The sequence below is a fragment of the Salmo trutta genome, chromosome 16 (assembly GCF_901001165.1).
Source record: "Salmo trutta chromosome 16, fSalTru1.1, whole genome shotgun sequence".
NCBI classification, from domain to species: Eukaryota; Metazoa; Chordata; class Actinopteri; order Salmoniformes; family Salmonidae; genus Salmo; species Salmo trutta.
In genome coordinates, this window is record NC_042972.1 from 56894208 (window position 1) to 57022402 (window position 128195).

At 41.7% G+C, this 128195-nt stretch overlaps 3 protein-coding genes across 13 annotated transcripts; 1 reads left to right on the forward strand and 2 right to left on the reverse strand.

Annotated features, from left to right (window-relative positions):
• Positions 1-22283: 22283 nt before the first annotated feature.
• Positions 22284-27719, forward strand: abraa (actin binding Rho activating protein a). The gene is made up of 2 exons (XM_029695057.1): positions 22284-22943; positions 26696-27719. The coding sequence occupies exons 1-2, from the start codon at positions 22374-22376 to the stop codon at positions 27143-27145; spliced, it is 1020 nt and encodes a 339-aa protein (XP_029550917.1). The 5' UTR covers positions 22284-22373; the 3' UTR covers positions 27146-27719.
• A 13312-nt stretch (positions 27720-41031) lies between these two features.
• On the reverse strand, positions 41032-85281 carry rims4 (regulating synaptic membrane exocytosis 4). Of its 3 annotated transcripts, none has more exons than XM_029695060.1 (6): positions 84546-85281; positions 65317-65455; positions 45048-45160; positions 44630-44716; positions 44195-44334; positions 41032-42803 (listed from the first exon to the last, which is right to left on the reverse strand). In XM_029695060.1, the coding sequence occupies exons 1-6, from the start codon at positions 84697-84699 to the stop codon at positions 42585-42587; spliced, it is 852 nt and encodes a 283-aa protein (XP_029550920.1). In that variant the 5' UTR covers positions 84700-85281; the 3' UTR covers positions 41032-42584. The 3 variants fall into 3 exon arrangements, with proteins under 3 accessions (XP_029550920.1, XP_029550918.1, XP_029550919.1); XM_029695058.1 differs by having other exon boundaries at positions 44630-44731; positions 84546-85279; XM_029695059.1 differs by having other exon boundaries at positions 44630-44731; positions 84561-85278.
• Positions 85282-93599: 8318 nt separating this feature from the next.
• Positions 93600-103497, reverse strand: LOC115151088 (uncharacterized). 9 transcript variants are annotated; one of them, XM_029695063.1, is made up of 4 exons: positions 102960-103496; positions 101622-101868; positions 93955-94127; positions 93600-93736 (listed from the first exon to the last, which is right to left on the reverse strand). In XM_029695063.1, exons 1-3 carry the CDS (start codon positions 102983-102985, stop codon positions 93984-93986), a joined length of 417 nt encoding a protein of 138 aa, XP_029550923.1. In that variant the 5' UTR covers positions 102986-103496; the 3' UTR covers positions 93600-93736; positions 93955-93983. The 9 variants fall into 9 exon arrangements, 7 of the variants coding, with proteins under 7 accessions (XP_029550923.1, XP_029550925.1, XP_029550928.1 ...); XM_029695065.1 differs by having other exon boundaries at positions 93638-94127; positions 101622-101717; positions 101751-101868; positions 102960-103497; XM_029695068.1 differs by having other exon boundaries at positions 93638-94127; positions 101622-101684; positions 101751-101868.
• Between the last annotated feature and the right edge of the window lie 24698 nt (positions 103498-128195).

The following is a 128195-nucleotide window of genomic DNA, read 5'->3' on the forward strand; positions in this document are numbered from 1 at the left end:
TTAAAATCAATCTTTATGATATTTCTAACGTAAAATTGCGATAATATTCCAACCGGACAATAGCATATTCATTCAAGAAGAAAAAGAAGGAACGGCGCGCTCGCGGGATGGCGCATATCAAATCCCTTTGTCCCCAGGCAGTCCACTGATTGACTGAGCTCCTATACTCTGCCCAGTGACAGGAGAATGCTGAAAGAACTTTCTGAAGGCTGTTGACAGCCAATGGAAGCCTTAGGAAGTGCAACATGACCCCACAGAAACTGTAGTTTCGATGGAGAATCAAAAGAAGAACTACAATTCTCAGACTTTCCACTTCCTGGTTGGATTTTTCTCAGGTTTTTGCCTGCCATATGAGTTCTGTTATACTCACAGACACCATTCAAACCGTTTTAGAAACTCCAGAGTGTTTTCTATCCAAATCTACTAATAATATGCATATTCTAGTTTCTGGGCCAGAGTAGTAACCAGTTTAATTTGGGTACGTTTTTCATCCGGCCATGAAAATACTGCCACCTACACCTCAACAGGTTAACACTTTTTTGGTTACTACATGATTCAATATGTGTTATTTCATAGTTTTGTTGTCTTCACTATTATTCTACAATGTAGAAAGTAGTATAAATACAGAAAAACCCTTGAATGAGTAAGGCTGTCCAAATTTTGACTGTTATTGTATTTTGCACACTAGGTGTAGGCCTACACATGTACACACAGGTGACCAGAAAATAGCACACACAGATATAAGATTTTATGTTTACCAGAATCACCACCTTGCACCCAAAGCAATTTTCGTCTGCACAAAAGTTGAATCTCATCCCAATTTCGAGTGGGTTATACAAGTAGATTATGTTTAAATTGGAGAATTTGACATTTTTGAAACACCTGAAACAGCTTTTTCCTGCAATCTAGAGCCATTATCATTAAGTTTAACCCACTAGAGTCAATTGTGAGTGAATCTAATTAACGTAATAAAAAAAATCCCCACCAAAATCCATGAATTTCATCTAGAGATATACATTTTTTTTGCATAGGATGAGTCTCAATCTATCGCATCCGCTTATGTCACACTTCCGCATCTGTGGTGAAAGGTGGCAGAGCTAGAGCGGTGTTTGTCAGACCATGAGACATCCTGAAAATCGGTCTTCTCACGAAAATTTCTTTAGCATCCGTCCGGTTTGACCTACAAATTATTATGATCCCTCTATGGGAAGGGGAGACCCTCATGAACAAGATGGTGTTCTCCGTTTTGTGTCATGGGACTCGTCTGAAGGTATCCGGTACCGGTTTGAAAAAATGTATGGAAGATGCCTACCCAAAAAAAGGGTTAAATATGTGTATGAAAAAACTAAATATATTTCCTGAGCTTTCTTATATCTCCTAGACACTCTATAGGACAGACATTTCAAAACCTTGTTTGTTATGATTTATTCTTTGATTGTCTTTTTTGCCATTTATGAATGTGTTATTCAATGCATTTCTCTGAACTATAGTAGTAAAGGCTAAAAAAAATTATACCTACATTTTTTAATACCTAAAGTTCAAAATTAAATAGCTAAATGATCCATAGTATGACCGTCTTAAAACAATTCCATTTGTCAGCTTAGAACTCCCAACCCAGCTGTCTGTATCCTCCTGATTTGTATATTTTTGGGGATTAAATATGCTTCTCTGCATTCATTCATTCATTTAGTAATTGCTTGCTTTTCTAGAGTCTGCCAACCTTGCCAGCAGGCATGCCAGCTAAGATAGTTAGACAAGCTAGCTACTCTAACTTTATTTTTAGCCTGAAATGTCTTCTTGGTAGTGGTAGCTAGTTATGAGGTTGGGAGATTGGGAATTTATCTGGGCTAGCTAAGCCAACTTCATATAATTTCTAGGTGGCTAGTAGTATTACAGAGAAACAAAAACCAAAAATTTCACACACAGAAAAACCTCTGAGGGGGCATGAGCCCCTGAGCCCCATAATGGCATTACGCCTCTGGATGTTGTGGATAGGGTTGAGGCTAAGATATCCAGTTAGTTTCGGTTTCAGTTTGACTGAAGCCTGACAGGAGGTGTGGACATAGGGATTGTTGTTTGTAGGGATTGTTGTTTGTATTTCTAAAGTTCGAAATGAAGTGTCATAATTCTAGAGAACTTCTGGAGGTTGAGTTGATAAATCCATATGCCTTCGCATGAAGAATTGCTTTATATTTTTATTTCTGCAAATAAATGGGTAAACAACACTCAACCAAAAATTCTGGTTCAGACAGCGGCTGTATTTGGCTTGAACTTTTGAATGGAAAAAGCCACTATTGAGTATAAAATGTGTTTGTTTTCATACATGTAAATTAATTTTGGCTCTGTACTGCATGGATGCCAATCTCACTAAACATTTACTATCATATGTGTCAGGTATAAAGAAAGAAGAGAATACAAATCTGTTTTTGACATTGCTGCATCATTGGTTATATTTCATTTTCCACATCTCTGCATTCTTAGTCAGGCGTGCACAAGCCTGTGGGTGCCCAGTCTATTTTTACAACGTCTGTTTGAGGACCCATGCATCTTGAACAGGTGTTCTCGCCACGTTTGAAGGAATTATTCAAGGTGTCAGGATCATCAACTGAGTCACTGTTTGAATGACTCATTGAAAACACTAGCAGCTTTCTTTTTTTTGCCTCATGCAATGCAATATACACTGTAGTTTGGTTGATGAACACCTTTTCACCTCCCAGGGTGAATCCTTATTGTGGAATGTAATGGCACTGTAAGAAGACTGAATAAAGGTTTATGTCAACACCATGCTGATAATATGATAATGAATGATGTTATCTAGTAAATATAACACCTCTGACATCTGGTGGATGTCTCTGTCATCCAGGTTCATTGTGAGTCACCTGATGAGACTGCTTTTTGTGAGTCACCTGATGAGCCAGTTAACCGGATCTTTTGTTTTCGCAGTATCTCATGAGAATTTGTGACTTGAATAATTTTTCTCATCACGAGACATAAATAGATACATACATGCCAAAAAAATTATATTCGCAATGTTACCAAGCAAAAAAATGAGGAAAACATAAATATTCACAAAAATGTCAAAACATGATTTTGTCATGAGTTCAGTACCATTTGCTTGATTTTGCGGACCGATGGCTATGGTATATCGACATTAGCTAGCTAGGTAAGGTTAGCATTCTAGTGACGCTAGTCAGCATAGGCTGCTACATGATAATCAGCTCACGTTAGCTAGCTAAATAGCCAGCTTTAGCTACCTAGCTAGCCAGCCTAGCAAGCTCTAATTCAATGGAAACCGATGCAACCATGCTGGCTAATGGCTAGCTAGATGACTAGTGGTGACAGTGAGGTCCCTATGAGATTCAAGGCTTTAATACGTGCCAATGTGCAGAAATAGCAGACAAAACTGGTTGATGAACTAGCTAGCTAGCTAGCAAGATCACTATGACAGTTACTAATGTGCATGCACAAATGCATGACAACACATTGTATCGACATCAAGAAGGCATGCAGCAGAACGGACTGCCTCCCCCCATCTAGCTAGCTAGTAGAGGGGCACAAAAACGCTGGTACACAGAAGCATAGCTCATGCAATTATCTTTAATTCTAGTCAATAACAATACATTTTGTAAAATGAATACGTGGGTCATTCCTACAGTCCGGTGCCTTTTCTGTCCAAAAGGAAATATCACCTCTTATTTAATGTAAAATGTGGATAAAAAAACAGCCTTTAAATATAAGGACAAAAACAAATGAGAATTCCATGCATTTTTAACACTTTTCTTCAGTGGATGTTGATGGTTTAAACATGTTCCCAGGTGTTATACATTTTAAACATTTTAAATATTTCTTCATTATTTTATAGTCCTAGTTAAAATCTCATCACATGTAAAAAAAATTAAAAAAAATTGTATTTAACATTTTCTGCGTGTTCCTGATTTCACTTTCCACTCTGTTAGTTTGTAGCAATTCCCCTTAAAAAAACAGCCAGGGCCTCCCGAGTGGCACAGCAGTCTAAGGCACTGCATCGCAGTGCTTGAGGCGTCACTACAGCCCCGGGGTTGATCCCAGGTTGTGTCACAGTCAGTCGTGACAGGGAGAGCCATGAGGCGGCACACAATTGGCCCAGCGTTGCCCGGGTTAGGGGAGAGTTTGGCCGGACGGAATTTCCTTGTCCCATCGTGCTCTAGCAACTCCTTGTGGTGGGCCGGGTGCCTGCAAGCTGATTTCGGTTGTCAGTTGGACGATGTTTCCTCCGATACATTGGTGCAGCTGGCTTCCTGGTTAAGTGAGCAGTGTGTCAAGAAGCAGTGTAGCCTCCTGGAGGAAGCTTTGAATTGATCAGCAGTCTAAAGAGTGGTATGAGAAGAGTGCCATCCTCCTGCATCTCAAATCTGCTTGTAGCTATTGAACTCTGCCTGCTGGACCCATGGGTTGAGGCAAACTGTCATGTCTAGGATGTCATGCACTCCACCCCTCCTGCTGCCTGACTGCATAACATAGATTGAAGGGACTTCATCATCCACTTGAGACTAGAAGACAGAACCTTACCCAAAGAGCTGTGCATGTCAGTGTGTGGTTAGACAGCCAAATCCTCAGATTTGGCCAAATAGACAACTAGAATGGCATTCTAGTTCTGGTTAGACAGCTGAAGTTGTACTCTACACAACTTATTTTTATTTGCTAGGTAAGTCTAGCATACTGTCTTTATAAGCACATCGATTTGATATTTACAGCAGAAAATGTTTTGTCTTTGTAACACAAACACACCCATACATTTTATGTTGATAAATGTATCTACACTCAAGCTGAGCAATGTTTGTGCAATGTCCACATGTAGCCTACACCCGTAGGGGTGTTAATAGTTCTGGGATTTGTCCCCTGGGAAATATCTAACAGTGGAGAGAGACGAGACAAGACAAAACTAGCCAGTTATAGAATTTTGTGTTGTAGGACAGCTGTGCTGACTGGAGACCACAGGCATTCAACTCACAGTTGATATCTTTTTCACAGTAGCATGTCTTCACATGACATGATGAAACTTTGAAAGTAAGTTGCTAGCTACTTTTGTAGCAAGGTGTTGTAGAACGAGTGTCTTATGAAACACATTCCAGACACTGGTTCTTGCTATCTTGGCAAAAATGTGATTTGACAGAGAAATTACATTTACATTTGACATTTTAGTCATTTAGCAGATGCTCTTATCCAGAGCGACTTACAGTAGTGAATGCATACATTTCATTTCATGCATTTTTTTTTTTTGGTACTGGCCCCCCGTGGGAATCGAACCCACAACCCTGGCGTTGCACACACCACGCTCTACAGCTATCCCCAAGCTATGCTAGCGAGCTGCTGTCAGCTTGGCTAAACACAAGGTCAGCGCAGGCTTTAGCCAACACATAGCACTGAATTAGCTGACCATCAAGATGGCGAGTCAGGCAGGTGAGAACTTCAAAACTTTTCTCCATAGCAAAGCTAGTTAAGTTTACTTCGCTGTCACTGCTCACTTCTGCCGTTGTTTGTTGTGAATGAATGGCAAAGACACACGCAAGAAACACCCACATCAAACAACACCCCCAACTCTTGTTTGGCTTCAGATAGGCAACTAGCATTTCTTAATGAGCAATATGAAAATCAGGAAGTTCAGCCCCCCTTTAAATGCCACAATATGAGTTTGATGATATCAGTTTAACATCAAAATACATTTGGAAGTTAAGAATACTGAAAAATAGATGGTCATTCAATGTATTCATTTCAGTCTGGAACTTTGTATCCTAGGAATATCTGAAAATGCATTATAATCGTCGCAGGATCTCTGTGAAGTGTTACCTTAAGCCCTAAAAGAAATCGAACCAAATGGAACCAAACTAAAAGTTACACCAATTTAAGCCATGGCACAAACGAAAGGAAGCTCAAATAACAAGAGACAGGATTGCTGTCTGATGATGGCCGGCTGTGAAATCCTTTAAGTCTGCTGTCATCTCTGACAGGAAGCTGAGAGTAGGGCAGTGTATTGCAGTGAGCACCAGAAAATAATCTCATCCAATTCTACTGACAAAGCAAGTTATAAATAACAATGGTGTATATAGCTACTATTTAGTAGCCACCGAAGCGCTAACAACATGGAACAACTTGGAGTTCTTTGGACATCAATTATGAACTTTGTCAAAAGAAACCACATTTGTTGTGGACCTGGAATTCCTGGAACTGCCAATGGATGAAGATAATCAAAGGTAATGGATTATTGACAATAGTATTATTGATATTACATGGTTACAAGATGATGCTAAGCTAATTAGGCTAGCTTATTGTTCTTAGCACAGCACCTGGTTTATTGCAACTTGTGATTTCCCAGTAAAGTTATTTTGAAATCTGGCAAGACAGTATCATTTACGAAATGTTAAACTATAATTATTTGAATGACAATATTATAATTTACCAATGTTTTCGAATAGTAATTTTGAAAATTGTAACGTTGTTCACCGGAAGCATTTCAGAGAAGAAAAAAATCAGAATTTCACAGCTACTGTAAAATGCGGTTTTTGGATATAAATATGAACTTGATGGAACAAAAAATGCATGTATTATATAACATAATGTCCTAGGAGTGTCATCTGATGGAGATTGTCAAAGGTTGGTGCATAATTTTAGCTGGTTTCTGCTTTTGGTGACGCCTGACCTTGAATTGAAAATGGATGTTTGTACTTTTGTGGCTATGTACTGTCCTAACATAATCTAACTTTATGCTTTTGCCGTAAAGCCTCTTTGAAAATCGGACAATGTGGTTAGATTAAGGAGATGTTTATCTTTTAAATGGTGTAAAATAGTTGATTGTTTGAGAAATTGAAATTATTAGATTTTTGATGTTTTGAATTTCCAGCCTTGCTAGCAATCCCGTCTCAGGGTTCATTGCTAACCCATGGCCTCAACAAGACATTTGTGGAGTGGTTGAAAAATTAGTTTTAATGATTCCAACCTAAGTGTATGTAAACTTTCAACTTCAACTGTATATCAGAAAAATACATGTATTTTTTGCATTAATGATTGTGAAATATGTCTTTAATTTATCAGGCCTAAGGATTGATAAAATAATTGCTGTATTTTTTGTAAAATTTAGTTTAATTTCTGTCATTCAATATTATATTTTTTTTATTGTACAGTGATATTCTGATTTAATGTCTTCTGTTTTTGTTGGAAAGGAAAGGGTAATCAGACTTCTTAATATAATGAGTAATCCAGGAATGTTGAGTTAATTGACACAAGAAAACTTGATAAAATAGCAACTCTACAGATGGAAACGACTACAACAAATGGCTAAATTACTTCCGGACACTAAGGGTCTACAGAGCTCCTCTTCCTCCTCACAACTCTATAGGGTGACCGTGACTGTGGGAAACACTGTTGCATTTAAACTTTAGAACAACGGTTACTTGGTGTGCAGAACTTGATAAAAGATGTTTGCATTGGGAAGTAGCAAGCTAATAGTAGTACATTTTAATTTGGAAATGCTAAATGGTTGTGTTGTTTTATTGTTATGATTGGGGCCTACTGGGTTATGTCCAAGTGAATGGGATGCTTTTATTCTTTTGCTGTGTTTCTATCGGCCATTGTACACTGAACAAAAATATGAATGCAACATGTAAAGTGTTGGTCTCATGTTTCATGAGCTGAAATAATAGATCCACATCCAGCTTCTTCACCTGCGGGATCATCTGAGACCAGCCACAGCTGATGAAACTGTGGGTTTGCACAAGCTAAGAATTTCTGCACAAACTTTCAGAAACTGTCTCAGGGAAGCTCATCGCGTCCTCACCAGGGTCTAGACCTGACTGCAGTTTGGCATCATAACCATCTTCAGTGGGCAAATGCTCACCTTCGATGGCCACTGGCATGCTGAAGAAGTGTGCTTTTCACGGATGAATCCCGGTTTCAACTGTACCGGACAGATGGCGTTGTGTGGGCGAGCGTTTTGCTGTCAACGTTGTGAATAGAGTGCCACATGGTGGCGGTGGGGTTAGGGTACGGGCAACCATTAGCTACGGAAAACGAACACAATTGCATTTTATCGATGGAAATTTGAATGCACAGAGATACCGAGACGAGATCCTGAGGCCAATTGTCGTGCCATTCATCCACCACCATCAGCTCATGTTTCAGCATGATAATGCACAGCCCTATGTCGCAAGGATCTGTACACACTTCCTGGAATCTGAAAATGTCCCAGTTCTTCCATGGCCTGCATACTCACCAGACATGTCACCCATTGAGCATGTTTGGGATGCTCTGGATCGGCATGTACGACAGCGTGTTCCAGTTCCCACTAATATCCAGCAACTCCGCACAGCCATTGAAGAAGAGTGGGACGATATTCCACAGGCCACAATCAACCACCTGATCAACTCTATGAGAAGGAGATGTGTCGCACTGCATAAGGCAAATGGTGGTCACACCAGATACTGACCGCTTTTCTGATCCACGTCCCTACCTTTCTTTAAGGTATCTGTGACCAACAGATGCATATCTGTAATCCCAGTCATGTCAAACCCATTGATTAGGGCCTAATTAATTTATTTCAATTGACTGATTTCCTTATATAACTGTAACTCAGTCAAATCTTTAAAATTGCTGCATGTTGCATTTTATATTTTTGTTCAGGGTAGGCCTATGCTTTATATAAAGTGTGCTCTCCTACATAGAGTGTGCAGGTATTACGGTTGCTGTCCTTTCAGTACCACAAGCCTAGATGTCACATCCTTTCAAGTGTCACTGATTGTTTTCACTATTGGTGATAGTGTGATAGTAAGGGTGTGGGCTACCATGAATTGGGTGCACATTGTGGTTGTTGTTGCTTGTCGCAGTATTCTCTGCAACTACTTTTTTATTTTATTTCACCTTTATTTGGTGCTTGCCTACGGAGCTGTGAGGGGAACGGCACCTCCGTACCTTCAGGCTCTGATCAGGCCCTACACCCAAACAAGGGCACTGCGTTCATCCACCTCTGGCCTGCTCGCCTCCCTACCTCTGAGGAAGCACAGTTCCCGCTCAGCCCAGTCAAAACTGTTCGCTGCTCTGGCACCCCAATGGTGGAACAAATTCCCTCATGACGCCAGGACAGCGGAGTCAATCACCACCTTCCAGAGACACCTGAAACCCCACCTCTTTAAGGAATACCTGGGATAGGATAAAGTAATCCTTCTAACCCCCCCCCCCTTAAAAGATTTAGATGTACTATTGTAAAGTGGTTGTTCCACTGGATATCATAAGGTGAATGCACCAATTTGTAAGTCGCTCTGGATAAGAGCGTCTGCTAAATGACTTAAATGTAAAATGTAAATGTATTTAACCAGGTAGGCTAGTTGAGAACAAGTTCTCATTTGCAACTGCGACCTGGCCAAGATAAAGCAAAGCAGTTCGACACAAACAACAACACAGAGTTACACATGGAATGAACAAAACATACAGTCAATAATACAGAAGAAAAAAAGAAAACAAAAAGTCTATATACAGTGAGTGCTATATACAGTGAGTGCAGGCCATGGTGGCAAAGTAATTACAGTATGGCATTAAACACTGGAATGGTAGATGTGCAAAAGATGGAATGTGCAAGTAGAGATACTGGGGTGCAAAAGGAGCAGAATAAATAAATAAATACAGTATGGGCATGAGGTAGATAGATGGGCTGTATACAGATAGGCTATGTACAGGTGCAGTGATCTGTGAGCTGCTCTGACAGCTGGTCCTTAAAGCTAGTGAGGGAGATGGGAATCTCCAGCTTCAGAGATTTTTGCAGTTCATTCCAGTCATTGGCAATAGAGAACTGGAAGGAAAGGCGACCGAAGGAGGAATTGGCTTTGGGGGTGACCAGTGAGATATACCTGCTGGAGCGCGTGCTACGAGTGGGTGCTGCTATGGTGACCAGCGAGCTGAGATAAGGCGGAGCTTTACCTAGCAGAGACTTGTAGATAACCTGTAGCCAGTGGGTTTGGCGACGAGTATGAAGTGAGGGCCAGCCAACGAGAGCATATAGGTCGCAGTGGTGCGTAGTATATGGGGCTTTGGTGACAAAACGGATGGCACTGTGATAGAATGCATCCAGTTTGTTGAGTAGAGTGTTGGAGGCTATTTTATAGATGACATTGCCGAAGTCGAGGATCGGTAGGATGGTCAGTTTTACGAGGGTATGTTTGGCAGCATGAGTGAAGGATGCTTTGTTGCGAAATAGGAAGCCGATTCTAGATTTAATTTTGGATTGGAGATACTTAATATGAGTCTGGAAGGAGAGTTTTCAGTCTAGCCAGACACCCAGGTATTTGTAGTTATCCACATATTCTAAGTCAGAGCCGTCCAGAGTAGTGATCCTGGATGGGCGGGCAGGTGCGGGCAATGATCAGTTGAATAGCATGCATTTAGTTTTATTTGCGTTTAAGAGCAGTTGGAGGCCACGGAAGGAGAGTTGTATGGCATTGAAGCTCGTCTGGAGGTTAGTTAACACAGTGTCCAAAGAAGGGCCAGAAGTATATAGAATGGTGTCGTTTGCGTAGATGTGGATCAGAGAATCACCAGCAGCAAGAGAGTCAGCCCAAGAATTGAACCCTGTGGCACCCCCATAGAGACTGCCAGAGGTCCGGACAACAGGCCCTCCGATTTGACACACTGAACTCTATCAGAGAAGTAGTTGGTGAACCAGGCGAGGCAATCATTTGAGAAACCAAGGCTGTTGAGTCTGCCAATAAGAATGTGGTGATTGACAGAGTCGAAAGCCTTGGCCAGGTCGATGAATACAGCTGCACAGTAATGTCTCTTATCGATGGCATTCATAATATCGTTAAGGACTATGAGCGTGGCTGAGGTGCACCCATGACTGGCTCTGAAACCAGATTGCATAGCGGAGAAGGCACGGTGTGATTCAAAATGGTCGGTAATCTGTTTGTTAACTTGGCTTTCGAAGACCTTAGAGATGCAGGGTAGGATAGATATAGGTCTGTAGCAGTTTGGGTCTAGAGTGTCACCCCCTTTGAAGAGGGGGATGACCGCAGCAGCTTTCCAATCTTTGGGAATCTTAGACGATACGAATGAGAGGTTGAACAGGCTACTAATAGGGGTTGCAACAATTTCGGCAGATCATTTTAGAAAGAGAGGGTCCATATTGTATAGCCCGGCTGATTTGTAGGGGTCCAGATTTTGCAGCTCTTTCAGAACATCAGCTATCTGGATATGGATGAAGGAGAAATGGTGGGGGCTTGGGCGGGTTGCTGTGGAAGGTGCCGGGCAGTTGACCAGGGTAGGGGTAGCCAGGTGGAAAGCATGGCCAGCCATAGAGAAATGCTTATTGAAATTCTCAATTATAGTGGATTTATCGGTTGTAACAGTGTTTCCTAGCCTCAGAGCAGTGGGTAGCTGGGAGGAGGTGCTCTTATTCTCCATGGACTTTACTGTGTCCCAGAACTTTTTTGAGTTGGTACTGCAGGATGCAAATTTCTGTTTAAAAAAGCTAGCCTTAGCTTTCCTGACTGCCTGTGTATATTGGTTCCTAACTTCCCTGAAAAGTTGCATATCACGGGGGCTATTCGATGCTAATGCAGAAAGCCACAGGATGTTTTTGTGCTGGTCAAGGGCAGACAGGTCTGGAGTGAACCAAGGGCTATATCTGTTCCTGGTTCTACATTTTTTGAATGGGGCATGCTTATTTAAGATGGTGAGGAAGGCATTTTTAAAGAACAACCAGGCATCCTCTACTGTCGGGATGAGGTCAATGTCATTCCAGGATACCCTGGCCAGGTCGATTAGAAAGGCTTGCTCGCAGAAGTGTTTTAGGGAGCATTTGACAGTGATGAGGGGTGGTCGTTTGATCGCAGACCCATTACGGATGCAGGCAATGAGGCAGTGATCGCTGAGATCTTGGTTGAAAACAGCAGAGGTGTATTTGGAGGGCGAGTTAGTTAGGATGATATCTATGAGGGTGCCCGTGTTTACGGATTTGGGGTTATATCTGGTAGGTTCATTGATAGATTGTGTGAGGTTGAGGGCATCAAGCTTAGATTGTAGGATGGCCGGGGTGTTAAGCATGTCCCAGTTTAGGTCACCTAGCAGCACGAGCTCAGAAGATAGATGGGGGCAATCAGATTACATATGGTGTCGAGGGCGGAGGGTGGTCTATAGCAAGCGGCAACGGTGAGAGACTTGTTTCTGAAAAGGTCAATTTTTAGAAGTAGGAGCTCGAATTGTTTGGGTACAGACCTGGATAGTAACAGACCTGGATAGTAAGACAGAACTCTGCATGTTATCTTTGCAGTAGATTGCAACACCGCCCCCTTTGGCAGTTCTATCTTGTCGGAAAATGTTATAGTTAGGAATGGAAATTTCAAGGTTTTTGGTGGTCTTCCTAAGCCAGGATTCAGACACGGCTAGGACATCCGGATTGGTGGAGTGTGCTAGTGCAGTGAATAAAGCAAACTTAGGGAGGAGGCTTCTAATGTTAACATGCATGAAACCAAGGCTTTTACGGTTGCAGAAGTCAACAAATGAGAGAGCCTGGGGGATGGGAGTGGGGCTAGACACTGCAGGGCCTGGATTAACCTCTACATCACCAGATGAGCAGAGGAGGAGTAGGATAAGGGAACGGCTAAAGGCTAACAGAACTGGACGTCTAGCACGTTCAGAACAGAGAGTAAAAGGAGCAGATTTCTGGGCACGGTAGAATATATTAAACGCATAATGTACAGACAAAGGTATAGTAGGATGTGAATACAGTGGGGGTAAACCTGTGCATATAGTGATATTGAAAGAGATATTGTCTCTAGAAATAGCATTTAAACCAGGTGATGTCACTGCGTGTGTGGGAGGTGGAACTAAATTGTTAGCCGAGGCGTGTTGAGCAGTGCTAGAGGCTCTACAGTGAAATAAAACAATAGATACAAACAAAATTAGCAATGGACAAGGCATGGTGACGTTAGGGAGAGGCATGCGTAGCCGGGTGATCATAAGAGTCCAGTGTGTGGCTTCAGGCAGCTAGCGGCGGGCTAGCATGCTAACAGGAAGGCCTTAGAGGGGCGACGCAACGGAGGAAAGTCTGTTGTGGCCTCCTTGTGCAGTTACATCAGCGGACGGATCAGCAGGGCTCCGTGTGGTAAACCAGGCCAATTGGCAAAATATGTATAGTGGCCAAAGAAATATGTCCGAAGGGCCTCTTCAGCCAGCAGTCCAATGTGCTTTAGATAGCTAGCAGGCCGTGGATTAGCGGCTGTGCATTCAGGGGACGTTAGCTGCTATTATTCTAGGTGGAAAAAAAATATATATATATAATAATAAAAAAATAAAATACTGTTATGTCTCTGTGCGAGTGTCAGCCCTAAGTGCCGCTCAGGAACTTTTGATTCATGATGTCATTAAAAAGCACTGCTTCTCCTGCATTAGAGCTAAATACTGTATATTGTCAGGTGCATAAAGTGATGCTATTATTCTGATATTCAGATTTTTTTCGCACTAAAGGCCTAGGTCCAATTGTCACGGTTCACCACTGGGATTAACTGGTTGTTAAAACAACTAAATTGAGAAGATATCATGACGTTGTGTTTTGGTGATTAAATCAATGTTCTCGTGGTATTTCACAGTAAAAATATGTTTTGGATTAATAGTTGTGTGGTGAAAGATGTCTCCAAATAAAATTAATGCACAATAAAATGTTTTTAATGTAAGACTTGCTGCGTTACAAGTGTTACCAGTTTGGAGCTTTGTATTAAAAGTTTCGAAAATTCCACACATACTTGGAAATGGCACCAAAGCGATTGACAAAAACTGTAGTATAATTAAGCAATAAGGCCCGAGGAGGTGTGGTATATGGACAATATTTTCAATAGCTAAGGGCTGTTCTTAAGCACGACACAACGCGGAGTGCCTGGATACAGCCCTTAGCCATGGTATGTTGGCCATATACCACAAACTCTCGAGGTGCCTATTTGCTATTATAAACTGGTTACAAACATAATTAGAGCAGTAAATATAAATGTTTTGTCATACCTGTGATACACGGTCTGATATACCACAGCTGTCATCTAATCAGCATTTAGGGCTCAATCCACCCAGTTAATAATGAATAATAGCATACATTGGACTGGATAAATGCTACTTTTTGAAAACAACTGATAACTATCCAGAAAAATGTCACCTTTGTCTTGTCGTATTTGTATTTGCCAAGGCAGAAACTATTCTTCCTGGAGTCCGTCAAAATTAAGGCAGCTATACAATTTTAAAAACATTACAATACATTCATAACATATTTCACAACACACCAAGTGTGTGTCCTCAGGTCCCTACTCCACTACCATATATCTACAACACAAAATCCATGTGTTCGTGTGTGTATAGTAAGTATGTTATCATGTGTGTGAATGCATGTGTCTGTGTCTATGTTTGTGTTGCTACACAGTCCCTGCTGTTCCTTAAGGTGTATTTTTATCTGTTTTTTAAATCTGATTCTACTGCTTGCATCAGTTACCTGATGTGGAATAGAGTTCCATGTAGTCATGGCTCTATGTAGTACTGTGTGCATCCCATAGTCTGTTCTGGACTTGGGGACTGTGAAGAGACCTCTGGTGGCATGTCTTGTGGGGTATGCATGGGTGTTGTTAGTGTACACACAGCCAATAAGGACTCCTTGTCATGAACTATTCAAACCTATATTTCCCATACTTTGTTTTCTTCAAAACTCATTGAAGCCAATTTTTTATATGCATACTTGATGACTGATAGGGGGTGCTGTGTTGAAGCCATCGTGACTCCATCTTGGCACTCCACCACCGTTCTAAAAAAAATATTTGGGAAGCTATAAAAATAAATTAATAATGTCTATGTCCGTTTTTGCCACCTTTATTCTATTACAGATACCTTAATTAAAACTTCTTGGTGACAGGGTGCAGTATTCAGATATTCAGATGAATACGTGCCCAAATTAAACTGCCTGCTTCTCGGGCCCAGAAACTACAATATGCATATTAGTAGATTTGGATAGAAAACACTCTGAAGTTTGTAAAACTGTTTGAATGATGTATGTGAGTATAACAGAACTCATATGGCAGGCAAAAACCTGAGAAGAAATCCAACCAGGAAGTGACTTGTATTTTTTCTATCTAATCCCTATTCAAACTACAGTGTCTGTGGGGTCATTTTACACTTCCCAAGGCTTCCATTGGCTGTCAACAGCCTTTAGAAACTTGTTTCATGCGTCTACTGTTACTGGGCAGAGAATAGGAGCTCAGTCAATCAGTGGACTGCCTGGGACCAGTGAGTTGTTTACTGCGCCGGGAAGCTGGCACGCCGCTCCTTCTTTTTCCTCTGTAATGAATACGCTATTGTCCGGTTGGAATATTATCGAAGTGTTATGTTAAAAAGACCCTAAAGATTTATTGTAAACATCATTTGACATGTTTCTACGAGCGGTAATGGAACTATTTTACTCTTCTGGTTTTGCGCTCTCGCGTTATGCCTTTGGATTAGTGATCTGAACGCGCGAACAAAACGGAGGTATTTGGACATAAATATGGAGTTTTTTACCAAAAAGAACATTTCTTGTGGAAGTGGGAGTCCTGGGAGTGCATTCCGATGAAGATCAGCAAAGGTAAGGGAAGATTTATAATACTAATTCTGAATTTAGTTGACTCCAGAACTTGGCGGGTAACTAAATAGCTTGCTTTGATGGCTGAGCTCTGTACACAGAATACTGAAAAATGTGCTTTGCCGTAAAGCTATTTTAAAATCTGACACAGCGGTTGCATTAAGGAGAAGTGTATCTATAATTCTTTCAATAACTGTTGTATATTTTATCAACGTTTATGATGAGTATTTTTGTAAATTGATGTGCTCATTCACCGGAAGTTTTGGTAAATGTTATTTCACCTTTATTTAACCAGGTAGGCAAGTTGAGAACAAGTTCTCATTTACAATTGCGACCTGGCCAAGATAAAGCAAAGCATTACATTTACATTTACATTTAAGTCATTTAGCAGACGCTCTTATCCAGAGCGACTTACAAATTGGTGCATTCACCTTATGATATCCAGTGGAACAACCACTTTACAATAGTGCATCTAAATCTTTTAAGGGGGGGGGGTTAGAAGCATTGCTTTATCCTATCCCAGGTATTCCTTAAAGAGGTGGGGTTTCAGGTGTCTCCGGAAGGTGGTGATTGACTCCGCTGTCCTGGCGTCGTGAGGGAGCTTGTTCCACCATTGGGGTGCCAGAGCAGCGAACAGTTTGGACTGGGCTGAGCGGGAACCGTGCTTCCTCAGAAGTAGGGGGGCCAGCAGGCCAGAGGTGGATGAACGCAGTGCCCTTGTTTGGGTGTAGGGCCTGATCAGAGCCTGAAGGTATGGAGGTGCCGTTCCCCTCACAGCTCCGTAGGCAAGCACCATGGTCTTGTAGCGGATGCGAGCTTCAACTGGAAGCCAGTGGAGAGAGCGGAGGAGCGGGGTGACGTGAGAGAACTTGGGAAGGTTGAACACCAGACGGGCTGCGGTGTTCTGGATGAGTTGTAGGGGTTTAATGGCACAGGCAGGGAGCCCAGCCAACAGCGAGTTGCAGTAATCCAGACGGGAGATGACAAGTGCCTGGATTAGGACCTGCGTCGCTTCCTGTGTGAGGCAGGGTCGTACTCTGCGAATGTTGTAGAGCATGAACCTACAGGATCGGGTCACCGCCTTGATGTTAGTGGAGAACGACAGGGTGTTGTCCAGGATCACGCCAAGGTTCTTAGCACTCTGGGAGGAGGACACAAGGGAGTTGTCAACCGTGATGGCGAGATCATGGAACGGGCAGTACTTCCCCGGGAGGAAGAGCAGCTCCGTCTTGCCGAGGTTCAGCTTGAGGTGGTGATCCGTCATCCACACTGATATGTCTGCCAGACATGCAGAGATGCGATTCGCCGCCTGGTTATCAGAAGGGGGAAAGGAGAAGATGAATTGTGTGTCGTCTGCATAGCAATGATAGGAGAGATCATGTGAGGATATGACAGAGCCAAGTGACTTGGTGTATAGCGAGAATAGGAGAGGGCCTAGAACAGAGCCCTGGGGGACACCAGTGGTGAGAGCGCGTGGTGCGGAGACAGATTCTCGCCACGCCACCTGGTAGGAGCGACCTGTCAGGTAGGACGCAATCCAAGCGTGGGCCGCGCCGGAGATGCCCAACTCGGAGAGGGTGGAGAGGAGGATCTGATGGTTCACAGTATCAAAGGCAGCAGATAGGTCTAGAAGGATGAGAGCAGAGGAGAGAGAGTTAGCTTTAGCAGTGCGGAGAGCCTCCGTGACACAGAGAAGAGCAGTCTCAGTTGAATGCCCAGTCTTGAAACCTGACTGATTAGGATCAAGAAGGTCATTCTGAGAGAGATAGCAGGAGAGCTGGCCAAGGACGGCACGTTCAAGAGTTTTGGAGAGAAAAGAAAGAAGGGATACTGGTCTGTAGTTGTTGACATGGGAGGGATCGAGTGTAGGTTTTTTCAGAAGGGGTGCAACTCTCGCTCTCTTGAAGACGGAAGGAACGTAGCCAGCAGTCAAGGATGAGTTGATGAGCGAGGTGAGGTAGGGGAGAAGGTCTCCGGAAATGGTCTGGAGAAGAGAGGAGGGGATAGGGTCAAGTGGGCAGGTTGTTGGGCGGCCGGCCGTCACAAGACGCGAGATTTCACCTGGAGAGAGAGGGGAGAAAGAGGTCAAAGCACAGGGTAGGGCAGTGTGAGCAGGACCAGCGGTGTCGTTTGACTTAGCAAACGAGGATCGGATATCGTCAACCTTCTTTTCAAAATGGTTGACGAAGTCATCCGCAGAGAGGGAGGAGGGGGGGAGGGGGAGCAGGATTATGGAGGGAGGAGAAGGTAGCAAAGAGCTTCCTAGGGTTAGAGGCAGATGCTTGGAATTTAGAGTGGTAGAAAGTGGCTTTAGCAGCAGAGACAGAAGAGGAGAATGTAGAGAGGAGGGAGTGAAAGGATGCCAGGTCCGCAGGGAGGCGAGTTTTCCTCCATTTCCGCTCGGCTGCCCGGAGCCCTGTTCTGTGAGCTCGCAGTGAGTCGTCAAGCCACGGAGCAGGAGGGGAGGATCGAGCCGGCCTGGAGGATAGGGGACAGAGAAAATCAAAGGATGCAGAAAGGGAGGAGAGGAAGGTTGAGGAGGCAGAATCAGGAGATAGGTTGGAGAAGGTTTGAGCAGAGGGAAGAGATGATAGGATGGAAGAGGAGAGAGTAGTGGGAGAGAGAGAGCGAAGGTTGGGACGGCGCAATACCATCCGAGTAGGGGCAGAGTGAGAAGTGTTGGATGAGAGCGAGAGGGAAAAGGATACAAGGTAGTGGTCGGAGATTTGGAGGGGAGTTGCAATGAGATTAGTGGAAGAACAGCATCTAGTAAAGATGAGGTCAAGCGTATTGCCTGCCTTGTGAGTAGGGGGGGAAGGTGAGAGGGTGAGGTCAAAAGAGGAGAGGAGTGGAAAGAAGGAGGCAGAGAGGAATGAGTCAAAGGTAGACGTGGGGAGGTTAAAGTCACCCAGAACTGTGAGAGGTGAGCCATCCTCAGGAAAGGAACTTATCAAGGCGTCAAGCTCATTGATGAACTCTCCAAGGGAACCTGGAGGGCGATAAATGATAAGGATGTTAAGCTTGAGGATGTTAAGCTTCAAATTCAAAAAGCAGTTCGACACATACAACAACACAGAGTTACACATGGAGTAAAACAAACATACAGTCAATAATACAGTAGAAAAATATATACAATGTGTCTATATACAATGTGAGCAAATGAGGTGAGATAAGGGAGGTAAAGGCAAAAAAAGGCCATGGTGGCAAAGTAAATACAATATAGCAAGTAAAACACTGGAATGGTGGATTTGCAGTGGAAGAAAGAGCAAAGTAGAAATAGAAATAATGGGGTGCGAAGGAGCAAAATAAATAAATACAGTAGGGGAAGAAGTAGTTGTATGGGCTAATTTATAGATGGGCTATGGACAGGTGCAGTGATCTGTGAGCTGCTTTGACAGCTGGTGCTTAAAGCTAGTGAGGGAGATAAGTGTTTCCAACCCCAAAATGGGGTTTATGGATATAAATATGAACTTTATCGAACAAAACATACGTGTATTTTGTAACATTGAGTCCTGGGAGTGTCATCTGATGAAGATCATCAAAGGTTAGGGATTCATTTTAGCTGTATTTCTGGTTTTTGTGACGCCTCTCCTTGCTTGGAAAATGGCTGTGTGGATTTTCTTGTCTCGGCGCTGTCCTAACATAATCTAATTTTATGCTTTCGCCGTAAAGCCTTTTTGAAATCGGACACTGTGGTTAGATTAAGGAGAATCTTATCTTTAAAATGGTGAAAAATACTTGTATGTTTGAGAAATTTGAATTATGAGATTTTTGTTGTTTTGAATTTGTCGCCCTGCTATTTCACTGGCTGTTGATAGTGTGTCCCGCGGGTGGGACGCTAGCGTCCCAGATGTCCCAGAGAGGTTTTAACACAACTCTTCAATTATATAATGTGAGTTAACCATCAACATAAATATATATTTATATAAATATCCTTACGGTAAAATATACTTCAACGCATGTAATTTTGTCCTTCAAATATTTAATTGAAATACTGTAGAATTCCATTCATTCCTATGGTGGACTGCTGCTTCTGGGGAGTGCCAATTTGTATACATCATTGCTTGAGATATGATGAGATGACAACAGAAGGCTGTTTCGACTTAATACACACTTCAAAGGAAATATGTGGCAGTCTATTGTCAGCAAGTAAGAGGAACCAGCATATCTTATTAACTCTGATGTTAAAATCTGTTTAAGTACAACACACACCACCACTGTGAGTCACTCTTCATCCATTCACAGATAAACCAAAATGAGCAGGCAAGGCTGGGTGTATTGTGAACACCAATCAGTTTATTTCTGTTTTGCAGTGGATACAGAATACATACAAGGCACTTGTGTGGAAGATTATGAAATAATATGAATCAAAAGGAAAATAATATAGACTGGTGGAATTTTTTTAAATCTTCACCACATGCCTTATGTCTGAATAACGGCTCAGTGAGGAAGACGAGCGATGCTTATTAAAAAAAAACTTAGTCAATCTAAATTGCACAATAAAACAAAAAATCCATCAAAATATGTCTGTTTTAGCTAGGGATAAGATTTTTTGCAGGGGCTGCGTCTCAATCCACCACATTTCCTTTTCAGGTATTATATAATTGATATGTATATAGATATATCTAGTGTAATTGTTACATATTGATGGGTTCATGCAGGTCTCATCTGCGAAAGAGACCGTGTTCTCAGCATGACTCCCTGCTTATAGAAATGTTAAATAAAATACAAATACAAATAGGCAGAGGCTTGGTCTTTCTCATCTGTGATAGAAGGGGGCAGAACCACAGCGGTGTTTGTCAGACCACAAAAACGACTGAAGCATCCGAACGGTTTGGGCTACAAACTTATATGACCCCACCATTGAAAGCTAAGACTCTCACGAACACGTTTTGCTCTACGACTCCCACAAGCCTCACAAGACTCGTCTGAGGGTAACCCGGTATTAATTGTAGTATGGAAGTACTTTAGTGCTGAAAAAAGGGGTTAATAGGCGGGCGTGGGATTTCAATAATTTCCTGAGCTTTCTTATATCTCGGCTATAGAACAGACACTTCAAAAGATACTTCCTTTTGATGTATTATTTGACTATGTGTTTTGCCATGTATGAATATGTAATTCAATGCGTTTCTATGAGCTAATAGCAGTAAGGCCAAATTAAATGTTTCATCAAATAATAATAAAACATAATAATTTGATACCTACAGGTGTCCTAAAATTCAAACTCAAATAGGTAAATGATTCTTGGTATGACCATCTTAATAAAACAATTCCATATGTTAGCTAAGTAGAAAGCTTAGAGATAAGACACCACTTTTATAATTGTAATCATGTTGATGTCATCTCCATGGTTTGTGGTGAGAGAGAAAAATTCCTCCATGGAGGACCAATCTGTTCTCTTGCAGTCGTACACTGCCAGGTTTTTTCCCTGTGTCCACGTTGAAGCTTGGCCGCCTTCTGTGGAGGATATTTTTACAACCATGCAAGGAACAAACAAGTAACAAGATCTCAATTCTGGCTCCCTTGAAGTGTACGGCAATGACTCAAGAATTCCATATTAAACAAATTTAAATGAAAGGACGTGTGAAATGTGTTGTGAGAAATACATACAAATGGCAGTTTGATAAAGGTGTTAAAACCAAATCATCTTTATTGCTCAATGAAAATCTTCCATTGATACGAACCAGATGATTGAAATATCCATTTATGGCTGTGAGTTCAGATATTAGAAATCCTCTAAAAGCCTGTTATACTTTTCATATGAGTGTTGCACCTTCATGTCAGTGTTCATGTTAGAGCAAAATGTATCATCATAGGCACACTTATTGAGTGAGCAAATTTTCAAGTGTGTACCAAAGATTTATTTTTCAAGCAGACCTCATCAGAATTCATACACTGTTGATTTCATTCGATTTTTTTAAGACTTGTTTTCTACAATCTTTGTTTCTGACACAAGTGGAATTTCTACAAATAACAAACACACAAAGGGTATTGCACCAATATAATTATATTTTTGGTTCCTGCGACAGAACTACAGTATGGCCAGACAAAGCGGGCGTCCTTTTAGACCTGTGTGCGTCTCCCCAAAATAACCCAGCTCAAGTTCTCTGGCCAGACCCATGCATCAATCATCAGTAGCCTCACATTCACACTCCAGCAGGCTCGCTCCAAAATAGAACAACACAGCGAACTGTCAAGCTATATGCAACATTGCATGAAAATAAATTATAGCATGACCCAAAAGTATTGATATCACCATTTTAGCAGATGCTCATTATCCAAGACAATTAGTAGTTATGTAACACATATCCTCTATCAATGTGGGTTAAGCAGGAATATGCCTTCGAAATAGAAATACAGCATTTATAAATCTAGCAAAAAAAATAAGAATGATGTATTCTTATGTTTGTGTGAGCGATTACTTTGTAGATCAGACACTCAAACATAAGGATTGTTAGAGGTTTGTTTCATCATGTATTTTTGTGTATATGCGTACAAGGGCAGAACCCTTGTAGACTGTCATCACTGCAGAGAGTGACCACCTGTTGCCTGGCTCCCTTGGGGGGAAATTCCACCAATGTTTTGGGGTCATGGTAGGCATCCATGTACGTAGCAAAAAATGTCACACGTTCGGCCTGTGACTGCTCTCTACGATAGCTTATTTAAAGCGGAGCAAAGGCAGCGAAGGATTATTTCAACTCACTCACTCACTGACTTTCCCTACAACATCAACACAATATCTTGCAAGCACGGTCAAGCAGGAGCCATGATGAGTACCAGCCAGGAGGATAGACCCTTTGTTAGGGCTGTGAGGAAGATCAAATGTGCCGCCATGGTCCACAGTCTTGCCAAGAGCTGGCAGGGCTGGGCCGACGAGAACTTGGTCAAACAAGAGACCATACCCTCCGGGTGGATGCCCACCTCCGTCATTGAGGACGAAGAAAGGGAGAAGCAGAACGAGACAAAAATCCTAGTCAAGACACGTGTGGTCGAGGCGGACACCGACAGCGGCAGTCTGATCCGAACGGGTGAGGTGACCAAGAGCCACATGCCAAAGTACAGTGAGTACAGCACTGACCTGGTATGCTCAATCAAGGACAAGATCCAGATGGCACCTGAGAATGCCAACAAGCCCTTCCTGGGCAATGAGTCACCCACCCGGAGACGCCTGGGTGTGAGAGCTCAGGTACATCTGGGTAGTCAGGAGCGGAAGATGGGCTCCCGTAGCAGCAGCCTGGACACAGAGGACAGCGGGTTGGGGGAGGAGGCCGGACTCAGCGACAACAGCGACCAGAGCGACCTGAACCAGCTGAAGAAACAGATCAATAGGCCCAAGGTACAGTACCATTCTTTTATTGGACCTTCATTTTGTGAGGCCATTCATAAAAATACTAAATACACAAATCAATGCAATACAGTAGACACACTTCAAAGGTAAACCCTCTTTTGTTTCTCAACAATCTTGCATGGGGGATATAATTTAACATCAGAATAAAAATGTTGATTTCATATTGGCAAAGTGAACAAGAAATGTGGTTGGCTGAAGAAAGGTACAACTCTAAAGTAAATTAAATAATTAGTATTGATTTTCTTGCACCATCACTAGTATCAGTTCAACAAAACCACTGACTGCGCTTTTCAGATATTGGAATATCATCCAAAAACGTATTAGCAATCATGTAGGTGCACATTAGGATGTGTAAGTTTTGTAGATCATGGTTGGACTTGGGAAAAAATGCATGGGAGGGGAGTTCCCAAATCACAGGGTTTTCCCCCAAATCTACCCTCTTAATACCACAATGTTTGCCCTACCTATTTTCATGCCTAAACATACTGTTCTATTGCAGCTGCAGCCACTCTGCCTGGTGATGTTCAGTAGACAATAAACAGGAGCAAACATTCAGAGGCTGAGTTGAACTTAAATTATCTTTGCCTTTGTTATTGTGATATTGGGGAATGGACTTTTGTTCATATTGTCTGGCCTTCCAGAAAATACACAGATTTATAGGTATTGTATCTTCAAACTGTAGAATTTTTAGCAACTGAACAAGACCAATGAGCCCTCTGTTCACCCTAGCAAAGAGTTGTATAACTTGGAGGAATATAAGTCCTTAAAAAGGCATGAAAGTGTATTGTAAAACTCCAACACCTATCATGGAATATACAGTAAATAAATAAATATAGTCACACATGCCTTCCCCCTGACCTTCAGGGATAATTACGAGGTCCTGATATCCTTGGTCAGGCGCAAGATTTATAATGGTGTTCGTCACATTACTAATTTGGCTCTGGACGTGTAAGGCCTGGGCCTCAGGTTTCACAATATGCATTCTCCACAGTTTAAATGACTCTGTTGTGGAATATTCGCCTGCCAGGGACCTCTTTGGAAATGCCAAAGCAAGAGATGGTCATAAACAATAACTAGTAATGCTGCATAGTTATAGAAAGGTCTGTAACTCACCTTTCTGGTAAAAAAAATATTCTAAAGTGATGAGATGTACTCCGTTTTGAGGACACAAGCTCAAGTACATTGTACAAACAATATGAAAATATTTGTAATATTCATGTACAGATGAAGTCGGAAGTTTAACACTCGTTTTTCAACCACTCCACAAATTTCTTGTTAACAAACTATAGTTTTGGCAAGTTGGTTAGGACATCTACTTTGTACATGACACAAGTAATTGCTTACAGACAGATTATTTCACTTATAATTCACAGTATCACAATTCCAGTGGGTCAGAAGTTTACATACACTAAGTTGACTGTGCCTTCAAACAGCTTGAAAAATTCCAGGTTACAATGTCATGGCTTTAGTAGCTTCTTATAGGCTAATTGACATCAGTTGAGTCAATTTGAGTTGTGGATTTAATTCAAGGTCGACCTTCAAACTCAGTGCCTCTTTGCTTGACATCATGGGAAAATCTAAATAAATCAGCCACCTCCACAAGTTTGGTTCATCCTTGGGAGCAATTTCCAAACACCTGAAGGTACCACGTTCATGTGTACAAACAATAGTACACAAGTATAAACACCATGCGACCACACAGCCGAGCAAAGGACCTTGTGAAGATGCTGGAGGAAACAGGTACAAAAGTATCTATATCCACAGTAAAACGAGTCCTATATTGACATAACCTGAAAGGCCACTCAGCAAGGAAGAAGCCACTGCTCCAAAACCTCCATAAAAAAGCCAGACTACGGTTGGCAATTGCACATGGGGACAAAGATTGTAATTTTTGGCGAAATGTCCTCTGGTCCGATGAAACAAAAATAGAACTGTTTGGCCAAAATGACCATCTTTATGTTTGGAGGAAAAAGGGGGAGGCTTGCAAGCTGAAGAACACCATCCCAACCATGAAGCACAGGGGTGGCAGCATCATGTTGTGGGGGTGTTTTGCTGGATATATTGAAGCAACATCTCAAGACATCAGTCAGGAAGTTAAAGCTTTGTCACAAATGGGTCTTCCAAATGGACAATGACCTCAAGCATACTTCCAAAGTTGTGGCAAGATGGCTTAAAGACAACAAAGTCAAGATTTTGGAGTGGCCATCACAAAGCCCTGACCTCAAGCCTATAGAAAATGTGTGGGCAGAACTGAAAAGCGTGTGAGCAAGGAGGCCTACAAATCGGACTCAGTTAGACCAGCTCTGTCAGGAGGAATAGGCCAAAATTCACCCAACTTATTGTGGGAAGCTTGTGGAACGCTACCCAAAACGTTTGACCCAAGTTAAACAATTTAACGACAATGCTACCAAATACTACTTGAGTGTATGTAAACTTCTGACCCACTGGGAATGTGATGAAAGAAATAAAAGCTGATATATCATTCTCTCTACTATTATTCTGACATTTCACATTCTTAAAATAAAGTGGTGATCCTAACTGACCTAAGACAGGGAATTTTTTACCAGGATTAAATGTCAGGAAATGTGAAAAACTGAGTTTAAATGTATTTGGCTAGGGTGTATGTAAACTTCCGAATTCAACTGTATGTGGGGTAATAGGGCTTTCAATTATTGAAATGCTTTCTAAATATACTATACTATCAATATAAACAACTTATTTTAACATTTTACCTTTCTTATAACTGTTAAATAATAATTATCATATTTGGTGACAATATAAATTTGGCCCCATTTCGTATAACTGATGACAGAGCATTTTCTACCAAGTGTCCTCAAATGTCTGCAGACTTATAAGTTCAGTTTTACGTAGAAAGTGATTTCATCCCTCTGTGACCAGGAGAAGGTGGTCGTGTTTCAATTCTTCAAAATGATTCCGTACTTTTTCATGTTGAGAGCTGGATTCGCTCAACTTTCCATTTCAACATGCTGTCTAAGTTGCTCAGAGGCAGATGAAATCTTTTTCTGGATAGGCCAGAAAAACGTCACTCCCTATGCAAATGTCTGGTGTGAAACCTGACACTTTACGTCAGCTCAGCTGACACAGTGGTAGCGGAAAACAGACAGATGGGGCTTTCTGGCACTATAAGGCACTGGACCCTGCGACATACACATAGCGCTTTGTACACCAAAATGTCAGTCGGAACCGGTTCAGAACCATTCAAAGTCCCCTAAATAGGGCCTTAACATTTAAGAGAGAAGTGGTGCTACTAATCAACATAAATATGAGCCAGTTTCCTGGACTAAAAAGGACTGGAGATTCTCCATTGAGCATTAAATGGAGAATCTCCATTGAGCATGTTTTTTGGTCAATGATTAGGCGTAGCCCTTTCCTGCAGTCATTGACCAAATGCTCCCTCTTTGGCCTCGTGGGTGGAATGTTATTCATATTTTTCATCATTTCATAATTAATGAAGATTATAAATAAAAACCGGACAAATACGGTGTTTCTATTTCAAACAGTTTTGTTATAACCTGCAGTAAAAGGTTAATATGGGTCCTGTGTCATTAATACATTGGAAAACTTGCAGTGTTTGTCATGAATTTAGAAGTGTTAGTCGTGTAACTTTTCACTGTGTTATTGTAATTTTACTTTCTGTGACAATCCAATGAAGAGATTGCCAATGCAAATAAACCCACTTTATAATCTGAGCTAATCTGACATGCCTTCCTATTCTGCAGATTAGAGTCACCACCATGGGTGACATCAAGAGCAGGTGGCAGCAGTGGTCCCAGCAGCACGTAGAGGGTCAGAAGCTCAACCCCTTCAGTGAGGAGTTTGACTATGAGCATGCCATGGCCCAGCGTTTGCAGAAGGGTGATGAAGGCTACGGACGCCCCAAAGAGGGATCCAAGACGGCCATGCGTGGCGACCGAGCCCAGAAACATGTGTACAAAGAGATGGAGGAGTTGTGCTGGATCGTCAAGGACATGGGCCTCAAGGACAAGAACGGCAAATCCTACATCACTTTCGGCAGGCTGTTTGACCGCTATGTCAAAATCTCGGACAAAGTGGTGGGCATAGTTTTGCGCTGCCGCAAACACAAAATGCTTGACTTTGAGGGAGAGATGCTGTGGAAAGGCCAGGATGACCATGTCATCATTACTCTGAGAGATGTGAAAGAAGACTGAACCTGCAGATGATCTAGACTTTGATCCTACACCTCCCTCCTCACTGTTTACCTAGACCCACAAGTGCCTTTCATATTCTGACCAGCAACAGTTCAGGAGTAGATGTCTTTAGCATTCTAACCATGATAGCCACTGGTCATGAGTTCAACCTCAGTAGGATATTCTAAACACGCTGCAGGCCATTACAAAAAAATTATGTGACAAAATAAAATGAGAAAAAAAATACATGGGGTTTGTGGACACAATAGTGATGCGCGGGTTGACTCAAAACCCACAGTCCATGCAGCTTTAAAAAGAGAAAACAATACATAAAAAAATCCATAACTGTATAACTATTGTGAAATTTATATCTGTAGGCTACACTGAGTTTTTTCTTAAATTATTTTTTAAGCTATTTGGCATTAGTGTGTAAGCCTAAGCTTTAGGACCTGACTATTCGTGCTCCAAATAGCCTACCCTCCATTCGCCAAATGCTTTTGGTAACGGGCAGAAAGAGTTCATGTTGATCCACTGATTAAATATGAGAAACATTTGCGAAAATGGAGAGTTGAAAATAAAGAAGTGGTAAAAAAAATGGTGAAGTGGTTAAAGAGGATGAAAGCAGTGTTAATGTATGTTACTGTATGTCTGACGATTGTGAGGCGCTATACAAATTTGACAGTCACAAGACTGGGTCTTAAAAACGGCCTATGGCACATCATGGGAACTGTAGCCTACTGTTCAGGTGGGTTAAATGGAAACTGAAATCTGGACACTGACTGTAGGTCTATAACCTCTGCTAGCGGTTAGGAGCATTGGGCCAGTAACCGAAATGTCGCAGATTCATATCCCAGAGTAGACTAGGTGAAAAATCTGTCGATGTGCCCTTGAGCAAGGCACTTAATTCTAATTGCTCCAAGGTCGCCGTCAATAATGGTTGATCTCTGGCTCTGACCCCACGCTCAGGGGGAGTAGGATACGCAAAAAACAAATGTCCAATTCACACGTGTGAAATAAGAAATATGCAAGTTTACATTTTGATTCGGGAACAGAAGTGGAGAAAATTATTTCTTTCTTTCAGCATCTTGAAAGAATGTGAATGTGCAGTTAGGGACCTTCTGTAGAGGTGCTATCTTTATCAGCGTCATTAAAGCTGATGGTATTTCAACCACATAAAATATGGCTCCAAGCAGAACTGAAATCTTATCAGTGCAAATGACCAAATCTTATTTGGTTATTTTCACAGCTTTCTATTTCCTTACGAGCGTGCTATGGCCAAGAACATACTTCCATTTTATTGCATTTTCTAGATTGTAGCCTTCATTCTATCGATGTATTACATTATTCTTGTCACGCCCTGATCTGTTCACCTGTTCTTGTGATTGTCTCCACCTCCTCCAGGTGTCGCTTATTTTTCCTAGTGTATTTATCCCTGTGTTTCCTGTCTCTCTGTGCCAGTTTGTCTTGTATGTTTTCAAGTCAACCAGCGTGTTTTTCCCATGCTCCTGTTCTCCATTCTCTTTTTCTAGTCTTCCTGGTTTTGACCCTTGCCTGTTTTTTCTGGACTCCGTACCCGCCTGCCTGACCCTTCTGCCTGCTCTGACATCGAGCCTGTTTGCCACTCTTTACCTCTTGGACTGTTTTTGACCATTTGCCTGTCCGCAACCATTCTCTTGCCTACTCCTTTGGATGAAATAAACAACAAAGACTCTAACCATCTGCCTCCTGTGTCTGCATCTGGGTCTCGCCTTGTGCCCTTATAGTACGAACTGGCCATGACAGACCCAGCAGACCCTGCAGGCCCTGCAGGGAGCCACTATTGGGAGACATGAGGAGCTGTTACAGGACCTTCTGGAAGGGCTCCGTTCCTTGACGGAACGCAACGACCAAGGGTTTAAGGAGATTATGGAGCAAATCAGGGAGTTAGCTCAGAGGCTGCCTACCACCTCTTAGAAACCCCAACCACCCAGTAATTTTTTTCCTAGTAGTGGTGAGCTTGATCAGCCTACCCCGGCTCCCCGAGAACCTTGCTTACCTCCTCCGGAGCAATATTCTGGGGATCCTGGTACCTGCCGGGGGTTTTTTCTCAGTGCTCTCTTATTTTTGAGCTACAACCATCTTAGTTTCCTTCAGACCGATCTAACCGATCTATGTTATTACGCTAATGTCGGGAAGGGCGCTCTCCTGGGCTATGGCAGTTTGGGAGCAACAATCCGCCATTTGTTGTCATCTTGAAGATTCCATGGCAGAAGTGAAGAAGGTATTCGATTCTCCGGTATCCGGGAGAGAGGCGGCCAGTAAACTTCTGGAATTACGTCAAAACTCCCATAGTGTGGCAGACTACGTGGTTGATTTTCGCACATTGGCCGCCGAGAGTGCCTGGAATCCGGAATCTCTTTTCAATACTTTTCTTCACGGATTATCTGAGGTGGTAAAAGATGAGCTAGCTGCCCGGGAACTACCAGTGGACCTTGACTCTCTCATCGCCCTCACCATTAGAATTGATGGACGCCTAAGGGAACGCAGGAGTGAGAGGACATCTGGTCTCGGGCACACTCGTTCATCCGCAGTGGCTCGCTCACCTCCAAGGGAACCCAGAAGTCCCCGAGGATGTTTTTTCCAAGAGGATCCGAAGCCACCCGAGCTCTGTCGAGAATCATCGACGACGGGTGAATCAGATACACCAGAACCTATGCAACTGGGAAGAGCTACATTATCGCCTAGGGAACGTTCACATAGGCTAAGCTCCAACAGTTGTCTGTATTGCGGTGCTGCGGGGCATTTCATTGCTACCTGTCCAGTGAGGAGACCTTGATCATTAATAGGTACAAGTACTCTGGTGAGTCAGACTGGAAACTCCCTAATTCCTATTACCCGTACCCCTTTTGCTGTTATGCTGCTGTGGGGACACCAGTCAAAGTCTTTTCAGGTGCTCTTTGACTGTGGGGCTTATGAGAGTTTCATGGACGCTACCCTGGTATCTAAACTAGGTATTCCCACTTAACCCCTTTCCGTTCCCATGGATGCCAGAGCACTGGACAGCCGTTCCATTGGCAGAGTCACGCACAGCACAGTTCCCATGACTGCGGATTTCTGGTACTCACAATGAGTCAATACAGCTGCTTCTCATTGAGTCTCCTCACGTCCATGTTGTTTTGGGATTTTCTTGGCTCCAGAAGCACAATCCCAATATTGACTGGACCACGGGTTCAATCCTGGTTTGGAGCCCGTTCTGTCACTCACACTGCCTAAAGGTGGCGCAGCCTTCCCCTAAACGTCTGCCTGATGGATTAAGTTCGGCCTCGGATCTCTCTACCGTTCCCACAGAGTGTCATGACCTCCGGGAGGTTTTCAGTAAGGCTCGTGCAACCTCCCTTCCTCCACATTGTCATTACAATTATGAGATTGATCTCCTCCCGGGCACCACACTGCCTCGAGGCCGGATTAATTCCCTGTCTGGCCCTGAGACCAAGACCATGGAGGAGTACATTGATAACTCTCTGAAGGCAGAAAGCGTTCGCCCTTCGGCCTCTCCTGCCGGCGCAGGGTTCTTCTTTGTGGGAAAGAAGGACAAGACCCTGCGTCCATGTATTGATTACTGGGGTCTCAATGACATCACTGTCAAGAACCGGTACCCGCTACCATTCCTCTCCTCGGCTTTCGAACATCTCCAGGGGGCAACCATCTTTTCTAAACTGGACCTCTGGAATGCCTACCACCTTGTTCGGATTAGCAAAGGAGACGAGTGGAAGACTAATTTCAATACAGCAAGTGGACACTATGAGTACCTGGTCATGTCGTTTGGACTCACTAATGCTCACTAATGCTCTGGTTAACAATGTGCTCCGCGACATGTTGAATCGGTTTGTTTTTGCATACCTTGATGACATCCTGGTTTTCCCCCGTTCTGCCCAGGAACATGTTCTCCATGTGCGACAAGTTCTTCAGTGCCTTCTGGAGAACCAGTTGTTTGTTAATTAACCTCTTACATCTACACGTTCCGCTAGCGGAACGATTGCTCCAATATCCAATGATGGGCGGGGCGCGAAATTCAAACTCCTCTAAATCCGAAAACTTACACTTTTCAAACATATGACTATTTTACAGCTATTTAAAGACAAGACTCTCCTTTATCTAACCAAACTGTCCGATTTCAAAAAGGCTTTACAGCGAAAGCAAAACATTAGATTATGTCAGCAGAGTACCCAGCCAGAAATAATCACACAGCCATTTTTCAAGCTAGCATATCATGTCACATAAACCCAAACCATATCTAAATGCAGCACTAACCTTTGATGATCTTCATCAGATGACACACCTAGGACATTGTGTTATACAATACATGCATGTCTGTTCAATCAAGTTCATATTTATATCAAAAAACAGCTTTTTACATTAGCATGTGACGTTCAGAACTAGCATTCCCACCGAACACTTCCGGTGATTTTACTAAATTACTCACGATAAACGTTCACAAAAAGCATAACAATTATTTTAAGAATTATAGATACAGAACTCCTCTATGCACTCGATATGTCCGATTTTAAAATAGCTTTTCGGATGAAGCACATTTTGCAATAATGTAAGTACATAGCCCGGCGTTACAGGGCTAGCTATTTAGACACCCTGCAAGTTTAGCCTTCACCAAAATCACATTTCCTATAAGAAAAATGTTCTTACCTTGCTTGTTCTTCATCAGAATACACTGCCAGGACTTCTACTTCAATAACAAATGTAGGTTTGGTCCCAAATAATCCATCGTTATATCCAAACAGCGACGTTTTGTTCGTGCGTTCTAGACACTATCCCAACGCTAAATCTCGGCCACGAGCATGACGCAAAATATGACAAAAAATTTCTAAATATTCCATTACCGTACTTCGAAGCATGTCAACCGCTGTTTAAAACCAATATTTATGCAATTTATCTCGTAGAGAAGCGATAATATTCCGACCGGGAATCTGCCTGTCTGTAAACTGAGGAAAAAACCGAAAGCCGGGGGCGGGGCGTGTCACGCGCCTAAGGCTTAGACCATTGAGTGACCACTTAGCTTTTGCCTTCCTGTGCTTCAGCCAGGGCTTTGAATTACGTCATTCCTGTTTTTCCCGGGCTATGAGACCTCATTGGAGACGTGTGAATTGTCACGTAAGAGCAGAGATCCTTTGTAAACGATAGAGATAATAAAGAAGGGCAAGAAATGTTCAGACAGGGTACTTCCTGAACAGAAGCATCTCAGGTTTTTGCCTGCCATAGGAGTTCTGTTATACTCACAGACACCATTCAAACAGTTTCAGAAACTTTGGAGTGTTTTCTCTCCAAAGCTAATAATTATATGCATATTCCAGTTTCTGGGCAGGACTAATAATCAGATTAAATCGGGTACGTTTTTTATCCAGCCGTGAAAATACTGCCCCCTAGCCATAACAGGTTAAAAAACGTCTTAGGGATAGGCGTCCCATCAACGGGACAGTTGTAAATCATGCAACGCCTTTTGTCACCATCGCAGATTTTAGAGAAACAACAAATGTCGGTACATATAAGTGTCTTATGTCGGCTGAAAGCTTACATTCTTGTTAATATAACTGCACTGTCTAATTTACAGTAGCTATTACTGCGAAAAAATGCTATGCTATTTTTGAGGAGAGCTCCTAACAACAAAACACTTTTTTTCACCGCTATAGGTTTCATAAATTCACCTCTGAAGGTGAAATGTGTACTTAAATTCTGAAATCTTGCTCTGATATATCATCTGAAGGGTCCCATGAAGTGTTGTTTTGTTAGATTAAATCCTTTTTCATGTCCTAAAAAGGTCCATATAGCATGCACGATCAATTTTGTATTTCCACTCATTCAATTTGCAAAGAAAGGAGTCTGTGAAAATCTAACCCTAAACGTTGTTTCATCCAGTCAAATCACTTTCGTATTTAGGTAGTTTTTTTCTTTGTATTTTCTTCTACCAGATCTATTGTGTTATATTCTCCCACATTCAATTCACATTTCCACAAACCTCAATGTGTTTCCTTTCAAATGGTACCAACAATATTCATATCCTTGTTTCAGGGCCTGAGCTACAGGCAGTTAGATTTGGGTATGTCATTTTTGTCGAAAATTGAAAAAAAGGGGGCTATCCCTAAGAAATTTTAAAGAGGAGAAGAGCGAGTACCATCGCTCCACAATCACTTTTCCGGGATACATCATTTAAAGGAACATGTACCTTTTATTTAACTAGGCAAATCAGTAAAGAGCAAATCCTTATTTTCAATGACAGCCTAGGAACAGTGGGTTAACTGCCTTGTTCAGGGGCAGAACGCCAGATGTTCACCTTGGGGATTTGATCTTGCAACCTCCCGGTTACTAGTCCAATGCTCTAACCACTAGGCTACCTGCCGCCCCAAAATCATCTCTGTAGGGAAGGTTCAGATGGATCCGGAAAAAGTGAGAGCGTTGTGGATTGGTTCCAACCCACGTACAGGGTGCAGCTACAGCGGATCCTGGGGTTTTCTATTTTTTACAGCCATTTCATTCGGGTCTACAGCAACCTGGCTGCTCCCCTCTCTGCACTCACCTCTCCCACAGTACTGTTTACACGATCCCCCTTTCAGCAAACAAGGCTTTTGTGGATTTTAAGCAACGATTCACCACTGCCACCATCCTCATCCATCCGGATCCGACCCATCAGTTTGTGGTGGAGGGTGACGCTTCTGACGTGGGAGTAGGGGCCGTTCTTTCTCAGCGATCCATCCAGGACCAAAAGCTTCATCCCTGTGCCTTTATGTCCCATCGTCTCAACTTGGCGGAGAGGAACTATGACGTTGGCAACCGGGAACTCCTAGCAGTAAATATGGCCCTGGAGGAGTGGAGGCATTGGCTGGAAGGGGCGGAACATCCATTTTTGGTTTGGACCGACCACAAGAATTTGGAATATCTCCGCACAACCAAGTGCCTTAACTCTAGGCAGGCCCGGTGTGCTCTCTTATTCACTAGGTTTAATTTCACCTTCTCCTACAACCCAGAGTCCAAAAATGTGAAGTCGGACACCCTTTCCCACCTGTACAGTTCCGCTGCCACACCCTTGGAATCAGAGACCATCCTCCCTGCCTCATGTTTGGCGGGTGCGGTTGTCTGGGGTATTGAGGCTCTGGTTCGCAAGCACAATGTTCCCAGCTGGACCCTGGGGAAGGTCCGGCTAACCGGATGTTCGTTCCTGATTCAGTCCGGTCCCAAGTCCTGAAATGGGCTCACTGCTCCAAGCTTACCTGTCATCCTGGTTCTTGTCATACCCTGGCTTTCCATCGACAGCGCTTCTGGTGGACCACCATGGCTCCATCACCGTGTGCATGGTGTGTGCTCAAAGCAAAACTCTGCAGTAAGCGCCGTCTGGTCACCTTCAGCCATTTCCTGTTCCTCATCGCCCCTGGTTCCATATTTCCTTGGATTTTGTCACTGGGCTTCCTCCGTCAGATGGCAACACCACCATCCTGATGGTGGTTGACAGGTTCTCCAAGGCCGCCCATTTCATCCCTCTTCCTAAATTACCTTCCGCCAAGGAGACGGCCCAGCTCATGGTGCAGCACGTCTTGAGAATCCATGGACTCAAGGTCGACATTGTCTCAGATCGGGGTCCTCAGTTTTTGTCTCGATTCTGGAAGGCATTCTGCACCCTTATCGGGTCGTCGCCCAGCCTGTCCTCCGTGTTTTATCCCCAGTCCAACGGCCAGTCGGAGCGAGCTGATCAAGATATGGACAGGGCACACCAGTGTTTTGTTGCCAGTAACCCCACCACCTGGAGTCAGCAACTGGTCTGGGTGGAATATGCCAGGAACACTCTCCCCTGCTCGGCTACTGGACTATCCCCCTTCGAATGCTCCATGGGATATCAGCCCTCGCTCTTCCCAGAGCAAGAAGCGGAGGTCAACCCACCTTCAGCCCAGATGTTCGTCCGTCACTGTCGGAGTACCTGGAAATGAGATCCGGCGGCTCTTCTCAAGACAACCTCCAGGTATCGTCGACAAGCAGACTGCCACCGGACTCTGGCTCCTCACTGTCGGGCAGAGGGTATGGTTATCCACTCGGGACCTACCCCTATGGGTAGAATCCCATAAACTTTCCCCCCTTTTCATTGGTCCTTTCCCCATTTCTAGAGTCATTAATCCCACTGCTGTCCATCTGCTGTTGCACCGTACCCTCCGTGTTCACCCTACTTTACATGTGTCCAGGATTAAGCCCTTGTTGCACAGTCCTCTGACATCCGTTTCTAGGCCCATCCCTCCCCCCGGGTCATCGATGGCCAGCCGGCGTATAAGGTGAGATGCCTCCTGAGGGTTCGACCATGGGGCAGGGGTTTCCAGTACCTGGTTGGCTGGGAGGGTTATGGTCCGGAGGAGAGGTGCTGGGTTCCAGCTAAAGACATCCTGGACCCTGCCCTCATCGTCGATTTTCACCGCCGACACCTTGGTCAGCTAGGTATGCGCCCAGGTAGGACGCCAGGTGGCATCCTTGGGGGGGGGGGGGTACTACTGTCACGCCCTGATCTGTTTCACCTGTTCTTGTGATTGTCTCCACCTCCTCCAGGTGTCGCTTATTTTCCCTAGTGTATTTATCCCTGTGTTTCCTGTCTCTCTGGGCCAGTTTGTCTTGTATGTTTTCAAGTCAACCAGCGTGTTTTTCCTGTGCTTCTGTTCTCCATTCTCTTTTTCTGATCTTCCCGGGTTTTGACCCTTGCCTGTTTTTTTTGGACTCCGTACCCGCCTCCCTGACCCTTCTGCCTGCCCTGACATCGAGCCTGTCTTCCACTCTTTACCTCTTGGACTCAGAATCAAGTTTTGACCATTTGCCTGTCCACGGCCATTCCCTTACCTACTCCTTTTGGATGAAATAAACAACAAAGACTCTAACCATCTGCCTCCTGTGTCTGCATCTGGGGCTCGCCTTATGCCCTTATAATTCTGGTCAGCAAAGGTTAGCTTTGTCTTCTAAGGCAACATATTATAACAGGAGAGATGCTGCATCTATCTAGTCACAGACAAGTTGACTAACAAATAGTAAAAAATCGTTCTGCCGTCTCTGACTGTAGCCTGCAGCACATTTTCAATATTTCCTGGTTAGAGTCAGGTGCGGTCAGATTTTCACTTCGTCACATATAGTTGGGTGGTTGCGGAGGTTTATTAGCAAATGCGGGCGGGTGCAGGAGAACAAACAACTGACACCACTAGAACACACGCGTAAACAAGTCACATCTGAAAAATGTCACGTGGATATTTTGTTTACATGAGTCAGACATGGTTTTCCGGGGTTTCACATGGATTGTCACATGTACATTTGTTTGTACACAAATAATAATTTTCAAAATGTTAACTATGCAAGCCATTGGCAAATGGATACAACTCTTCATTATGCAAACGATGATAGCCATTGAACATGAGTAGAAAAATGTCCTGCATTGAATGAAAGTGCTCCTACATCTGTATTGGACATGAGTAAAGGACCCATTTTTTTACCTTCATTTAACTAGACAAGTCAGTTAAGAACAAATTCTTATTTTCAATGATGGCCTAAGAACAATGGGTTAACTGCCTTGTTCAGGGGCAGAATGACAGATTTGTACCTTGTCAGTTCAGGGGTTTGAATTTGCAACCTTTTGGTTACTAGTCCAATGCTCTAACCACTAGGCTATGCTGCCACCCCGCTTGTGGTGTTCCACTAGCTACCAGTGGTGGTTGCAGTTTCTGAGTTTCGACTACCATTTATGCTAGAAGCTGGTTTTGAATAGAGCCTAACGATGCTATATTAGATATGGGAGGCAGTCTTGAGTATGCTGAACATGATATGCTAAACATTTAAAACATTATAAGATCATGTTACTGGAACGTACAATAAGCTATCAGCAATCAGTGTAGTTTTTTCATTCCATGATTTGAAATATGATATACAAGAAACAGCTCACATTTTTATATTAACAGGGATAGTTGCTTAACGTGAACATTTATTTCAAAATTAAAGCACGTAAGTCTTCTTACAGAAAGTCAATTTGTACATTTCCAGATTTGTATACAGTGATACAGGTTATTTATTTGTTTGTTCTTGACTGTATTATATTTCCACCACACAGCTGTATTTATAATGAAAATATTTTTGTGTTACTGGAAATATGTTTTTGGTGGGGAAATGTTGGTTTTCCTCTCTTTGATCACCTTTGACTTGTGGGTGACAGTTCTTTGGTTGTGAGCCAAAAGCCCCTTATCTAAGAATTGTGTGTGTGTGTGTGTGTGTGTGTGTGCGTGTGTGCGTGCGTGCGTGCGTGCGTGCGCATGTCTCTATGTACGTACAGTACCAGTCAAAAGTTTGGACACGCCTACTCATTCCAAGGGTTGATCTTTATTTTTACTATTTTCTACATTGTAGAATAATAGTGAAGACATCAAAACTATGAAATAACACATATGGAATCAAGTAGCAACCAAAAAAGTGTTAAACAAATCAGTGGGGGTGCTTTGCTGGTGACACTGTCTGTGATTTATTTAGAATTCCAGGCACACTTAACCAGCATGGCTACCACAACATTCTGCAGCGATACGCCATCCCATCTGGTTTGCGCTTAGTGGGACTGTCATTTGTTTTTCAACAGGACAATGACCCAATACACCTCCAGGCTGTGTAAGGGCTATTTGACCAAGAAGAAGAGTGATGGAGTGCTGCATCAGATGACCTGGCCTCCACAATCACCTGATCTCAACCCAATTTAGATGGTTTGGGATGAGTTGGACCGCAGAGTGAAGGAAAAGCAGCCAACAAGTGCTCAGCATATGTGGGAACTCCTTCAAGGCTCTTTGAAAAGCATTCCAGGTGAAGCTGGTTGAGAGAATGCCAAGAGTGTGCAAAGCTGTCATAAAGGGTAGCTACTTTGAAGATATCAAATATGAAATATATTTTGATTTGTTAAACACTTTTTTGGTTACTACAGGATTTCATATGTGAGAGGGAGAGCGGGAGAATCCGGAAGGCTGCCAGACACAAGCAGAAGTCTGTTGTGTTGACATTCACACGAAAAAAGACGAGAGGCCGAATTATACCGTGACCTTCGGAGGTCTATTCAAACAATTCAAACAGTAAGTTCCCTATGTATGTTCATCCACTCCAAAGTAATTCCAGCATCCAAACTGCACTGTGCACTCGCGGCATTTGATTTACTGTATGTAACAGCTCAAAAGTGTAATGACATTCAGCAATTGTCTTTGAGTTTACTCTCTTGTAGCCTGAAGTAACTGATGTGTCTTGCTGACAAAAGGATATTTTTTGTTGAAAGAAAAGTTGGGACACCTGAAGAGGGGCTGAGATACAGGACTGTCCTGGGATGACATGTGCAGCCACATGGATTTCGTTTTTTTAAACCATGACACAGAGTAATGTGCACTCTGCAAAGGACAACCAACAACCAGGCTGTGCTCTGTCTATGACCGCCATGGAGTGCCCTATACAGTCTACAAATGATGTAGGTAACTTTATTCCTCGGCCAAGACTCTGAAAATGCAGAAAATATTACTTTAGGCTAGGTTGCATTGTTTACATAATTCGTTCATAAATAATTAACATTGATGTATCGATATAGATTTTATTGCTTACCATAATCTGTTGATTTCATGTTGTCTGTCAAAGATACACACAGCAATGTTCACAACATGTCGTTACAAATAGGAGTAAACTATTTTATTGACAGTTGGAATAGAATAATAATTCACCAAATTGTGCATTACTCAACAATTAGTTTGAAAGAATTTCAAATAGTCATGTTATAAATTATTGTGAATAAACCAAGGATCCACATGCTTAACAGCATCAGAAAGGATGTGTTCCCCATTTCATCCCACACCTCTGCACAAGAGAATGATATGCTCTGGGTCTAGTTGAAACACACCCATGTATTTTACGAACATAAAACAGTGCTTTCCTCTTTTAAATACCTAAACCCGCATAGCAACAGAGACGCCAACATGGGGCAAATTGAACTGTGAAAAAATAAGCATTGGACAAAATTGAATTCAAAATAAGTTGAGACATGGGAGAGAAAAAAAAACAGTTCACATTTTCACACTTTTTTTGCTCCTTGAATTACATTTTAGGATTGTTAAGTCATCTGGTATGATTCTTGTGTTTTTAAGGCCTCTACTTGCATCACGATTGATGGTAATGAATTTCGATGTGCATGACAGATACGAGTAAAACAAAAGGGATAGGGATTCTGATGATAGCATATTTTTGTGTTTTTGACATTCTCCGCCATTTAACCATATTGAAACATCTCATTATAACAAACTCAAAGTCACACGCCACTGCAACAGACTCATGAATTAAACTGTTGGATAGACGATATCATACCTCTATGGCTGAGATATATGAAACAACCACAAGTTAAATTTGAAATCGGGTTGCACTTGTAAGTAGTTACATGGTTAATATTTTGAACATTCTTCAAACATTTCCTACAATACCAATGTGTTTCATTCAATCATAACATTTATTTTTTATTATATCACAGTTGGTCAATTTTACAATAAACCATGTTCCATTCCATTTGGAAATCCAAAATGGTACACCGAAGTACTAAAGTAGGTGAATGACAACCATGCAATGTCAATATTATTTTATTTTCTTAATTTTTCATATAGCTACTTTAAATTGATTTTGAAAGTAATGGTATAAGGAACAGAAGCCTGGAAGGTATTGTCTTTAATTGATAAAGGTTATTCCTCAAACTAAAACCTTCCATCAGTTTTTGAATGGAAAATGACTTAAGTTTTAAAACGGAGATAGATTATTTAATGCCATGTGTATCTTTCAGTTGACATGGTACTAAATAATATCAGTTATTTTTGAAAACATAGATTTTTCCCCAAAGGTTTGTTTTACATATAAAAAGAAAATAGTTTGGCACAAAGAAATAAAAAATACAAAAACATTCCATTTAAGATAAGTAGATTGATTTGATCTGTACATTTGATCAAAATATTTTTTTTCATGTGTGAAATTTACAAAATACAGTACAATGCACTTTTTACAAATGTTTTAAATCCTTAACTAGTTTTTCCAATATTCTTTAATAATATGGCATCTTTCTTTTCATGTCTATTCTATATAATATGTTCAGGCTAGTAAAGGTTCAATCCAAATGTTTTCTTGTTTGATTGTGAGCTTGGTACAATGTGGTAAATTCGTTTTCTGGTCAGACTGTGAGTGAAACTGATTCTCATACTATCACCAACTCTGTTTAATCTTGTCCTCTTGTCCTATTGTGCCACCCTAATGATGTAGCATTTGTCAGTTCAAACACATGCATACACTATGTGTTTGTTTGTTTGTGTGTGTGTGTGTGTGTGTGTGTGTGTGTGTGTGTGTGTGTGTGTGTGTGTGTGTGTGTGTGTGTGTGTGTGTGTGTTTGTGTGTGTAAAAGTGTATAAGTGTATAAGTGTATAAGTGTGTTTGAACTGACAAATGCATGCATACATACATACATACATACAGTATATACATACTTTACACAGATGCTAAACTTATTGTCTACACTGGATTGCATATAGATTACTTACAGGTTGTATTAGCTTAATTATAGTTTTAGCCTTATACATCACACTTCGAGGGACAAAACATGGAGGTTTGTCGTGGATTGTTGTGGATGGGTGCTGCTACTTATTGCTTTACAAAATGAAGATATTGGTTGGAAAAATACATGTTTCAAAACAGTAAGTATTGGTATCATATTCCTGTACCAGTGCTACCTGCTCTAGTGAGCTCTAATCTTTACCACTTTGATGCTGTGCCTACAATTTAATGTTCATCTTAAGACTTGAATTTAGTCTTCAAGTTAATTCAGCATTTTCAAAATGTTGTCTCCATATTATTTAATTTTTTTTACATTTCATAAAAATGTTGACTTAGTACATTATTCACAACATGTAGGCTCATTCTAGCTCGATCCAGGTGTTCTGTATAGTACTTAAACGGACCAAATACACTTGTTTCTTAATATTTAATACAGCTATTCTGTTTTCGACAGTAGCACATAAGTCAGAATTGCAATAATCTTCATAAATCTGAACTTAACTGCTACATGTTAAGGACAATACACAATGTTCCAGTGAATGGTTAAAAGCCGTGGGTGTCCATCCTATCCCCTCTGACCAGAACATTAGCCATAATCTTCTGTTTATTTCCCGACCATTCTACATGTTGAACCACTTTTAACTGTTCGTTGGCACTGTGTGTGTTTTGTCGTTTAGCTCCTCAATCAATGTACAATTTAGTTTTAACCAACTTGTGTCGTTTCACTTTCCCTTGTAATATCTCATGCTTGCTATTATTATTTTGTGATAAGCTAATACGGTATTCTGTCATGCAGATGCTACCACCTAATGCTACAACCTTACTATGCTACCAAGTTCTGCGTCTCTGCCCTTTGAACATGAATCAAATAAATCATTAAACATACTTTGGCTCACTCAAGATTAACATTCATAGAAAAACATCTATAATAAAGTGGCCAAATAAAATACATGTTATTTTCATTACCCTACAGCTCTACAGTTTTCTGTAAATTCATTTGATTTAATTATATATCTGTCATATTTCCTCTCAGACCTTTGTTGATGATGAAAAAATATATTTCAAGCTTTCCTCACTGCTTCACTTGTGGAGTTGTGTTAATCACTACCTGCTTTGACAGTGTCATAATGATGATTGTAATTTAAAAAAGGACAGCTCTAACTGAAGCTTCAGTGCCCCTGTCACGAGCTGTAATCAGATGTTTCCGTTCCAAAATTACCCTTTTGAACAATGGCACAAGCCACAAAGTCAAGACACTTACTGGTAAATTGGCACAGTTGAAACTGTTAGAATATTAGCCAAGCTTCAAAGACAATCTTAAATCTATTCAAACAACACTTAAGCTCAATTTAAATTTGAATTCTCATCTTGGCTTATTTCATTGTAGAGAGAATCTGCTTCCCTTGGTGGTAGATGTCTAGAACTTTTGTTGGCTTGTTTGCTTCTGTACCAGCTACATTATAACCATGATATTGCACATTCCCCTCTGTGTTGCAACCTTCAGCTTCAGACCCAATGGCTGCCACCAGAACACAGGAATGAAACCTCCCCAGAGGAGGGTTGCAAACCTCTCTCTAGCTCCCATGACACGCATTGACATATTATCTAGAGCCATGTAAAAAAACAGCCCAAGTCAAGAGTAAGAATAAGGAAATCCTATTCTCAAAGTCTTTCTAGACCTTTGGTGCCCCCTTTTTCTGCTGTTTAAAAAAAATAATTTCTGAAAAACAGTGCAAGGCCAGTGTCACTAACCATCTCAGAGCAGTACACTACGGTCAGTATATATCCCTCTGAAGGGGTAGTGCCTTTCTTTTGGGGGGCACACAAAGGGAAGGGTGTGTTCAAAAAGAGCCAGTAAGCAAAGTTCTTAAGAGCGCTCAAAGGATGGGCCCACGGTGCTCTCCAAGGACAGTTGGGAAGAGTGCCGGATCAACGGTGCCATCGTGGGGTCCACCATGGACGAGGTGGGGAAAAGCTTGTACCAGCCAATCACCATGCTCGTCAAATCCAGCTCCTCCAATAAGATGCGGGCGACACCCATGAAGCATTTACGATCCATGCGTCCGTAGTTTCCCCAAACAATCACCTGTTGGAGAAATAAAATGGGAATGTCAGTGAGACAAACAGAGATGCTATTTACTGCAGGACAAAATAATCAATGACCATAATTGATTTCCTCTGGGACTCAGTAGACAAATCACCTCTACTAATTTCTCTCAATCTTTGGACGGAAGATTGTTTCCCTGCCTCGGCAACCACTACAAATATGGTTCCTCCTCAACCTCAGGTTTCCAGAGGTCATTTTGCAGAGGGGCTGGGTTCTGTTTAAGCCTTTAATGTTTGTTATGACAGAAAGGAGTAAATGTTCTCCCCGAAAATGTTATTTCAGATGAATTTTCAACATCCCCTTTCCTCTCTAATACCAGAAAACCAGGCAGTTTATCCCTGTGTTCCCATGCCAAGTCTCCTAGAGGCAGAAATGTGTCTGAACAGAATGATAAGGAGGGAGGTGCAAAGATCTAATTATGCAGTGATAGGACACCAAATCATTGCTGGGATTATTCACAAGCTGTCGAGTAAACAGTGACTGTTTTGAAAGGCTATTAACCTCTCTGTTCTGTTCTAACTAACTGCTAGGGCATGACTTTAGTTAGCCATATCCATGCAGAGCCCTTTTGCGGCTTCAATAGAGAAACTAAACTTGGGATATACAGAGCCTGGCTCAAATGGATAAGGCTATCAAAATATGAAAATAGGACAGTCACTATACCTTATTCTTTCTTTGGCACAGTCACTAATGCATGTCGGTGGCGTAAACTCAGCATGCCTTCAGTCCTTCCATTGTGCTTGTTCTAATAGCCGAGTGGGCCAGCCTGATCCCATACTAATAGAAACCGATTTTGTATGTGTGTACGGCCATAGGTGTGTGTGTGAGAAGTAAACAGGAAGAAGGTGTGAGAGGGAGCAGGGAGGAAACAATGAGTGGAGAAAAATCTCCTGTGGACTTGTATATTAGGCTTCCTGGAGCAATCGTACAAATCAGCACTTTCCATCATCTGATTGCACCTTTGGGGCAAGGAATTTGTTCCGCTGGTAATGGTAGATGGTAGATGACTCTACACTTATAGATATACTTTACATGATGTTGTCTTTACATCTTCATAGGCTAGTCTACATAATTAGAAAACAACACTAGTTAACATTAGCCCGGTGTCCTGCATTTGAGGTTTTCGTCAACAGGAGTAAATATTCAGAGGCAGTCACTGCCTTTGTAATTATCGTAGAGACCGCCAGGGTCATGTTCATTGGGCACCAAGCGGAAGAAAACAGATGGAAAAGGGGAGGGACTACCTGGACGCTCATGATACTTTTCTGTTGCAAAACATTTTTAAACGTTTTCCATTGCGTGCCCGTATGAACATGAAACTGATGAATATCTACGTATATGGAGTGAATGGTGACTAAAGTCTGTTTTACCTGAACGACTTTCGCCTGTGGACTCTCCGAGAACACCAGCACTTGGTTATACAGAGGGTCCAGGGATTTCCTAACCGACTTTGTCTTCTTTTTTGCAACACAGATCCCCTTTTCAAGTAGGTACACTTTAATGTAAGCCGCTGGCAACAAGAGAAGACAGGTATTATTGCATTGCGTGTCTCTGGGGAACGCGTAATACCTCAAAGCAATCAGATCACACAGATACGCTTTTCATCCCCCATTTCAGATTACAAGATTAAAGATTAGACTTTGACATCTTGAAATCTACCATGAGGAACAAGGTTTGCAGTGTCTCAAAAATTGTTTTGTTTCTTCCCCCCACTGTAGCAATATTTGGTTTGTTTTGAGTTCTGATTGGATATCATCTCTCAGAGAACTAAAGGGATTAGATGATGGTTGCAGCTCCTTGCTCACCTGGAGGTCCTTTGGATCCAGGTTTCTGTGTGAGTCCTCTGGCCTGCACAATCTCCACCTCCAAACCACCATTTCTCTCCAGCAGGCCTATTTCAACATCACCTGGATAATTATAAACATATTTATGACTATAGTCACTCACACTCACAAACTTTACTACTATTGAAAGTTGGCTGTATGGTTCATACACATTACATAATTTTAATACATTTCCTAACTCATGAAACCACACAAATCTTTTTACTTTAACACAAACTATATATATTTTGCTTATGTGGTGAGGTGTGGCCCCTTCTGTCCATTACTGCACAATATATCTGTCCAGTTAAATAAAGGTTAAATAAATAAATACAATAACATTTAAGGGACCTCTTTTGGCTCCAGAGCTATCTCAAGCACAGCGTTTAGTAACTCTCACCCAATGATGTTGTGGCTAATGTCTGTCGCCCAACAAACTGTGCAGGGCCCATCCCATCTAGGAACTCACTGAATTGGGCGTCAGAGGCAAGGCACATCCCACTGTAATTTAGACTGGCAAAAAGGAGAAAGAAAAATAAATGGGAGAAACTGTTAGCTTCGCTTCTCTAAAGAGCAATCCTAGTTAGGCTTTATTTAATAACGCTTTGTTTTACAGCTCCCTGCCGGGTAGTTATGTAGGAATTACATAGTTAAAACAGTAATAACCTAATAACTGTATAGGAATTACATTTTGGTTTCTTTGAGATTCAGTGACACAACTTTTGTTGAATTCTTAGTTAATACCTTGTAAATAAAAGATAAGTATGAGTAACCACCAGTGTTACCCTTTATTTTACAAATTGTTACCATTTATTTTACAGTACTGTTTCAGTAAGAATTTGCTTGGTGTTTATTATTAAAGAAAAATCTTTGTTCAGTTCGAGGTGAGTAATCGCTGTTCTGATATCCAGAATCACTTTTCGGTCATACGAGACGGTAGCATCAACATTGTGTACAAAATCATTTACAAACAATGCGAAAAAAACACACAAAATAGTTCAATTGGTTAGGAGCCCGTAAAACGGCAGCCATCCCCTCCGGCGCCATTCTTTGAATCCCTCCAGCGCCATTCTTTAATTCTACGAATTAGAAGACGATGCTAAAGTTTGCAATGGCTGATGTAATAGGATGATATAGAACATGAGAGCATTACAATTTTTACCGCTGGGGCCACCCATGTGAAATGTTATTCACGCACTAGTGTAAATCGGTTTATATACAGTTGAAGTCGGAAGTTTACATACACTTAGTTTGGAGTCATTAAAACTCGTTTTTCAACCACTCCACAAATTTATTTTTGGCAAGTCGGTTAGGACATCTACTTTGTGCATGACACAAGTAATTTTTCCAACAATTGTTTAGAGACAGATTATTTCACTTATAATTCACTGTATCACAATTCCAGTGGGTCAGAAGTTTACATACACTAAGTTGACCGTGCCTTTAAACAGATTGGAAAATTCCAGAAAATTATGTCATGGCTTTAGAAGCTTCTGATAGGCTAATTGACATCATTTGAGTCAATTGGAGGTATGTATCTCAAGGCCTACCTTCAAACTCCTGTGCCTCTTTGCTTGACATCATGGAAAAATCAAAAGAAATCAGCCAAGACCTCAGAAGACCTACACAACTCTGGTTCATCCTTGGGAGCAATTACCAAACGCCTGAAGGTACCATGTTCATCTGTACAAACAATAGTACGCAAGTATAAACACCATGGGACCACGCAGCCTTCATACCGCTCAGGAAGGAGACGCGTTCTGTCTCCTAGAGATGAACGTACTTTGGTGCGAAAAGTGCAAATCAATCCCAGAACAACAGCAAAGGACCTTGTGAAGATGCTGGAGGAAACAGGTATAAAAGTATCTATTTCCACAGTAAAACGAGACCTATATCGACATAACCTGAAAGGCCGCTCAGCAAGGAAGAAGCCACTGCTCCAAAACCTCCATAAAAAAGCCAGACTACAGTTTGCAACTGCACATGGGGACAAAGATCATAATTTTTGGAGAAATGTCCTCTGGTCTGATGAAACAAAAATGAACTGTTTGGCCATAATGACCATTTGCTGCAGGAGGGCCTGGTGCACTTCACAAAATAGATGGCATCATGAGGGAGAAAAATGACGTGGATATATTGATGCAACATTTCAAGACATCAGTCAGGAAGTTAAAGCTTGACTGCAAATGGGTCTTACAAATGGACAATGACCCCAAGCATACTTCCAAAGTTGTGGCAAAATGGCTTAAGGACAACAAAGTCAAGGTATTGGAGTGGCCATCACAAAGCCCTGATCTCAGTCCTATAGAAAATTTGTGGGCAGAACTGAAAAGCGTGTGCGAGCAAGGAGGCTTACAGTCCTGACTCAGTTACACCAGCTCTGTCAGGAGGAATGGGCCAAAATTATTCACCCAACTTATTGTGGAAAGGTTGTGGAAGGCTACCCAAAACGTTTGACCCAAGTTAAACATTTTAAAGGCAATGCTACCAAATACTAACTAAGTGGATGTAAACTTCTGACCCCCTGGGAATGTGATGAAAGAAATAAAAGCTGAAATAAATCATTCTCTCTACTATTATTCTGACATTTCACATTCTTAAAATAAAGTGGTGATTCGAACTGACCTAAGACAGGGAATTTTTACTAGGATTAAATGTCAGGAATTGTGAAAATCTGAGTATAAATGTATTTGGCTAAGGTGTATTTAAACTTCCGACTTCAACTGTAAAATGTCTGCTAAATGGCATATGATAATTAGCTTTGAATAAAATGACTATATTTTAATTAGCTTTGAATAAAATGACTATATTTTTCCTTCTTCACCCCCCTTCACTCAACCACAGTGATTGGAGAGGCACCTGAGCTCTTGTACTCAGCTCATCCCCTTTTCCTTTGTATTTTATTCCGTCAGAGAGAAAATGCTGCCAAAAATCACACATCAAGTAATTCCCCTAATTCTGCCTCCAGGCTGGTGGTTTAGCTGCTCCTCAGTGCTGGCCTGCCGCCAGAGGACCACTCTGTGCTGCTTCCTGCCATAGACAGGCCGCCCAAACTCCAGCCTCATTGTCAGACACCATTAAGCCAATGCTGCCGCTATTATATAAGAGCACTGAGTTCCACAGCACCAATACAGTGGCAGTTCTCTATCGAATGTTTAATTGACATGAACCCACAGGGGTTTGCCTTGAATATTGGAGGGGATAAGGCTGATGTTCTGTTGAAGGGAGGTGTATGAGGAGGGCATTTGTTATCGCTTTACTAGGGGTGGCCATTGCTATGTTTAGATGTTGTCATTGAATAACTCAGCCCATTACAGGATATGGCAACTAACATACTGTAATAAAGTGTAATGCAGTGTGTGTTGTTGTGGCTCCCAGGTCAGTGTTACAGACTGCTGACATTGTGACTGCAGATACAATATTGTTCTAGGTTCACAGGTGCATTTGATTTTACTGTGGTATTTACATTTCACTATATGTACACCTTTGCGGCTTTGAAATGTATTAAAAACATGTAGCATCCCAAACATTGGTACCCAGTTTGTTTTTGTTGAAGTACCAGAAATGTGATGAATTGTTACCACTTAATGAGTCGGACGCAAAGGATATAATGTTGCCCCCAGACAAGGCCCAAATCCCCGTCATTCACACAAAGAAAATAAGGAAATACAGGAGATCAGGGTGCCTTGTGAGAATTCGTCGGCGAGTGGGTAACCGCCTCTACCATCCGTTCTATTATCCAACGTGCAATCACTGGAGAATAAACTGGATGAGCTCCATTCGAGACTATCCTACTGTCATGACGTGACAATCATTCATCTGATGACTGTTATTTATTTTATCAACTAACTATGTTTAATTGATGCTCGATTCAATTAAACACAAACACACTTACACGCATGGTATAGGTTATCGATTACTAACGTAATACAATGAAAACAGGTCCCTTGTGGACTAACAAAAGCATGACCGTTTGCTTACAAAAAGGGAAATGAGGGGTAGGTAAGGAGAGGGAGAGACAAAGTGAGTCAACTTATTGTACATACACTACCGTTCAAAAGTTTGGGGTCACTTAGAAACGTCCTTGTTTTTGAAAGAAAAGCAAGTTTTTTGTCCATTAAAATAACATCAATTTGATCAAAAATACAGTGTAGACATTGTTAATGTTGTAAATGACTATTGTATCTGGAAACAGCAGATTTGTAATGGAATATCTACATAGGCGTACAGAGGCCCACTATCAGCAACCATCACTCGTAGCGTTGCAAAGAAAAAGCTATATCTCAGACAGGCCAATAAAAATAAAAGATTGAGATGGGCAAAAGAACACAGACACTGGACAGAGGAACTCTGCCTAGAAGGCCAGCATCCTGGAGTCGCCTCTTCACTGCTGACGTTGACACTGGTGTTTTGAGATATTGCTTGCCTGAGGTAGAGTACCTCATGATAAGCTGTAGACCACACTATCTACCAAGAGAGTTTTCATCAGTGGTGTAAAGTACCTTAAGTTTTTTGGTGTATCTGCACATTAATTTACTATTTATATTTTTGGCAACTTTTACTTTACCTTCACTACATTCCTAAAGACAATAATGCATTTTTTACTCCATACATTTTCCCTGACACCCAAAAGTACTCATTACATTTTGATAGGAAAATGGTCCAATTCACACACTTATAAAGAGAACATCCCTGGTCGTCCCTACTGCCTCTGATCTGGCAGACGCACTATACACAAATGCTTTGTTTGTAAATTATGTCTGAGTGTTGGAGTGTGCCCCTGGCTATCCATCAATAAAAAAAAGCAAGAAAATTGTGCCGTCTGGTTTGCTTAATATAAGGAACTTTTACTTTAGATACTTAAGTACATTTTAGTAATTCCATTTACTTTTGATAATTAAGTATATTTAAAATCATATACTTTTAGACTTTTACTCAAGTAATATTTTACTGGGTGACTTTCTCTTTTACTTGAGTCATTTTCTATTTAGGTATCTTTACTTTTACTAAAGTATGACAATTGAATAATTGTTCCACCACTGGTTTTCATCTATATTTTTTGTAGCCGTCTATTTACCACTAAGAAGGTAACCTGTCTAAATGACTACTGCCCTGTAGCACTCACGTCGGTAGCCATGAAGTGCTTTGAAAGGCTGGGCTTGCCTCACATCAACACCATCATCCCAGAAACCCTAGACCCACTACAATTCACATACCGCGCCCACAGATCCACAGATGATGCAATCTCAATCGCATTCCTCACTGCCCTTTCCCAGATGCTGGACTTCCTAATGGACCACCCCCAGGTGGTAAGGGTAGGCAACAACACATCTGCCACGCTTATCCTCAACATGGGGGCCCCTCAGGGTGCGGGCTTAGTCCCCTCCTGTACTCCCTGTTCACCCACGACTGCATGGCCAAGCACGACTCCAAAGCCATCATTAAGTTTGCAGACGACACAACGGTGGTAGGCCTGATCACCGACAACAACGAGACAGCCTCATTGTCAGAGACCTGGCAGTGTGGTGCCAGGGTGCAACCTCCGATGAGACAGCCTCGGAGGTCAGAGACCTGGCAGTGTGGTGCCAGGATAACAACCTCCCTTAACGTGAGCAAGACAAAGATGATGATCGTGGACTACAGGAAAAGGAAGACCAAACACGCCCCCATTCACATCAACGGTACTGTAGTGGAGCGGGCCGAGAGTTTCAAGTTCCTTGGTGTCCACATCACCAACAAACTATCATGGTCCAAACACATCAAGAAAGTCGTGAAGAGGGCACAACAAAACCATCACAAATTTTTACAGATGCACAATTGAAAGCATCCTGTTGGGCTGTATCACCGCCTGGTACGGCAAATGCACCGCCCACAACCGCAAGGCTCTCCAGAGGGTAGTGCGGTCTGCCCAACGCATTACCGGAGGCAAGCTAGGACACCTACAGCACCCGATGTCACAGGTAGGCCAAAAAGATCATCAAGGACATTAACCACCCGAGCCACTGCCTGTTCACCCGTTATCATCCAGAAGGCGAGGTCAGTACAGGTGCATCAAAGCTGGGACCGAGAAAATGAAAAACAGCTTCTATCTCAAGGCCAACAGACTGTTAAACTTCCATCACTAACACATTAAAGGCTGCTGCCTATAGGCATATACTAGGAATTACTGGCCACTTTAAGAAATGGAACACTAGTCACTTTAATAATGTTTACATATCTGGCATGACACATCATATGTGTATACTGTATTCTATACTATTCTATGGTATCTTAGTCACTTAATAATGTTTACATATCTTGCATTGCTCATCTCATATGTGTGTACTGTATTCTATACTATTCTACGGTATCTTAGTCACTTAATGTTTACATATCTGGCAATACTCATCTCATGTGTATATACTATTTTCTATACTATTCTATGGTATCTCATTCACCTAATAATGTTTTCATAACTTGCATTACTCATCTCATATGTATATACTGTTTTCTATACTATTCTACTGTATCTTAGTCCGTTCTGCTCTGACATCACTCATCCATATGTATATAGTCTTAATTCATTCCTACTTAGATTTGTGTGTATTGGATATATGTTGTGTAATTTGTTAGATATTACTGCACTGTCGGAGCTAGAAGCACAAGCATTTCGCTACACCCGCAATAACATCTGCTAATCACGTGTATGTGACCAATAACATTTGATTTGATTAGATCAGATTTTTCCACCTCAGGAGACTGAAAAGATTTGGCATGGGTCCCCAGATCCTCAAAAACATATACAGCCGCACCATCAAGAGCATCCTAGCTGGTTGTATTCACCGCCTGGTATGGCGGTGAGTAAGCATTTCATGGTGGTCTACACTTGTTATATTCGGCGCATGTGACAAATAAATGTGATTTGATTTGAATTATGGCCTTGATTATGATGAAGCAGTTTGACAGGAGGTTAGTGCCACCTTAGTTGGGGAGAATGGACTCGTGGTAAATGCTGGAGCAGAATCAGTGTAGTGGTATCAAATACATCAAGCATGGTCTCCATGTGTTTGATGGTATTCCATTTCCTCCGTTCCAGCCATTATTACGAGCCGTCCTCCCCTCAGTAGCCGGCTATATAGCGGCTATACGACTGAGCTGATTAGTGATTAATTTCTACTCATTAGCGGGTAATTCAGGACTCACTTTCTATAATTGGGCAACGCTGTAGTTACTTATTGTTAGATGATAGGGACATTGTGACGGTATATGTGTGCAATTAATTCAGTACAAATAGTTAAAGCCACAATCTGTCATTTCAACTGCCTGACCCTGCCACAATGTTTAGTAAGTAGAGGGATGGGGGTGTGGAAATGTAACCACTCTCAAATGAATTGCTATGGGTCACTAAGTATAAATCATAACCTGATAGTACAAAGATGTACTGTGCCTTCAGAAAGTATCCACAAATGTTTCACATTTTGTTGTGTTACAAATTGGGATTAAAATGGATTTCATTTTGTAACTTCTATGCAAAATACTCTGTAATGTCAAAGTGGAAGAAAATAAACTATTAATGAAAAATAAAACACTATATCTTCATTAGATAAGTTTTCAAACCCCTGAGTCATTACATATTAGAATCACCTTTGGCAGCAATTAGAGCTGTGAGTCTTTTTGGGTAAGTGTCTAAGAGCTTTGCACACCTGGATTGTACAATATTTGCCCAATATTGTTTTTTAAACTCTCTAAGCTCTGTCAAGTTGGTTGTTGATCATTGCCCAGACAGCCATTTTCAAGTCTTGCCATAGATGTTCAAGCCGCTTTAAGTCAAAACTGTAACTAGGCCACTCAGGAACATTCAATGTCGTCTTGGTAAGCAACTCCAGTCTATATTTGGCCTTGAGTTTTAGGTTAAAGTCCTGCTGAAGGTGAATTTGTCTCCCAGTGTTTGTTGGAAAGCAGACTGAAACAGGTTGTCCTCTAGGATTTTGCCTGTGCTTAACTCTATTCTGTTTATTTTTATGGTAAAAAAAAAATCGCTAGACCTTGCCGATGATGAGCATATCCATAGCATTATGCAACCACCACTATGCTTGAAAATATGAAAAGTAATACTCATTCATGTGTTAGATTTGACCCAAACATAATGCTTTGTACTCAGTACAAGAAGTCAATTTCTTTGCCACATTTTTTGCAGGATTACTTTAGTGCCTTGTTGCAAACATATGCATGTTTTGGAATATTTTTTATTTTGTACAGTCTTCCTTCTTTCACTCTGTCTTTGTGGAGTAACTACAATGTTCTTGATCCATCCTCAGTTTTCTCCTATCACAACAATTAAACTCTGTAACTGTTTTAAAATCACCATTCGGTCTCATGGTGAAATCCGTGAGCAGTTTCCTTCCTCTCCGGCAACTGAGTTAGGAATGACGCCTGTATCTTTGTAGTGACTGAGTGTAATGAAACACCTTCCAAAGCGCAATTAATAACTCCACCATGCTCAAAGGGATATTCAGTGTCTGTTTTTTACCCATCTACCAATAGATTCCCTTCTTTGCGAAGCATTGGAATACCTCCTTGGTCTGTGTGATTTTTTTCAAAAATCTAAATTTCACTTTGACATTGTGGGTTATTGTGTGTAGATCAGTGGCACAAAATCTCAATTTAATACATGTTAAATTCAGGCTGTAACAACAAAATGTGGAGAGAAAAAAATGAAGGTGTGTGAATACTTTCAGAAGGCACTTTCTGAATATTCAAATGAAAACAAAAACACTAGAATAAGCAAATCCCCCCCCCCCACCCCTGTACCGACCTTGCTCATTGAGCTGAACATAGGTGCTGAAGACGCATAATGAATTTCCTCCCTGTGTTAAAGTTATGACCTCGATTCCTCGTTTTTTTCCCCTTCTCTCTGGTTCTTCGCTGATCTATTTTTAAAGCACTTCAGGGACAGTCCAAACCAGCTGCCACACATTTGGACAGGCAGTCTTGGGAGATTTCTCACCCTATATCATCTATCTTCTGCCATCACTCTCGACTCAGGTTCACTGTTTCTTTATCAAATAGTGCTTGAAGAAACACGGCCATTCTGGGTAATGAGCGGGATAACAAAATACAGACTGACCCAATAACTCTTTTGCTCTCTGTTGCTATTATGCATTACATCCTGTTCCACTGAAATTAAAGTTTTACTCTTGATAAATGAAAATGATTACCCCTATGTCCCTAATGTACCGTATATTCTAATAGGCAATGTATGAACACAAAATATATTAAAATTTGACTAACAGGTCTATTTTCATGCATTAATAATGATCCTGTGCCCATTACCTTATTAAAATACACATGCTCAATCAGCATGCTTCATTACTTTGCCAGCTGAAATATGCAGCGGTACACTACATGACCAAAATTATGTGGACACCTGCTCATCAAACATCTCATTGCAAAATCATGGGCATTAAAATGGAGTTGATCCCCCTTTACTGCTGTAACAGCCTCCAATCTTCTGGGAAGGCTTTCCACCAGATGTTGGAACATTGCTGCGGGGACTTGCTTCCATTCAGCCGCAAGAGCATTAGTGAGGTTAGGCACTGATGTTGGGCGATTAGGCCTGGCTCGCCGTCTGCGTTCCAATTCATTCCAAAGGTGTTCGATGGAGTTGAGGTCAGGGCTCTGTGCACACCAGTCAAGTTCTTCCACACCGGTCTTGACAAACCATTTCTGTATGGACCTTGCTTTGTGCACAGGGGCATTGTCATCCTGAAACAGGAAAGGGCCTTCCCCAAACTGTTGCCACAAAGTTGGAAGTATAGAATTGTCTAGAATGTCATTGATGCTGCGTTAAGATTTCTCTTCACTGGATCTAAGGAGCCTGAACCATGAAAAACAGCCCCAGGCCATTATTTCTCCTCCACCAAACTTTACAGTTGGGACTATTCATTCGTTCTGTGAGCTTGTGTGGCCAACACTTCGCGGCTGAGACGTTGTTTCTCCTAGACGTTTCCACTTCACAATAACAGCACTTACAGTTGCCCGGGGCAGCTCTAGCAGGGCAGAGATGTAATGAACTGACTTGTTGGAAAGGTGGTATCCTATGACGGTGCTATGTTTAAAGTCAATGAGCTCTTCAGTAAGGCCATTCTACTGCCAATGTTTGTCTATGGAGATTGACTGGCTGTGTGCTCAATTTTATACACCTGTCATCAACAGGTGTGGCTGAAATTAACGAATCCACTCATTTGAAGGGGTGTCCACATACTCAATCACATTTTAGACTTCCATGTTTGTTTGTTGTGACAAAAACTAAGTCAACATATTTCAGCGACACTAAAACAAATACAAATTGCAGGATTTGACCATAGTATCTAATGTTGTACGTTAGGCATGGGTATGTTTTGTACATATTTTTGAGAAAACGAGAGCCAATCTCACGCAACCTATGGTATATAAAATAGCTTTTGAAATTAGATTGGGTGAGTTGACTGAGAATACATTCTCATTTGCAACAACGACCTGGGGAAAGTTACAAAACATAGGCCTAGTTACATACAAGATCTAAGCAAGCAAAAAAACACAACACAATACAAAATAAAAAAAAATTAAGATCAATCATAGAAATATAAAAAACAAACACATTACTCCTTAAAAAGATCCTCACATAGCTGTCTGACTGCATCAGAGGCACCAATTCATGAAATTTAAACCATTCCACAAGCAACGTGCAAAATAGATAAAGACAGACTTACCCAACTCTGCAGAGATCGAAGGGACCTCTAGAGTAATCCGTTCATGAGATCTTGTCTGATAGCTTGTATCTCTATAGGTTACCAGAGAAATCAGGTAGGGTGGTAGTTTACACAAGAGGGCTTTATAGACAAAAAGAGCGCAATGCATAGATCTGCGAGACTTCGAATAGGGCCAGCCTACTTTCTCATACAGAGTACATTGTGTGCTGAACCTACTGCCCATAATGAAGCATTATGCACTATTATATACAGCGTCCAGTGGCTTCAATACAGTGGCAGCTGCATTTATATAAATGATATTGCCATAGTCTAAAATCTGAATGAATATCGACTGAATGATTTGTTTTCTGCTATTTACCGTAAGGTACGACCTATTCCTGTAAAAGAAGCCAATTTTTATACTTACCTTTTTAACAACTCATCAACATGTATTTTGAATGAAAGCCTATTGTCATTCGGGATGCCCAGATATTTATACTTCGTTTAACCTGCATTAAGCACTAACTTCAGTTCAACAAAGGCCCTCTGCAGGGCAATAAAGACGGACTGAAAGGTCCGAAAGGGCCTGGTCAGCCGTGGGGGCAATTGCATACACAAAAGTGTCGTATGCATACAGGTGAAGGTTGAACGTTTTTACAGATGAACCAATATTGTTAATATAAATTGTGAAAAGAACCGACCAAGAATTTAACCTTGAGGGACACCCTCTGTTATGTCCACAAAACACGATTTAGACACTTAGGGAACATGATGCTCCAAGAGTCAATTTCCCATACAGTACCAGTCAAAAGTTTGGACACACCTACTCATTCAAGGGTTTTACTTTGTTTTTACTATTTTCTACATTGTAGAATAACAGTGAAGGCATCAAACTATGAAATAACACATATGGAATCATGTAGTAACCAAAAAAGTTTTAAACAATCAAAATATATTTTAGATTCTTCTAAGTTTTGCATTGACAGTTTTGCACACTCTTGGCATTCTCTCAACCAGCTTCACCTGGAATGCTTTTCCAAAAGTTTTGAATGAGTTCCCTCTTATGCTGAGCACTTGTTGGCTGCTTTTCCTTCAATCTGCGGGTCCAACTCATCCCAAACCATCTCAATTGGGTTGAGGTTGAGTGATTGTGGAGGCCAGGTCATCTGATGCAGCACTCCATCACTATCCTTCTTGGTCAAATAAACCTTACACAGCCTGGAGGTGTGTTGGGTCATTGTACTGTTGTAAAACAAATGATAGTCCCACTAAGCTCAAACCAGATAGAACGGCGTATCGCTGCAGAATGTTGTGCCTTGAATTCTAAATAAATCACAGACCGTGTCACCAGCAAAGCACCCCCTCACCATCACACCTCCATGCTTCATGGTGGGAAACACACATGCGGAGATCATCCGTTCACCTACTCTGCGTCTCACAGCGGTTGGAACCAAACATCTATAATTTGGACTAATCAGACCAAAGGACAGATTTCCACTGGTCTAATGTCCATTGCTAGTGTTTCTTGGCCCAAGCAAGTCTCTTCTTCTTATTGGTGTCCTTTAGTAGTGGTTTCTTTGCAGCAATTCGACCGTGAAGGCCTGATTCTCGCAGTCTCCTCTAAACAGTTGATGTTGAGATGTGTCTGTTACTTGAACTCTGTGAAACATTTATTTGGGCTGCAATCTGAGGCGCAGTTAACTCTAATGAACTTGTCATCTGCAGCAGAGGTAACTCTGGGTCTTCCTTTCCTGTGGCGGTCCTCATGAGAGCCAGTTTCATCATAGCGCTTGATGGTTTTTGCGACTGCACTTGAAATGTTCCACATTGACTGACCTTCATGTCTTAAAGTAATGATGGACTGTCATTTCTATTTGCTTATTTGAGCTGTTCTTGCCATAGTATGGACTTAATATTTTACCAAATAGGGCTATTTTCTGTATACAACCCAGTGTGTTACATATGAAAATGTGATCGTATTATAAATTGTATTTTGATGTTTAAGGACTCTTGGGAGATTAGTCCAAATGAGGACTAAAAGAGATCCTAATAAAATCAACCCCTACCTTTTCACAACAAAACAGATTGGCTCAAATGTAAAACACAAATTAACTTTTAACAAGGCACACCTGTTAATTGAAATCCATTCCAGGTGACTACCTCATGAAGCTGATTGAGATAATGCCAAGAGTGTGCACTTTTGGGACTATTCCATTGGTTTCATTGGTTTCCATTGGTTACATGCAACCTAAATTAAGCACAGCTCAAGTATTTAAACGTTATCATTCTGCAATGTAGAAAATAGTAAAAAGAAAGAAAAACCCTTGAATGTGTTTGTTTGTCCAAACCTTGGACTTGTACTGTATATAGCCACCCCTACACCTTTTTCCAGTCTATCACACCTGAAAATGTTGCAATCTGTTATTTCAATGTCCTTATCCATACTCAAACAATTAACCAGGTCTCTGTGAGAACCAGAATGTCAGGGTTAGTGTCATGCATGCAGACATCTATATGGTCCATCTTTGACATCAAGCTTCATACGTTTCTGTGGAACCATCCAAGCCCTCTACGTGCTTTGAAAACAGCAGGGGTATCCATATACTGTAGGTATTTTTAAATAATAGCATTGGGTAAGCTGACCACAGCAGGCCTCTCATTTTGGCTAACAGCAACAGAGTTAAACTTTATGGGTACAAGATTACTACTGACAATACCCCTGGCAACATGGAAATCTATAGCAGTACGATGATAATGCTGTGAAATAGTTGGAATTGGAAGAATTACCTGAACCGGGGTTCGGCTGTTGTTGAGTAAATGTCTGATAAGAGCCTCTTTGATATTTTCTGAGAGAACTTTTGCCCCTCTCATATATAGATGCAAGCCCTTGTGAAGCTGGGGGCTCTCCCTGAAGTGGTCCAAATTGTCAATGAAATCCAAATCCATGGTGGAACAGTAGGATTTAACCCTTGTGTAGTCTTAACATTCTGTATACTCCCCTTGTCCTAAGGGTAAAAAATGACATGCCTTCACTAAATCCCTAAAATAAAGCAGCTTAATTGAATTTTAAACCCCAAATCTATTTTGCATGAAGAAACAACCTGTCATTCGTCACAAACTTTGTGAATATCTGGGTTTTCTCTCTTCACAATGTAGAAAGACTGCATTTAATCAGTGGACACCACTCATTTTTATTAAAACACACCTGTCATAATTGTTTTCTTTACTAAAGTAGAGGTTATTATTATTATTATTGCTAAAGGTGCTGCATAGGTGTAAACAATAATTTTGTAGCAAGAGAGCACTTGTATAGCCTAATAAAGTAGAAGAAATGTGCAGAAAGTAGTTTTGAATGCATTTTATTGAAGGGAAACAATAACAGTCTTGAACTTTTTTGGCAACATAGTGATATTCTTATATACTCTACAATGAGGAATTCAACTACAAAAAACTAGTCTTCTCCCATTTTTGAACCATTGCCCCCACCAACAAGGTGTTTAAACAACAACAATAAATAAGAATAAAATATGATAATAGATACAAAACAAAAACTTGATGAACATAAATCAATCAACTCTAATTATCACATGAAGGACAATATGCACGTGTGTGTGCATGGACTTTGCAGATGTATTTCTCACATGTGCAGCACATAGTATTTGTTTTACAGTCCTTCATTGGGGGCAGAATTGGCATCTCCTCCTCTTGCCTGCCCCAGCTGCAGCCTCAGGTGGATCAGGACAAGATTCAGCCCACTGAACAGCTTTCACAAGCGCTGCAGAGGCTGCTGTGTCGGGGAGGTGCTCCCTTCTTTGAATGTGTGGGGTTACAGTTGCATTTCCCAGCTGCTCCAGGAACACCCTCCTCTTGTTCCACTAATCAGGCATCCAAGTGGGATTGATCTTGTTCCATATCACGAAGGCATTGTATGAGGACACATCAATGATGTTATGAAAGATGACCAGGGGCCAGCGGGCAGTCATCCTCCTGCTGCTGTAAGTTCCAATCACCTTGTCCAGGTTGTCCACGCCTCCTTTCTTGTGGTTGTAGTCCAGGATGATGGCTGGCTTCCTGTCCTCGCGATCACTGATCTCAGCCATATCGTGCAATGCGCTCAGGAAAACCACATTCTTATTCCTCTTTGGGAGGTAAGAAACTAGAGTGGTGGTGGGGGTGAAGGCAAACTTCTCTCCCCCTTGTTGCAAGGTGTGCAGGGGGGAGCTCAGGCTTGTTCTTTCTAACTGTGCCAACCATGGTGATCTTCCTCTTCAGGAGCATGCTGGCTGAGTTCATAAGAGGTAAAGAAATTGTCATATGTGACATTGTGCCCCCTCAGTCCATCTGTCACATCCGCTGGTTCTTCTCTGGGCCTCCACTGGTCGACTTCCCTGTGTAGACTTGCATCTTCCAAGCGTAGCTGGATTGTGCGTCACAGGCCACCCATATCTTGATGCCATAGTTTGCTGGCTTGCTGGGCATATACTGCTGGAATGGACAGCGAACTATTAACAAAAGAGATTGCTATCAGTAATTAGTATCAGTGTCACAGAAAACAAATCACATAAATCAATGATATTACAGCAATACATAGTAAAATGAACAGTGAAAATCACTTACATTACAGATATGAAAATAAAAATGTACCCCTGAATGGAACCAGTTGCTCATCCTCTGTTACTTCAAGCCCAGGGTTGTAAAGGCATGGCAGATGCTCTACCCACTTCTCCCAGACCTCTCTTATGGCCGCCAGTTTGTCTCTCACACGTCTTGCAGATCTTGACTCACGGTTACATATTGTAGCATTCTTGAGAAAGCATGAAAGACTTTCAGTGGCACCGTGACATGGAAAATCACCCTTCTACTCTCTGCATGCCAGGGACTACATGTAGCCTCACCTCGGGACCTATACACACCCGCTAAGATTAGCAGCCCTATGTAGGCACGCAGGCCAATCTCATACCGGGGTGTTAACCCCGGTGCCCTGGCTAAATTCCCAATCTGGCCCTCATACCATCACGGCCACCTAATCATCCCCAGCGTACAATTGGCTCATTCATCCCCCTCCTATCCCCTGAAACTATTCCCCAGGTCGTTGCTGTAAATGAGAATGTGTTCTCAGTCAACTTACCTGGTAAAATAACGGTAAAATAAATAAAATAAAATAAATACATTATTTTCCAGTTGTCTCCATATTTACAAAAACACTCCAAATTTGTAATCTCCAGGATGATTTTTTTTTTATGGCTGGTGTGATGAACATGTAGAATGTTGAGGCGATGTCCTGAGCATGGGCAACTGCCTGTCTTGTGGGCCCTGGGGTCATCCTTATGACATTTTGTGCTGCCATCCTGTCCTGGTTGTCATATGGTGACAAGGACCATGTTATTTTGCTGTTATTTGACAAAAAGGTATCTCTTTCAGCTTGGGGGATTTCTTCTTTATCTGAAGATGATGCATCGTGCTCTGGGTTGTATTCTTCCCCATCTTCTTCTTGAGATACCTCATCCTCTTCTAAATCATTGTTCTCTTGTTCCTCTTGGACATCTGAAAAACTCAGATCTACGACCTGTTGGGCACTGAAAAGGGCACTCCTGGCTTCAGCAAAGAGAGAACTGGGGGGACTGTCATCTGCAGCACCTTTACAGACTCTGACTGCATTACCAATTAGTAAACAATGCGTTCAAGAAATGTTTATTTTGTCTGAAATTTTTTGATTTTGTCTGTGAACTTGAGTCATATGTGGGCTCGTGGAGGGGAGATGTTCACTCAGCAGCACTCAATCTCAATTTCTCATTGTGCACGTGTGTGTTTGCGCGCGTGTGTGTGTTTTTTGTTGTGTATAAATTATTGTATAACTGCCGGGTCAAAAATGACCCTAAGACAATCTTTGTACCCTGGTGGTGTACAGCTTTCATGGAAATATGAAAATAGTGATGTTTCACTTTTTCTAATGTTGGGGTCACTAGGAAAAGTAATCAAATTTCAAGATGAAAAAATATAATTTAGGGGGGTTTCTCTGCTGTTAAACATAGTGGTGGGTCACCCTTAAGACAACACAAGGGTTAAGCCAGCAGTGTAGACCGAGGAGACAACTAAAGCCATCAACTATGCAGCCTATTTTTGGTCCATGCCCAAGAAATGATATGATCTACATTGTAGATGATCTACATTGCTCTTTAATCTCTGTTTGACCTCATCCCACCCTAACACCATCTTTGCCCTCTATTCTCATTGCTTATAGGAAGCTGGGAGACTGGGGAAAGAAATATCAACAGAGTAGCAATTGATAGTTCATTTACATTTACATTTAAGTCATTTAGCAGACGCTCTTATCCAGAGCGACTTACAAATTGGTACAATGATTACAATGATTACAGCAAAGGATGCTGGTAGTGCAGGCAGGAACTGTGGTTAAAATGAATTATACTACCCCTGAAACTTATACATACTGTGTTCTTTCTCCCTCCCTTTCTCTCTCACTTCCTCTCTAACTTTCTCTCTCGCTCGCTTTATCTCTGTATTTCACTCACTCACTCATTCTCTCCAATCGCAAAGTACAGCTCTCTCTGAAATAGCAGAAGTTCATAGTTTGAGTATCTGTAGATCATCTATTGGGGACTATCCAAATAAAGTGTAACCAAATATCTTTCCAGCATCAACATAAGGTGCTGACTTGGATAAACCTAAATCGATAAGAATGGAACTTATGCACTATAGAGGTTTCTCCAAAAAAAGTTACTATTAATTTGGCTGTATAAGAGCCTCAGCCTATACAATCAAAACTGCAAACCATGCTTTCAGGTGAGATGGGAAAAAAACACTGAAACAATGATTGAACAATGATTGAATAGTGTGAGTGTTTGTTCACGTTCTGTATGAGTCCTCATCTGAACCGGAGCAGAGGAGGATAGTCTTGTTTGGATTGTATAATGCACTAAGAAATTGCACCCATTTCTTTGCCTTTCAAGCATGAACTTTCAGAGAGAAAACCAAATCAAGGTAATAGCCCATTTTTCCCCCACCGGTCGGTCCCAAGTCTTTCCACGGCTTGTTTATGTAAAGATGTTATGTATTCTGTTCATGAGATCCAATAAAATATGGTGAACCATCCTCTGTGCCAAAAAAGTAATCTCCGACTGTTCAATTCCCTGTAATCCAGCTTCAATGAGGTTGATTTCCCTCCCTGATGCTGTTTCCCCTGTCGGAGTGGCCACAGATGTTACGTAACACTACAGTGTGCATGCAGTGGTCATCCCCGGTCCTTTGATGATGGCTCACTTTGCAGAGTACAGAGCTGGCTCACGTTTAGTAGTGCCTGGTAGGCGGCTGTCAACAAGGGAAACTTCCATAGAGGAAAGAAATACTGTATTTTCCTCTAACTCGTAATAAAATTAAAGCAAAAAAGGGCACCGATAATGCCACCCTTTTTTCACTTCTTTGATGTAATGTGTGTAAGCATTGTTCTTTTAATAACACCACAGGACTAGGACGCTGTTACACCAGCTATCGTCGGTGCTAGTCTGAGCCAGCCAATCCACATGTTCTGTGTGGTATACATCAAAATCACACTGCACCTATCCACATTACATTCCCTATGCTTTTGAAAAAGAACAGCAACATTGGATACACAAAGGCTTAGCAGAGGCAGTTTGCATTCTGACTCTGGATTAGTACTTGTAAGCGCAAATAACATGTGTTGAAATCCCCCAGTTGGTTCACAACAATTCTTCAGGAATATTTATATTATAATGCCATAAGACACAACATTTCGGCCGGATCTCCTTCAACGATTTTTTATGTTTTCTTAATTTTAGGCATGAAAGAAGAAAATCATCCAGTGACATTACACTTTATGTTCTGCTTTGTTTGTATTTTTGTTTATTTTCAAATAGTTTTTGGGATGTTTGTCAATCGGAGCAACCATGATGTCACAATGTAGGCCTGAAATCCAGAACCTGTTTTGTGCTGACATTCCACTCCTCGTACCCTGTGTCATTGCCAAACAGTCTGGCCTTTCTGCAATCTCAACGTTCAATATGCAGCTGGATTTTGTGCACGATCCCTGATTGTTTTTTAAACGTAACATAAATAATTCCATGACAATCACTGCACCAAATACCCTCGTTTAGTTTCAGTCTCCTAACTAGTCTTTCACCTCTGAAGACTAGATACTTCTAGCTTGTTTCTCCACAGACTGTTGGTGGGGAACCATGTAGTATCAACAACGCTCGGTGGAGACTAGAGATCCTGACCGCCAATGTGTCTGGGCTGAGACATGCCATGTACTGTAGATATCACCACACTCACACCTGGCCATTGTTAAGGCCCCCATCTCCCTTTATGGTCACAGCCCCCCACCTCTCCCTTTATTGTCACCCCCCCCCCCCCATACACTAATTCTGTCATCAATTCAAGGAAAAGTCACATGTTTACTATTTAAACATTTAAACATGCCTTTTTGGGGTCAAAAACTAAGAACAAGTGTTCAAAAGTCAAATGATAAAATACAACATCGCTAATTAAATAAACAATTCAAAAAAATAAGTGTACAAGGAAAGCCAAGAAAAAAATACTCCCAAACCCCCTTCAAAAAAAATAAGTAATGAAATAACAAAACTGTCAGCTCATAATGGTGCAATACACATTTATAATAAAAATGCACGATATTAAGACATTTCTCAAAAAAACAATAAGGAATAAAGAATAGTAAAAAGGGTAATGTTCTGTGTGTGTGTGTGGTGTATATATATTTAAAAATAATTATATATATATATATGTAATTAGTTTGGATACACCTATTCATTCAAGGGTTTTTCTTTATTTTTACTATTTTCTAATTGTGAAGATACCAAACTATGAAATAACACATATGGAATCATGTAGTGACCAAAAAAGTGTTTCCAAATTGGCCTATAGTTTCTAAATTGGCCTACAATTTCATTAGGAGCTATGTTTTTCATTTTTGGATGTTGGATGGTTGGGAATATTAAAATTGTAATGTGAGTTCCACAACCTACAAGACAGGTCGGTTGAGGGATGAGCGGTGACGCTCATGAGGAGGGACGCCACCTGTCGGAAGACAATGCTATTTCCCCTCGTTCATTAATGATATCATGTTTATACTGGAAGATTGCCGAAAGGCCAGTCTGTTTGGCATGACAACGAGTGGCAAAGGGTGAAATGATAGCAGAAACAAATTGGTACCCAGGCTAGGCCTTTCGCGGCCAATTTGGAAACTGTAGAATGATTTCCCAAAGTCATATCTGCTTCTATTACATTATGCGCTGTAATTTAAATGCATCATAATGGATGCATCATAATACTTTTGGTAAAAACCTCAATGACCAAACTATCGCAGGTGTTGGAGGTATAATGTGTCCACTCCCAAATCAACAACTGCATTTCATGGCCTATAGCTGCTCTGTTTTACCCTCTAATCCTTACTAATATAGCAAGGTTCAAAATATAGACATCAAATGTGAGCTAGTAGATTAGTCAGCCCACACTGGGGAGAGGGAAGTTTGACACATTGCATTTCCAAGAGAAAGCAAGTGCCATGATTCCACAGGAAGTTTTTTCAATGCTCCGGAGTTGAGCGTATCAGCGGCATATCCAGACACCAAAAAGCTGAACAGATAAACATATTTTTGAGGACGGGGGAATTGCATTGATTCAAATGATTAATTGCCAATGATTTACCACCCGTAAGGGCGTTTGCCACTAGTAACAATATACCATACTATACTATACTTCACCTGACTTAGCAGATGGTTTTATCTAGAGGGACGTACAGTACAGTAAATGCATACACTTTTAGTATGTTTATGTGATTTGCGCTGGAATGGACCCACAAGCTTGGCTTTGTTAGCATCACACGCATACCAACTGATCCACACAGAACCACTCTGATTCAGTGGGCGCCCCAAGTGCTAATGGTGCTAGTTATGTTGCTGTACTCACTTGCCCTCTGAGCCGTAGCTGTTCATGCTGTCTTCAATGGACTCGTGGCTGGCCTGGCGTACAGTGCGGCTGGGCATCTCTACAGCCAGTCCCGTCTCAGTGCTCCTTTGGATCCCCTTTAGCCTTCTACCCTCAGCATCTACAATTCACACAGGGAATAGACATGTTTGGTAAACAGAGGTAACACTTTACTGGCTAACTCTAGAGGTCCCGTTGGTCTCTAGAGAATTAAGTAAATCTGCATTCAGTTTTTTGGCACCCCGTAAATGGAATGATCTGCAGAGCTCTCTGCACCTTGATACTCTGGTGCATCTAGGGCAGTTCAAGCTATTAATGAAGGACCTCAGTGTTAAGGATTGTGTTTGTTTCTTAAAGGTCAACTGCCCCTTAGAATCAATCTCTCTGGTTTTAAACAGCCAACGTGGCATTGACATGAGTCAGAAACATTCATTATAGTGTAAAAATGTACTATGAAGTGTAAATAGGATCATTTTGTTCATAAAGTCAGTCTCGTCTAAAACAGAATTTGGTAACCGACTTACCTGAGGGTTTGGTTTGGAATACAACTATGTCATCAATTTATGCTCCCTTTTGCCTATTAATATGTGGTGGCACTGTGTTTTCTGGGAAAAGACTGGGAGATTTCGATTTGCATGGCCGCAGAGCTCTCCTTAGGAGGACCAATGGAATGGCTGAAATGGAGCAAACCCCGCCCACCTGGCTTGATTTGCAATGCACATATTGATCGGGGAAATAGCTACTCTAGTGAAAATGAGCTTCCGTAAAGTTCAACAATCAGATGGCCAGGATATGGATCACATCCAACGCTAGATACAAGTTCTGCGGCCTGTCAACCGTCAAACTTGAGACTATACGTGGTGTTGTTGGTGATGGTCAGTTGGTTACGCATGTCTTGTGGGGTATGCATGGGTGTCTGAGCTGTGTGCTAGTAGTTTAAACAGACACCTCAGTACATTCAGCATGTCAACACGTCTTACAAAAACAAGTAGCGATGAAGTCAAACTCTCCTCCACTTTGAGCCATGAGAGATCGACATGCATATTACTAATGTTAGCTCTCCGTGTACATTTAAGGGCCAGCCGTGCTGCCCTGTTCTGAGCCAATTGTAATTTTCCACGGTGACTCTTTGTGGCACCTGACCACACGACTGAACAGTAGTCCAGGTGTGACAAAACTAGGGCCTGTAGGACCTGCCTTGCTGATAGTGTTGTTAAGAAGGTAAAGCAGAGCTTCATTATGGACAGACTTCTCCCCATTTTAGCTACTGTTGTATCAACATGTTTTGACCATGACAGTTTACAATCCAGGGTTACTTCAAGCAGTTTAGTCACCTCAACTTGCTCAATTTTCATATTATTTATTACAATATTTAGTGTTGAGTCATCTGCATACATAGACACAGTGGCTTTCCTCAAAGTTAGTGGCGTGTCATTAGTAAAGATTGAAATTAGTTAAGACCTGGATTATGTTGGAGAGGCTTCTATAAAGAACAACCTCTCTTTATCCACAATATAGCAGGGGGTGTAAAGCCATAACACATATGTTTTTTCAGCAGCAGACTATGAACGATAATGTCAAAACCCACACTGAAGTCGAACAAATCAGCTCCCACTATATTTTTATCATACATTTCTGTGCTGTGCTTGTTGAATGTCTTTCCCTATAAGCGTGCTGAAAGTCTGTTGTCTATTTTTTGTTGAATCCTGGAATTTAAACAATAGCTATTGATGACTTCCCAAATGCTATATAGGCCTAAATAGCAATATTGATGATATATGATTGATAAAGTATGGTTACGTTTCCTTTGTTCTGTTAAATCTAACCTTTTGAATGACTTCGATAGCAACGGTAAATCTATTAAATGGAGATCTCTCAACAATCAATCTCAGGATTGCACATTGGTAATAGTTATAAATATGAACGCTAAGCAGTGCTGGGCTTGGTTAAAACCCTGAATGGGAGACCAAGGGGATAGCTGTAGACAGATCAACTCTCCAGTAGAAGGTGCAGCCCAGCCTATTGTTTTCTTGCTTATAGTGGATATTATGTTGAAGATCTGTTGTTTCAAAAGGTACAAATTCAACATATTTTATACAAGGTTTGCCCATGTTTAAAATTGGTTACCATGATGACCTAATAGTGTGGTGGAAATTCCACCCTCAAAACAACAGTTAATGACTATTTTAAAATCCGATGTTTTTTTCACGTAGATTCCACATCACAATGTGTTGACAAATGACATTAAAACAACATAGATTTAACCAGTTTGTGCCTGTGTGGCAAGGGTCGATGGGTTGGGTCATTTGAGGTTCATTATGTGCATCTGTCTGTTTCCCATATGATCTTGTTTATTATGTAAGGATTTAGCCTGCATCAAAGTGTCAATGTTACATTCAAACCTTCACCCAAACCCAAAACAAAACTATATTAATACTAGGCTATATCAATAATAGGATAATGTTTGCTCCACATACTAGGTCATGAATGACATCCTTGATTTAGCCTCCAACTGCAAACACACTAGCAACATTTAAAAACAGGGCTTTGATTTTTCAAAAGGCAGTATTCCTTAACTCAGAGGGAGAATTTTTCCAAATGGAGTTGTTGATATACAGCAGTGCAAAACTTTCATTTGGAAATCTACAGAACGCCAGAACTGTTGTACAACAAGTGCCAACCACACAGCCACATGATTTACAGTAAAGGCTCTGCCTGCTAAATGTCATTCATTATATTATGAGACCTCTGTGAACTGGAACAATTCATAGTTATTCCTGTACACCAACGCATAACAACGAATTAAGAGGAACCTTAAGGGTTCATAATGTCAAGGTAATAATAAATTGGCTACCACGTCCTCGTGCAAAGTGCTATAGCAAGTTATAGAGACAAAGGTAGATGTTTTTTTTCTATTTCTAATTCTCAATAAATACAGTGCATATAATCAGATTGTTCACTGTAGTAGCCTCGCCTACCTAACATTTCTCATTCTAAGCAAGAGACACTTTTTGATAGAGTGATCCAACAGGCTTGATAAAAAGTCTTTGACATCGTCAATCTATTATTAAGGACAGGAAAATGTCCCCTTTTTACAGCCTGGTGGAGCAGACAGAGTGCAGTATCAGTTGCAGGTCATCCTAGTCTATGCCTCCATGTTGACTTTGTACTGTGCCATTGTCTCACAGCCATGCAGTACAGTACTGAACACTATAGACACCTTGCCCAAAGATACAGAGAATTGGTCCATAGTCTTCCATGCAATAATCATACTATTGAGATTTGATCATTTGCTGCGTGTAAAATAACAGTGATATCTGTACATGGCCCGGTCTTACATAGCAACTCCAGTAGGGGGTGTCATGGATTTGGTTTTTAATAATGCTCAAATGTGACCCAGAACATTGCTATTTTCATGCTGTTCACTGGGAAATTAAGCATAGGCATCTTGGGGTTACTCAAAGACTGGTTTCAAAAAATTGTGCATTGATACGCATCCTGTCTGCAAGTAACCAAATTCCACTCATTAAGAATGGGAATACAATCATGTTCAGCATTCAAATCCTGAATCTTAGACACATTTCATATACTACCTGTTCATGCTGTCTGAAACCATATCAACCCGAGTGTACTTTATAAAAGCAATGAGCAGCATGCTGTCCTAACAACTACTCTAAAGCTATGTCTGAAAAAGGACATTCCGCCACGAGAAGTACGAAAAGGATGTTGTTGCTATGGGAGACCACACCAAAGACATTCTGGAAGTGTGTCCCGTGGCTTTGAAAATGTTTTAGAGAAGGATCATTATGTCTTACTTATATTCTCTTAGAGTGTAACACTATTTCACCTTTCCAGCAAGATCCAGCTGAACAATAGTGTTAAGCACAGCAGGCAGGAGTATAATGGTTTTTGCAAGGTTGTGACAGATGTACAGTACAAATGGAATAAGAATTCATATACCATAGAAAGGGACAATACACATTCAATGAACCCTGAACACAGATACCTGTTCTGTTGCAAATAGTATAATAAATGACTTGCCATTAAAAACAGTGCTATAAACTGAAGTAAAATACACAGGCTCATTGATTTCTCATCATAAAAAACATTATTGGTACAATTTTATATGTGCTCTAGTCTATGAAACTTCAATTATCTGGCAACAGCTCTGTGGGACAGTCCTGCAATCCTGCAAAGCATGTCAATTGCACACTCCCTTAAAAGTTAAAATAACTGTGGCATTGTGTTTTGTGACAATACTGCACATTTTAGAGTGGCCTTTTATGGTCGCCAGCACAAGGTGCACCTCTGTAGGGAGCGAGCTGGATAATCAGCTTCTTGATATGCCACACCTGTCAGGATGATGGATTATCTTGGCAAAGGAGAAATGCTCACTAACAGGGATATAAACAAATTTGTGCACAGAATTTGAGAGAAATTACTGGGATCTTTTATTTTAGCTCATGAAACATGGGACCAACACTTTACATGTTGTGTTTATATTTTTGTTTAGTATAGCAGTAATATAACAAATTGATCATGTATACAGTATTTAAATACATTTTCATTCTCTGTAACAAATGTACACTAAAAAACTGACTCAGAAAGCAATGCATTTTCAGCTGATTACCTTATTTTGTCATTTCAACATAGGTTTGTTTTCAAGCATCTGCTTTTTTTACATGAAAAGAGACTTTGTCTTTACTTAGAGGCCTCTAGGAAACCACCGATCTACAATGTTTGAGCATGAAGACAAGAATCAGGACCGTATGACGCACGAACCTTCCCATCAATGTGAACCAGATTGATAACTTTGGTGTCCAGTCTAATGTAGCACATGCACAAGTAGGTCTCATTACAGAGGTCCCTAGTGTGGGGATATAAATGAAATAGAGCACATTGATTAATTTGACTGAATTCATTTAGCACATACATTTGAAACCGGGAAAGGGAGAGAATAAGGGGTATTTTTAAAGCACCTGCTGATCATTTTGCTTATTAAATGGTTCACAAGATAGCAGTAGCGGCGCGTGGGTAAAATCACTGAGGAAGCCAAGCCAAGCCAGTAAAAAAGCCATATTACAACCTATGTTGTGATAATTGCGTTGTTTGCTCTTTAACCCATTGGTTCATACGCCACCGTGATATACAATAAGGCCGTGACAACAAAAAGACAACAGTCACACAGTGGCGGTTTGGTGTTTCATTACAAAACCGGAGAGCAACATCTGTCCAGTGAAGTCCACAAAGCATATATTGCATGGTCAAGCAACTTAATGTTTTTGACAGTTTACTAAACAACTACTGATTTAGAACAACGGAGTTACTGCAAGTCAGCACAAAGACCACTGCCTCAGCTATTCCAGCACCATTTCAACTTAAACATCATCAAATCAACAAGGCTATATATGCTTAATTTAATACAGTGAAAACAGACTTAAAGATACCGAAAATGTTTTAGTCCAATCAATGTTCCTAAATATGATGTGGCTGTCCATGGTACTGGTGTGTGTGTGTGTGTGTGTGTGTGTGTGTGTGTGTGTGTGTGTGTGTGTGTGTGTGTGTGTGTGTGTGTGTGTGTGTGTGTGTGTGTGTGTGTGTGTGTGTGTGTGTGTGTGTGTGTGTGTGTGTGTGTGTGTGTGGACTACTTGTAGACTAGTTGAACGCCAATGTCATCCTCCTCACTTTCAGGTTGGCAAAACAGTCTATGGCTCTGTCATACAGTACACTTTTAGTTTTTGTTGTCATAGGCTGCCTAGCTTAAATGCTTGCAAGCCTAACTTCCTCGCATGGGAAACAATGAACCAGCTAAGTTAGCTACCTAGTTAACATGAGCCTAGGTAGGCTACATATTGAACACATTGTCTCAGGCCAGTGGCACAATATGTGACTCAGGCACTTGTGAATTGAAGGAAAATTATCCAAACACAGTCTTTTGTCTGCAATGTATTTTTCGTTATGTGTCAGACCCCAGTAAGACTAGCAGTCACTAATGAGGATCCTAATAAAAACATATAAAATATATACATTATTTTATCATCTTTATTTTTTACTTGTCAAATACTTGGGGATATTTGGGGCTTTCCTTGACATCCTTGAACACATGTCACTGCAAAACAGGCACAGGCCTTGTAAATGCCCGTGGTGTGATAATCCCATTGATTGAAGAAATACGTTCTAGTTTTTTAAATTGACGAAACTGAACATTGTATTTCTTATCTTCAAAATCTCATGCATCAGAAACAACATGTTTTATCACTATTTCTATCAACATCTGTATCTGCTTCTCCTCCCATAGAGAATGGCTTGTGAAAGGCCTTCCCTGTAGCTCAGTTGGTAGAGCATGGTGTTTGCAACGGCAGGGTTGTGGGTTCAATTCCCACGGGGGGCCAGTACAAAAAGAAAAAAAAATGTATGAAATGTAAGTCGCTCTGGATAAGAGCGTCTGCTAAATGACTAAAATGTAAATGTAAAGGGATATTTTCTAATGTTTTAATATAATTAAATGTATCATTCCTATCGCCTGGGGTGTTATCGATCCCAAACCCCAGTCGTCAATGCTCTTTTTAATTCTGATCATTGATTGGGCCATCATATAGCACTTCATTACTCACTATTCCATTAATGAACCATTAAGCAGGTGATGGATTGGTGGTGCCTGTAACTCATCAATCCCTAATGATTTCAAGGAATGGTCTGCCAGAGATAAGGGTATTGCTGTAGACCACTCTGCCTCTGGGGTGTCTTCTGTGTTAGATGGTTTGATCAAATCACCCAGGCCATGAGGTTTGAAAGTCACTGAACAGAATATGCAATCCTACATCTGATGAAGGATATACACAGGTGTCTCTGATGAAACAGACTCTGATCCCTTGTTTGGAACTCATCCATACACAATATTACAATTTCCCAACCTGTGCAACTCTATTTTGTTGTAACTTGTCTGACTTGATATAGTCATGCTGGTCAATGGCATCTACATCAAATACCATGAGTAATAACATCCCATAATACACTAGAAATGAAACTTGACATTGATGTGGAGGATACAGATGCCCTAATAACAATGCTGCAGTAAGGCCAATGGGTTTGGGATGGGCTCATTGTGTTAAGCCCTAAGTAGTCCCATTTTGCAAAGCCGATAAGAGCATGTTATGTAAACGCCTAAAACAAAACAAGCAGCCATCCTAATAGACCTCCAAGAGAAACATATGATTTAGGTCTGTCACACCGTCCTGGGCCACATTCAGTAGGCAAACGTGGAACATTGCAGATAGAAATGTCATGAATAGGGCCAACATGATTCCTCATTCTACATGTAAGAGAGGCATGTTTGTTCTATATCATATATTTATAGCTGAATGTTCCACAGCTCCTGTTATAGGCTAGCTCCGAATGGGGAGGTCGTAGCTGTAGCACACATTTGCTTAAAGGTCAGGTCAGTGCTTGTTCTGTACAGACCTTGCTTTCATAGAACACATGTGTGTGCATATCCACAGCATTGTGTTAGCTAGAACAAAGCAAGCAAGGAAAGGAGGAGGAGGTGGAGGGGTTGAGGCAGGCAAGCTGCATGAATGGGTTTCACATGGCTAACAAGAGAACATCAATAGATTACTAACAGGGTTACTTCATCTCATCTATCTCATGTTTGTGTAAATCAAATATGGATTTGCCATTTTTAGAGGGTTGCTCTAGGATGAAATCTCATACATAGTGACAGATGATATAAATCGTGGAGGGATTATACACTTGCTAAAGCCTAAAAAAGTCACATTGCCACTGAGTAACTTCAGATACACAGATGTTTTAATTCAAAGTCCATTAGGTGCTAAGGGATATTTACCCCCTACACACACATGACAACTTTAATTCCTCATTGTTTAATACAATGCAGACTGCAAGTGCATGGGAACAACATTTCTCTAGACAGTGTCTCTTTCACTCTCTCTCTCGTTCTCACTATTTCTCTCTCTCTGTCTCAATAATATTTTGAGAGGCAGCATCAAACCAGGCTTGACAGTGAGGGAGTGGTAACAAGCATAGAAAGTTCAGAGATTTTTTTCAATAGATCCCAGTTCCTCTCCTGGAGGCGCTAGAAAACAGGCTTAGCATATAGATCCTCAGTAGTGCGTCAACACGAGTGGTAAACACGAACATTTGAAGCAAAAGATGATACTTGAAATAAATTGGGAGAAGGTTGTGCGGTGTGTTGGATCTGAAGACACATTTCTTACATGTAGTCCATTATGGGACACTATGAACACAGCTGAGACACTGACCATGGGAAAGGTAATAGATACTTGACCTTTGAGGCATAGGTTGAGCTGAGGACCCAATAGAGAGGTTATGCATTCATGCCATGAGGCTATGAAGTGAACATGGAGATAACTGTAAACTGACCCAGAAAAGACGATGCATTTCTGAATCGGGATGACAGTACTTCTAGGTCTCAGGATGACAGTAGTGATGCACTTAGCCATCCACCACACTTTGGCCTCCTCCAGCAGCAACCCCAACAGCCAGATGAAACTGTGTGATTTGAGTCAAGTGCACCAGGGCGTGAACTCACAACCATTCGCACCACAACATAACATACCCAAGAAGCACCATCAATACCACTGACCCCGAAAAGCCAAGGAATTTCTGTTACCGCAACAACAGTACTTCTAGGTGTCATGAAGGCAGTAGTGATGCACGTAGCCATCTTCTGCATAACCAGAGGCGCCTGAGCAATGGAGCCAATGGAGCAGCTGCACTTCCACTTTCAAAATAAGGGTGCAAAAGTATTGTTTTGCAGATTATCATATTCCATTGGGAAATCTGTCATTTTTTAATATTTGTAATGTTTTGAGCTATTCTGTAATACTATAGATATGACAATTTTATATATGATATAAAAATTGACAGATTCCATTTTGCATCCCCTCCCCCAATAGACTCAAGATGAATGGTTTTGAGCACTGGAAAGTTTTGCTTTGCTCCTGTGTGCCACTGTTTTAGTTTAGTTACAAAGGGGTGACAGGTAGCCTAGTGGTTAGAACGTTGAGCCAGTAACCAAAAGGTTTCTAGGCGAATCCCCGAGATGACAAGGTAAAAATCTGATGTTCTAACCCCTGAACAAGGCAGTTAACCCACTGTTCCTAGGCCGTAATTGTAAATAAGAATTTGTTCTTAACTGACTTGCCTGGTTAAAAAAAAGCACTAGTTTCACCACTGGTGTTTAAAATGAAAAGGCACCTACAAAATAAATGGTTTATACATTTTTATTGATGGTGTTGGTCCAATGGTGCTGTTACATATAATTTGAGCTGCGTGCACCACCAGCAAATTCATTGTATCATTTCACTTTGCCTGTTTGAACCATGATGAGCATGGGCATGTCTGATTAGGCTTCACTGTAGTGCAGACTCTGACTCTGAGTAGCCTTCCATCAGCCTACCAAAGGTTGCACCTGAGCAGAAAACTGCCTGTCCGGTAGCTGGCAAGCTGTCAATGAGTAGCTTGCAAGTAGATAGTGATATTAGGCCTAATATTACATAATTAAATCAGTTAAATAATTAACCTCCCAAGCTGTTTACAGGCATTTAACAGCATTCTGCATTTTTGCCATCTACTGATGATTATGTTAATGATTTTCATGATTATGATGTTTCTTCAGCATTTGTTGACAGATATGTAGCCTACTCATGGTGGTTATTGTTCAAAAGGCCACTATTAAACAGAATGACAATTTAACAATAATTGGAAAATAATTGATAGTAGCCTTGTCCTGCAGGGACTGTTCAAACCAGTTTGTTCTCTCATCTTAAAAAGGCAAGATTCTCAATGTAGGCTACAGTAGAATGATTTTTGTAAAAAATGTGTGGTTTTAAGAACCAAAACGCAATTAAGTTCTAAATGTTCTTTGTTTTTAGTCATCAAATTGGCCTACACAATAACAAAATATGCAAGCTGTGTATGATTAGCTTGCGAAAACATGTTTTAGTATGAAGTAGCTTTTATAAAAGAAAAGGTTGGAGAACCCTGCTCTAGCCCAAACTGATCAAATATGACCCATATTACCGGAGCAACATTTTATTATTTCTATTGCAGATTCAGGGCCGCAACTTATGGATATTTATATAGGGGGGGCACACGGGGAGTTTGGTGGAGTCAGGTTTGGGACCTGAGCCAACTCCTCGTGCTCACCGTTGAGAGCTGAGGGGTGAACCAGAGCCAGTCAGGGAGACGAGTGAGGAATTCAACGCAAGATTCCGGAGAGAGGTGTTGGCATTGAGAGCGCTGCAGAGCGGGCGTGCTGAGGAGCGTAACACCAGTCCGGTGTCATATGCACCAGTTTCACGCATCTGGCCTTCAGTGCGCCTCCCCAGTCTGGTACGTCCTGTGTCTCCTCCACGCACTCGCTTTCAGGAGCGTGTGACCAGACAGGCACCATGTTATGCAGTGATGTGCACCGTATCTCCAGTGCGTCTCCACAGCCCAGTGCGTCCTGTGCCAGCGCCCCGCACTTGCCGGGCTAAAGTGAGCATTCAGCCAGGATGGGTTGTGCCAGCTCTACGCTCCAGACCTCCAGTGCGCCTCCACGGTCCAGTATATCCTGTGCCTCCTCGTCCAGTGCGTCCTGTGCCTGCTCCTCGCACTCGCCCTGAAGTGCGTGTCACCAGTCTGGTGCCACCTGTCTCGGCTCCACGCACTAGGCCTCCAGTGTGCCTGCCCAGTCCGGTGTGTCCTGTTCCTGCTCTCCGCACTCGCCCTGAGGTGCGTGTTACCAGTCTGGTGCCACCTGTGCCAGAACCACGCATCAGGCCTCCAGTGCGCCTTCCCGTTCCAGAGCTTCCGGAAACAGTTCCCAGTCTAGAGCTTCCGGCGACAGTTCCCAGTCCAGAGCTTCCGGCGACAGTTCCCAGTCCAGAGCTTCCGGCGACATTTCCCAGTCCAGAGCTTCCGGCGACGTTTCCCAGTCCGGAGCTTGCGGCGACGTTTCACAGTCCGGAACCTCCTGAGATGTTTCACAGTATGGAACCTCCTGAGATGTTTCTCAGTCCGGAACCTCCTGAGACGGCCTGCAGTCCGGAGCCTCCTGAGACGGCCTGCAGTCCAGAGCCTCCTGAGACGGCCTGCAGTCCGGAGCCTCCTGAGATGGCCTGCAGTCCGGAGCCTCCTGAGACGGCCTGCAGTCCGGAACCTCCAGCGGCGGCCTGCAGTTCGGGAACCTCAAGCGGCGGCCTGCAGTCCGGAACCTCCAGCGGCGGCCTGCAGTCCGGAATCTCCAGGGGCGGCCTGCAGTCCGCAATCTCCAGCGGCGGCCTGCAGTCCGGAATCTCCAGCGGCGGCCTGCAGTCCGGAGTCTCCGGCGTTGATCCACGGTCCGGTTCCTCCGGCGACGATCCACGGTCCGGTGACACAAAAGAAGAGGGATCAGCGGGCGGAGCGGGGGCTACACCCCGGAGCCGCCACCAAGGATAGATGCCCACCCGGACCCTCCTCTATAGGTTTAGGTTTGTCCGCACATTTGGGGGGGGGTACTGTCACGCCCTGACCTTAAAGAGACGCTTTATTTCTCTATTTGGTTAGGTCAGGGTGTGATGTGGGGTGGGCATTCTATGTTATCTATTTCTTTGTTTTGGCCGAGTAGGGTTCCCAATCAGAGGCAGCTGTCTATCGTTGTCTCTGATTGGGAATCATACTTAGGCAGCCTTTTCCCACCTGTGTTTGTGGGTAGTTGTTTTCTGTTTTGTATTTCTGTACCTGACAGAACTGTGCGCTTTCGTTTTGTTATTTTTGTTTGAGTGTTTCATTGTTAATAAAATCATGAACACTTTCCACGCTGCGCTTTGGTCCACTCCTTCCGACGAAACCCGTTACACACGTTACACTGCCTTATTTAGAAAGAAAATTGTTAAAAGATAAATCAAAGTCACATTTGTAATTGTACTGCATTATTGTGACTGCATTATTTGTGACAAAAAAATATGAACTTAATGTACAATTTAAAAATGTTTTTTTCTTAACCTACCATGTACAACATTCTAATTCAATCCATTTTGGGTAAAACAATATTATTCCTCCCATTTACTATTACATTTTTTTCAATGGCATGCATTATCCTGGCCAAATTCTTAATAGTTTGGCCTGTCATAGATCACTGTAAGTGGGATTGTCAGGGGAGGAGCAGGATATTTGTGAGAATCACAGTTGGTAGGGTTTCAGACCTGATCACTATGGGTGGGATATTCAGGGGTGTAGATTAGTAACCTAGTCAAAACACTTTTTCAATATAATTTTTTGTGGCAAAATCTAAGAGATATTGTTGTGCTCTGTTCATAAATATTGATTCCCCCTATTAACCCTTTACACTCATGGAAATTGTGCGAAATTAAAATGTTTCTTACAGAAATATGAAATGCATATAGAAAAGATGGTGCCGACAGAGGGCTGCCTCGCTTCTAGTCCTTAGGAAACTTTGCAGCATTTTGTTTTTTATGTATTACAAGCATTTTGCTGCATAACCATGGTAGCTATTGAAAGGGAACAGTTTCGAGATTATGAGGACACAACAGTTCACCTGACACAAGACTGCATCCAAACATTGCGCTGTTGATTTGATGTGCATTTCACTTTTACTGTACTTTTGTTGGTAGCGAAATCTAAAAGTAGTCTGGATACATTTAGTAATATGATAAGAATGTTCCTGGAAAATGTGGGGTCGGTGCAACATAAGACCAAAAAATTACAAGGGGTTGAGTAAGAGGACTAACTGGGGTCTTCAAGTGGCCACACACCTCTCCAACGTGTGTACAGTTCTTAAGTTCCTAAGTAATCCTAGCTGTACCGTTGAGGACCTAGAGCAAGCACACTTGTAGTTGTTTTGTTTGGAACACAAGCCTGCATCCCTGCCCTCACACAATTACTGTTGTTTACACAATCCAAAAACAGTCCATGATATATTGCAATCTGGGTCAGGTGGGCGTAATTTGAAAGCCTGCTATATTGTCAATATGACTATCTAAGTTATAAAATGCGATATTAAAGTGATATTAAGGCTTTCACAATTCAATTAATGGAAACAGAAAGGAGTCATGGATGCATTCAGGTGCGTGTGCCATGGCAAATTTTCTTCATAATAGTGATCATAAACGTTGACACTGTAAATTACCTGAGTTTTATGATATGGAAATGTGAAGTGCACATCTGGACTCACAGGTGTTTGGCTTGCTTGTATGACATCAAAGCAGTATTCATTATAATTCTCAATGTCTCGTCTTTCAAAATACATGGAGTCCTCTTAATTTACGGCATTTCCCTCACTCAGACAATAAACATTTGCAGAAGATGCTCAAATAGCGGGAGGGATGGAGGCAACTTCGAGGTGCTGAAGTTCAGAATGGCTGTCAGTCAAAACCCATACAGTGTTGTGAAGCGCAGAGCCAGAGATCTTAACCACGACAAGGTAACTGGGAATATGGCTGAATACAAACAGTGTAGTTATTCCCTCCGTAAGGCAATCAAACAGGCAAAACGTCAGTACAGAGACAAAGCGGAGTCGCAATTCAACGGCTCAGACACAAGGGTCTACAGACAATCACAGACTACAAAGGGAAAACCAGCCATGTCGCGGACACCGATGTCTTGCTTGCGGACAAGCTAAACACCTTCTTTGCCCGCTTTGAGGATAACACAGTGCCAACAACGTGGCCCGCTACCAAGAACTGTGGGCTTTCCTTCTCCGTGGCCAACATTTAAGTGTGTTAACCCTCGCAAAGTTGCCAGCCCAGAAGGCATCCCTTGCGGCGTACTCAGAGCATGCACAGACAAGCTGGCTGGAGTGTTAATGGACAAATTCAATCTCTCCCTATCCCAGTCTGCTGTCCACGCTTCAAAATGTCCACCATTGTTCCTGTACCCAATAAAGCAAAGATAACTGATCTAAATGACTATTGCCCCGTAGCACTCACTTCGGTCATCATGAAGTGCTTTGAGAGGCTTGTTAAGGTTCATATCACCTCTACCATATCACCTCTACCTTACCTGACACCCTAGACCCATTTCAATTTGTATACCGCCCCAATAGATCCACAGACGATGCAATCGCCATCGCACTGCACACTGCCTTATCCCATCTGGACAAGAGGAATACCTACAGTATGCAAGTATTCTGTGCATTGACTATAGCTCAGCATTTAAGACCATAGTACCCTCCAAGCTCATCATTAAGCTCAGGGCCCTGGGTCTTAACCCGCCCTGTGCAACTGGGTCCTGGACTTCCTGACAGTCCGCCCCCAGGTGATGAAGGTAGGAAACAACACCTCCACTTTGCTGATCCTCAACACAGGGACTGCACAAGGGTGCGTGCTCAACCTCTTCCTGTACTCCCTGTTCACCCATGACTGTGTGGCCACACACGCCTCCAACTCAATCATCAAGTTTGCAGACAACAGTAGTAGGCCTGATTACCATCAATGACGAGACAGCCTACAGGGAGGAGGTGAGGGCCCTGGGAGAGTGGTGTCAGGAAAAAAACATCTCACTCAATGTCAACAAAACAAAGGAGCTGATCATGGACTTCAGGAGACAGCAGTGGGAGCATGCCCCCATCCACATCGATGGGGTCGCAGTGGAAAAGATGGAAAGCTTCAAGTTCCTCGGCGTACACATCACTGACGATCTGAAATGGTCCACCCACACAGACAGTGTGGTGATGAAGTCGCAACAGCACCTCTTCAACCTCAGGAGGCTGAAGAAATTTGGCTTGGCCCCTAAAACCTTCACAAACCTTTACAGAGGCACAATTGAGAGCATCCTGTCGGGCTGTATCGCCGCCTGGTACGGCAACTGCACCGCCCGCAACCCCAGGGCTCTCCAGAGGGTGGTGCAGTCTGCCAAACGCATCACCGGAGGCAAACTACCTCCCTCCAGGACACCTACAGCACCCGATGTCACTGGAAGGCCAAAAAGATCAAGGACATCAACTACCCGAGCCACGGCCTGTTCACCCATTATAATCCAGAAGGCGAGGTCAGTACGGGTGCATCAAAGCTGGGACCAAGAGACTGAAAAACAGCTTCCATCTCAAGGCCATCAGACTGTTACATAGACTGTTACATCACTAGCCGGCTACCACCTGGTTACGCAACCGTGCACCTTAGAGGCTGCTGCCCTATATACTTGGAATCACTGGCCACTTTAATAATGGAACACTGGCCACTTTAATAATGTTTAAATAATGTTTACATACTGCTCTGCTCATCTCATATGTAAATACTGTATTCTATTCTACTGTATTTTAGTCAATGCTACTCTGACATTGCTCGTCCTAATATTTATATATTTCTTAATTACATTCTTTTACTTTTAGATTTGTGTGTATTGTTGTGAATTGGTAGATACTACTGCACTGTTGGAGCTAGGAACACAAGCATTTCTCTACACCCGCAATAACATCTGCTAAATCTGTGTATGTGACCAATCAAATTTTATTTTATTTGATGTATAGCATGTTACTGTACAGCCTCTGCATTCCAATTTAGGCATTTATCAGTGCCCAAATCTGCCATTTTCAACCCGTATACTGGAACGAGTCTAAAGGGTTAAGAAAAACAGTGTAGAAAAAACATTTCAAATGCAAAAATAGTCTGGGTGCACCACCAAGCGTTTTCACCCCCACTTTCCGACAGTCAGGCGCACATGTGCAAAACAAGATGTTAATAATGTTAGTGTTGTTACTGCTATACTACACAGATATAAGAACAACTTAGTGCAAAGTGTTACAGAGTATATGTAAACAAAGCTTACTGAATGCATAAATGGCAAACAGTTAATAACACTATCACTAGATTGTTAAGTGATTATTTCATTTTTAAGGAAATCAACTCTATTAACACTGAAAAACGATGCAATGCAAAATATCACAGAAATCGGTAGATATAATGTACAGTATGTTCTTCAATGGACTGCCTCTTTTCACCACCGACTAGACCTACTTTTCGGCAAATAAACTTTTTATTGGTGACTTTTCTGGGTTGTTTCTCCAACATGGCCTCCAAGGGAACCTTTTTTCCTCCATGTTCTAGCCCTGTCTAAAACATGGACCTGACTGATTGAACAACATAAAATGTTCAGTTTCCTCTGGATATAACTGAGGTCTAATTAATAGCTTTGTCATTACCTGCACATTTATAGATCACCAGAACCAATACAACAGTCCTTTCATTTTTTTTCATCAATATGTGTTGTTTCTATATTGCGCGCAATTTCTCCTCTTAGAAATTGATTTATGGTAGGTATTAGTAGGAGGGTGCCATGGGGTTATTTCATTAATTAGTCCAATGTTGTTGGTTTTTGCTGTTGTTTCATCCAATGTTCTGTTAGAAGCGTCACAGCGTTCTTCAACTCCTGTTTTAGGTTAGTTTGTAGATATTTAGAAATGCTGTTTTAGTTTTCTGTCAAACCAAATTTGACAGATTTGGTGGATTTAGAAGCATCCCTCATCCATATGAAATGGCTTATAGTACTGCATCTATATGACAGTATCAAATATTATGAAACAGGATTCTTTCCATGACTTTTTAATTTCCTTCATCACTCTGTTTTTATTTGTTCCCATTTTCCTCACTTTTGGCATTAAAATGCTGCTCGTAACAATTGGGCCCCAAATATATTCCCAAATACAGTATATTCATATTTATTCACTTCTTCCCCTGGCTGAGACATGGGGACATGGGACATGGGACATGGGACATGGTCATCGACGGTTTTCAAGCTGTAATCAAGGCTGAGTGCCAGTACATGTCTCAACAGGCAATAATCCTCCCCTCTGGCTCCCAGCACCACTAGGTCCGCTACACTATAGCCACAGCAATGCATTCTGCCAGCATTAGCTTCACAGTAGCATCACTACCATATGCTCACCTGCTGCATTCCATTCCCTGTGATTCTTACAGTACACGCAAGAAAATGACCATGATAAAAGTCTATGTCTGCTGTCTGACAAGATTAAGTCTAATGAGATGTGAGTTATGGAAAGCTGATGAGATCCTGAGATAGAGACACATATAATACATGTAGGCTACATACGTAGATCAGTGACCATGGGTTTTAACTATACATGCAAGGATTCAATCATATCATAAAACGTCTGCCGTTTAATCGAGCGTAATGACATACTAGCATGGAAGGGCTGATGATGAAATCCAGAGATTTCTATCTGTGATAGATCTGTGACAACGGGCTGCTGTGCGTGACTCTTCTGACTGTACGTAGAGCTAGAGCTTGACGGGGAGGCGCAGTCTGATGTGTTGTTCCTGTTGGCGGTGTGGTTTAGCTGGGGAGATGTGATGTCTGGCCTGGTAGCACTTTGTCTCACATGCAGATCCCCCACGGGCTGACAGTCAGAGAGGGGAGAGGATATGGAGACATATACAGATACTGTATACCTGTACAATGCCTTCAGAAAGAATTTACACCCCTTGACTTTTTCCACATTTTGTTGTGTCTTTAAAACGGAATAAATTAAGATTTTGTGTCATCAAAACATCAAAGTGGAATTATGTTAGATTTTTTGTTGTTGAAAATTAATATAAAAGGAAAAGCTGAAATGTATTCAACCCCTTTGTTATAGCAAGCCGAAATACATTCAGGAGTAAAAATGTGCTTAACAAGTCACATAATAAGTTGTGTGGACTCAATCTCAATAATAGTGTTTAACATGATTTTTGAATGACTACCTCATCTCTGTATCCCACTCATACAATTATCTGCAAGGTCCCTCAGTCACGCAATGCATTTCAAACACAGATTCAACCTCAAAGACCACTGAGGTTTTTCAATTCCTCGTAAAGAAAAAAAATAGCAATTTAATAAATGTTGAATCCAGGCTGTAACAGAACAAAATGTGGAAAAAGTCAAGGGAAATGAATATGTTCTGAAGGCACTGCATACAGTGAAAGAGAGGGGGAGATAGAGACATAAAACCGAGGAGATTATGGAGATTGAGATATACAATGAAAGAGAATGGGAGAGAAGGAGATGGAGACAGTGAAAGAGAGGGGGAGATGGACAGTGAAAGAGAGGGGGAGATGGAGACAGTGAAAGAGAGGGGCATATGGAGACAGTGAAAGAGAGGGGCATATGGCGAGAGTGAAAGAGAGGGGGAGATGGAGTCATGAAAGAGAAGGGGAGATGGAGACAGTGTTAGAGAGGGGGAGATGGAGACAGTGAAAAATAGGGGGAGACGGAGACAATGAAAGAGAGGGGAGATGGAGACAGAACACACACAGTAAAAGAGAGGGGAAGATGGAGACAGTGAAAGAGACGGGAAGATGGAGACATACACAGCGAAAATAGAGGAGGAGAGATGAGATAAAACAGCGACAGTAGCGATCTCACAATCAATTCTCCTCACCTTCACACGTTTGGCTGGCAATGTGCACCAGGGAGAGTCCAAATCAGCCTAAATATAATGACAGCGATAGATTGAATGAGAAGTGAAATGATGAGGGCATATTTGTGGCTCAACTCAACAGAGAAATTAACCTGTAATCAGTGGGTGTTGAACTTGAGAAGTGTAGTTTGTCAAATCGCAAAATAATTAGCATTTCAATTGCGCATTCAGACACAGAACTACTACTCTCTTTTCCATGCGTCCGTCTGATTACAGTAGTTAAAGTAGCCAACTTTTGTGTGTGTGTTGGCAGCAGTCATGGGAATAGTTGTGCTAATGCATCCAGCCATTTATAATAAGATTGGGGTGGATAAATCATTTCTCAGTCAGAGAGAGACTGAATTGCTTTGTTGCCAAAGCTCCACATTAAAATGGCAGTTCTAATATTTGCAATGCATCAAGTTGGGTGACACCTATAATATTCCTTTTGGAGCTGTTAACAGTCACCCATCAGCCATTTGCAAATGTATTACACACTTACATGGTGGCAACATTTGATCAGAAGCTATGTTCACTATACATCAAAATATCTGCCCAAATGGTTTATTAGACATGCAAACCACCACTAAACCATAACACTCACAAATACACTTGAATTGAGTTCAAGAGAGGGATACCGACATGCATAACCATGCTCCTCTCACAAACTTTCACAACCTTGTCTACCAACCTGTCACAACAACTATGAGCTACTACGAGAAGCCCACGAGCAGTGAAGATGGAAATGATGGAAGTAATAAATGAGGAGGCCCGTGGAGGCTGCTGCTAGCACCTTTAGGCTGCTTACCGACATCGTCCTCATCAAAAGAGTTCATACAGGGGAAGTAGATGGCCAGGGCCTCGAAGGAGGCCGACAGGCTGATCCGACTCTGCGAGCGCTCCATGTAAAGCCCAGGTGTGGGCGCTGGCTCAGCCGGCTTGGCCATCCTCGCCTGGGCATTCTTCACACGGAGCACGGCACGCGGCGTCTTGACAGACTTTCACAGACCCACCAGAAGAGAGAAAAATCACCAAATCCTTCTTTCTTTCACTCTCTCTCTGCACTGGAAGGCCACCGTATATCCGGCTGTATAGATAGGCTTCTCTCCAAAGTTGATAGGTTTCCACAACTTTTGTTTGGTCAGACTGGGGTGTCCTGGTGTGTTGTGGGAGTGTCTGCTCCGAGGGTAGTCGCTGAGGAGAGGAGCAATGCTGTCCTAAAATGAGAAAATAGAATAATTCTGGGGAGAATTGAAAGGAAAAACAGACTCTCAGTTCAGTGGAGTCTGTTGTTTTGTTGAAGAGAAGGTATATTCCTACGTAGCATGCTCTATTGATGTAGCTTCACCCAGGGTAGGGTTCTCCTGTGCACTGCAATGGCGTCGGTGTCTGTCTGGTTGCTCTGGGTGATAAAGATCGGCGGAGAGAGGCTTTTACTATTTCAACAGCTTGTGCTTGACTCAGTTCATTCACTGGTAAGTCCTTTGTGGAGAAAGAGAGGGGAGGAGAGAGCGCAGGCTGTTGCTGGGATTTTGCGGATCAGCCAATAGGAAAGCCGATGTGGGAAACTGGGTGTGGTTTAGTGCTGTCAGCAGAACTCCCCCGGCACAATGGGGCTGCGCAAGTTTATTACGTCCCCTATCCATCTTTTGCTCTCACTGGCTCTCTTTTTCTCTCTCTCTCTCTCTGCATCTGTCTTTCTCTCTCACTCACCTTCTCTCTCTCTGTTTTCTGGACTTCCATTTGTGTCTCCTTCTCTCTCTCTTGCTCTGTCTCTCCTCTTTCTCTCTGTTACTATTTTTCAGTACCTCTATCTCCATCCGTCATTGTCCAGCCCAGTGTTGCTCAACCACTTCCATGTCAACATTCAAACACCGCGCCTTAACTTTCGAAATGTTTGCTCCGCCGAATAGCATATCACATCCAATCATCCGCCTAGCGTTGGCTCTTCCAGCAGCAGCCTAACGTGTCACATGTACTGTCCACTTGGAAAGTATTCAGACCCCTTGACTTTTTCCACATTTTGTTATGTTACAGACGTATTCTAAAATTTCCTCATCAATCTACACACAATACCCCATAATGACAAAGCGAAAACAGAAAAACCTTATTTACATAAGTATTCAGACCCTTTGCTATGAGACTCGAAATTGAGCTCAGGTGCATCCTGTTTCCATTGATCATCCTTGAGATGTTTCTACAACTTTATTGGAGTCCACCTGTGGTAAATAAAATTTATTGGACATGATTTGGAAAGGCACTCACCTGTCTATATAAGGTCCCACAGTTGACAGGGCATGTCAGAGCAAAAATCAAGCCATGCGGTTGATGGAATTGTCCGGAGAGCTCTGAGACACGATTTTGTTGAGGCACAGATCTGGGGAATGGTACCAAAACATTTCTGCATCATTGAAGGTCCCAAAGAACACAGTGGCCTCCATTCTTAAATGGAAGAAGTTTGGAACCACCAAGACTCTTCCTAGAGCTGGCCGCCCAGCCGAACTGAGCAATCGGGGGAGAAGGGCCTTGGTCAAGAAGGTGACCAAGAACCTGATGGTCACTCTGACAGAGTTCCAAAGTTCCTGTGTGGGGATGGGAGAACCTTCCAGATGGACAACCATTTCTGCAGCACTCCACCAATCAGGCCTTTAAGCCACTCCTCAGTAAAAGGCACATGACAGCCCATTTGGAATTTGCCAAAAGCACCTAAAGGACTCTCAGACCATGAGAAACAAGATTCTCTGGTCTGATGAAACCAAGATTAATCTTTTTGGCCTGAATGCCAAGCGTCACGTCTGGAGGAAACCTGACACCATCCCTATGGTGAAGCATGGTGTTGGAAGCATTATGCTGTGGGGATGTTTTTCAGAGGCAGGAACTGGGAGACTAGTCAGGATCGAGGGAAAGATGAACGGAGCAAAGTACAGAGAGTTCCTTGATTAAAACCTGCTAGGACTGTTTGGGAGTGGTCTGAGTGGGGAGAGGAAAACAGAAAATGTGCTGTTTTTGACAGAGAGGTTTGGAACTCTCTTTCTTATTGGTCTATTAACTTATTTACCGCATGGTGATGTCACCATGTGAGGCCAAAACTCCATCCCACCAAAACAGGCCAAAATTTCAGGCAGTCTTTTCAAACAGCTCTTACACTAAAATGGTATTTCAGTGTGTAAATATACACTGCGTGTTCAAGACAATAAGGACACCTTCTCTTTCCATAACATACACTGACCAGGTGAATCCAGGTGAAAGCTATGATAGCTAATTGATTTGTAATTTGTTAAATCCACTTCCATCAGTTTACTGTAGATGAAGGGGAGGAGAAGGATTTTTAAACTTGGAGACCATTGAGACATGGACTGTGTGTGTGCCATTCAGTGTGTGAATAGGTAAAACAAAATATTTAAGTGCCTTTGAATGGGGTATGGTGGCAGGTGCCAGGCGCACCTGTTTGTGTCAAGAACTGCAACGCTGCTGGGTTATACACGCTCAACAGTTTCCCATGTGTATCAAACACAGCAGGGGTTCAAACTGTAGAACCCAGTTCCTAAATTTAAATATAAAAATGGATTTGATCAAACAAAACTATGCTACATTTTATCTCTGTGACCCTCAGGATGACAAATCAGAACAAGATTACTGAATGTAAGTACATTATTTACCTTCAGAGGGGAATGTATCAAACCAGTTGCCATGATAAAAGTGTTTAGTGCACTCTCCTCAAACAATAGCATGGTATTTTTTTTAGTGTAATAGCTACTGGAAACTGGAAACTTCAGTTAGATTAACACGAATTTAAGCTTTTAACGGCTGAGGTTGTGATGTGACAGTTTGTGGGCAACTAATGAGCAAATGACCATCTGTGAAGTCCAGGGGAAAATGGGTTTGTATTGACATACCTTGCATAATGGAGAAGATCTGATATTCTTCTTTCCAAAGTCCCAAAATACTTTATTTTCAAGGTGAGCCATATACTTAACAAAGATTTGATTTTGACACGGATGCTGGATCATTTTGTGCCCCATTTTGACCAACTACAGTCTGACGCCATCATCTGCAGTGCAGTTGTGCTATGGCACAGTGTCACTCATACCAATGCAGAATCCAATTAAAGGATTAGGTGAACATTGTGTCCTTTCACTGGCAAATCCTCCAAACAGATTTTTCTGTAGTAACAGCAGACCAGGAGCATTTGGATTACTCCTGGCCTCTGTACCTGGTTACCGGCAGGTCCCTTTCATCCTCCCAATGAAATTTCAATGGGACACCGTAGAGCGAGTGGAGTAGAGGAAACTCAGTTAAGATTTACAATGTGCAGGTCCATTGTCTGATCCAAGTCTTTAATGGCCTCTCCGAAACCAGAGAACTCTCAGTTCATCAGCCAACACTGCCCCTGTTTAGCCTGTGGGGATTATGCAATGAAATGTTTGTTATTTCCAAGTAATCCCGACTGTCGGTATTAACATTCCAACTTTTATATGTACGTAGAGCAGTTCAACAGTTTTTTTGCAACCTTGGGAAATGGTAACCTGCAGGTTTACTGCAATGTTTGGTTCAGTACAAGATTGCTATTGTGTATGTACAGTGTAGTATGTTAAAAAAGTGCAATTTTGTGTCGCACAACACGATGCGATTGGCTACATGCAATTTTCAAATTCCTCTAACACTGCAAGACAGTCAAGTAAGTTTTGTGGGAAGGAATACCTGGGATAGGATAAAGTAATCCTTCTAACCCCCCCCCCCCCAAAAAAAGAAAAAAATATATAGATGTACAGTAAAGTGGTTGTTCCACTGGATATCATAAGGTGAATGCACCAATTTGTAAGTCGCTCTGGATAAGAGCGTCTGCTAAATGACGTAAATGTAAAATGTAAATGTTTTGATACAAGTTGCAAAATGCAAGGAATTTACTGTAGAACATCTGAATTTGCATTGGGGACAACATTTAGGGTAACACATGAAGGGTAACAAATAGAGCAGGGCAACTGTAGGCTAGCATTTCAACAGGATCTTGCAAACTCACTTAGATTCTTGACATTTGGCCCAAACGTGAAATTGGAAACGTCAAAACTGGCACAAACGTGAAATTGCGAGGCTGTCAAATGTTTGTGCAAGAAAGAGGATGCAAGATCCTCAAATAAGGTTAGGAAAAAAAACCTAAATGGTTAAGTTATGGCACTCTTAAACCTGCAAGCCACAGCGTGCGCTCACCGTCCACCACAGCTCTAGAAAACAAATCTGCTACAACAAGGTGCTCGGCCACCCTCTCATGGACGAACAGCCTCTTCGTGTCCCTACAGTACTAAAACGACCTTAAAACATCTAAAAACGCAGTTTAAAGCTCAGAGACCAGGCATTGCATTGGCCTACGCAATTGTTATTCATGGGGGACCAAATCAACACAAACGCTAGTTACACCATCTACATTTTTTAAGGTTTAGTTTATTGTCATGGTCAACAACATTGGCGGCTAAGAGCTGCATTATTATTTTTTGCCCATGCTACAAACAGCTATATCGGTCTACTAATACAGGTCTAGTAATATTTTTTTTTATTATTACATCTTCCCGTGGCTATGCAAGGCACGTTATAGAGCAGCACACTTTACCATATGCAGCATTTACTGTGAATGCAATATCTGAAAACATTGTGGAAAAGGGTGACTGCACTTCCTGATTTGGCCTCGTTTTAGATTTGGTTTGGCGGCCATGACTGAATTCAAACGTGAGTTGGTTTTGGGGTTGTGGTTTGATGTGGGTGTCTCGTGTGTGTTCGCACGTGGGAAGAGTTAGCTCAATTATTTAGTCAATTAGCTTTAGCCGGCTGGTGTGCGACCGTGTCAAAGTTGGCTTAACTTTGGATAGCCTATCTCCGAGGCTAGCTAGGGACCATCAATAAATTATTGATTTATTCATTTTTATTTTACCTTTATTTACCTAGGAAAGTCACAATGTAAATGAGACAATATTTTCATGTTGCACACCTTTTTGTTTTCTCATTGATAAATGCATTCAATATTTGTATATGAATTTATAGATGGTTTGAGGTTTTTAAGTCATTGAAATTTGGAGCTATTGGAATTTTTACATGTTGTCCCATGAACATTGTGGGCAGGATTGAATTAAATCCAACCTTCATTTAAAATTGTGATACTCATGTATTTTTTTTTTAATTTTTAGTTTACCTTTATTTAACTAGGCAAGTCAGTTAAGAACAAATTCTTATTTTGAATTGACTGCCTAGGAACAGTGGGTTAACTGCCTGTTCAGGGGCAGAACGACAGATTTATACCTTGTCAGCTCAGGGATTTGAACTTGCAACCTTGCGGTTACTTGTCCAACGCTCTAATCACTAGGCTACCCTGCCGCCCCAATTAATTAGGCAATTCACAGTTAAGAAGAAATTCTTATTTACAATGACGACTTAACCCCGCCAAACCCAAACGGCGCTGGGCCAATTATGCGCCATCCTTTGGGAATCCCAATCATGGCCAGTTGTGATAAAGCCTGGAATTTAACCAGGGTCTGTAGTGACGTCTCTAGCACTGAGATGCAGTGCCTTAGACTGCTGCGCCCCTCGGGAGCCCTATAAAAACTAATCTCAGACGAGACTGACTTTAATGACCAAAATGATCCTATTAACACTTTGTAGTAAATAGTTACAGTAGAATGAATGTTTGACTCATTTTGATGAGACTATACATTTTTTAAATGACAAGTTTGTTTTTAGGGGCAGTTGCTCTTTAAAAGGTGCAATGTTGACTGTCTAGTGCACTGCTCCAGAATGTTCCTTAGATTGAATCCCGGTCTTGATAAATTACACTGAGTGACGACTGTGTGATTAATTCAATTTCAATTAATAACAAAAACGCTATTATGCACCAGAGGAGGCTGGTGTGAGGAGCTAGATGAGGACAGGCTCATTGTAATGGCTGGAATGGAATTAATAGAACTTGTGGTTTCCATGTTTGATGTGTTTGATACCATTCCATTTAATTCAATTTCAGCCATTACAATGCACAAGTCCTCCTATAGCTCCTCCCACCAGCCTCCTCTGGTATGCACCATACTTCGCCCCCTGCAGGTAACAACGTCCTGAAATGAATTCATTGAGAGAGTAGTGTTTGTCCTTCTTTAAGGACGAGCCTTCAGTGGTTTATTGTTCAAATGCCAGGCATGTTTGACATTTTGGCTAGGCAGTTACGTCGTTTTTTTTTATGTTGGTTCTCGCTGTGCTCAGTGACTCAGCCATGCTTATAGGCCTCAGGTCATTTCTACCCAGTATTCTTCCTCTTGATGCTGTTTGACATCCGAGACAGGCTTTAATTCTGGAATCATAAATGACTCTCCGCTCTGTCACAGTGGCTGCAAAACAACCCTGTCATTGTTGCATAAATCCTCCAGCTGACTTGTGCTGGGTGTCACCTGTGTACAAAAACGAATGGCATCATATAATATTCCATTACTCTTTAATAACTTTTTCATTAGTAAATGCTGTCCATGTGCGTGTTTGTATTTCTGAGCATCCTTTCATTCTCGGAAGGGTTTCTATTTATTTTCGGTATATTATGTGAATAATACTTATGTAACAGCTACTGGCATTCACAACCATTACTAAATCAAGGAGTATTTAATCCGGAACTACAGGTTTGCCCCGATTTTGAATATTCTAATTTGTTGTTTTAGAATATCTGCTGTTGGTGTGACATGCAGAGCTTTATGGGGGGCAAAGTTGTAATCATATTTCTGTGGCGCCATTTCTCAGGGATTTTCTACCTGTCCCGTTTAGTATGGCAATTAACACTGTCAGGGACGAGTCACATTTCAATGTCCTTGAAATGTGAAAATCATAGATTATTCATTGACAGGACAGTTGTAGATCACTTCACAATACCCAGAGAAAGCAAGCAGCCACAGACACTATTTTCCAAGCTAAATGTTTTAAACTCAAGTCTGCCCATACTGTAAAGAGCTCTGTAGAAAACCATTTTGGACCCCAGTGAACTTATAGTCTCTGTTGCATCAACAATAGCTTAAATAAAACCCTGCTAATGTCCAAGCCACAGGAGAATCGTAGTTGCCGACGCAGTTCTCATCACAAATCTCACAATAGACAAGATTAGAACATAGATACACAGAGTCCTTTAATCTAACCACCATGTTTCAGTCTAGTCAGTCCTTTCATGTGGCCAGTGTTGCACCTCTTGCCAAACGGAGACATAATTTTGGCAACTCCATTGAATAATTTGTGAAGTTGTCCAGGAGTGAACAGCACCAATAATTAGAAAGTACAGTAAGTACAGTGTACTCCTGCCCCACTCTCTCAATCAACAGAGCAGCCCTTGAGGGTATTGAGATTATGGTGCCTACTAAAAGTAGTGCAATAGAGAATAGGGTGCTATTTGGGACACAGTATCTATCTCCTGGTGGTCAGGTGAAGGAAAAAAAGGATGAATGTGGAAGGAGGGATATGGGGTGGTACATAATCAAATCACAATAGATCAGTAAGTGGTTTAAGGACCAGTCGCACAAAACTAGCATCTCTGGTCCTTCCTGCAAGAGTGGTCACAGCCGATCTGCCTCAAACGCATGGCTTCACAGCAGTGCCTCTGCTCGAGAGTATGTGACTCGACTGCATAGGCTCCAGTGCAATGGTGGGAAAAGTAACCAGGTGTCATACTTGAGTAAAAGTATAGATACCTTAATAGAAATAAGTAAAAGTGAAAATCACCTAGTAAAATACTACTTGAGTAAAAGTCTAAAAGTTTTTGGTTCTAAATATACTTAAGTATCAAAAGTAAATGTAATGGCTAAAATATTCTTAAGTATCAAAAGTAAAAACCATTTCAAATTCCTTATATTATGCAACCCAGATGGCACCAATTTCTTGTTTTGGAAATGTACGTATATCCAGGAGCACACTCCAACACTCAGACATAATTTACAAACGATGCATTTGTGTTTAGTGAGTCAGAGGTAGTAGGGATGACCACGTGCTCTCCTGATAAGTGCGTGAATTGGACGATTTTCCTGTCCAGCTAAGCATCAAAAATGTAACAAATACTTTTGTGCGTCAGGGAAAATGTATGGAGCAAAAAGTACATTATTTTCTTTTGGAATGTAGTGAAATAAATGTAAAAGTTGTCAAAAATATAAATAGCAAACTAAAGTACAACTACCCCAAAAAAATGACTTAAGTGAAAATACTTTAATGTACTACTTAAGTACTTTACCCCACTGCTCCAGTATGCACTCCTCTTCAGTTTACCTGGCTCTACCTCAGCACTGAAAACAAAAATGCATTTTATGACAGCAGCCCATATGCATTTAGTTTCAATTGGGATGATAATGTGCAATTTGCATTATTATATTTTGATTACTGCATTATTTGACTGATTTCTCTCTTCATATACAGTACCAGTTATAAGGATGGACACACCTACTCATTCAAGGGTTTTTCTTTATTTATACTATTTTCTACATTGTAGAATAATAGTGCAGACATCAAAACTATGAAATAACACATGGAATTATGTAGTAACCAACAAAGTGTTAAACAAGTAAAAATATATTTTTGCCTTGATGACAGCTTTGAACACTCTTGGCATTCTCTCAATCAGCTTTATGAGGTAGTCACCTGGAATGCATTTCAATTAACAGGTATGCCTTGTTAAAAGTACATTTGTGGAATTTCTTTCCTTCTTAATGTGTTTGAGCCAATCAGTGTCAAGGCTTGGGAGAAGACCCAGATGCACAGTTTCGAGGTATCAAAAGTTTATTACAAAAACAGAGGCAAGCAAACGACAGGTCAAGGGCAGGCAGAGGTCAGTAGTTCAGAGCAGAGTCCTAAAGGTACAGAATGGCAGGCAGGCTCAGGGTCAAGACAGGCAGAGGTCAGTAATCCAGGGTGGTTTTACAAGGTACAGAACGACAGGCAGGCTCAGGGTAGGCAGAATGGTCAAAAACCGTGAAAGCTAGAAAACAGGACCTAGAGACAGAAGGGTGCACGCTGGTAGGCTTGATGGAAAAAAAAAAAAAAAAACTGGCAACAGACAGAACACAGGTATAAATACACTGGGGATAATGAGGAAGATGGGTGACACCTGGAGGGGGGTGGAGACAAGCATAAAGACAGGTGAAACCGATCAGGGTGTAACAATACTCCCCCCTCAGGGGCCCCACCTGGCGTCCTACCTGGGCGCATACCTGGTTAACCAGGGTGCCAGCGTTGGAACTCAGCGATGAGGCCTGGGTCCAGGATGTCCATAACCCTGCCAGTCAACGAGGTTCTGGAATCCCCTGCCCACGGTTGAACCTTCAGGAGGCGCCTCACCGTGAACGCCGGTTGGCCATCGATGAGACGGGGAAGACGGGGGGGCCTAGAAACAGGAGACAAAGGGCTGTGAGACATAGGTTAAATCCTAGACACGTGAAAAGTGGGATGTATACGGAGGGTACGGGGCAAAAGAAGATGAACAGCAGAGCGACTAATAACTTTGGAGATGGGGAAAGGGGTGATAAAACAAGGGGAAAGTTTGCGGGACTCCACCCAGAGGGGCAGGTCTCGAGTGGACAGCCATACCCTCTGCCCAAGACGATACCAGGGAGCTGGGGTCCGGTGACGGTCGGCTTGCCATGGATACCTGCATGTGGTCTTGAGAAGGGCCTGTCCGGGCTCTCTTACAGCTACGGCAACAGCGGCGGACAAACATCTGGGCCAATTCCCCAGCTGAGTATGCCAACCTTTTCTGCTTGCTCCAGGAAGAGAGGGGACTGATAACCCAGGGAACACTCGAAAGGCGAGATCCCAGTGGCAGAGCAGGGGAGTGAGTTGCAAGTGTATTCAACCCACACAAGTTACTGGCTCCAGGTGGTGAGTTGGCAGAGACAAGGCAGCAAAGAGTCCTCTCCAGGTCTTCATTGGCTCCCTTCGACTGGCCATTGGACTGAGGGTGTTACCCGTAGGACAGGCTGGCCGACAACCCAATGAGCATGCAGAACGTCTTCCAGAACCGGGACGAGAACTGAGGACCCCGGTCAGAGACCATGTCCACCGGGAGTCCATGGATCCGGAAGGCGTGCTGCACCATGAGCTGGGCCATCTCTTTGGCAGAGGGTAGCTTGGGGAGGAGAATGAAGTGGACGACTTTGGAAAACCGGTCCACTACTGTCAGGATGGCAGGGAAACCGGTCCACTACTGTCGGGAAGACCCGTGACAAAGTCCAGGGATATGTGAGACCAGGGACGGTGAGGGACAGGCAGTGGTTGTAGGAGACAAGCCAGAGATTGCAGAGGAGTCTTGTTCTGCACACAGACTGTGCAGACGGTGATGAAAGTGGAGATGTCTGGGACCATGGTTGTCCACCAAAAGCTTTACCGCACAAAGGCCAGGGTCCAACGGAAGCCCGGGTGGCAGGCAAGCCTGGAGTAGGCCCACTCCAGGACCGAGGAGTGGACAGCATCAGCAACAAACATCCAGTTATTGGGGTTCGGCTGGGAACGATGCGCCTCACGGACATGCTTCCCTATTCCCCAGCTGAGTGCTGTCGCCAGGCACGAGGTGGGAAGGATGGTCTCAGAGTCCAAGGGTGTAGCTGTGGGGCTATAGCGGCGTGATAGCGCATCTGGCTTGATATTCTTGGATCCCGGTTGGTAGGAGAGGGAGAAGTTAAACCGGGTGAAAAGTAGGGTCCACCTAGCTTGCCTGGGATTGAGAAGCTTGGCGGTGCAGAGCTATTCCAGGTTCTTGTCATCCGTCCACACAATGAACGGATGTTCCACCCCCTCCAACCAGTGTCTGGTTAAAATCGACATAACCTGAAAGGTCGCTCAGCAAGGAAGAAGCCACTGCTCCAAAACCGCCATAAAAAAAGCCAAACTACGGTTTGCAACTGCACATGGGGAGAAAGATTGTACTTTTTGGAGAAATGTCCTCTGGTCTGATGAAACAAAAATAGAACTGTTTGGCCATAATGACCATCTTTATATTGGAAGAAAAAGGGGGACGCTTGCAAGCCGAAGAACACCATCCCAACCGTGAAGCACGGGAGTGGCAGCATCATGTTGTGGGGGTGCTTTGCTGCAGGAGGGACTGGTGCACTTCACAAAGTTCATAGCATAATGAGGAAGGAAAATTATGTGTATATATTGAAGCAACATCTCAAGACATCAGTCAGGAAGTTAAAGCTTGGTCGCAAATGGACAATGACCCCAAGCATACTTCCAAAGTTGTGGCAAAATGGCTTAAGGACGTCAAAGTCACGGTATTGGAGTGGCCATCACAAAGCCCTGACCTCAATCCTATAGAAAATGTGTGGGCAGAACTGAAAAAGTGTGTTCCCGAGCAAGGAGGCCTACAGTGCTGACTCAGTTATAGCAGCTCTGTCAGGAGGAACGGGCCAAAATTCACCCCCAAGTTATTGTGGCAAGCTTGTGGAAGGCAACCCGAAACGTTTGACCCAAGTAAAACAATTTAAAGGCAATGCAACCAAATAGTAATTGAGTGTATGGAAACTTGTGACCCACTGGGAATGTAATGAAAGAAATAAATCACTCTACTATTATTCTGACATTTTACATTCTTAAAATAAAGTGGTGATCCTAACTGACCTAAGACAGGGAATTTGTACTTGTACATTAATTTGTACATTAAAATGTCAGGAATTGTGAAAAACTGAGTTTAAATGCATTTGGCTAAGGTCTATGTAACCTTCCCACTTCAACTGTAGGTCTCCATAGCATTGCCTTCTGGCCCCGACACCGCAGGAATGGTGGAGAGGTCCGGGGCAACTCCCTAGCCCACCGGAAGACGTCCCGGGGCATGCTGCGGAATGGGTGTGGCAGAATGGACTCCAGCCCATGATGGCACCAGTAGTCCAGTCAATAAGGGGATTTGTTGCTGGAGCCAAGAGAATCCCAATACCACTGGAACCTGAGCAGACCTAATCAGCATGAATTGGATAGCCTCGATGTAGTTTCCTGACACTCGCAGGATGATGGGAGTAGTATTGTGGTTGAACAGGCCTATAGATCGCCCATCTAGCGCTCTAATGTCCATGGGAATGGAAAGGGGATGAGTGGGGATGCCAAGCTCGGACGCCAGGGTAGAGTCCATAAAACTCATTGGCCCCAGAGTTCATATGTACCCGAAGAGATTTCAACTGGTTCCCCCACAGCAGGATGGCATGGAAAGGTCAGTAGTCCAGAGCAGAGTCCAAAAGGTATAGAACGGCAAGCAGGCTCAGGGCAGGCAGAGGTCAGTAATCCAGGGTGGTGTGACAAGGTACAGAATGGTGTGGGGGTGCTTTGCTGGTGACACTGTCTGTGATTTATTTTGAATTCAAGGAACACAACCAGCATGGCTACCACAGCATTCTGCAGCGATACGCCATCCCATCTGGTTTTCCATTACTGGGACTATCATTTGTTTTTCAACAGGACAATGACCCAACACACCTCCAGGAAGTGTAAGGGCTATTTGACAAAGGAGAGTGATGGAGTGCTGCATCAGATGACTTGGCATGAGTTGGACCGCAGAGTGAAGGAAAAGCAGCCATCAAGTGCTCAGCATATGTGGGAACTCCTTCAAGACTGTTGGAAAAGCATTCCAGGTGAATCTGGTTGAGAGAATGCCAAGAGTGTGCAAAGCTGTCATCAAGGCAAACTGTGGCTACTTTTAAGAATCTCAAATCTAAACCATTTTTGGTTACTACATGATTCCATATGTGTTATTTCCTAGTTTATGACTTTATTATTCCACAATGTAGAAAATAGCAAAAATAAAGAAAAATGAATGAGTAGTGTATAAAACTGAAATATCACATTTACATAAGTATTCAGACTCTTTACTCAGTACTTTGTTGAAGCACTTCTGGCAGCGATTACAGACTTGAGTCATCTTGAGTATAACGCTACAAGCTTGGCACACCTGGATTTGTAGAGTTTTTCAAATTCTTCTCAGCAGATCCTCTCAAGCTCTGTCAGGTTGGATTGGGACCATCACTGCACAGCTATTTTCAGGTCTCTCCAGAGATGTTCGATCGGGTTCAAGTCCGGGCTTCGGCTGGGCCACTCAATGACATTGAGACTTTACCCAAAGCCACTCCTGTGTTGTCTTGGCTGTGTGCTTAGAGTCGTTGTCATGTTGGGAGGTGAACCGTCACCCCAGTCTGAGGTCCTGAGCACTCTGGAGCAGGTTTTAATCAAGGATCTCTCTGTACTTTGAGCCGTTCAACTTTCTCTCGATCCTGACTAGTCTCCCAGTTCCTGCTGCTAAAAAGCATCCCCACAGCATGATGCTGCCACCAACATGCTTCACCGTAGGGATGGTGCCAGGTTTCCTCCAGACGTGGCGCTTGGCATTCAATCTGGTTTCATCAGACCAGAGAATCTTGTTTTTCATGTCTGAGTCCTTTAGGTGCCTTTTTGGCAAACTCCAAGCGGGCTGTCAGGTTCCTTTTACTGAGGAGTGGCTTCTGTCTACCATAAAGGATCTTGGTCACCTCCCTGGCCAAGGCCCTTCTCCTCCGATTGCTCAGTTTGGCTGGGTGGCCGGCTCTAGGAAAAGTCTTGGTGGTTCCAAACTTCTTCCATTTAAGAATGACGGAGGCCACTGTGTTCTTGGGACCTTCAATGCTGCAGAAATGTTTTGTTACCCTTCCCCCAGATCTGTGCCTCGACACAATCCTGTCTCAGAGTTCTATGGACAATTCCTTCAACCTCTTGGCTTGTCAACTGTGGGACCTTATTTTGACAGGTGTCTGCCTTTCCAAATCATGTCCAATCAATTGTATTTACCACAGGTGGACTCTAGTCAAGTTGTAGAAACATCAAGGATTGTCAATGGAAACAGGATGCACCTGAGCTCAAGTTTGAGTCTCATAGCAAAGGGTCTGAATACTTATGTAAATAAGGTTTTTCTGTTTGGGTTTATTTGGTTTGTTCATTGAAACTATCACTACAGTACATAGTTAGTTATTTAAATTAGGATTATAAAAAAAAAATTTTTTACCTCATACTGATACCAAATGTTATGTAGTGCAGCTTGTTACAGTGAATCCCAAATTAACTGAAACACAATTGTTTTTTTAATATTACAACCTCTTAATAAACACCAGGTAAAATGGGACAATAAAATAAAACATAACACTTATTTTTCCCACTAATTTAGAATACCATACATCCCATTGTATTATAACTGAAGGGTGAGCCTTTACAGTATTTCTGAACCCGTTTATGCTGTGTCCTCCTCCTTGGGGATACACCATGATTAATTCTGCGCGTTTGTTGCATCACTCAAGCAGCTTGTATATTGACAGCATGACCTGGCATAGAGAGAGCACACGACACCATTGATTTTTTTTCTCCATCGTGGCCATCCAAACATCACTGGGCTCCTTCACACCAACAATGAGAGACATGGATAGGGGGAGGTGTCTTCGCAAAGTAATTAAACACATTCACGCATTCAAACCTGACCCTTTGCAGTAGTGGTCCTACATTATGTTAAAACATATTGTTCTTTGTTGTGACTGTCAGCTACAGAACTGCCACTGTGTAGTAGACCTGGATTCAATGGAACCATTAGAATATTGGCACAAGTGCAAACTTCGCCCATCTGGCACTACAGGCAGGCTAAAGCAAATGCTAAAGGATTTGTAAGATTTCAAATAGTATTTGAACCCAGGTCTTCTGTGTAGCATACTGTATAGTCTCTAAGGTGTTCTCTCAATGCTTGTTAGCTGCTGAGGCTTTGAGATTCGGTCAGAATGTACTATAAATCATATTTGAGTCATTTGTGTTTACTTGTTCCAGCTGCAATAAAGGTCGTTAGCTGCATTGTTCGGTTTCGGGGACTGTTGGAAGCTTATGAGCAAGGGAACGGTTTGTATTTTTGCATGCACGTGATTGGAGCAGCTTCTGTGCAGCCCTCCTCTGTAGCAGGTTGACGTTTATTGTCATGAATCTTGCCATGAAGTCAGAACTGAGCGATTTCCGCTTGCTGGACCAGCTGCAAAATCAAAATTTGCTATATCGTAAATATTTATGAAAACAAAAATGAGCTTTTTGGTCTTAATTTAAGGTTAGCAGGGTGGTTAAGGTTTGGGTTAAAATCTGATTTTATGAATTTGTGGCTGTGCCAGCTGGTGACCACTCTGCAGAGCTGCTTCCAGGGTAAGATTCATTACAATAAATGCCATCCTGCCCCTCAGTAGAACTGGACCTGTATGACATTGATTTGCCTTTGACAGCTGCTCTCTCCACGGTAGCCCCCTCCTCCTATTCTCCCTCTCCTTCCTGGTCCAGGGAGGTAGCTGCAGGGAGCTGCTCAATTCCATGTGTGACATAGCCTGGTCTCATAGACATAGTAAACATTAATCTTGGACACTCAAATTAGTATGATATAGTGCCTTCAGTATTCATACCCCTTGACCTATTTCACATTTTGTTGTGTTACAAGCCAGAATTCAAAATTGATTAAATAAAAACATTTCACACACACACACAATACCCCACAATGACAAAGTGAAAACATGTTTTTAGACATTTTTGCTAATTTATTGTATTCAGGATTGACCTGAGGGATGCACTCCTGTTGGACTGGAAAACAAAGACCTTTGATCAGTGGTGGGGCTTTTTCAATGCCGCAGCAACATCTTTATCTGGACAGAAAATGCATTGTTTATAACGCAAACCCACCTTGGACAATGTGACAAGTGGTCCCTCAACACTCAATCCTCATTGTTTGTTCTTGTTTCCCAATTAACAGCTACTTCTCTGATGAGTGGTTCTTGGAGATGTACAAGTGCACAGCAAGTCTGAACCAGCACATTACTATAATAACACAGATGAGGTGGGATGAATCTCAGTTTTTTTTTTCATCTTTTAGTCGAGCATTTACCCTCTCAACATGGATCTTGTTTCTCGCAATGTCTTTCATGGGATGTATCTCACTCTCTGTGAACATTCTGTGTTTCAGGAATGGAAGAATATTCACAGTGACTCCTGCAGGCATCAAGCTCTGGAACAACAAGCCTTTGTATGCCAACATCATGTCTCCAGACGTGGAGATTACCTCAAACCCCAACTTCTGGACAATGGCTTTGTACGACAGAGATCCTTGATACAGATCACTGCAGTATGTTATCACCGCATTAGGTGCAACTCCCAGGAGTAGCTTGAAGGAGTGCATTGAACAGTAGGTTTTCTTCTGCAGACTTGGAGTAGCAACTTCTATGTCATTACAGTCCATGATCATCATGCAGTTTCTGCTGGACCCCTGAAAAGACGCAGGCAAGCACGTTTGGTTCTTCTTCCGACTTAGAACAATCTTCATGATGGTAATGAAACTAAGCTTGTGGATCACGTGAATCAAAGTGATGGTAACATTGCTGACCGTGCTTGCACTACAACGGAATAGTTGAGCCAGGTGCAAGTTGGCGTAGCTGTGACACAACTTCATAAGTGCCATGAACACTTGATCCTCAAGCATCTCAACCCTCCACTTGGCAAAGTAGGGAACGCAGTCCTTCCAAGTTATTGTCTAGAAATCCTGTTTCCATCCTAAATACTAGCTGTGATGCTGAACACCTCTTGTGGGTATACAGCTGATTCTCCTGTAGAACCTTCAACTGTGCTAACAGTTCAACTGTCACTACAGACACCCTGGTTCGATTCCAGGCTGTAGCACAACCGGCCGAGTCCCATACGGCGGCACACAATTGGCCCAGCATCGTCCGAGTTTGGCCGGTGTAGTCCGTCATTGTAAAGAAGAATTTGGTCTTAACAGTCTTGCCTAGTTAAATAAAGGTTAAATTTGTAATAATTGAATGTATTTTTATTCTGCCATGGTGGATGTGCTTGGAGCTCTCACTTCTGCCATGGTGAATGTGTCTGGATCTACCTCTTCTGTCATGGTGGATGTGTCTGGATCTACCTCTTCTGTCATGGTGGATGTGTCTGGATCTACCTCTTCTGTCATGGTGGATGTGTCTGGATCTACCTCTTCTGCCATGGTGGATGAGCTACCTTTTCTGGTAAATACAGGGCCATTTCTCTTCCCCGCCGGAAAATGGCAGCTGCAGATCCGAGTGTTGTCACTGGACTTCCGGTCCACCCATCTGAAAGACCAAAAAAAATGAACATTTTACTAGATAGCTAGGTTGATTACTAAAGGTAACATAGACTTGAATATATTAACTATAAAATAGACTGGGCCATGATTTCTACCAGCCCGGGAAAAATTCAGGTCCTAAATCTGTGGCATGCAATGTTTATGAAGGCAAGATTTCATTGCTGTGTCAGGCTAGTTGGCACATTTTCTACTAGCTGTGTCAGGCTAGCCTTGGGCTAGGTTAATTTCCATCCCTGTTGACATTTCTAACAGACTTCACAGGTCATTTGATTAGTCATGTACAACAGATTCACTTGTGGAACAAAACCCTTTCTGTGTTTTGTATGGGGAAAACAAAAAGTATTTTGTGAGCTAGCTAGCCAGATAGTTAATCTTAGCTCACCCATTCGTGTAACGTTAGTCACACTTTTCCATGTGGTGACATGCCAGCTAACGTTAGCCCACCAGTGCAGGGATATTTAGCTAATGTTTACTAGCTAGTTAGGTTAGCTCATCGTTCGTTTAGTCAGACTTTTCCCCATGGTGACATGCTAGCTAGTCCACCAGAGCAGGGATATTTAACGCTAGCTAGTTAGCGCTAATTGCTAATGTTAGGCACATTCGCTAGCATGTCATCGCCTGTCGGGAAAGTTTGACTACACCACAGTGAGATGCACTGCAACGTCAGCTAGTTTACGTTAGCTAATGTAGCCAACTAGCTAACCAAGGTGCCTAACTAGATAGCTAAATATCACCTGGTGGGCTAACTAGCTAGATAACATTAGCTCACCGTTCATGTAGTCAGACTTTTCTAAGTGGCGGCATGCTAGCTAACCAACTATCCTTGCCATGGTGCCAGCCTAACGTTAGCTAGCAAGTCTGACTACACGAACAGTGAGTTAAAGTTAACTAGGTAGCTAAATATCCCTTCTCTGGTGGGCTAATACTAGCTAGCATGTTACCACATGAACAATTATAACTACACAGTTTTCCTACTTGTAATAAAGGTAACGTGCATTGTACACGTAAGTACCTAGCAAACCACAGATATTTGACCTAACCAAAATAACTTGTTAGCAGCTAGAAAACAGGGCTTACCTTAACACATGGCTACAATGATGCATCCCGATTACAGAGGTCAGAAAACGATATTATCGGAGTAGTGGTTACAATCCAGTACATAGTACGGAACCATCCTTGCTTCTGATCGACGGACTGACCTAAGGTTGGTTAGTTAGTTAGCTACAAAGGCCAGTGTAATTCCCAAAATTATAGTAATAAAAAATGCTAAGGTAGCTAATTGGAAAGATGCCAAACAACAATACACATGAGAAATACACAATTTCAATCATTTAAATGAGAAACTACAAAAAGGCTATAATATCTACTTTTGCGTCAAGAAATTGAGTTTTTACCAACACTGCCTTGAGTGATGACGTCAAAGCTTGCGACAGGATGTGTAGTTCTGTATGATAGCCATCATTTTGGGGGGGGTAATTACAGGCATATATATTGATACAAGTTATCTTGTCCGAGACAGATTTTTGCGGTTATCAAAATGTCACGCTAGGGTAAGCCTACACGGAACACAGACCTTATATTATATGAAGTAGTTCTAAAATCCCCTACGGAAAATGAATGGTGGAAAAACGACTGGTACCATTTCCGGGTTTTACCGCTAGGTTTTATGGGTATGACTCATACTGTGGTACTCAATTGCAAATAGGATGCATGTTTTAGAATATTTGTATTCTGTACAGGCTTCCTTCTTTTCACCCTGTGAATTTAGGCTAGTATTGTGGAGTGTTATGGTTATTGATCCATCCTCAGTTTTCTCCAATCACAGCCATTAAACTGTTTTAAAGTCACCAATGGCTTCATTGTGAAATCCCAGAGCGGTTACCTTTCTCTCCAGCAACTGAATTAGGAAGGATGCCTGTATTTTTGAAGTGACTGGATGTATTGATACACCATCCAAAGAGTAATTCATAACTTCACCACGCTCAAAGGGATATTCAAATAATGCTTTGTTTTTTACCCATGTACCAATAAGTGCCCTTCTTTGCGAGGCATTGGAAACCGCCCTGGTCTTTGTGGTTGAATCTGTGTTTGAAATTCACTGTTCAACTGAGGGACCTTACAGATAATTGTCTGTGCGGGGTACAGAGATGAGGTAGACATAAAAAAATCATGTTAAACACTATTATTGCACACAGAGTGAATCAATGCAACTTATTATGTGACTCCGGAATTATTTAGGCTTGCCATAACAAAGGGGTTCAATACTTATTCACTGAAGGCATTTCGGCTTTTTATATTTTTATTAATTTGTTTAAAAAAAATCTAAAAACATAATTCCACTTTGACGTCATGAGGTATTGTGTGTAGCCCAGTGACCGACACAAAATCTCAATTTAATCCATTTTAAATACAGGCTGTAACACAACAAAATGTGGAAAAAGTCAAGGCGTGTGATTACTTTCTGAAGGCACTGTATGTTATGTTTGGTATGCTTTTGTAAGACAGAAGGTTACTTAAGGCAAAAATTAAAGGAAGGGGGGATCGGTGTTGGTTGGGGTGGGTGGACATATAGCGTTATCTAATTACCAGCTTTGCAACTACTTAATTTCAATCGAGTACAAACTTAACTGAACAGAGACAGAATACAATATGGAATTTTATTGAATAGTTTGGGGTTGTCTTTGTCTCCGAGGAATGCTGGGCAGCTGGCATCAAACCGTTTTGTGTTGTAGATATGTGGTAGTAGAGCAGTGGCCTGAAGGTACACACTTAATGTGTTGTGAAATCCATTGTGAAATGTATTGTAATGTTTTTAAAATGTTATATAACTGCCTTCATTTTGCTGGACCCGAGGATGAGTACATTCATAGCCAGTTGAGAAGAGCTCATGGCTGGAAATGCCTGGAACAGCTCGGCCAGGATGCCCCACTTACTTAATGGTGATTCTCTAACATCTTCTCAGGGAACCTAGTCGTGGAGGAATTACCTGAGAGTGTTTGTAGATCGATCGTTGGAACAAGGGACGTAGATTCTCCTTCAGGGGAGACACGCCATCTGACATGACTTAAACAACACGGAAACATACCATTGTTGAAAGACTTGCTGCGTACTCCCGAGTGGCGCAGCGGTCTAAGGCACTCTATCGCAGTGTTGCGGTGTCACTACAGTCTGAGATTCGACACAAGCGGATGTGACCGGGAGTCTCATAGGGCAGCGCTCAATTGGCCCAGTGTTGTCCAGGTTAGGGGAGGGTTTGGCTGGGGGGGCTTTACTTTTCTCATCGCACTCTAGCGACTCTTTGTGGCGGGCAGGGCGCCTGCAGACTGACTTTCGTCAGTTGTCGACTGAATGTACTCTTCCTGGGATCCACCAACACATTGGTGCAGCTGGCTTCCGGGTTAAGCGAGTGTGTGTTAAATTAACATATAAATACTCCCCTATATGTATGCCCATTGGTTGAAAGAAAGGAAAGTGATTATTACACGAGTGAGCCCATAGGTTAATCAGCAAGCGTCGTGGAATTGCCTTAGTGTGCTATGCTCATAGGCTCAAGTCAATAGGTGAATAACATTCTGCACGCTAACTAATAGTAAAGGCTAATAGTGACGCTCTGCTGATGAAGTAACATTATGACCAGTGGTGTAAAGTACTTAGGTAAAAATACTTTAAAGTACTACTTAAGTAATATTTGGGGGTATCTGTACTTATCTTTTACTATTCATATTTTTGACCAATTTTACTTTTACTTCACTACATTCCTAAAGAAAATGATGTACTTTTGACTCCATACATTTTCCCTGACACCCAAAAGTACTTGTTATATTTTGAATGCTTAGCACGACAGGAAAATGGTCTAATTCACACACTTATCAAGAGAGCATCCCTGGTTAATCCTTACTGCCTCTGATCTGGCGAACTCACTAAGCACATGCTTCATTTTAAATTATGTCTGAGAGTTGGGGCGTGCCCCTGGCTATTGGTAAATAAATAAAAACTAGAAAATGCTTTAAATAAGGAATTCAAAATTATTTATACTTCTATTTTACTTTTGATACTTAAGTACATTTTAGCAATTACATTTACTTTTGATACTTAAGTATATTTAAAACCAAATACTTTTAGAATTTAATTCAAGTAGTATTTAACTGGGCACTTGAGTCATTTTCAATGAATGTATCTTTACTTTTACTCAAGTATAGCAATTGGGTACTTTTCCTACCACTGATTATGACACTACCATAGATACCTGTTGTGCTGATGTGGTAACATTTCAAACTCTACCTTATAAATACCTGCTATGCTTATGAGGTTACATAACTTAACCCTATAAATACCTGCTATGCTGATGAGTGAGATAGGAAGCGATGTGAATTGTGTTTACTAGATGATGAAAAAAGTGACGAGCCATTCAGACCAGCCTTCCTGATTGAACTTTCATAAACTACATATTTTTTATCTACTTTGCAACTACTTAGCATGTTAGCTAACCCTCTAACCTAACTCTTAACCCTAACCTTAACCCTTTGGTTGTCTTAAGGGTAAAAAATGCCCCTTTATGTTTAACAGCAGAGAAAACCCCCTAAATGATATTTTTTCAACTTGAAATTTGATGACTTTTCCTAGAGTGACTCCAACATTACAAAAAGTGAAACATCACTGTAAAAAAAAGCTGCACACCACCAGGGTACAAAGATTGACCCGGAAATTAGAAAATAATTTACACACAACAAAAAACACAGACACGCACACAATGAGAAATTGAGATTATATGTGCTACTGATTGAACTCAGCCAGCAGCTCCTGAAGAGGAAGAACACCATGGTTGACACATTAGAAAGAACAAGCCTGAGCTGCCCTCTGCACTCCTCGCAACAAGGGGGAGTGAGGCCTTCTCATCAAAGTTTGCCTTCACCCCCACCACCACTCTAGTTTCTTACCTCCCAAAGAGGAACATGAATGTGGTCCTCCTGAGCACACTGCACAAACAGCTGACATCAGTGATCGTGAGGACAGGAAGCCAGCCATCATCCTGGACTACAACCACAACAAAGGTGGCGTGGACAACCTGGACAAGGTGATTGGAACTTACAGCTGCAGGAGGATGACTGGTCCCTGGTCATCTTCCGTAACATCATTGATGTGTCCTCATACGATGCCTTCATGATATGGAACAAGATCAACCCTACCTGGATCCCTGATAAGCGGAACAAGAGGAGGGTGTTCCTGGAGCAGCTGGGAAAGACACTTGTAACCCCACACATTCAAAGAAGGGAGCACCTCCCCGACACAGCAGCCTCTGCAGCGCTTGTGAAAGCTGTTCAGGGGGCTGAATCTTGTCCTGATCCACCTGAGGCTGCAGCTGGGGCAGGCAAGAGGAGGAGATGCCAATTCTGCCTCCCAAAGAAGGACTGTAAAATAAATACAATGTGCTGTACATGTGAGATATACATCTGCAAAGTCCATGCACACTCACTTGTATACTGTCCTGCATGTGCTAATTAGAGTTGATTGATTTATGTTCTTCACGTTTTTGTTTTGTCTCTATGATCTTATTTTATTCTTATTTATTGTTGTTTATTCACCTTGTGGGTGGGGGCAATGGTTCAAAAAATGGGAGAAGACTAGTATTCGTAGTTGAATTCCTCATTGTACAGTATATAAGAATATCACTATGTTGCCAATAAAGTTCAAGACTGTTATTGTTTCCCTTCAATTAAATGCATTCCAAACTACTTTCTGCACATTTCTTCTACTTTCTTAGGCTATACAAGTGCTAAAAAATATTTTTACACCTATGCAGCACCTTTAGCAATAATAATAATAAGAAACCTTTACTTTAGTAAAGAAAACAATTATGACAGGTGTGTTGTAATAAAAATGAGTCATGTCCACTGATTAAATGCAGTCTTTCTGCATTGTGAAGAGGGAAAACCAAGATATTCACAAAGTTTGTGATGAATGACAGGTTGTTTCTTCATGCAAAATAGATTTGGGGTTTAAAATTCAATTAAGCTGCTTTATTTTAGGGGTTTAGTGAAAGCGGGTCATTTTTTACTCTTAGGACAAGGGGAGTATACAGAATGTTAAGACTACACAAGGGTTAACCCTATCGTTAGCATTAGCCACCTAGCTAAACTTAGCCACAACAAATTGGAATTCGTAACATATCATATGTATTGAAAATTCGTAACATTTTGTACTAATTGTCATTTGTAGTATATCATACGAATTGTAATTTCTAACATATCAAATGAAATGGATGATGGACATCCACAAATGAATACATACAATATGAAATGTAACATATCATACTAAATAGAGGGAGCAGTGTTGTATTACTCAAGACAAGTCTCGGCCTCTAGTCTGGGTCTCGAAACCACATTTTGAGTGTCTGGGTCTTGTCTTGGTGTCTGATACATTTGTACTCGGTCTTGACTAGGTCTCGGACAGTGAGGACTCATCATGTCTTCCCGAAACTAGCCCAGACCAGCGGAGTTAAAAAACTAATTATCAGCTTCCGTTCAGTCAGCTCATAAAACCGTTCCACCAAGCCAAATATATTCACTCCTTTCTTGAAACATTAATATCTTAACAGCCTTTATATCTATTATAGACATGTTTGCATAGTGGCGAACCTATAGGCCTTCAGTGTGTGACAGATTGGTGATTCTGAAAGGACAGCAACCAAAATACCAGCGCACTCATGTAGGAGAGTGCACTTTTTGTAAAACACAAAGGGCCTGTGGTGTAGAGGGTATATGCATGTACTATAAGCTGTATACCCACCTTTTTCCTGTGGGAATTGCTTATACTCACTTCTTAATCCCTACTGAAGCGTTACAAACTAGTGTAGTGGAGGTATACGATTTTTCAATTATGTAGTACAAGAGAGAAATCACAATCACAAAGTTTGAGTGGAATATTGTCTGCAAGCAGCAAGAGTGTGCAGCTCTCAATTAGTTTAAACATTGGTTTCAAATTATGATATCTACTAGTAAATGCCAACTAAGGCAACAATGGGTATGCAAACCAGGTAGTCAGAGTTTAGTCAGAAGTGTTGGCTAGTAGGTTTTTTTGTGATGTGCAATTGTCATCATGTGCTGTTTGCATCAGCGGAGTAGACATGGTTGTATTTTTCTATTACATTTTTTTTGTGAAAAATCATAAGGAGAACTCATAAAAAAACAGGAAAACACAGTGTGACTTTCCGTCGCTGGGCGGGCCGTTTGGGAACTTTTGGACAAAATTAGAGTATGCCCACTTCTCCAGGCACCACTACACCACTACATCGGGCAAGACAGCAGTCACACACAGCATGATGTTAAAGGAGAAGCAGTCCATAAACTCTGACATAATAAGCCAGTAGGTCCCAATCATAAGAACACAAAAACACAACTGCATTTCCCAATTGAAATGTACAAATATTACTTCCCATTGCCAAAAACATTTCACGTTTAGAACACAAAGTAACCGGTGACCTAAAGTGTAGGTGCAGATATCAAACAAACAGACAATCATAAATATCATCAATATTCAAATTCCCAGTTTATGCTACAAAACCAACTTCATAACAGGTTTTAAAAATAGGTTCTATATGTCTCCACGTTCTATGACGTACACTTAATCATTGTTGGCAGAATAGATGGATAAAGTTCAATGCATGATAATTATAATTCACCAATACATTTCTTGGTAGATATTGCTATCAGGTTGTAAATCACAGCTGGCCTGGTACATTGTTTGCTGCCAATCGGGATGCACTGTTTTAGTTTCAATGACTCAATATTTTGGGCAAAAATGGACGAATGTAACTAAGCCTGGGAATGTCAATACAATCAAACTAGCAAGGGCAATGATCACAAGTCAGTCATAATGTGGCTAATAGGGAAGCGTATCTATTTATGTAACATGCTAAAAACACAGAGCCTAACATTAGCTAGAAAGCTGCTAGGAGGATGTCATGTCCTGCCATTTGAGGTGTCGCGACTTCCTCCGAAGTCGGCTCCTCTCCTTGTTCGGGGGGCGTTCGGCGGTCGACGTCACCGGCTTTCTAGCGATCGCCGCTCCATTTCTAATCATTCCATTTGTTTTGTCTAGTTTCATACATACCTGGTTTTTGTTCCATAATCAACTGCATGTATTTAGTCCTCTGTTCCCCTCCATGCCTTTGTGGGAAATTGTTTATTGTTGAGGGTGGTATTTGTTACGTGTATTTTTTCCAGGCGTTGCACTTTTGCTTTTTACTGTGTTTTGGCACTTGTTTATTTGTTATGTGCTGTATATTATTTACCGGTATTAAAGTGCGCCTGTTATTATACTCCGCTCTCCTGCATTTGACTTCGCCTCCATACACCTCCCCTCACAGGAGGAGTGGGTGAGTGAGTGACTTTTTCCCCTCATATTGTTTTTCAGTGGCTGTACACAGCTAGAGATGCAGGTGTCATTTGGTAAGCTAGCAAAACTTGAATGATTGCAATACATTAGCATTTCTATTGCGTTCACAAATTCATTCTGATTATCTACTCCGATTTCAGAGCACTCTCGTCTGAGTGTGCCAGAGAGCAGAACAACTGATGAATTTATGAATGCACAACACCTGCTGAGTATGATCGGTGTCAGAAACGTAGGCAAAAAAATAACAATCTAGATAACATGTAAACACCCTAACCAGCTCTGCTACGGCAAGTCAAATGGTTGGAGTGAGGTGTTCTCTCATTTGTGTCTGGAAGTAGCTAGCAAGCTAGACAACTTTAGCCAGTTAGCTTGGATGCTTGGTTGGGACAAGCATGCCTTGGCAGGCAAGCTGCAGAAGGACGAGGAGGCTACAATTAACCCTCTTTTATCAATGCAATTTTGACGGCCAACTAGCTGAAAAAGTTTGAGAGGGTTTATCTAATGTTCCTTTGTTAGATTTGAGCTAATATTGCTCTGGCTAGCATAAGTTGTTGATTTTGTTGTTGTTGATGTGTATAACTGAGGGAGGGCGAGAGTGTAACGAGTGCGCTGAGAGTCGAGAAGCAAGTTCAGGGAGTGGGTGTTTTAATAAATAAAATTAACAATGAACACGAAACACAAACAATGCACCGAAATGAAAACAGAGTCAATAACACCTGAGGAAAGAACCAAGGGGAGTGACAGATATAGGGAAGATAATCAAGGAGGGGATGGAGTCAAGGTGAGTTTATTTTTTTATTTCACTTTTATTTAACCAGGTAGGCTAGTTGAGAACAAGTTCTCATTTACAACTGCGACCTGGCCAAGATAAAGCAAAGCAGTACAACACAAACAACAACACAGAGTTACACATGGAATAAACAAGCGTACGTCAATAACACAATAGAAAAAAAGAAAGTCTATATACAGTGTATGCAAATGGCGTGAGGAGGTAAGGCAATAAATAGGCCATAGTAGCAAGTAATTACAATTTAGCAAATTAACACTGGAGTGATAGATGTGCAGATGATGATGTGCAAGTAGAAATACTGGTGTGCAAAAGAGCAGAAAAGTAAATAAAAACAATATGGGAACGAGGTAGGTAGATTGGATGGGCTATTTACAGATGGGCTATGTACAGCTGCAGTGATCGGTGAGTGTCATGAGGCGCAGGTGCGCAAGACGATGGTGGCAGGTGTGCAGGATAATCAGCAGCCTGATGACCTAGAGGCCGGAGAGGGAGTATACGTGACAGAGAGGCTACCTTTTCGTGGTTGTTTGATCAATAGGACTGTAAAGTACCCAAATGTAAGTGGTGTTTGTGTTTACATATTTGCAGAAATCCATTCAGGTGTATTTTGTGGCTTTTGGCAAATGCGTTCTAATGATCTAAAGTCGTGCTGTTGTAAGTGGCTCTTAACACACAGTCCAGTTCAAAGTGAATGATGCCAGGCCCGAATATCAAATGGCTTGTTTGTATAAGGGTCTACTGTAGCTCTGATTGGCTATAGCGCACTTGTCTGTGTAGACTCCGGTCCTGGACAAGACAGATGTTTTTATTTGGTTTTATTTCCTGCAGTGTCTATTAATTGTCCAAACGCACAGTCACTTTCCCACTCTGTATTGCTATAGAATTTTCACAAATGCGTTAGTATACGTACTTAGGCAGCCTGTTTTCCTCATTTTTCATGTTTGGCGGAGTATGGTTTCCAATCAGAGGCAGGTGTCTTTCGTTGTCTCTGATTGGAAGCCATACTTAGGCAGCCTGTTTTCCTTTGGGTTTTGTGGGTGGTTATTTTCCGTTTAGTTGCTGTACCTGACGGAACTGTTGGTCGTTTGTTATTTTGTAAAGTGTTGTTCATTAAAGATTTAAGAATGAGCACTATCCACGCTGCGCCTTGGTCTAATCAATATGACGCCTGTGACACTCAGACTCAATTTTCTCCAATCTTGGTCTTGAATCAGTCCCGCTTTAGGCGCTTTCGAACACAACACTGAGAGGGAGATTGATTTACATTTACTATGTTACATCTACCCCTGATTCCAGGTTGCCTGATGTAGAGTAATAAGCACCATGCTCTCTCTCTCTCTCTCTCTCCCCCACTCTCTGTTTCTCAACTGAAACATGCACTGTATCAGCCTGACCTAGAAACAAGGGACGAGTTTCTTGCTGCATCGACAAGAGCTTGGGAAAATATTTATCTTGGTGCTTGGTGCTCCCAGCATTCAAACTCAGATACATGTAATATGTACATTAATTTCATGACGGTCTGCGTGTGCAAGCTTTTCTTTGACAGAGTGACTCTCTACAGGCCTGTCACACCCACTACTGATAAACAATATGTCTGTGATTTCATATACTGTATGATGTATGTCCTATGTTGAATTTAGTATATACTCTGTGTGAACAGGACTGGATATTTCTTTGTGTATTAGAATAATAACCAACCAGACATGAGGAGAGTTTGCATTATTAATAGTGCAAGGGAATATAATCAGCACCATCAATTCAACATTTTCACCAGACAATTTGACATTGCCTATGATGTGACAGAGACAAATTGTGCTGAAAATCACTGCAACCTTTCCTTGTGGGGACACAGTCATTTACAAAATAAAGTTGGTCTGTAAACAAAAAATCTAATCAAAAATGTTGTTGTGAAATGTAATTTGTTTGAACACCTGGAGTGAGTGATCTGAAAATGTTAAGATATTGCAAAACAAACATGGCTCTAAACCCTTGACAATAGGGGACAATGGGACTTGACACAGACAGAACACTTCAAGTTGTATCCAGTCTCTCGTTCATGATACTATTTAACTTGCTCTGCCTCTATTCTCCTATAATGTCATATTGCGAATCCAAGGACACAGATGTCCACTGACTGTTCAATTTACTGCAGGGATCTGGGAAAGGCTCATGGAGAAATTTTGCAGACAGATGTTTTTCCCTCCCCAGGCTGAGTACCTGGAGAGAGAGAATCACATTTGCCAGGGAATTGCATGCTCCAGCACACTTGCCATAATGTGGTTCAGAGGCAGGGGCAGACAATTGCCTTAGACCTTTCACAACATATTGTAAAGAGGGGGTGGGGGGGCTGACATTTTATATAGGTAAGCAGTGACACTATTGCAGTGACATATTTGGTATTTATTAGGATCCCCATTAGCCGCTGCAAAAGCATCAGCTACACTTCCTGGGATCCACATGAAACATGACATAATAGATAGTACAGAGCATTATTAGTCAAGGACTGAAATACATACATTTAAAACATCACACATAGCCTACATATCAGTACATACACACAATATCTAGGTCTAATACATAGTGCAGTGCAAATTACAATATAAGATATACAGTATAAAATCGCTGTCTCTTCAAAGTCCCCTTTGTGCAGTAAGGTGTTTTTTTAAAACTGGTTTTATTGCTAGCTTGAGATACCTGGGGTGGCAGAATTCCATGTAGTCATGACTCTCTGTTCTGTTCTGGACCTGGGAACTGTGAAGAGAGCTCTGGTTGCATGTCTTATCTTGTACAGATGAGTGTCCGAACTGTGTGCCAACTGCTTGAAGAGGCAGTTCGGTACCTTCAACACAAGGATTTGCAACCAAGTTTTTTTTTTTTACATTTGAGCCATTAAAATTGTGGGGCTATGTATAAAAATAGTTGTAAGGCCTACATGGTTCATACAATAATTTTGACAAAACCCGTAAATTCAAGATGAAGGTCTACACTTAAAGCACATCTTGATTGTTTCCTTTCAAATCCATTGTGGTGGCTTACAGAGCCAAAATGATGCCAATTGTGTCACTGTCCAAATAGTTATGGACCTGACTGTATACATATTCAGCCCCCTTGACTTTTTCCACATTTTGTTACATTACAGCCTTATTCAAAAATGTATTAAATCGTTGTTTTTCCTCATCAGTCTACACACAATACCCCATAATAACAAAGCAAAAACAGATTTTTATTTATTTTTGCTCATATATAAAGAAACTAAAATATTACATTTACATAAGTATTCAGACACTTTACTCAGTACTTTGTTGAAACACCTTTGGCAGCGATTACAAACCTGTTTTCGCTTTGTCATTATGGGTTATTTTGTGTAGATTGATGAGAAACCCTTTTTTTTTATTAAGGCTGTAACGTAACAAAATGTTTGGAAAAAGTCAAGGGGTCTGAATACTTTCCGATTGCACTGTATATATACATATTTATTTTATTAAATGTCTTTATTTAGATAGGCTTTAATATTGCAGACACATTGTGGCTTCCATCAATGTAATTGTCTGTATCCTTTCCTGTACCCCATATGTTATTTATAAATATATTTTCCCCTAACTACCCCCCCTGATTGGAGAAAACTAATTGACAACAACACTTAGGCTTCATTTTAAATACACAGTATATTTTACAATAGTTACATTTGTTTGTTTTTAGTCCCATCCTTCAGCTACTCTCAACCCCTCCCATCTATCGCTGAACACCATCCAGTTTTGATTTCTATTTGCCATATATTTTCAACTGTGCTGTTTCACAAAAGTTCTAAACCTTTCTACATTTTACAGACACAGTATATTTTACATTAGTTGTCTCATTTTTGTTTTACAAAAGTTCTGATCCTTTCTAAAGATAACATTTTATGCAAAGAGTATTATTATATTATTTATCGATTGACTATGACTTTTCAAATCACCCAGCAGTGCTATTTGCAGAGTTAGGTCCAGGTAAATGTTGCAATTCTTCATCCATTTCTTAATGGTGTTTGTGTATGTATTGATATATAGGCTACTTGTGCCTTTTGTTAAAAACATTGTGTTATGTAGTTCTGTTCTTGTCTATTAATGTTCTGTATTATGTCATGTTTCATCTTTTGCGTGGACCCCAGGAAGAGCATCTGCTGCTTTTGCAACAGCTAATGAGGATCCTAATAAAATACCAAATAGCAGTCCTATTTATGATATCATTTAAAAAGATTACACCGTTTTTAAAAATGTTTGTTGTAATATTTGTTCTGTCTTTTCTGGTGGATTAAACTGAAATTTCAACCAACTTTCTATGGCTTGTTATAAAAATAGTGATATTTTGGATATGATTTCATTTTCAAATAACCGAAATTTAGGCCATTCTTGAACATGGGGTGAGACATTGTTACTAATCTGCTAGTTTGGATTTAAGTATAACTTTTGTATGACTGAAGCCTTTAGTGAGAGGTCTAACACTTTAATATTTCATCATTTCTGCCCTCCGAATTCATTTTCATTATATAAATAGGCCCATTTCATTTTGTCTGGTTTACCGTTCCAAATAAAATAGAATTTTTTTTTGTTCATATAATTTAAAAAAACAAGTCACTAGGTGTAGGCAAGGCCATAAGAAAATAGGTAAACTGGGATACGACTAAATAGACAGGTATTTTCCTTTCCATGGTAGCAAGATCATATCTATTTTTGTTAACTTTCTATTCAAATTTATTGTAGTGAGATAATTTCTTTCTTTTGGGATTTGAATACCGAGTATGTCCACTTCACAATCAGACCATTTTATTTGAAAACTAGATGGTAATGAAAAAGTTGTCTTTTTTTAGTGATCCAACACGTAATATCATAATTTCATAATTTGGTTGTAATCCAGAGGTTAATAAAATGATCTAGATCCTCTATGAGGCTGTATAAGGATCCAAATTGCGGATTAAAACATGATTTGTCAGCATACAATGACACCTTTGTTTTTAAACTCTGTATTTCTAGCCCCTTGATATTATTGTTGGATCTGATTTTAAAAGCTAACAGTTTGATGGCCATAATAAATAGATATGCCGATACTGGACAACCTTGTTTTACTCCTCTTGACAATTTAATACTTTCTAAGAAGTAGCCATAATATACTATTTTACACCTGGGGTTACTATACATAACTTTAACCCATTATATAAGAGATTCTCCAAAATTAAAATAGTGCAGGCATTTATATATAAATTCCAGTCATACTTCAAAGTCCTTTTCAAAGTCAGCAATGAATACCAGGCCTGGTTTCCCAGATTGTTCATAGTGTTCTATTGTTTCCAGTACTTGTCTTATATTATCTACAATGTATGGTCCATGTAAAAAACCTATCTGATTAGGGTGAATAATATCAGACAATAACTTTTTAATGATATGCGCTATGCATTTTGCTAGGGTTTTAGCATCACAACACTGAAGTTTACGGGGTCTGCAGTTTTTTAGGTGGATTTGATCTTTATATTTACCACCTGGGTCCTGTTTCAGTAATAGTGAAATCAACCTTCTTGTTGAGTATCTGACAGTGTACCATTTTTATGGGAGTGGTTAAAACATGTTAATAACGGACTCTTGAGTACATCAAAAAATATTTGACATACCTCAACTGGTATGCCATTCAGCCCTGTAGGTTTCCCAGAATTGAAGGCTTTAATTGCACCTAGAAGTTATATCCTGTGTAGCTCAGTTGGTAGAGCATGGTGCTTCTAACGCCAAGGTTGTGGGTTCGATTCCCATGGGGGACCAGTATGGATAATTGTATCTGCAAAATATGTAAAATGAAGATCCTCTTCTGTAATTAGGCCTTCACATGTGTCTTTCTGTATAGCTGGTAATTTTACACTATTAGTAGAAAAACATCCTTAAAATGAATTTAATTTAGTGGAGATGGAGGAGACTGAAATTAAAACATATGCTTTGCTTCCTCTTTCAAAAATATTTTGGTGAATTATGGATGACTCCGACAATTGTAACAAGTTTCTGTAAATACTTTTTGGTAGCATTTCTATGTAGAAGAAGTTTGCTTACGTAATTTCCTTAAGTGCATGAGGGTGATAGTTTGTAGTGTGATTTCCTTTACGGTCCATTGAAGTATTTAAAACGGTATTATAATCTCCTACCATAATAATTTAGTCATGTTTTGCCTGTAAACTCAATAAATGATTGTATATTTTAAAAGAAGCGTGGATTATCATTATTTGGACCATATAGATTAATGAGACAAATCTGTTCATTGTCCAATAGCATATTTAAAAGGATCCACCTTTCTTGCAGATCTGTTTGAACAGTTTGCACATTTGGATCAAAATATTTGTTAATTAATATCAACACCCCTTTTGAGTTTCTTTGCCCATGGGAGAAATATATTTTTCCATACAACTTTGCCTAAAGCTATAGAATGAGTTTCCTGTAAGCAATAGATATTATATTATATATATATATACCTATATATTCCTTCTCATCCAATATTCCACCCGCTAGAACCTCCCCCCATCCCAAGTTGTGTTGTCGTCCCAGTGACTGGCTGACCATCCCTGTACACATAGATCCTAACTAAGGCCTTTAAGAGATAGGGGCCCATCCACCTACAGTACAGAACCAGATCCGCAGCCAACATAATTTTGAACGCCTTTACCTCAGTCGTACTGCATCTAGTTTATATAAAAAATAAATATATACTGTGTATATAAAAAAATCTTTCATATTTTAATTTATTCCCACAATTGACAAATAATATGCAGAATAATATAAGCACTTCTACAAAGGATTGTTACATATAACCCCCCCTACACACACACACAAGCACCCACACACAACCACACACAACCACAAAAATCAAATGTTTAACAGTTGTTCCATCTTTAACCCAACTCAAGAGAACACTTGATGTGTGTATGCATATAGAGTTTGCCTGTTTAACACCCACACACGCTGGACCCCGTTTTGACCCATCTTCCGAAGCAAGTCAGACCGTTAGATTATTCTGTGCCGCCAGGGCCACAATAATATACCCTCTTTCTGATTGTCCGAGTGAGACTCCCTCCCTGTGGGTTACTACAGCCAGTGTTGCCAACACTGCCACTACCTGGGTGGGGCACTGCACCGGAATTCCAACATGCTTGGTATGAGGTCGTCAAGGTTCTCATTAGCAGCTTTGATAAAATCCTTGTGTATTAAGGCTTTGGCTTTTGGACCTACCTTCCCAGACAGGTTCAGACTCTTGAGGGGGCGGTTCTGCTTTAGTGGGTTTCTGACCACATTCACCTTTCTGTCATGGCTGCGTAGGCTACCTGCAGTAGACCTATAAAACAGAAAGGACTTCTCCGTAGAGGGTGGGTTGCTCAAGTGGGTGTCTAAGATATAGGGTTGGCACCATTATTGTAATTTTAAAATGTATATCCCATATATGTGCAAAAATGAAGACTCTTGCTCTCTCACAACTCCCGTTCACAGACACATATGGGCTCTGTCATTTGCAACCTTTTTCCTTACTTAACTCATCACACTTTTCCAATCACACAAAACACACAGGCACACCATCTTTCTACACACCCGCACTCCCCTCAGATATACACCTGTACATAAACACATACTGTCTTTTATGTCATCTGTTTGCCGTGTTTTTATTTCTACCTTGTTGATTCCTACCTAATTTCTGGCCTAATTTTTATTAAATTTTTTTCTAGTATTTAGGAATTTATTATTTCATTATTTTATCTATTTATAAATACTATACATAAAAAATAGAATACAAATTATTTTACAACATTCCCTAACTATTTAAAGTTTCTTTATTAATTGTTGCATTTTATTATTTCTTTTTTTATTATTATCACAATGCCTACCATTAATAGTGTTGGATGTTCCATTCTATTTAGAATAGCGATGGAGAGGTCTTGGTGTCTCGGAACAGTTGTTGATCAATATATAGCTTGTCGACTACGAGAGCTACACGTCTCCAGTACTTTGTATTGTTCTGCGATCTCGTTTGGGAACTGATCGTTCATGCCTATTTTAAAGCAGACACGGATTGTAACCAATATTTTATCTTTAAAGGATGCAAATTTGGCAGCGATTGGGCGCTCGTATCGTTGTCCTTTCTGTCCAAAATGATGTACGCGTTGAGTTTAATTTGGTTGACAGTGTTGCATGGGATCTGCAGTGCTATAATTACGAATTCTTTCACTATAGTCTCTGGATCTTCACCTTTATCCTCTTTAATTCCAGTAAGCACCAGATTTGGCGCATTGATCTAGTCTGTATATCAAGTAGGGATTCTCTTAACAACTTGTTCTCTCTTTTAAGTTCATTTAACGTCAGATTCAATAACATTGACTGTACCCTTCAGCTTTTTAATTTATTTTTCCAGTGTTGCAGCTTTCTCAAAATTCATTTCAAGGCTCGCCTTTATCTCAAGCATGCCGAATGTATCATTTATAGATGTTAGCAGTTCGGTTTCCACGCTTACCTTACAGGGAGGTGAAAATAGTTAATCCGTGTCAGTCGAAGAGTATCTTACTTTTGTGTTAGAGTGTGGTTCTCCATTCTTTCCATGTTTACTCTCTACTATGTTTTTGTTTTGACTGTGTTGCTAGTGTTTGTCTATAAAATTATATAGCCTTACAAGTTGTTTTGAGTTATTATCCAGTTTGGATGTTGTTGCCCACAAGTGAGCAGATTAGTGTAAAAGTACTATTATTTGGTTAGTTTTAAGGACATTCATTTTTATGTTTGGGTGGGTTTGTTAGAGGGCTTCCTTACGTTGTTAAGGTGACCAAATACAAACGCTGAAAGCGACAGTTTCCTCTCAAAAACACACCTGCAAATTTCAGTTTGGAGGAACTTTAGTTTAGGTACAGTGATACACATACAATCACATGGTCATTTTACATGCCGACACCTAATTAGCCATATAATTAACTTTACACTAAAGTTTTGACCCTGATTCTTGTCTTAATATTCCTACATTCCTATCCCCTCCATTTTTTTTGCATTAGATTGAGGACTTTTTTTCCCACTCCCCTGAAATTGACAAAGGCTAATGCACTCTGCAATGCCAAATAAAATGAATTCTTAAAATGCATTTATACAACAAATGGAGACATTTGCCATAACTGCAGGTAACATAGATATTACGTTTCTTGCCCTTTTAATTATTAAGTGTTGTGCCATCTGTAGATTATGTTGCCGTTTTAAAACCCTCAGTGGGGTTTAAAGGAACTGGATGCATCCGGTTTTCAGGAGAAATGGAAAAAGAGCCTGACGCGACTTCCTCTTTTCGACATTAACAAGGCGACTGTCACGGTTGTCGTCTGGAAAGGAGGACCAAGGCGCAGCGGGTTGTATACTCATCTTCTTTTAATAGGTGAAAGAAGAAAAACCAAACAAACACGTATACAAAAATAACAATGATAAACGACAAAAAAGACAGTCTTGTCAGGGAATGACAGCTAAACAAGAAACAACATCCCACAAATTACAAACACACCCTAATATATAGGACTCTCAATCAAAGGCAACTAGACAACACCTGCCTTCAATTGAGAGTCCACACCCCAATTAACTAAACATAGACACAGACTAACTAGAAAGAACATAGAAATAGACTAACATAGAGCAGTGACCAAAAAACCCCGGAATACATAAATCAACTACCCTCTACATAATACACACACCCCGAACCACATAAACCAAATATCCTCTGCCACGTCCTGACCAAACTACAATAACAAATAACCCTTATACTGGTCAGGATGTGACAGTACCCCCCCCCCCCTAGAGGTGCAGACCCCGGATGCACCTCATAAATAAAATGTAAAAAAAAAAAACAACAACAAAAAATCCCCTTAAACTAAAGGGAGGGTGGCTGTGCTTGTGCTACACCCTCCCTCCCCAACCCACCTATCCTGGAGGTGGCTCTGGTTCCGGCCTCCTGCCCTCCAGATTGTAGGCAGACTCATTGGGGTCCGGGTCGTAGACAGACTCAAGTCGTGGCTCGTGGGCAGGTTCCCTCATTTCCATGCTGTAGGCAGACTCATTTACAACACAGTCAGTTTCAGTTCTGAGTCGTAGGTAGACTCCTTCGGTTTCGGGTCGCAGACAGACTCACCCAGTTCTGGGTCATAGGCAGACTCCCTCGATTCCGGGTCGCAGGCAGACCCCTTCGCTTCCGGGTCGCAGGCAGACTCCCCCGGTTCCGGGTCGCAGGCAGACTCCCCCGGTTCCGGGTCGCAGGCAGACTCCCTCGGTTCCGGGTCGCAAGTAGGCCCCCTCGGTTCCGGGTCGCAGGCAGGCCCCCTCGGTTCCGGGTCGCAGGCAGGCCCCCTCGGTTCCGGGTCGCAGGCAGACCCCCTCGGTTCCGGGTCGCAGGCAGGCTCCCTTGGTTCCGGGTCGCAGGCAGGCTCCCTCGGTTCCGGGTCGCAGGCAGACCCCTCTGGTTCCGGGTCGCAGGCAGTCTTCCTCAGTTCCGGACTAGACACTGTTGCCGGATACTCTGGACTGCACACTGGTGCCGGATACTCTGGACTGCACACTGGTGCCGGATACTCTGGACTGCACACTGGTGCCGGATACTCTGGACTGCACACTGGTGCCGGGCTCTTGAGGCTGGGCTGACGCACTGGAGGCCTGGTGCATGGGGCTGGTAGAGGTGGTACCAGCCTGGGAACACGCACCTCAGGGCTAGTGCGGGGAGCGGGAACAGGCCGAGTCGGACTGGGTTGACGCACTGGAAGCCTGATGCGTGGTGCTGGTACTGGAGGTATCAGCCTGGGAACACGCACCTCAGGGCTAGTGCAGGGAGTGGGAACAGGCCGAGTCGGACTGGGTTGACACACTGGAAGCCTGATGCGTGGTGCTGGTACTGGAGGTATCAGCCTGGGAACACGCACCTCAGGGCTAGTGCGGGGAGCGGGAACAGGACGAGTCGGACTGGGTTGACGCACTGGACGGTAAAGGCGTACTGGCGGTCTCGAGCGCAGAACTGGCATCGCTCTTACTGGCTGGGTGCCCACTACCCCCTGGCAAATGCGGGGCGCTGGTATAGCGTGTACCGGCCGAAAAATACTTGGCCTCGCCACAGTACCCATTACCCCGAAGCACGGGACCTGTCCATTCACTGGTTGCCCAGAAAAGGTACGGGGATTTGGCCTGGGGCTCAAACCTCGCCAGCCAAACTACCCATATGCCCCCCCAAAAAAAATCTTGGGGCTGCCTCTCGGGCTTAAACGCCAGTCGTGTTCCTCGGTAGCGTTCCCGGTCCTTACCCGACTTCCTCCATGGGCCCTCTCCGGCCAGAATCTGCTCCCATGTCCATTTCTCCCGTTGGTCCAACTCAAATTCCCTTTGCTCCTCAAAGTCCACCTGTTGCTCCTTCCTCCGCTGCTTGGTCCGGATTTGGTGGGAGGTTCTGTCACGGTTGTCGTCTGGAAAGGAGGACCAAGGCGCAGCGGGTTGTATACTCATCTTCTTTTAATAGGTGAAAGAAGGAAAACCAAACAAACACGTATACAAAAATAACAACAATGATAAACGACAAAAAAGACAGTCTTGTCAGGCAATGACAGCTAAACAAGAAACAACCTCCCACAAATTACAAACACACCCTAATATATAGGACTCTCAATCAAAGGCAACTAGACAACCCTTGCCTTCAATTGAGAGTCCACACCCCAAATAACTAAACATAGACACAGACTAACTAGAAAGAAAATAGAAATAGACTAACATAGAGCAGTGACCAAAAAACCCCGGAATACATAAATCAACTACCCTCTACATAATACACACACCCCGAACCACATAAACCAAATATCCTCTGCCACGTCCTGACCAAACTACAATAACAAATAACCCTTATACTGGTCAGGATGTGACAGCGACACTCCATCTTAACTCCTCCTCCACAATTACTGGATTAGTTCAATAGTGCAGAAGAGAGCCTACCCCCAACAGTTTTTTTTCTTTTGTCAGGACCAGAAAGAAAGAAATGCCGCTCAGGCGAAACTAAGCAATGCTTATTGCTTAGTTCCCGCAAAGACACTCCTTTAATGCTGAGTAAACAAAATAGTGCCTTAACTTTGTCAAACCATGTCCCCATAAATTTCCCAGGGGGCCCATTGATTGTGCAGTGATTACTAACCCTTCCCAGGGGAGAATGACTTTTGTGTGTCTCGAGTGCAAGATGAATAACTTTTTCATCAACAAAGTATACTATATCAAAAGAGAAACAAAATGGAGTGATTGTAGTTCAACATCCTTTCTCGAAATATAGCTCGATAGGATTTGAGGGAAATGTTTTCTGCTGATAGATGACAGTTTAGAATTGTTGTCATTCCCACACTCTTGACAGTGCTTCCATGAAATCTAACGGTGCTTTCATGAAAGCTGAAGAGCCTTAATTAACTTCTATGTTGTTAACAAGCCTCTTCTGTAGATCAGTAAGACCAAGAAGCAAATTACTTTGTTAAATGAAGACTGCAAAAACTGAAATCTGCAATCAGCTTACAGGTTAGTGTCAATGCAGTATCAAGACATTTTTGTGCTGCCTTGATACAGAACATGGAATCAAAATGCTCATGCATACCCTTTCAGTGATAAAGCATTGTTGATGTATGACCAGCACAACTTTTATATGGCTGTCTCTTGCATTTGTAAATTTGTCTTCTTTCCATACTCCTTCTTTAGAATTATTATATTCCTCGCCTTTCCGGAGCACATCGACATCCACCTTCTTTCGGATGTCTTGATGTGCCAAAATGACCTAAACCCATTGTGCATTGAGTCATGCATAACAGTGTATCACAGAAGAGCGATAATCACCTTAGAGACACTGCTACGTGCACTGCAACGTTACACCAAGTCCTAAAAGTAGCATCCAAAATAAAGCGGAAATATAATAATCCCTATTTTGTCATGCTTGAAAAATGTATATGTGTTGCCAAACAGAGGAAGAACTAGAACACTGTTCCATTTGCAGGATAGGATCAATGCAACATTCTTTGAACATAGTGTAAGCATGCTCCCAGTATGTAAGATGTAACCCCCTGCCAAGAAGTCTGGACATTTGTGGCACAAGTGGTAGTGTGCTTGCCCTGTCTCCAGGGTTGAAGCACCAATCTTAGCAGAGATACATTTTTGCTATGCAGTGGGAGGGGGTTACTTAAAGGAAGCTTCTGTGGTGGTTACTCCACTATGAGTCAATAAAGATGAAATTGCATCGATGCAAAATTAATCAGATGATCCAATGACTTTACAGAGTCATAGAAGGTGAGTCATACCCTACAGTATTCTCACTGTCTAGATATGGAATAGAGTTCAGTGTATATGAGTCCAGTGTTTCAATGGAGTGTATCTGACCTCAGGCTGTGGATGAAATGAATGGGAAGGATCTGAATGGAATGTGGGCCTAGCCCAGAAGAAGGACAGCGCCAGATGGAGCCGATACACAAGCTTGAGCAGACGAAGCAGGACAACATGACCATATACCAGGGCGGTGATCTATATGGGCAAAATCTGGATGATCACTGGGAAGATGAGCATCTTCGCAAGGAGTTTTCCTGTTTTGGAACAATCACGAGTGCAATAATGATGATGACAGAGGTCGGCCGCAGCAAGGACTTAGTTTTTGTCTCAACGCATGAGTGGGTATATCTGATGATGCAGCCCCCAAAACATTAATGATCCCATAACATTTACCTTATACTGTAGTTGGAAAAATGTGTTAGTTATGATGGGCTGTAATCACATCTTTAATAAAGGTGAAATAAAAAAAAACGTGAATATCTTCTCCTCAGCCTTGCAGTACAAGTACACAGGCAGTGTACACAACACACCATATCATATGACTGCCCTGCCATAGGCCCCCCGGCAGCAGCCTGCTGTCCATGGCCAAGGTCAAGAGTCTTTGAATGCCTCCATGCTGGAAACTGCTTCTCCTCAGTAACAGAAGCAGATGACTGAAGAAAAAAGTTGAAGATAATTAAATATTAAAAAACATAAAACTCAATATATAGGTCTATTTGTAGTGTTTTTTGTTTAGACTGTCCTGTCTTGACTGGCATTAGTTAGGGCTGACCCCGGTCAAACCTATATCTGTCAAAGCACTCTGCCAAATTACAATATTGTGAAGGACACTCAATTGATTGCCAATAGTAAAAATGTTAGGCGACTGTAAAGACTGAGTTATTACATTATGTACTGATTACTTATTGAACGAATGGTAAAAACGAATCACTCTTTCAATCGATTATTGAAGATGTAGATTAAATGCAAACCATAGAACAGATCAATATAAATCAAATGTTCTTACAATTTTTGGTATTTGATTTAGAACTCTTCATTTAGCATATAATAACAGTTAACATTGTGCTCATAATGCCCCCATTTCTATAACAGTGATACTGATACCCTCATTATAAGGTTGGTTTTATTTTTTGAACAATATCAAAATGTGAAAGTTATCTTCTTGAAAAATGATCCTATTAACAGCATTTTGTAAGGCAGGCCAAAGTTAATCATGAAAAAAAAACATATGTAGGACTATCCATCCAATAGCATAGTCTCCACTACACCCTGCTGGCTGCTTCAAAGCATCACTTCACAAAAGTCAGGTGCACCCTTATAAAATACCTCTGAGGACTAGCCTTATAGGGGGTCATCTTAACCCTAACATTAACCACACTGCTAACCTTGTGCCTAACCCTAACCTTAAATGAAGAGGAAAAAGCACATTTTTGTTTCATCCATTTTATTTTACGATATACAGTGCCATGCAAAAGTATTCATCCCCCTTGGCTTTTTCCTATTTTGTTGCATTACAACCTGTCATTTAAATGGATTTTTATTTGGATTTCATGTAATGGACATACACAAAATAGGCCAAATTGGTGAAATGAAATGAAAAAAATAACTTGTTTAAAAAAATACAACGGAAACGTGGTGCGTGCATGTGTATTCACCCCCCTTTGCTATGAAGCCCCTAAATAAGATCTGGTGCAACCAATTACATTCAGAAGTCACATAATTAGTTAAATAAAGTCCACCTGTGTGCAATCTAAGTGTCACATGATCTCAGTATATATACACCTGTTCCGAACAGCCCCAGAGTCTGCAACATCACTAAGCAAAGGGCACCACCAAGCATCATGAAGACCAAGGAGCTCTCCAAACAGGTCAAGGACAAAGTTGTGGAGAAGCACAGATCAGGGTTGGGTTATAAAAAATAAAAAAAATGGAAACTTTGAACATTCCACGGAGCACCATTAAATCCATTAGAAAATAATGGAAAGAATATGGCACCACAATAAACCTGCCAAGAGAGAGCCGCCCACCAAAACTCACGGACCAGCAAGGAGGGCATTAATCAGAGAGGCAACAATGAGACCAAAGATAACCCTGAAGGAGCTGCAAAGCTCCACAGCGGAGATTGGAATATCTGTCCATAGGACCACTTTAAGCCGTACACTCCACAGAGCTGGGCTTTACGGAAGAGTGGTCATAAAAAAAGTTATTGCTTAATTAGGGATAGGTGTCCCACGAGCAGGACACAAGACGACAACATCCGGTGAAATTGGAGGGAGCGCAATTCAAATAAATATTCCTAATATTAAACATTCAAGTGTCTTATATCATTTAAAAGCTTAACTTCTTGTTAATCTAATTGCATTGTCAGATTTCAAAAAGGCTCTATGGTGAAAGCATACCATGCGATAGTCTGAGGATGGCGCCACACATCAACATCATTTTCAACCAGCACAGACTTCACAAAATCACAAATAGCGATTAAATAAATCACTTACTTTTGAAGATCTTCCTCTGTTAGCAATCCCAAGGGTCCCAGCTACAACATGATTGGTCGTTTTGTTAGATAAAATCCTTATTTTTATCCCAAAAAGTCAGTTTAGTTGGCGCTATCCATTTCAGTAATGCACTCGTTCAACGTGCAGACAAAGGAGTCCAAAAAGCTGCCGCTAAACTTCTTCCAAACAAGTCAAACGACTTTTCTATCTAATCCTCAGGTACTCTAAAATGTAAATAAACTATATAATATTTCATAAGGAAAGTAGTATGTTCAATAGGAAAGGAAAATTCGTAAGTGCGCGACCTCTCCCTCGCGCGCCAAAAGACTGATTTTCTTCAGGTGGTCTCCTAACAAAAACTCCAAATACTTGTTTGTTTTTCTTTGAATAAAGACTTTTGACATCTCGTGGAAGCCATAAGAATTGCAATCTGGGAGACGGATTTACATAGAAACAATAGGTTTCCATAATAAGAGACTGGGAGCTAAAAAAAAAAACCATTCTGGTCAGATTTTCTTTGGATTTTCGCCTGCCATATCAACTCTGTTATAGTCTCAGACATAATTTTAACAGTTTTAGAAATGGCAAAGTGTTTTCTATCCAATGTTACCAATATATATGCATTTCCTAGCTTCTAGGCCTGAGTAACAGGCAGTTTACTTTGGGCACTTCAGTCAGGCGGAAATTCAGGAAACTAGACCCTATCCCAGAGAGGTTTAAAAGAAAGAAATAAGCAAACACGTTTGGTGTTCGTCAAAAGGCATGTGGGAGACTCCTCAAACATATGGAAGAAGATACTCTGGTCAGATGAGACTAAAACTGATATTTTTGGCCATCAAAGAAAACGTTATGTCTGGCGCAAATCCAACACCTCTCAACACCCGAGAACACCATCCCCACAGTGAAGCATGGTGGTGGCAGCATCATGATGTGGGGATGTTTTTCATCGGCAGGGACTGGGAAACTGGTCAAAATTGAAGAAATGATGGATGGCACTAAATACAGGGAAATTCTTGAGGGAAACCCTTTTCAATCTTCCAGAAATTTGAGATTGGGATGGAGGTTCACCTTCCAGCAGGACAATGACCCAAAGCATACTGCTAAAGTAACACTCGAGTGGTTTAACAGGAAACATTTAAATGTCTTGGAATTTGCTAGTCAAAGCCCAGACCTCAATCCAATTGAGAATCTGTGGTAAGAGTTAAAGAGTTAAAGATTGCTGTACACCAGCAGCACCCATCCAACTTCAAGCATTTTCGCCTTGAAGAATGGCCAAAAATCCCAGTGGCTA

What these genes read in the sequence shown, in the direction of transcription:
- abraa (XM_029695057.1), top strand. Translation starts at nt 22,374, where the DNA reads ATGATGAGTACCAGCCAGGAGGATAGACCCTTTGTTAGGGCTGTGAGG. An exon ending in AACAGATCAATAGGCCCAAG is followed by an intron (nt 22,944 to 26,695) that starts GTACAGTACCAT and finishes CCTATTCTGCAG; the next exon opens with ATTAGAGTCACCACCATGGG.
- rims4 (XM_029695058.1), bottom strand. Translation starts at nt 84,699, where the DNA reads ATGGCCAAGCCGGCTGAGCCAGCGCCCACACCTGGGCTTTACATGGAG. An exon ending in TGTCGGTAAGCAGCCTAAAG is followed by an intron (nt 65,456 to 84,545) that starts GTGCTAGCAGCA and finishes TGTGAATTGTAG; the next exon opens with ATGCTGAGGGTAGAAGGCTA. An exon ending in ATTAGCCACAACATCATTGG is followed by an intron (nt 44,732 to 45,047) that starts GTGAGAGTTACT and finishes ATAATTATCCAG; the next exon opens with GTGATGTTGAAATAGGCCTG.
- LOC115151088 (XM_029695061.1), bottom strand. Translation starts at nt 101,240, where the DNA reads ATGCTTGAGGATCAAGTGTTCATGGCACTTATGAAGTTGTGTCACAGC.